This window comes from Pholis gunnellus, assembly GCF_910591455.1.
Source record: "Pholis gunnellus genome assembly, chromosome: 11".
Lineage (NCBI taxonomy): Eukaryota > Metazoa > Chordata > Actinopteri > Perciformes > Pholidae > Pholis > Pholis gunnellus.
Window position 1 is genome coordinate 16,740,494 of NC_136538.1, and position 135,246 is coordinate 16,875,739.

Here is a 135,246-nt window from a genome sequence, read left to right on the forward strand (position 1 = left end):
TGTGGGCTGAGAGTCAGAGGAGCAGTGATGAGTCAGGAAGGAGGATGGAGGGACGGTGAGTGTTGCTCCTCCTCCAGACAGTCTGCCTCCACTCTGTGAACATGAAGCGGTGCGGTCGGCTAATGTGGCCGGGGAGAGCGCAGCGGAGCTAAGATGTCATGTCTGTCTGTTGGCTAACAATTAAATGTGGCACCTCAAGCAGATCAATTTGACTTTGAGGCTTCAGGTTTTAACTCCTCACTCATTTCTCACTCACTTTGTTTTCCCTCTCCGGCTCTCTTCTCTGCTGCAGTTTATTTGTATTCTCCTTTTTGGCACGTAAACACCTCTGATTTCCTCTGCAATGCACTTCATGCTTAACCGTCTCTTACCTTTTTTGTTTTTCCTTGTCTTCTCCTTTCAATAGACACGTTATCTGTCTGCTTTTTAAAATTCAGCTGAAAAGTCAGAACTTAAACAGCAACAGATTCAGAATAGAAAAAGAGCTAAAAAAGCAGAAAATGCCACATGCGCCAGACAGACTCCTACTCCAGGACGGAGACGAGCGACGCTGTGGGGAAACACAACACCAGCACAAACCAGCACTTGAAATATCAACGCTCCAGCCTTCTAATTAAAGCCAAGACTAATGGGCCCTAATTGCATCGCTAAAATGTACCAGTTCTCTTCTCTCTAGTGTAACTTGACTACACTTCTCCCCATATGGATTAATGGGGACCGGAGCTGCAAACTAAAAAGCAGTTAATTTATCGGAAAATCTGTTAGGGAGGATGAAAAGGGGGGAAGGAGGAGAAAAACAGCGGAGGATGAGGAGGGGAGGGGTTGGCACAAAAAGAGAAGTACATTATCAGCCTCTTGTTATTGAAAATGCATTTCATATCTGTCTCCAGAGGTTTGCATTTGGATTAAGCTTGTTAATTTTACTTATTCTTCACATTGGCCGGCACCCAAACCAGTTTACCGTGTTGTAAAGGAAGACAGGCTTACAGGACAACAGTTACATTAACTACTTGTGCTTTTAATTATATAAAGAGAGTGGTTACTTAGTGTAGAGAAAGGGGGATACAAGGGGCTGGGGAAATGGCAGAAAAGGAGGGGAGAAGAGGGGCTTGTTGATGGTGTGGATATGATGCCGGGCTTTAAATTTTTCTGGTCCTTTGTGTGGTTCCTTTTGTTTATCAAGGTAAAAAGAAAAAAGGCTGGAGCCATTTTCTGTGGTGAGCGAGACAAAATGTACTCAATAAGACTACAATATACGTGTTTAAATTACTCTTTCCCCCAGGTGGAAAACCATTAAGCTTGGTGCACCAATCTCTCTTTTCTCTCTGTCTCTCCACCATCCTGATCTTCCTTTGTTGTTGGTTTACTCTTAATAGCTTTTTATCAAATCTTGCTATTAATCCATTAGAGGGTGATATTCCTTTGGGCTAATTTCAGTGCGCATTTCGAGCACAGGAGGCATGAGCACGAAGCTTCTGCACTGCATTTAAACTAATGTGCCTTCAATTCTGATGCGATACCCATTACAATGCCGCACACTGGCCGACGTATTGAGAAATGTGTTTTTAATATTGGCCTCGTTAACATGGCAGTTGACTGAAGAAAAAGAATGCTGAAAGCACTCTCTGCATGTATCTGACGCATTCACACTTCATTACTTTTGTCCAAGCAGGGAAAAATAAGTCGAAATTGAGAGTGGTCTTTGGATTTTAAAAGTAATTTCCTGGCAAGATCTGTGATTTGGAGGTCTTCAGTGAGTTTTCTGCAGCAATGAATTGTGTGGTGTTTAATATCGTCCTGTAATGTTGATCACACATTTTGATGTGTCCAACAAGTCGTCCGCAATAAACCACAAAATATGTTTTTTGTAAGTCTTGGTAGGACATTGGCGCTAGTCTACTGGGTTCGAAGTCCAATGTTTTGTTGACTTATCCAACCACTCTAACCTCCTTTCTCTGCCACATCCTACTACTTCCTCCTTTGCTTGTGGTGGTTAACAGACAGTATTCAGGACTTTGTCACTTGAACGTGAACATATCTAATTTTTTGGGCATTTTCTGAGACGTCTGATGCCGCCTTTTTTTCTGTGGAGAGCAGTCTCCTTTGGTAAGAAGTATTAAGTGCAGTTTTACACTGCTTGCAGCAGCACCTCCCCATATACAAAAACGTACAGCGTACACTGTGTCAGTAACAGAAACTAGGTGTGCAAATATGCAAATATGTTATTTGCATATCCAAATGTGCTGAAGGAGGAATTTTGTGATAAGATGTCAATTGAAGTGATACCAGCTATATACTGTATGCAGTCAAACCATTTACAACCCTGAAATGATTTTTTACACATTAGCTGCTTTGTTACTGTAAGTGATGTTTATTTTAGCCAGTTTAAAAAATACCCTCTTTGTCTGGTTGAAAGCCATGCAAACAAACACATATATTTATACATTTAAAGAAGAAAAGAACTGAAAACATTCAGAAGCCAAACTACAAATTCGAAATAAATGATCAAAGTTAGATGAAATACTGTAGATTAGCACAACATCAATGATGTTTTGGCTTATTATGCTGGCTTGCACTAGGAATGTTAACATATATTTGAATAATAAAAAAAGAAAAAATTCTATTTGATCAAAAGAATACAAAACATCACTACCACTGCTGTCTACCTCGCTTGCACTGAATCTACCATTCACCAAGTCACACAACGTCATTTTCATTGATTAAAAATGAAATGTAACAAGGAATAATTCAACCATAACCGTAATGATGGCAGAGAACTCGGCTGCAGAGAGAGTGAATTTGTGTCCTAACAGCAATCATTGCGTTGCATCTTATAAACAAACCACGTACCTATCAGCTGTGAGCTCCAGATCAGACTGGAGACGTAACCACTTAAAATATGGGTGAGTAGTACTTGATATCTTTATATATTTGTACTTTTAAAACAGAAAACATGTTGACTCATTGATTAGTTGATTCAAGCGACAGGTCTGTAAAACAAAGCAGCACTTAAAATCTTGTATTACTAGAGACGTGCTCATAAGTTTCTTGAAAATAAGTCATTCAGCCTGAAAGAAAATCATACAGAACGACTGAAGAAACAAAAACTAAGACAAAAGCGACCGATTAGTCGACTAATGGATTCAGAGGGGGCCTCCCTACAGGAAACACAGGTGTTATTTTAAGATATATACTGGAAATGGCATACAATATAGTCAACAGGAACTTTCACCTGCCCTGCGATCTCCCTCCAGCCTTATTCAGGTTATTGTAGTAAAATGAGGTATCGTAAAAAACACTCCTCTTTTCCCCTTCATGAATCAGCCGTTCCTCGTTCACTGCTGTGCTTTTAAAAGCGAGTGATAAATAGAAACAAAGTGTCCGACAAAAGTTTAGCTCAAAACGTTGCGCTGTGCAGTGCTGCCTCGCACACGGCCAGTTAGGACGCACGGAAATGGTATTGTACAGGTTAGGGAAAATGCAAACACAAGGGCATTCAAAAGCGTTAAATACTTTCCAAAGCATTAAACTGGTTGGTGTTTAACCTTCTTGCATGTTGTTGAGAAAGTCTCACATCAGCATTTGAATGCCTCCATTACACCTGAGCAAGTTGTTTATACCAGTCCACACATTCACTTATATTAGCATGCAAAGCTCATCCGGTTTTGACAAAAAGTAAAAAATAAACTTGAGTCCACTTTGACACCCGTCATACTTTTAAATCTTTCAAGTGAAGTTGTCATAAGTACCTGCTGCGTCGTGTGGAAGCAAGCAGAAAGTGGGGAAAAAAAACTGTCTTGTTGTTAGAGATGGGAAAACAACAAATTACTGATATACATCACATTTTGTCATGATTTGTAATGAAAATATGGGGCAAAAAAAAAAGGTTTTAATACTAATAATTATATTTTTGCATGCAAATGTTGGCACTGGCACAAAGCCCCCAAATAACCCCCTCAACATCTAGTACATTTTAAAAAATGCAAATGAAATGACTGGAAATTATAGCTAAATATGCACTTTATAACTTTATGTGCATTTAAACTACATCAGAGATTACAGAGTAGGTGTCACATTTGTGTAGTTCAGGTTTATGCTACTATTTTTCCTACTTACCGTACTCACCAGAATAGTAGCAGCAATATTCATTTTCAAATTCTTTTAAATAAATGTACATTTTAGTTCCACAATGGCTGTATCTGAGTATCTCCAGCTGGGATTCTGGTCAATTGACAGTTTGACTCTGCCTGACCAAACCTTTTCTCTTTAATTGTGCTCACATTGGACTTCCAATCAGACCAATTTTGCCCTTAGCAATAGCTCGATCTAACTAATTGGTTTCAGCATTTCTTTTTTTTATTGTAAGGTATTGATTAAATGAGGTCATCTCTGTTTCACAAATACGAGAGTCTGCCTTGCTTTTGTTTGGAAACTTGTAAAGCTCTCAACCATTCAGATTTGTGAGCGGGGAACAGTAGTTCTACTCATTAGCAGACCAGCTGGGTAGTGATTTGCAAACATACAAACACACACACACACACACACACACAGCCACATGTCCACACATACAAGAGTGTGAGCAAAACAAACATACACATACCATCCCTAATGCTGAATGTGCTTAGAGCTATCGTCTCTTAGTTTTCTAATTAAACAGTCCAGTACAATGTACAGCCTGGATGGAAAGAGCTGCACTTTTAACTTCCGTTTATTTCAGGCCTGTGGATGTTATAGGGAGACCAATAGCAAATAAAGGGTGAATCAATGGGGCTTCATTAAAAGCAGCAGGCAGTCTTTTGCCCGGACACGGCTTAATTACAGTTTCACTGGCATTTGCTTTAATTGGGGGAAATAAAGGGAGTGAAGTGGAGTGAGTGGAGGGTATTAGCATATCTATCACTGGGAGAGGCCACAAGGTCCTGTCCAACCTGCGGCTGTACGCGTCACCTCAAACCCTTCACGTCCACACACACACAAACAGAACCACACACAATATTGTGTCCTTCGTTGGTCTCTTTCTCTGATGTCTTACAGTAAATACACTCGGACGCAAATGCCCATTTACTTTTTACTGGTGTCTGGTTCACAGACTTATTAGAATGAGGTAGTGTTTCAGGAAACAGAGACAGTAACACTGCATTTTAAAGGTATTTACAGACAACCGGTACTATACGTCATGGAAAATAGAAGCACTTTTTTATCATACTTTTTGATACAGCTTTGATCTGTACAGTGGTATTATTAAGCATGACAAAGGAGGTGAGCAAGAAGACATTTCGGGGTTATATATACATTTTTTGTGCTAGTTGCTAAATACAGCTGTCAAAACCTTCAAACTATGCTGTAACATGTTGTGTCAAACTCTGGAAAATGTCTTGTGTGGCTATCTACGAATGAAAAGAATACACGGGGAGTGAAATACCAATGACGGCACATATAGATATACAAATATCAGCTTCATTACTGCCCAGAAAAAATACAGTACTTCTAATAAAACTTTAGTTCCCGAAAGTTTGAAAATGAAAAAGAGAAATCTAGTTTGACAAATTCATAGCCAACAATGTATTAGTTATACGTTTCAACTAAAAGTTTGTATTATAAGATTGTTTTTACGGGTAAATAAGAGACTCCAAGAAATGACTGTTCCTGGAAATGAAAAAGTACGAAACTTAACCACCAGAAGAAAATAAATTGTGCACTTTAGAGGTGCGTAGGGACATTATCTGAGATAATGAGATGAAGCTAGCTGTTTCCATAAGTGAAAAAACAAAAAGTCTTCAGTTTCCAATAAAGTTGTTAGTATTCGCTTTATACTTTTCACTTCATTCTGAACACATAGCTCTACATTTTTATTGTACTTTGCGGATGAACTACATTCTAAAGCAAGAATTCCTGTTTTTCTTTGAATGGATGTTTTTCACATCCCTTTTTGTAGTGTCGTTGGACACACAAGGGAGAGTGATGGATCTTTGTTATACTGTATCATTAAGAGAAGACAAACAAATATGTTGATGGGAGTCTCACCCAGTGAAGCATTTTGATGGTTTGCAAATTTTCTTGTGTACGTGAGAAAATATGAGACACTAAAAACACAGTTCCACCAAAACATTCAGTCAAAAGAATTGAATCCGGGTCTCGTCTGTGTGTGGTTGCGATCCCTCTCCATTGTAGCTCTGTCTTTGACAATGACTGATAGCCAGCCGGGATCAAACCATCCTCCGCGGTGCTTCGGTGACAGGTGAGCGGAGACAGTTTGAGTCCCATTCTCTCCCTCAGCAGTTAATAACAATTTGAAAAAGGGTTCAGGGTTAATAACACAATCATTACCTGGATGGGGTTGGGCAGCTGTAAGCATGTATGCAGATGGACGGCCGTCATTAGTCCCTGTCAAACAAGCTGAATAGGCGTGATCTAAGAGAGCACTTCAGGTTTTAGTCATGAATGAATAACAGCTGAGAAAGGTCCGACATTTAGCTTGTTTTGAAATCAGCTTAATCACCCGATAGAGGGTGTTCTTTTTGGTTCTTACCTGCACAAAGTCTAACTACGATCCGTATTGATAACACGTTTCATCCATCAGTAACAATTCAGGTAAAAATGGTTTGTTACAAACTGAACATGTTGTGTTGCTTCATGCGACAACAGACGTGACCGAGTGAGCACACTGTGAGGTCCTTTATTATTGAAAAGATTGATTTGTAATTTGTAGTGTTCCCATCTGTCCTGGTTACGCAAAATTATGGCTAAATCAGTTAGTAAACACTTTGCCCCATTGTCTGTTGTTTTGATAATCACCCATAATAGCATCCAGCATCAGTATGGTCTTTAAACCTGATTTAGGAGTTAATGGAATAAGAGGGAGAGGCAGTCAGTATATGCACCGGGCCTAATGTCATTAGAAATGTTTGCGGAGGCTAAATTAAATCAGTCGTAAATTGTGCTCTCAAGTAAGCCAGAAAAACCCTGCCTGGTCGAGGAGAGGAGGGGGCGGCAGGGATTCATATTTTAACCTTGCGTAGAAAATGCACTTAAACAGATTAAAATAAAATAGGTACCGTGTGGATGGATGGAAATGGTAATTGACGGTGCTTTAATGGTTTCCTGTTAGCCAAGTCGGGCTGAAGGCAGAGCTATTTTAAAGTTAGAAACAGTGATTGAGGTCATAACTTTGCAAATCTGGTGATTAAGCCAAAGGGTGCATGTCACCAAACAGCACGTTACACACCTAATGGGGCTTTGGCTGAAAACAGATGTTTGTGGAGAGACTGTCAGTGCTCTACATGCTAAGTCGTGTTGCGGAGCAGGTGTGGGTTGGAGTGGATGGTGTTTTGACCAAACAGGCGAATGATATAGCCTGCCAAAATCTAGAGATCTGTGTGTGTGTGTGTGTGTGTGTGTGTGTGTGTGCACTTACACTTGTGTGTAAGTGCACGTAACTTCCAACCATGTGTGTGCCTCTTTCAGTTACGTTAATGCTTTCAGTGCAGGCACACTGTTTGTCTGGTTGCATCAGGTAGCCCATCACACAAGGCAGCCCAGACGGTATTGATAGCCGTAAATACTTTGGGAATTCCCAAACCTGGGATTAAATTAAGACAGTGACTTTCCCAAAAACTGACAAAAGGCTGGGAAAAAAACCCACAGTGCACATATCATGCAATATAATGTTGTTATATCTCTTACATGAAGATTGTATAACGATAAAGTACATTTCTGGGCACTGCTGTGTGACGTAGCTCCCTCTTCTGTACAATTTCTACTCTGATGCACTGATTTTGAACTTAAATGTCACACCACATACCTTAGATATTATAATACACTGACTTCATTACACACATGAACACGTTTCCTTCCTTGAACTCTCAGCTTCTAAGACATTGCTGGTGTGGCTTTACCTTTCTAACCTGGGTTCACTTGTAACTCGGCACTGTTGGCTCCAGGTAAAACTGCGGCCCCATGCATGCTCATGTTCAGCTATTGTGTAAATTAACAAGGAAAAGGCTGTGTGGATTGAATGGCAAACATGCAGGTGATGACACATCCCCCAGCACACACAAAGTATGTGTCATTACTCAATGCCAGTTAAATTGTCAGTCAAACAACTGTCTGTGATATTGCTCTCCAATCTGTGCATGAACTCAGACTTTGACTGTGATGCTGTCATTACATGCGCAGTTTTTTAAAAAAGGCGATCAATTCAGGAAAAGAGCCGTTAGGAAGCATTTAAGGCATTAAGTCAGCTATCTCAGGATTAATTTGTTTGGGTGTGGAGGTGTGGAGAAAATAATGCGAAAGATTAACTGCGCCTGAAACTCTAGGCACATGGGTTCAGTTTCAGGTCCCGACCTCTTATTGCCATATCTCCAGAGACAACTGTATTGTCCATTGGTACAATTGAAACTAAATTCAGAAAGGAAGAAAGTGACACCGCTGTCAAAAAAATCCCCTTGAATTGGTAAGCACCTTTTTTGTCAACTTAAGACCATTTTTTGTCGATTGCAACAGAATAGTTAGCAACACTTTCTGCTTCCTACAGACAACACCATCATTCATTTCACTAATCGAAACCTAGGGAACTCTTTACAGAAAGTTAAGAAGATCTCTTGGATGTTCATGTCGCTCTGTAAATTGAAACCCAGACTTGGTTGTCAGTGTGCCAGAGGTTGATGTCACTAAGTAGCACAGGGTGACAGAGACAGAGAGTACAAGTGTTGAAAAAGCAGGACAGGAGCATGTGTAGAATCACCTGTGTTGTTCCCTTTGTGTTTCACGCTGCAGGGCACATAGCTCACTGGGTCACAAGTGTGAGCAAAAACTCTTTTGTCTGATGTCTGCGCCCCGAGGATCCCCATCTCCTGGTAAGGATATATATCTCAATGCAGTTTTTTCCTTAACACTTCATTTTACCTCAACATCCTCCTGTGGCCAGCGTGTAAAACACTGGTGTGTCTTTGTATCCTTTTATACTTAATTAAAGAATAATTGTGAGATTGTATGTTAGTTTTTTTATTGTCAACAAATTCCAAAAATGACCAAAACCAACAATGAATTGATCTATAACTAGTATTTCCTGTGTAGCCAAAGCCTGGTAAAGCTTATTCGTCTGTGCCAAACATCTCCATTGTTGTCCAAAAACTATAAAAACACATCAGTGACTCACAACGTTGCTCTGAGTGACAATTTCCTTCACTATCATGAACATGAGCGCTGTAGTTTATCTTGAGTTGACCCTTTAGACAACATCCTGCTGCTGTACAATACTCTAAATACGCTAAAAATAGTCCCCAACAAATACACTACTTATTCCTGTTTGAGTAACGTTTTGCAGAACTACACTGCCCAGCCTTTTTAGGAAATATTTAGCTTTTAACAAAAAAAGTGGAAATATATGTTCATGACCAATTTCCAATACTCAATAAGGCATGCAGTACACATCTATTGCCTCCACACAGCTCTCATCATTAGCCAGCAGCTAACACTGCAAACACCAAGAATAGAGCAACCATTAGCTTGCCATTGGGGCACAGCAGGGAGACGCACATGCTCTAAAAGTCATGCACAGCCGGCCCGATTAGAACCCGATTACTGGAAGCATTACTTTTTTAGGGTTGTCGTCCCATTCTCTTGAATACGATATCTTCTTCAAATTTGGTACAAAAGTCCATTTGGACTCAATGATGAACCGACTAGAATTTGGTTGTCAAAGGTCACTGATTTGTGACCTTAAAAAACAATAGGCCATAACTCAATAAAATCATATGCTAATTACGAAAAAGAAATCCACACAAATGAGGTGACTTTTCATATCCAAAAGGTCAACTTCAATGTGACATTATAATGTTCTGCAAAAACATTTTTCTGGCCATTATCCAAATGCCATCACATTTGGTCAACTACTGACTTGGTGACACTTCTTGGGGGCCCACCTTGAAACTGTGGTGATTGTATTGATCTTCTGTGCTGCCGGGTGGAAGATGTGTGTGAAGCGTCCACATTTTCATTGTAGAGAGGGTGAGAAGGATAGTCCAAGATGGCTTAGATTTTGTCCCTCGTCCTTCTCTCCACCACTGTCCGGTTTCAACCTAGCTGGCCTTCCTTCATGGATTGCTCAGACTGCTGACCCCCGTGCCTGATGCCACCACCCCTGCACACCACAGCAAAGAACAGAGCACTGGCTACAACAGACTGATAGAAGATAGAAGAGCCTATTGCACACACTGAAGGATCTGAGTCTCCTCAGAACATTCTGCTCTGTCCCTTCCTGAAGAGAGCTTCAATGTTGTGAGTACAGTCCAGTTTTTTTTAAATAGATTTAGACCTCAAGGTATTTGTATGAGTCCACCCTTATCTCTTCCTCTCCCTGGATGACATCCAGGACAGGGGGCCTCCTGTTCCTCTTGTAGTCCATCACAAGCCCATTGTTTTGTTGTTTTTTCAAATATTGAGCTTTAGGTGATTGTCTTTGCATTATGTGACGAAGCACTCTATCAGTCTGTAAAAAAATCTTAAGCGAAGACAGCATGTTTCTCACTGGAAATGATTTACTGGAATCATTCATGTCAACAAAGTGATAATTTTCGTTTTGCCAAAAAATACACTTACTGTACATAATTTGATTGTGATCTGCGGTAAATACATTGCAACAAAAGCTTTCAACGTTTATTCCCTAAAACTGCTAAAATTTGAAAGACTCAAAAATTACCACCACACTTTTACCTGAGGAACAGTCTTCTCTTGGAGAGAAGTCTTTTGACAGAGCCCAACTGAAGAAATTTGACTCCAAAGTGTGCGTACATCTGTCTAAATCTATGCCCGGTTATGAAGAAGCAGATGTTATTTTCTAAAGAACGCATGTGCCATTAGTTGACCATAGGTACTGAATGACTTTCTGCTTTTTGCTTTCACCTTTAACACTTTGTTATACTTGTTATACAAGGTGTCAAAAATGTCCTGCCTCACAAACACCTTATTCAATGCTGACAGCCCGAGCTGTGATTGAAGGCACGGGGAAATCCACAGGTAAGAATAGTCAGCCATCTAGTTCATGTCCCTTGGAAGCAACCCAGACAATGTTTAAGCACACCGTCAACAACTCCTGTCCTTGCTTATCTTAAGAATGTAAACCTTTATAAGCAAGTGCTTCATCTGTAATTCTATTGTGAGTTGGTCGGTTGTCTCAAAGTGTCATATTAATCTAATGTAATGCAAAACCAGCTTTGTCTGCGACACCAAATACTTGCGTTAACGCAGGCGTCTCCACTGTTGGCCTGCTCTGTGCGGAATTTGCTGGCAGACAGGATGGCTAGACCACACCAAAACCTGCCAGTTACATTCTTTGCGTGATTCAGACGTATCTCTTTCCACCCATCGGGACCGACTTGAGAGCTCTGATCAAAAGAGCCGTCATCCTGAGGATCTGAGATTTGGATGTGAGGTTGAAAAAGAGGAGGGACGGTGAAATGGTTGGTTGTTGTGTTGTTGTGTGTTATTATTTCCATTTGTTGGGGAAAAGAGAGATGAATGGAGGGATAAATAGATGACGGGTGGGTGGTAGGGAGAAGGAAATTCCCTTGTCTGGATGGAATTGGATGGCGAGCTTGGAGGGAGGGATGGGGGGCACCTGATGTAAAGGCTGCTGTCAAGCCTAAGACAGCGGGGTCTTTGTCTTCTCAATAATCATTTGCTGTACCTCTTCTTTCCATTCCTTCTCTCCCCACTGCCATTCTGCATTTACTTTTCAAATTCTCTCTGTGACTTTGGCTCATAGGTCAACTGTCTTCAGTCAACTAAAATTAAAAATAAGTAAAAGTAAAGCCTTAAAAAGCCATCTTAACTCTGTTTTCTGTCATTTCAAACATGCAATAAAGCCAGACATGCACCGTGTGACATTTTAACATGCTGATCTCATGTCTGAATAAGAACTTTTATAAAAGCCACAACTGTATACGAAGTGGACGTAATCACCGTGACCATTGGTTTGTGGACTGACGTTTTGAAGTCTCGAGTTCCGCATTTTTGGCCATCGCCATCTTGACTTTTTGTAACCTGAAGTGACACGAGAGGTTACAAACTTTCATAAGGAGGAAATAAACTTTCATGAACTGAAAACACACTGTAAGACGGTTAAAGTTGGAACATGAAAACACAGATAACTACCAGACAGGACAACACTGTGGTAGCGACCTGTCAATCACAAGGTAGCCAGGCCCTAATGCATACCCTGCATTACTGTATATATCACTTTAAATGGGACCATCATTTACTAAGTGAACATCATGTTGTATTGTAAAAGACTTGACACTGTGATTGAGACCATAATCTCATGTTTACAATGTTTACTGAGGTAATAAATCAAGTAAGAAGTAGGGTCATTTTCTCATAGACTTCTATACAATCATACTTCTTTTTGCAACCTAGAGTTGCCCCCTGATGGCCATTAAAAACAATGCAGGTTCAAGGCACTTCCACATTGGCTTCACTTTTCAGACCCGGAGGTTGCCATCTAGTCATAACAGCAATCTTATTACATGAGACCTTGTAACACTTCTGTAACACTTTACACGCGACACAAATCTAAATTGAATGCTGTCCGATTATTGTAACGGTTGCAGCAACACAGGGTTGAACATACAGAGAGAGAGCGAGAGATTAAATGTGTGTCTCAATCTTCATCTCTTATGCACAAAGAGAAGAAAATCAGTTTCATTAAAGATGAAATAATTTCAAAGAGAGGATTTTCCGTTGTTGAGGAGATTCTAAGATGACTATTTTTCGCTTGTGGTGCAACCAAGGCAAAAAGGAGAACCCCTCGAACAACCATAGTAATAATCTGACAGTTTGTCTATATTTCAGCTGTTAGGATAAACAAATGAATATCCAGCAAATAGGAGTTAAAGGAGATTCCCAACTTAACGTCCTGTCATTCGCTGCTTGTGCATTGTGAGATATTATAAAACAGGCAGCAGTATTCTCTCTCTAATAGCACTGAATCGTAAAATTGAAGTGGAAATGTATCAACAATGTATTAGTGGAATCATGGGGGTTACCTTCACAATCAAGACGACAATAAAGTGTTCCTCCCATTTATCATAGCATTTTTGACTTACCACTCTTTTGCAAATGTCTGTTTCTGTAAATGTGCTCTCATAAAACCGTGAAGAGCATTAACAAAAAAGAAAAATTTGTCTGAATGACAAAACATCACTTTATCATGAAGAAGAAGCCAGCAATGTCGCATATTCCATGTCTTCAAAATTTCAGAATATTCACATTTAAATGTACTCAAGTATTACTAACAGGGACAGTGAAAGCTCCTCTGGCTGTAAAATAATACATACATACATTTAAAACATAATCTAGACATTCTTTTAAACCAATAGTAAAAAAAAAAAAGTTTACTTTGGCCTTTGAAGGCAAAGATGATACATCCTGCATCAGGTCACTTAATCCAGGTGAGTTCATAGCTGGAAGACTTGGTTACCTTATACTGTAATTTCCATCCCAGACATGCTCTGTACCACCAGACACAACTAAATCTGTTCATTTACACTTGCCAAGGACATGATCGAAAGATCAAAGTTCTTTGGTTCAATAGAGTAGAAACTACGACAGTAGAACGTTATTGTTCGTGTGTGCTTGGCTGTTTAATACAGTTTTAGTATCTCCTCCTCATTCTGGAATGGGAATAACATAATTTAAAGACCAAATAATATTCTATGTCATGTAATGTCAAAGTGTTTTTTGGGCTATTCAGGGAAGTTGTGGCACATCTGCAGGCATTTCTGGAATTTGAGTTTATCTTTGTCAGGTGAGGTGGTTGGTGGACAGCAGTAGTTAAAATAATCAGACTCCCATTATCGTATAACCCACAGGAGCCGAGACATAATTCACGGCTCACACTAGCCGGGGAGATGACAGGTGCCTCTCTGTCATAAATGGGAAGACTTATGTTAAATTGAGGAATTGTTTTGTGCTTTTGTCTGCGCAAATATAGAGAACTGTATTTCTGATCCGGCATTTTACTCTGTGTAATGATAGTTGACAGACAGATGTTGTTATAAAGGCATTCATACTCATGATAAGTAGGTGTTGGTGATGCAGTCTTTACTTCCTAGGTAATGCCTGGGTTATTAGTGTGCATTTTTGTCTTTTGTTTATTGTAACCTAGTGCTGCAAGCTTTTGACAGTGTTTTTTCACATTTTGTCATGTAATATGATGTTATTTAATCTCTTATTATTTTGTATATAACAGCTCTTTCTACGTGTCAGCTGCTTCCATACCAGGGCCAATGCCTCTTTCTTAAATTCACCTGACCCAATCAATTCACCTCAAGCTTCTCCGAGCCAATCGTAAATCATGAAAAAAATGGGTAGAAAAGTGACAAAAACGACAGTAAATAAATGTTTGTTGTTTCTTTCCCTTACTTGTTTCCCACCCTCTTTCTTTCTATACTCTATGTAATGGATGGGCTATTGTTGGTGCTGCCCTCTGGGCAGGGAGAGTTGTTTACTTGGATGTAAAGTCCCCCATCCACCAAGGGTCTCTGTAGGGGATGTTCCTGTAGCAGCCTCCCTCCTAACCTCTCTATAGCTCCAAAAGTTAATAGCATGGAGGGGACGTGATTTATATCAGCCTCGGAACCACCACCAACAGACTGACTTCTTTGTGCTCATGGCCTGTTCAACCAGCCCCATTCATCAATAAAGATCACATTTAGAATTCACTCCAAACTCAGCAGATGTGATTTAATTTATTTTTTCTTAATAAATAGTTACGCACATTTCAGAAGTTACTCCAGGCCATATGACTGAATTGTAACAGTTTTTGGTGTCAAACTTTTGTAAGAGAAGATGCAACTCGGTGATGTAAAATATCTATAAATGAGAAGTCAGATAAAACTCTGTCGATTCAGGATTTAGATTTTTGAAATTCATGCATGAAAAGAAACTGAACCCCGTGAGAGATCATATGTTGCATACTTTAAGAGGACATCGCCATTTGATTTTAGCCATGTCACCAACAATACAGAAAGGCTCACAAAACGTAATTTTCATGTGGACTTTTACGTAATTAATGTTTCACCTTCAAATTTTTCTATCACAATATAGGTGTATCATAAAATGTTTTCTGGTAATTTAATGAATAGTATAGATAGTCTATATGAAATAACCACATGGTTGTGTACTCTTGTGTGAATGAAATACTAAAGTCCTGAGTATTTTCTCATTTAACAAAGAACTTTAGTGAAAAATAATCAGATTATCTGAGAAATTTAAGTCAGCATATGCTTATTTATTTAGACTATGTAATTGTGTATCACAATATCTCAATATATACTTTCATCACGATTCCATAGAAAAATGATAAATTATCACATTGAATTATCTTACACAAAAAACTTACATCTTTCAATTCTGTTCAATTAATTCTAATTGCAAACCTAAGATAACTTTCTGTAAAAAAAAAAAAGAAAACTATACTCACAACAAGCATCTGTCATTAATTTAGACATCACATCAGTATAGCAGTGTGTGTATGTAACAATGACACATTTTCCACTATGTAATCTGTCATGTAAACTTTACCCCAGAGTAAGACAAACAAATTAGCACATCATGAGCAGCTTGCATAAAGGTGTTATTTGGTCAAGTATCATGACTGCATTGCACTTGTTCCAACAGGCCTTTTAACTGAATATCTCGAGTTGAGATTACAAGGTGTCTTGTTTAGAAATGAAAAATGAGGAGTTCATGCTTCTTGGCAGTAATAGTTTTCATATTAGGTTTTTTGAAAGAAAGATCTCAGCGCTGACACTAATCCCTGTTGTGTCAGCCTGTGGTTGCCAAATGATAGTATATCTTCCCCCTGTGTGTGTGTGTGTGTGTGTGTGTAGGTGTGTGCGTGTGTGTGTGTGTGCGCGTGCGCTTGTGAGCGTGTGTGTGCGAGTGTGGGTGCATTCTTTTCATTTTGGTGTATGCCAGCACATTCAAACATAGTACGCCAGCACATTCATACACTCACAGTCACTGTCACATAAGCTTTACCATAGAGAACCGTGGCAGGGCTGCAAGATTCAATTTAACCACAACTGTTTACGGCTGTCAATATAGGGACCAACACCACGATAAATGCATTAAATTGCATCTGGCCTCATGTCACGGAAAATAAGGTGAGTGGACGGGCTGTGTAGGTGATGCTGGCTCTCACTATTATTATATGGCTGTGTCTTAAGGGCTGTCTGGGCTGCTGTCCATTGGATTTAATCAGCCTCTATTACCTGCTACCCTTTTCACAGTTAAAATAATCACCCACAATTACTGACATAAAGGGGAGAGCTGACATGAGAGTCAGAGGCAGAGAAATCACACACAAAGTAATTTCTCTTCACCTTGGTTGCTTACATGGCTTTTGATGTTTTTGGGTGTGTAATAAAAGGATTGAGGGGTGTCTTGCACGCCCCCCCCTTGCAGTGTGAACAGTATATATGGAAATTCCCGTTAGAACACACACGCCTGCACACATGCCCAGACAAGTAAATGTACAAGATACAAACAGAAAATGCATAACATACATTACAAACTGACATAAGACAATGCCACATATTTACAAATCACACAAAACAGACACGAGTATGCATGCTCATACACATGGTTTTAGTGCACCCGGAGGTGAACACACATAGGCACGTGGACACCCAGTGCCACCTCGACCATTAACTAAAAAGGTCCTTACAATGTATTGTATGTTGCAGATGAAAGAAAAAGTGAAAATAATTCAATAATTGACCACCTCTAAAATTAAGAAAATAGATCCATAAGAAAGGGGGCATTGTGATCTACTTTAATCCTCAGCATGCTGCTGAAAAATAAGAGACACCATTAAATGTACCTTTGAAATAAATGGGCCCAATTACCATGATGGCTGGGACTCTCTGATGAAGCTTTTGTAAAGGCAGACAAACATGGTGGAGGGACATTAAAAAAGGGGGTGATATTTGAACGTAGATACGGGCAAAATCATTCAAAAATGGTCTTTTACATGAAAGTTAAATTCACATAAATGTTAGTGGTGGCGGAGTTGTGATGCACGGGTCAGAGAAAGCACTGCAACTGAAATTTGCCTATTTGGGGAGATAAAGAGCAAATGATAGCAGTTACATAGTTACAGAGAGTAAAAAGATGACCCACACAATTAAAAAAAAAATATGCGAAATGCAGACAATATGAGCATTAGTAGCAATCATTACCCAGAGGGTTGCTCAGTTACATTAGCTGTTATGTGTTCAGGAAATAAGTCATGTTGAATGGGTTTAGGAGAGTTGTTTTGATAATAGTGTTTTGTCGAATCTCTGCTTTTTAATTATCGGGTCAGAGGGTAGCAGCTCAAACTCCCTCTCTTTCATCCCTCTTCACAACAGTGAGTGGTGCCGACCCCTTCCCACAGCAATACAGCACACTCTGTATCTCCGGTGTAAAACACAGCCTCAATTACGAGAGCAATTTGAACAAAAAACTACCGTGACAGCATGAAAAATATATAAACAGGTGTTACTTGCTGTGATTGTCTGTTACTATACCGACTCCTTGTCTTTTTCTGAATTAAAAGAAAGGTGTTTATCTGAAGGGTGATAAAATCTCCAAATAAGAAAATTAGATTCAAAGTGGTTACCTCTATATGCAGATGACCTTGTTCTTTCCTTGCTAACGTTCATTCCTTGTGTTTGATCGATCCAGGAGAGGAGCAGACCTTATGCAGGGAGCTCATAGATGGTTTTGGACACAACAGCTTGTCAAGGGGTAAAGGTTAAGGCCACGAGTGTCTGTCGAGGCCCAGACATAGGTCAGAAGGTCTCAGTCAGGGTCAGGACCCCAGGTGACCCCAAGTCTGCGCTCACAGTTGCGTGTTGCATTCATGTTTCTGTGGAGTGTGCACTACTGCCGCTGTGGCTTCCCTAGGAGAAAATGGGTGAGACTCTAGAAAGAACACTAAAAGATATTAACCCTGGATGTTGCTTTATATCTGATTGGTTTTAACATTACTTTCTACACAAATCTACCCCTCCAAAATATAAAATAAGTATATTTGCATAATTCTGTTATTGCAGTTTTGTAGTTTGTCCATTAATATTTGAACAGGAAGTCAGACCTCTACAAACATAAGTAATGTCACTATGTAGGATAACATTTCTTCTTCTTCTTCTGTCCTTATGTGTGTCTCTATATTACTTTTGGGCAAACATAGATAGCCCTTATAACTTATTAAACATGACATGTTTCCTTATTTGGTGTAATTGCAAAGCTTTATAATCGTATTTTGTCAGACGCATGAGCTCATTTTGTGGCGAAAGGTTTCAGCGTCAATACTTTGTATATGTATTAGGTTTCATTAAGGAGAAAAGAAAGAAATCTATGTAAAGAGAATAATGGTTGACTTTGCAATGATTTTTATCGTTGCATAACAATGAGGAAGAGAAGTGAATGCCAATCAACATACGGGTTAAGATTATTTCATAGTCACCACATTAGCTTTAGAAATCACTTAAAGAGTTAACAGGTTGACAAGTAAGATGTAAGCTGAACACATAATCTGCAAAGCAGCCATTTCAGTCTCAGCTTGTGCGTTAAACATAACAGAGTGTAATGTGTACTGCCACCCTACTGTACTATTCATTCCTTCATTACTATTTTATATATGCGTATGATTAACACTCATTGCATGGCTCAGCTCCCAGTCTCTCTGTCGGCGGCCCTCCACTAAAGACAGCTCAAGCTTGAGAGATTTTTTTTCAGTCATTTAAATTTTTGCACTTCCATTTACCCGCCTTTTAATTTAGCGTATAATGATGCCATTAGAACAAAATCCATCTGGAAGTTCTGTTGGGAGCGGTTAATGTTCCATGGCTTTTTGCTGCTAATGCCATTGCGCCTGCATTGGCAACAGATGCTCTGAAAGCAACAGATACATTCTCTCCCAACATCATTGCAATCATGCCCATGTCCAGGATAAATGTTGCTGCTTGTTCAGGACTATCATACCTGCAATGGGACTGTAAAACACAAAGGACATAAAGCAGGCTGCATCACTGGCAATTAATTCCAATTTTTTAAGCCATTTATTCATGAACCAGGGGTGTACAAATGTGTCTCTTTCCCCATGCAAAGGTGACAGGCAGTAACTCTTTAACTCTGAGGGAAACGAATGAGAAAAGTACTCCAAAATTAAAGCTAGCAATTATTTAGCTTGAAACTGTGTTTTTTCACAGCAAAATCTGAACTCCTTTTGCTCCCATTGCAGCCATTTAGTGACTCCTTTCCCACCCACCAACAAACACCCCTTGGACAGTTCATCTTCTGTGATATGGAAGCTCAAGCAAAATGTGGGATATGGAAGCAAAACAATGTTTTCAGTTGCAATTTAGGTGATTAAGTACTGTGGATAATTAATTGGAATAACAAACAATTTCCTCCATGGAGGATTACTGATTAGTCAAGCTCCCCATCACTGCCATGGCCTTTTTATCCTCTCTGCTTCAATTATGTTAATGCTAACTTTCTCTCCCAGAAATTATTGTGATTAATTTTCTCTTGTTTTGAATTACATTTCCACTCGCTGCTAGCACTTTAAAGGATTCATTAATTCCCAATTAGATTGGTGGGCTCATTTGCTCCAGTGCTGCTCGGTTCTGTAGCACTTTGTGTTTAATGTGCTAATTGGGCGAGATTTAAAACAACTAACCTCTTATGAAAGGAGAAAAGTTATTCAACGGTTACATTAGCATCATTTATCCCAGGATGCTTAATTAGACATTACAACAATAATCATGACAACTGACTAACAACTGTTGTTAACAGTTGGATAATAAAACTGAAGTAAGTTCAGTCGTAATGGATCTAGCGCACATGGGCTTTCTTCAGTTCGGAGCATCTCGCAAATGTGTTGTTTGTGGTTATCTCCAATCATCCAACATGTCCAAGACAGTATGTTTTTTTTCAATTTCTGCATTTTATGTCTCTTCAGTGCCACTCGAGCAGCATTAAAAGCTCACTACTCCATTAACCGAGTCGCTAACTCATTTACCACCATCAGAGGATCGACGCTTCAGGCAAACATGAGTGGGGTTGGATATAAGGAAAAAAGGAACGCTTTCATGTCCTGATGAGATCTCTTCAAATAGGACCTGGAACCTGGGAGTGAAATATTGTTTAGCTGTGTGTACCGCACAAGCTTTTTCATCATAAGATAAGAGATGTTGGTGTGCATGTAAGCCTGGAAACTGGTCTTGAGAGGTTTGGTAAAGAACTGGGGTTCCCAGATCAAAGGAATATAAACCTCGATCATTGCATCCATCAGAGCCCCGTATAGATTTCTGTAATCCGAATATCTTTCTGATTAAAGAGGCCTTTCGCCTACTTTAGTCTGTCCTTTCATTAGGATTGAGTAACGTACTCATCAAAATTTACACCAAGGTTTTTAGTTAAGTTTGTTTGGTAGCAGGCTTCAAACTTTACTGTTTATACTACTAGATAAGGACTCAGGAGATCTGTGTCAGACACCAGGTCCTCCAAATTAAACGCCCTCTTCGCCATCACCCTTTCGAACAAATCATACAAGATTTTACTGATGTAGCACAACCAGGACAACATCATTTGTTGTCCCTGCCAAAACCATTACAAATCACGAATGGCAAAATACATTTGCTGTGGTTGAGGTTTGGTTAGGTTTAGGCACAAACAACTTGGTTAGGGTTTGGAAAAGAGAATAGTTTGGGTTTTTACTGCTACTTTGTTAAGTTAACCACTTGGTCAAGGTACAGGAACTACCTGGGCAATAGTTAAAACAAATCAACATTCACCGTGATTTGAAAAAGGGAAATGAACCGCAGTCTCCTAAGTCCAATGTTTTCTTCTGCTTTCTCCTTTGACGAACAAAGGACAGTCTCACATTTTCTTGGGAGGATATACTTATCTTGACAGAAAGTGTTGTGCAATTTCTGATCCTAAACTAAAGTTTATAGGTGCTGCATGTTCGGCTTGAGTGTTTTCTTCGGTATACCATGGTAATCAAAAATCGCGATGATATGATTTTAAATACTGTCAAATACGGTTCTAAATTTGTAAAATGCCGGAGTACTGATAAGGTCCCGAGTTAACGGTTCTGCTATCGGTACTTTAGAAGTTACTGAGTGAGATCTCCGCAGGAAATAGCAGCGTCACAAACCTCCTCTCTTTGTCTCTGTGCCTGTCTTTGCACGAGGGGCGAAGCTGTGCTTTACTCTGACACTCACAGCGACTCCAGCTCAGTACAGCGTGAGACACACATCACGGCAGAGAGAACAAAAAGATTCAAAGTGTGGCTCCATTTTTAGTCGAGTAGATGCTGATAACTCTCCTCCCAAATCCAATAAAACTCGTACAGTTAAGGGAGGTAATACCAGCAATTTATCAAAACATTTGGTGAACAAGCATAACAAATCTGCAGAAATGAACAGTTTTCGACTGTTTGGCTAGCAGCCGCCCATCCTCGTCCACTGCAGGTAACTCTAGCGATGCCATACGGAGTTTGATAATAACAATAGGCAAATAAATGAAAGCTAATCGCTTAGCTTATCGTTTAGCTGCGAATGTATTTTAAAGAATTTGAAACTTTTTGTACTGCTGCTCAAGAAAGACTATTTGTTTACATACAAGAATAATAAACCAATGTCAATTCTTTTCTTAATGTCTTTTTTTCACAAAATAATCAAAACAACCGATAACGCAGATAGCAGTGCAGCGTGTGTAACGTTAAGAGTATTAGTCTGTGAATAAATGCTACATCTCCCGTGGCTTGCTTGCCTGTGCGGTTGATTTAAGTGAAGGGGGTTATCCCCAAAGTTAGCCACAACTCCAGCTCAAGCTCTTGAAGTGGGCTGGGTTTCAATGTTAGCTACACTCACTGCCTAACTGCTCCTCCGAGACTTGCTCGGCCGACATGTATTGTCATATACCATTATATACCGTATGCCCCGCAATGTCATGAAGGTATGAAAAAACAGATCTACATTTGTGTCAGGTTCGGTGTGAAATACAAATGATTTGTTGTTTTGTGACGTTTCCACCACGACACAAGGTAACCTTCGATGGAACAGACATTATGAATGCTAAATGGGCATAAATATAGCAATTTCATGCGCCATACGGAATCCATCCCAGGTTGCACATGTAACATTACAAACTTCCAAAAGGAATAGGATGCGGTTCACAAGTGCGGGTAAGTGATATTAATGACATCTTGTGTGAATAAGACTGAAGAGGGACACTATCATCTCAGTTCCCGTGTTGCTTTAACCTCTTTCACGTCTCAAGTGCTCGGACACTGGCAAAATCTATTAGTACCCTTTTGAGAATTACAATGCAGTGAATATCATCCTATCGAGTGTTTTGTTCAGGTAATTCATAGAGCACTTTGAACAATACTGAAGCATCGAGATGAAAACCATTGTGCCTTGTGTACAAATGGACACTTGTTTATTTCATTGCACACTTTTCATCTATATGGAAATGATATGATGCGCTCTCGAGTCTTGTTTGCTTGTTTGTCTTGTCCGGCACGGACAATGAAAGGAAAATAAGAATTGCCTGTGTGCTGGAAACTTTTGTAGAGGCAGCTCTTGTGGCATTATTTCAGGGCAAGAGGAGAGGAGGGCTGGATGAAAGAGATGTCCAGTGTCACAGACAGCCTAAATTCTAATTTTGGTGAATAGTACACAGTTTTTTCAGGGTATGGTTGCCCTGTCTGTGCACATACATGCTACGGTTTAACACAGTTAGGGGAAGGGGAAATCAAATGTATTTCTACAAAGTAATAGAACATTTTTAAATGTTTTTGGTTAATTGTGTTTTAATTATGCATGTCACAAAAGACCTGTTATATGAACCAGACATATGTTTCAGTTGCTATAGCATTATATATTTGGTATGATGTAAAGGTCAAAATCAATTCATCATTCATCATTTGTGTTGTGTGCACCTGTATGTATGGGTGGGGCAATGCACAGTAAAAACAATGAATAGCTTGTAAAATAAGCAAATGTAAAAAGTTATCTGGAGAGATTATTTCTGTTTATAATTTGTCTTATTTGGATGAAGGTGCTTTGTGATGTGTGTTGGTCACAGTGGATGTCATTAATGGAGGTTTGTAGCACTTTAAATCTCCAAAAACCTTAATGATGTGAGTCACATCTTTTTTCATGTTGTTGATAGAGGAAGAGAAGCATCTTTAGACCTTTCAGCTACATCTCTTCCATTTCCTGCCTCAAACAGGGGACAAAGACACCCTTGTCTGCCGGTCGTGCCCAGTGCCATTGGGAAGTTAAGGCGGGGAGAATTAGGAAGGGGCAGGAACAGGGCTTCCAACAACAAGGTAACAAGGGAAAACCAATCCCTCCTGGAATTATTCTGATACTGGAGACACAAGGCTCACCAGACAGCGGATCAATGGGTCTCTCCGGGGAGGAGACGGAAGGAGGAGGGGTCCAGAGCAGGATATTGCACCAAAGAAAGTGTGCCACGCTGTGTCCAAATTACCCCCAAAGTTGTGGGGGATCCTGTTACCTGTTCAGATGTTTTAGTTTTAATGTTCACTTGCCTGTTTTGGCTGTATGCCCGTGCCACACCTACTAAGAATCGGACTTTGAAACTAGTATTACATATTACAATGGCACAAAATTATCCAACAAGCTTTTTTGCTGTTGAGGTCAACCACATAACGTAAAGTATAAGTCAAGCTGATGTGGGAAAAAAACAAACTTCTCTGGACTTGAATGTTCTTCAACAAAACAAGTAATATTATTGTAGATAGTTAAACTGTAGTTCGTTTGTAGTTTGGTTCAAATTAAAGTATAAATTAAATAAAATTCTTTTTGCAATAACCAGATGAAAACACAAAGACATATGGTCAAGTGGTTGTGCAGGTCATCCATATTTTTGAAGAACATGTAGATTTAGAAGATAGAAGAGATTTGACAAATCAAATTTGTGCAAGTGTAAATTCATTGTAGATGACTTTGTTACTCGAATGCAGTAGTCCGACTGTTTATCTGACAGTTGTTGAGATGGAGGACAAAAAGATTGTCGCTTTGATAACTTACAATCATAGTTATACAAACCCCTGTGTTTTGGTACTCATGGAGTACCTTCCTTCTATATTTCATTCACATCTGTGATCGATGCAGATTTCTGCCAGACACCCAGTAGGGTAGGCATCTTCTGGAGTCCATCATTGATCCCCCTTACCAAGTTATATTTGAATTTAGGAATCTAGCTTGTGAAAAATTACAATTCTGCTCCTAGCTCTAACCCTAGATTTCCCCAGCACTTCACCTCACTACCTGTTAACCTTACAGTACAACCAGACTCAATGAGACAGAGGCGCTCTTGTTTTCCTTTATCTACCAGCACACATTGCTCTTCCCTCGCCCGTTGTCTGCCTTTATGAAAGCACTAGGTATTCTATTTGAGCCACCACGCTTTGAGAATGAAAGAGCCGAACGCTCTTGGTCCTCGCCCTCCCTGTCCCCTCCCACCATCCCACACCTACAATGCACTCTTGTCTAGTGCCATGTTTCGAGCGAATGTCATCATCCAACGTCTATGAATGACTGGAGCATGCGTCACATATTGATCCACTCCCTTTGTGAGGCCTTCCAAGCTTGTGATAATTAGCATCGTCCATTAGCGAATTTGCTGAGCTAACGTGCCCATTAAGAGTCAAAGCTTCTGTTCTTTTCTGAAAACATTTATTTGGCCTGGATTTTCTTCTTTAAGAGCATGATAAGGGAAGAGTAAAAATGTGTTGTGGACAGATACAAAGTGGAAAATATAAAGTGGGTGTTTAAATGCATTAAAAGGCATCTAGATTTAATTAACATCCTAGATAGCTGGCCTCTTTGTTCCTGTGCTAAAAATGATCATCTTGGCAACGAGCAGAGCTATAATTTTGAGTATGTTTTTAAGAGGTGCTTTGCAGAGACATTGCAAAGGTCTCTCTCTTTTCACAGCCCAAATGCATAACTTCTCTTTGCCCCCTTTGATGCCAAAAGTAAGTGTCCAATGTAACACGGCACATCTTCACTCATCCCCTTTTTTTTTTGTAATTTTCCGTGATTAGTTTAAGAATATGTTCACCAGGGATTTTTTTTTTGCAACAAACACACACTATCCTGATAACATTTTCATAAAAGTGCACAACAACAAAGTAAAACAGGCGATAGCAAAGTTTGCTGATGACATTGTACTCCTTTGGCAAGAATAAGGTGCTCGGAGATCCAGCTATGTAGAGCATGAAAGCTTCAAACTGAATATGTTGACACTTTATGAGATTGTTCCTTCGGTGGTCCAGACCTGAGTATCGATTGCAATACAAGAGGTTCACATCCACCTGTTTACTTTCTCTGTTTACTGTTTACATTCCTCTGGCAGGCAAAGATATTATTTCTCTGTTGAGGACCCTAGAAAAGCGGCCACCCTGCGCTCAGTGTTCGACCCCGGCACCTGCTGGAGTACTACTGATATAATGAGAGACTGTGGAGAGAAACTATACCGCTGCCAGTAGAGGCTCTTTGGTGAGGCATCCAAACAGCGGCTTCCACTCTGTGGATGGCGTTTTGGGATGCATGTGTGTCACGTTGACCTGACTGACCATCGGCTGGCTAAGAGGGGAAATGAGCACAGGGTATGAGAAGGAGGGAGCACCAAAGTAAAGTGCTCACCCTGAGCCATTATGATTAACCATCAGCAGTTTTTGTGTAATCATCGGCAATGTGCACACAGCAGAATCCCGTATGGAAAGAGCTGCAGAGAAAAATCAATCACATTATATTACTGTGGACATGCTTTATTGACCTCTGTTGGTGTTCACACATTTCATACTTGATTTGTATCTACTGGCGGGCGTTTAGAACAATGTGGGCAATTTGGGCAATGAGGAAAAACAGGGCAGCATTTTGATGCCCGGAGCCCGTGCTTATGGATTGAGTGCTACTTTATGAAAAAGAGCAACCTATTTAGATGCACTTCCTGCATACATTTTATGAAATACCCAGAAGCGTTGGATGGATATATATATATATATATATAGCCACATAGGAGCCAGACGCTCAGTACAATGTGTGAAACCTCCTGTAGCTCAGACAGACAACAGTAAATAAGAGTTGGATGTCTCATTATGTGAACACCAAGCCGTGACAGCAGCATTCATCTAAAATGCATTGTATTTAAAGGTTAAGAGTAGTTATGAGAAAAGTAATGTATTATTAAAATACCTTTCTGAGTGAAGTACCTTCAGATATATTTTCCTTGGTAATGAAAGCAGGATTCGGTGGAAATGTAGTAATTTGGATGCCCATTTCTTCAAGCCTTTATTCCCCCTCTCCCTTCAACGATTTATCTGGGGAGAGTGAAGAGCTCACAGCTAGCGAACAGACAGTAAACATTTTGTTATAGTCAGAACCATCTCTTATTACTGGTTTTCATTAAAAAAGAAAGCCTTTCAAAGCATTTCGGCAGATGAAGATGCTTCACAATTTTCTCCCTCTCACCTCTTTCTCTCCTCACTATACCTGAATCCTTTCTCTTTTTGATGCTGTTAAGGGAGTAATTGAGTGCAGAAAATGGCTTGGCTTATTTGGACTGAGCCTGATCCAGAAATGATTAAAGCTAAAGGGGTTTGAGGTATTCAAAGAGAGAGAACGACAGAAAGAATATGGTTAATGCCTTTTTTTTTTCTTTTTCCATTTTGTGCGGGTAGAAGGAGATGGGAGGGGTGGTCAGGCTGAGCAGCCAGACAGGTTGGTGTTCAAGGGGAGTTGGGGGAGGAGGGGGGTGTGGGCGCACAGAATAGCCCCTACTCATACCCCTATTAAAAGCATCAGGATTGTCAGAGACGGTAAAAAGACAGGAAATCACTGTAAGAAATGAAGCTTCTTTTACCAATTACTGAATACCGAGTGCACACCTTGGAGCTCTTTGTCCTCTGTAGCACCAGTTCTCTGTCTCTCTACCCTTTTCTCTTTCTTTTCTTTCTTCCTGCCTCTGTCTCTTTATCTCTCTCTCTCTCTCTCTCTCCCTCCCTCTCGCCGGCTTAAAGCCTTTGAGTCAGATGCATTAGCACCAAGGCCCGGAGAAGAGGCAGCGTTTTCAAAGCCCAGTTGGACTCACTTCTAGCCTGTCGTTGTGGTTCCTTTTCAGGCTTTTATTCACAGACAGTAGGGGCAGGTCTGAAAGAGACGCCCTCAACCTCTCCACTCAAACATTTATCTCTCCCTTTTTTGCCTTGCTACAGCAGAGATGATTAGCAAAGGGAGCCATTTACTGATCCGCGACGCCTTTTTGCACAGTATGTTAGAAAATAAAAAGGGAGCACATTCAGCTTGTCTGATTAACACACACCTACACATTCAAACGCGTACTCTAAAACAAAAGTGTGAAAGTCTATCTGTAGTTATGGGTGACAGCAGTATTTTTTTAAATAAAATGTCTTTTATCTATAATTGATATGAGTCTGAGCCTTTAGTGGAGGATTTGTCAGGTCATTGGGTTTGGATAGATGGGCTCTGTCGTGCTCCCTCACCCCCATCACGACTCTTGGGACCTATAAACACCTCGCAGACTGGCTCACCATCCCACCTATTGACCAAGTGAGTTAATTACTTCCCAGTTAAAACAATACCAGATAGCTAATGTAGTCAGTAGAGAGCATTTAACGCCTGTGGTTGTGTGGGTTTGTAGCCTGTTCATGGGTGTAACAGCACAGCAGCGCTCCAAACATGAGTCCACGGGAGCCATCTTAACGTGGTTTCACATTATGGGTTTTGTGAGGGTTGTTGCTGTGGATGCGGTTATGGTGATAGCCACTGGTAATGGTGTCGTTAAAGAAGATATAGCTGGCAAATTAGAGGTTCACAGAGCATATTTGCCGGGGCAATAGCTGCCTTCAGGATCCATAACGTTGTTAGTGAGTTTTCATAGACCATGCTGACGGATGCTGTCGGCTTGTTCGGGGTTTGCTCTTATCAAGACACATGAGGATATTATTATGTATGATTACTCATTTTGGTGAGATTTAACTCTCGCTCCCAACACCCCAACCCAACCCCTGCTCCACACCAATCCCTTTACATCGTCCTCACCTCATCTGTCATCCCCAGTAGCAGACAGGAGGGGACACTTTTCAAATCACCCAGTGTTTTGCCACGAGCGCTGTTGTGATGCTAATAAGATTTTCATTTACTTGGAAAAATATTACTTCATCTTAGCTCCCTGCATCGAGTACAGGTATTTTTAATGGTTTGAGATTTTTAGCTTGGTGTTAATGTCAACCGTCAGGAAGTTGCCAGAGTTGACAGCCAGTGTGTGTGTGTGTGTGTGTGCGTGTGCGTGTGTGTGGCGTGAGGCATCGCTGCTCTCTGGCAGCCATTTGCAAGGTTAATGTTGTAGAAAACAACATCCATCTCTCTTCTCCCCCACCTCAAAACAGTTTCATTAGTCGTAGGCGCTCTGATCCCTCGACTTATAGTGTTGTCAAATTTGACATGCTTCATATTATTGGCGAGTGATGCAATCAATAAAATGTAAAAGTCCGTGCTGCTGCCAAGTTGCCCGGCCCGGTGTTCACAGTGTGCATATTTTAAAACGCAGGAACAAATTGGCATCGCATACACCACCTGGCCGTCTTCCATTCATCCCTGGTTGGCTAATAAATAAAACAGGCTGAAGGCAAAGACTATCAGTAATAATAACAGATTGAGTTTAGTTTGGGACCCTTTGATGAATGAACCTGGCGCGTGCTTTTGTACAGCTTTGTTTGGTTCCGACACATCGGTGTTTTGAGCGAGTGAGTCTGAGACAAACATCTTGATTCAGGGGATTACATTAGTTAAACAAACATCTAACTAAATCAATGCTCTTTCTCTTAGTCCATCAGTATGCGCTTCATATTTAAAACCTTGTTAGAATGAACTGATATCCAGCCACGTGTCGTCATATTCACCCTGTTGGTAAAAAAAAAAAAAAGATTGTCTTTATAACCAGAAAATGTTATCCTCACAATATAATTTAACAACATTTAGTTCATTTTGATATAATAAGAAATACCTAATATGTTGGTAAAATGTTTTGAAAAAGGCTTTAAAATATTTGATGTCATATTGTGAACACGATCCAGTGACATTTAAAGACACCATCAAATGTGTTAGACAACACAAGCATCTTGTTAAAAGAAAAAATATATAGAATTTAGAATATCTTGCTTTTAAAAAGACCTACATTCAAGTATTGTAAGTAATTCTTAAAGAACAAAAATCTATGACATTGTCTTTTTTAACTGACAAAATATACACAAATAAGTGCATAAGCATACTGTAATTTGGTCTTTATAATTACCTCCAGTCATCCATCTCTTTAAATACGGAAGTGATTGCTGATGGGCTTCAGCATTCTGCAGACTGGTTGTAGTCATTTCAAAATATTGCTGCTGCTGTTATGTGTGCATGTGTCAAATGTATTTTTTTAAATGGACAAAACAATGTAGTGAAGGTCTCATGTTCAACCAAAGTTAGAGTCTGACACATTTATGAAATGACCTGTGGGTAATCACAAAGTAAAATATGCTTAAGCCTGAGCCATGAGAAATGGACAAAAAAGCACTGATAAATTGCTGTGCTCATTGTGAATTCCATACTCAATTGTGGCATTTTCCAGGGTAAATGGAATTGTACATTAAAGTCTGAATATGCCTGACTTTGGGGGAGTGATGCATTTTATTTTCTCTCTGTCTCCCACAGATGTGGCCTGTAGAAGCCACAGTATTGCGGTGCTTTCAGGGAAAAGGCCATCTTTAGGACCTCTTGATCAATCTGTGACCTTTAAGTACATAGCCATCTCGTAAATAGGAGGGTACGCTTACAGAGACTTCAAAAGCAAGGGGACCCGATAATTTCAAAATGGAGCGGTGTGGAGTGGCGCTGGTGGGGAGTCCATAAAAGCCTGCCTTGTTCTCTACACACCTCCTCTTTGCTCCACAACAGCCAGTTAGGGTAATAGCTCAAGGGAGAAAGGGGAAGAGAGAGAGAGAGGGGAGGAGGGATGGATCGAGGGAGAGAAAAACAGGTAATTACTGGTAATCATTGGTCGAGGAAGAGCTGATGATCACTACAGTATAACAGATTGTACTGTTCCCAGTTGAAAAACACTGAGGAGACCGGATGTGCTGCTGTCTGCAGGTAACGACTGGGAAATTAGTCGGTAACCTTAAACCCCCCTCGCATTCATAGAGAAACTCTCTTTCTCTCCTTTTCGCTCTTTCTCTCTCATTGAGAGGAGTTATATAAATCTCAATGTTCCACTCAATAAGTACAGTATAAGTAGGGACTATGGGTCCTTTATTATATTACAATCTTTTTTATTTAGATTGGACATCAAGTAGAGGCAAGTAGCTGTGGTTCAACAAGGAGACAGGGTGATACAAACACAAATTTTAGAGTGAGAGATGGAAACACTTGGACTTTTACCTCAGTCTTGATTTAAAGCTGAAATATATTCATGAAATACTTCTGTCTATTACCTGTCAAAAAATGTCTGTTTAGTTAAGACAATTCAGTTTGGCTTTATTTAAACTAAGTCAAATTCAAACGGTGTCCACTGGGCAATAAAAGCCCTCCAGTGAAATGTGATTTTATTTTATTTTTTTATCCACACGCTGCCATGAGATTTTCCTGTAATTTACCAGCAAATAGCTTCGGTTTTCTGAGCATGGCTGTCCAGCAACATTATCAATTTTCTGCTGAAACCATGTAAGTTAAATACAGACATACAACATTAATTTAATGAAAGTGCCTCTAACCATTTGGTAGAATATGCCTCAACCTTTTCCAGAAATTACTGAGCATTGATTGCTCTTTTTTCTTTTTTTTTTAATGCTAATTTTGATCCCTTACTAGAAAGGAGAATTGCATTGCAGTGTGGATCAGCCAAGCAGCAGACATATGAAGACTTGTGAAAAAGTGTAAAAAAAACAATTGTTTCGTGCCAAGGAGTGAAAATCTAGTACATCTCTGATCATTTCCTCTAGGTCAAGATGAAGCCGGTTTTCGAATGTACTCAAATTATATTTGAAGCAATTGCAGTAGGTTTCAAATCTCTTGAAAACAACTTGTGCAATTAATTTCATCAATGCACCTGTATTGTAGCACTTCCGTTTCAATGATTTCTTACACTGTCTCTCACATTCACGGTGTAGACTTTAGTAGAGCCAGTGTCACGAGAAGACTTATTGATTTGGAGCAGTGCCTTCCTTGGGCTCCGTGTGACTAGACAGTGGCCTCATCACGGTGGGAGTCTTTAGTGGATCAATTGGGAGCAGTTGCGCTGCTTGTACCTGTTTGTAACAGATAAGACAACACTTCAGAGAACTGATAATGATTAGCTGAGTATAAACACAGCAAATTACCAGGAAAATATTTAAGTGAATTAGCCTGGAACACTGATCCACTGTTTTTACAACACAAAATATAGCTGCAAGTACTATTTTGTTTTACTCATCTATTCTTGAATAGTATTCCAATTATGCATATATTTAACTCCAAACAAAGAATCACCAACAAGAACCATAAATCTTGGAGCTGAAAATCACATTGCAATGTTTTCTTGGAACTCCGTGACAAGGTCTGCTAAGTGGCCACGTTGTTGTGTCACTTAAGACTCATGAGATCATTGCAGTTTCATCCACATCCCATAATAGCGACACAGTGAGCCCATATCCTGATCTGGCCCCAGTTGAAAAGGGAGGCATGAGATCATTCAGTATTGACCTAGATGCTGAAGAACATACGGGAGATGACCCTGCCAGACACAAACGTTTGATTCGAAACAGAGGCACAGAACATTTGAATGAAGACGACCTTTTATTGGTTGAATTAAAAAACAAGCTGTTAAGGCATGAAATATGAATGAAGTCAATGAGAGAGTGACGCTTGAGGGCAGATGCCTCTTGTGTTGACATGTGACAGCGCTAACTGTTGTCATGGGAAGCCCGTCACTTAAAACAGCTCAGATCAAAATGTGCCGCTGGGAGTTGTGCCTCCCGTCGGTGCTGCCAAACAATGCCACACCGACGGAGGCGTAATTCTCACTCAGTTTGTTTTCAAAATTACAGTATCACTTGCACATTGCCCACACCCATGCGGTATCCTGTTTTTTTTTTTTTTTTAAGTCCTCCTAAGCCAATGTATAATTTTTTGTCGTGGCCATTCAAAAGGAATTACCAATAACACTGCTAATAATGACAGGCTTGTAACGGATACATCGGCGGTTTGTCATCTTGCTACAGTTTAATCTGGCCTGCAGGTACTCTGGCAGTGGAGGACAGGTAACGTTAGACTCAAAGATTCGCTGCATTAGTTCTGCTTAGCTAACCGTGAATGCTAATTGCAGGAAGAACAAACTACTACTCTCCCCTCCTTTTCCTCTCTCCTCCCCCTTAAGCTGACAGCAGAGCCCGCATGAGAAGCACAGAGAGTGTCATACAGCTTACCTTGGAGCGGGAACAAAGAAGGTTGTTCTGCAAGCGAGATTCAATACGTGTAGGGAATACACGGTGGAACATACAGCCGTTGATTTCCCCCGTAGCCATCATGTTGTCCTCTCATGGGCACTATGAAAGTGTGCAGGGTGAGAGTTCACGTAACAGTCTAACTGTATAATAACTCTTATCCAAATCAGTGGAAATGTTCCATTTTTTCAGCTAAGGCATCAGTGTCAGGTTGAATACTAAATGTTTATTGGTGTCCTTTTAAGCTCCAGCCTTTAAAAGCCATGTTTCTACAAAGTGCTAGTGGTGTGCCCTCTCAAAGGTACAACATTTGTATATGATTAGGATTCCAGGTGTAATTAGACCATTTGACACTCAGCAATTATTGTTGTACATGTGAGATTGTCAGGAACACAATTTTAAAAGTTTGGTTAGCTGAAATTTCAAAACCATCACCCAGCACTAGTATTGTGTGACCAACCAGCCTCTATTGCAAACATCTCTCTGAAATAAGTGTTGCAACCAAACCAAAGAGATCAGAGTGCAAATCAAACCAATCATAAAAGCTCATAGTCGAGGGCTAAAATCTCAATTGAAAGAGCGTGGTCCATTCAGAGAAACCCAACCGTGACATGTCTTTGTGCGAAAGCAAGACAATAAAAGAAAGAGGGCTAAGAATAGAAGAAGTAAATCCAGTACTAATACTGATACTGATACTAATCTGTGGGCAAGGTCAAAGACCCGGTTACACACCAGAGGCTATAAAGGCTCAGAGGTGCTGGTCAGCCTGAGCCGCCAAAGCTGTGATCTCTCTCTGAGGTTCTGACCTGGGCAAATGAGAGGCCACTACCCTAGTGGCAACCACTATCTCCTATCAGTCTTCTATACAGACATCTATAGGCTACCTGCAGGCCCTCGGGTGGGAGCTATCATATAGCAACTGTACCAAGCACTCCTGTCTTTACCTTGCAGTGGAGATTTATTGTAATTAGAAGATTCCTTTACAAAAGCTTGGGATCAGCGTTTCTTCAAGGATCTCTGTGCGGTCCCATGGGGGACACCCTTTGATCCCGACCTTCGAACCCTAAGGGTTAAGCCTTCCCTTTGCAAATGAGTTTGACATGATGGGCCACTTCCTAATTGGCCAATTGCTCAGCGCCATTTCTAGGTCCTGCTGGTTTAACAAGTGTATGTTTTCCTTCCCACTTTCCAATGTCTTACCACATCAATATGGCGGCTTTGAAGGGAGTCTTTTTCCCCACACAAAATAGATTAATATGCGTTGCTAAAGATGTGACATGGTCATTATACATGAAAAAGGTTTATATAGCAGTGCTATCTTAGATGAAAACAGACAGAAAACCCCTTAAATGTGTACAATATCACCATTAAGGACGTTAAAATCGGTTGAAATCTGTGTTGTTTGTGTATTCCATTGGGATTCCCACGTTTTCTCTTTGTCTCTTTCACATAACCTCCCACTGTGTGTTAGCCTGATAATGCTGAAGGCCATACTAGCTCCTAAACCATCAGAGACAGTGAAGGAGAGGACTGGCGGTGTCGAGTCCTACCCTGCAGCATGTGGTTTGTAAGTTTCTGCCCCTCCCCACCTCCATCCTTTTCCCAATCAGATTAGTTTGTCTAATAGTGAGAGGAGAGGTTGTGGCCAGCGGGCCCTGCAGGCTTGGAAGAACAGGTGGCCAATTGCTGAAATGTTTTTTCTGCATTGATCTGCAAAAGCGATGTAGCGGTCTGCATCCGTGTTAGACTCCTAGATGAGCTGAGCTATATACCATCAGAATCTCTACAACTTTAGAGCCAATCAGTTTCTTCGACGATGATTCAAATGTTCAAAATGATTCGTCCTCGCACAGTAGTATTTGGTAGCTGTCATCAACGGGATTTATAATTTGTCCTGTTCCCTTAAATCTCGACTATAGTTTAGTTCAACAGTTACCTGTACCTGTATTAGTAGACGTCTTTCGAATCTACCTGCTGACCGTTACTCAGATGGATTACCCAGTAACCTTTCCCGATGACCTCTGTAGGGTTTGTTCACCTGCAGGACCATGGGAATCTCCCCTGCCAGAATACCTCCTCCCCAGTACACCGAGAACGTGCCTAACCAGCCGCCTCGCACCTAGACGGATTGTTTAGGGGTGCAGAATTAGTCAGGTCAGGGAATCCTTGGCCTCAGGCCCAGCTAATTACTTTCTAATGTGACGACAATTCTTTTGAAGAGCTGTTTTCTGGCTGGCCAAATCCCTTTAAAAGCATCTTGGGGGTGCAAAGGGGGCCGAGAGGGAGTGCGCTGTGGCAGGCCACACCAGGGCCAGAGGGGGTGCTCAGGTTACACTCTGCCTGCCGTGATGCATTGTTGGTGGGACGCAGAGGCTCCAGTGCACCCCCTCCTCCTCCTCCTCCTCCTCCTCAACCACCACCACCTCCATCCTCCTCCTCCTCCTCCTCTCAGCACTGTCGCTCCAAGAGAGGCTGCCACAGAGCCTCGCAGAAACTCTGACACCAGTCCAGAGGATGCACTCTGCACATGAAATCCTACACTCAACTAATGGTTACAAATGTGTTCTCAAAGAAATCCCTGGTCTCCAGTATAAACCATAGACTCACACTGCTGGAAGAGCATGTGTGTGCACACGCACGCGCACATTGCGCACACATGTGGGCACATTGGCATACACAGTTGGGGACAATCAAAGTTGCTGAACTGGTAGATTTAAAATGGACTGCATGAATGTTGAGGTATGAGCTTCTTACTTCTGTGGAGACAAGAGAGAAAAACAAAAGACTTTATATTTGGACCAATGTCAGGTTGTTTGATTTTATTTCCACCAATTACAATTTACTACAACGACGACCGAACTTATCAAAGAATTGCTTTTAGAAGGCACAGGTGACTTGTGGCTTTGACAGACACATCACACGGATTTCAGCGACCTCTTGCTTTCTTTCTCTCATTCCCTCAAAGAGAATGTATTCCCTTCCAGGGGAGTGATCCCTAATTAGCTGTCAGGTGATAGTGTGCTGCTTTCATTGTGCTCCCTGCTGCTGTGCTGCAGGCTATGTGGTCAGCAGTCAGTAGACTGAAGTGACAGATCATCTCTCTATACACCAGACCCCTGCAGCTGAAAGAGACCACTTGGTCGTTACAAAGAGATCCCAACTCTTCATATTAAGGAGAACTCGATATCGAATCTCATAACAAACAGATCACTGCCCCGGCAAAGACAAGGGGATCACTTGTGAATCTGTCTGTGCTCTCACTAATAAAAACAATAGCAAGTGATATGTTTGTCTCCCGCCAATAGATGATGGGTGATTTGGATCTGAATAATTTAGTGGCCCTTTGTTTTTGTCAGTTTGTTCAATGTAGGTGGTTTTAATGGAGAAAAGATACTTATTATATTGTGTTCCAACATTCAGTGAAACTGACAAAAGCTTTTGGAAAATCACAATCACATTTTGTCATATAAGTGTGAAAAATAACTTTCCTTTCCTGTACTTTCCAATAAAAGCCATATCTTCTAACTACACAGGATATGGCGGACAGGTAATTCCTGATATAAAAGATATGATTTCTTCCTGTCTGTCTGTTAGTTTCACTGCAGGCCTCCTCCAGACAGTTCCAGTATCCACCCAGGCAGCAGAGGGACCTTGTTTGAAGGTCATGTCAGCACCGGGGCGTAAACGTTAGACCTTTTTGTGGTCAGGGTAAATGTACAAGGCCGTCCTGAGGGAGCACTCCTTCCCTCTCTTTAATCGGCGTATAACAGGCCCTTGTAGAGCCAAACTGTCTGCGACACATCAGCACTTAGAAATAAAAAACCCTCAGCCAACCCTGCGACGGCTGCGGTTTGACTACGGCAGCTGGATCATTTCAGGAACAACACAGACTGCTCTGCCGGTAGAAGGGAAACAGGAAAGGGGAAATCCATTCTAAGACTGAGTACATATTATATCTGTATTTTCTTTTAAATATTAAATAGTTATTTGTTGATCATCCCTAAGATTACAAAATCGACTGGCTAGTCTCCCTCCCAAAAGAAAATGATGGAACTGCTCCACTGACTTTGTTGACACAGTGGAATTGCAGGTGTATTTTATGGCACTATTGTCTGTTAACGCTACAATAAATGGACCTAATGTACTGTTGGATTTAAGGGTTCAGTTTTTTGCAAAATAATTTAGTCTCTAAATGACACTAGATTATGGTTTTTTCGCTCTCTCATTTCAAAATGTTATCTTTGAAATAAGAATTTGTATTTTAGGATTTAGGATTTGCTTCATGAATCTATGTTTTTGTTGCTCTGTGATCTGGAATACATGTCCCAAATATTTAAAAAGCTGCTCCTTTGACATTTTTTTTGTATTGCTCCAACATTCAGCTCCACTAACATTCGCTGTATACTCTGTAAATAAACAATCTACAAAGTGAATCAGACAAAACACAGAATATACGGCCATCTCTCTGTCAGTGAAGCCAATAATTTGAAGGAGCCGAGAAAGCAAACTTAACAGTTCTAATGCTCCAGCCGAGAAACTTAATTTACCAATTTGCAGGAAGACAAGATGGCAGGAAACAAGCCAATTTGCCACGTGTGCAGCGCACAACAAACCCCAGCCTCGCTGCCCGGCCTCATAAGAGGTAATTATCCCTAAAAAAGAATGCCAGGCTGTATTAAGATGTTGCCGCATCAAAACGAGGGAGACGGCCTCATTACAAGTAATTATGAGGGAATTAGAAACATCATTTAACTAAACGAGCAAATAATGTCCAGGATATTGAAGAAGCTGCCTGCACTTCTGCCGACCGCTGCAAGTCCCATTACAAAAATTGTAGGTCTTTAATAGAATAATGACATGCTTTATCTTCCCTGGCTCTCTCTGAGAGGGTCTTGAAGCAGAGGGACGGGCTGAGGGAGGGAGGGGAGAGGAGGATGTGAAAACAACTGTTGCAGAGCTCGCTGTCCTCAGTGTGGTCTCACTCTTGAGTGTGTAGCATAAGGACTTCAAGATAATTCCCCTATTATCCTTACAAATACAAAATGGAGAGCAGAGAATTGTATCTCACATCCATTATTGCGTCAAAGGTAATGCTAATGGACTTATCTCTGGCGTAATAGCCGAGTTCTCTCCACGTACTGTAGCCTGTAATAGTTTGATGCATATTGGAATGGCACTTCAAAACAGGCAGTTCAAGAAATGGTTGGTAATTTAACAATGAGGCAACATTTTGCCATAAAAGCCCTGATGCAGATTTTTGGTTAAACATTTTTTCTTGGAGGGTTCAAATTGTATTTGACCTTGAGTTCTAAACATTTTAAAATATGTCTCGCGTAAAGCAGATTAATTTAAAGAATGAAATGACAAAGTTAAAACCTATTTTTGTTAGAAACTTGGTATATCTAAGTGTTTTATGCCTGTTTAAGTGACCAAATCATTTCCACATTTTAGCTTAATATACTTTATCCATATGTCTGCTTTATAGAGTTCTGCAGCATATGCCTCTCCTGTTAAGGAGAAGGGGTTAGAGGCTGGGGAGGGGGGGACAAACACAATTTCCCTTCAGCTCCTTCATTTCCAGTTGATATAAAACAGAATCATGAAAAATCACTTCTGGTCCAAGCTCTCCTTTTTAACCATTAACCCATAAACACAGAAGCTGGTTAAAGCCAGCGGATGACAGGGCCTGCCTCAAAAACCTTGTTACGCTCCCCTCAAATTCATTTAGGGAGCAAACAGGTCTTGAGAGTTGTCTGGCTTAATGCATTGCGATCGCTTTTAAAACTCTTGTCTTGAGGCAGACACGAGGCTCTGCATCTGCTCGTGGTGTTATACTTCATAACCTTCCGCTCTAATATGAAGCCACACACACCCTCTTTAAATCAGATGGCTGTAAATATGTTAGGTAGCTGAAAAGCCTTCATCCAAATAAATGAAGGGGGGGGGGGGGAAAGGGTTCTTCAAATATTAGAAGAAAACATTATGAATAAAAAAGTAAAGTAATGTTGTTGCAGCCTGTTTAAATGTAATGGGGTCTCTATTAAGTTAGTTTTGATCTACATCATTTTATCTCGAGATGTAAAAGATGATATCCGGAGGTTTTAGTATAATTCATTATGATCCTGTAAATATGCTCTAAAAGAGAGAATCAATTTGCCCAGTGCTCTCTGTCTTTGCCTCTCCCTCTCCACACTGTGTGTAGCCCACAGTTTCTATTACTCCCATCATAAATTATACCACAGAGTGAATTACACTTGCTTTTCACCTTACCAGGCAGGTTTGATGAATCCTAAGGCACAACACATCATCTCAACAAATCTTCATCACCATGCCAGTCGCTGTCTCTTTGCAGTTTAAACCACTTCAAATCATTTTCATTGCCCTGCTATTAAAATTTGTAATTCACACCTGCCATTGCAGTGATACATAGTTACATTGAACCCCCCCCCCCCCCCCCCCCCCCCCTACCCGTTCCTCTCTTTCACTTATTCTCTCCTTTGCTCGTCGCCGCATCTCCACACATCTCTCTCTCCCTGTCTTGTAAATCAAACAACCTCAGGTGACAGGTCATGCAGATTTCCCACAAGTCAGTGGGGTGCAAACATCCATCCAAAAGAGTGGCGCGTTGCCGTCGCACCTGATGACATAATGACCACTTGGAAACTAATAAACAGCTTCATTCAACCAAAGCTATTGCTCCTTTTCATAAGCGTTACGGTCTCCCATCCCTCTCTCTATCTCTCTTTTTCTCTCCCTCTCCTATCTGTCACAAATTCATCCCCCTGCGCCTCACCTCTTCGCTGGTGCTGGAGTTACCCATAAATCACTGCTGTTGTCTAACGCTATCCATTTTCCCAGAAACACAGGGCGGCTGTTGCAGAAATTGGGTCAGGCATAATCTGCAGGGCAGCAGAGCCTGGCTAGTCATGATTCTGCTAGCTAATAGCGCACAGTGAGAGATCGGTGGGATGAGTAGAAGGGGTTGGCTGGGTGGTGATGGCGGTGTGGGTGGGGGTCCCTTGTACATGATGTGACACCCAAGAAAAGCTGGCAAATGACACAGTTATATCGCTAACCATCAACCACGGGGCATTTGTGTTCTAGGGAGTGAGTAAGTGTGAGTGATTCTCTTCAGGCTTGTGTTTAGTATTTGCATGTGTTGAATTGTTACGAGACCGTAAATTGAACTTTACCAATATGAGCTGGACCTCTTGAAAATCTAAACTACCTTCTGCATTAACAAGACATAATGTATGTGGTATTCTGATTATTCACTGTGCAGATGGAGAAAAGTGAACAGCTTTGATTAACTTTGACAACATGCCTCTTTATTATGGTTCCCCTTTCAAGGCCTGATGCTAGAGAGCCACAAGGGGGGCAGACTTCAAATAAGAGAAGATCTGTCCCAGAGGCAAGATTGGCTTGTGATGGTGTGCATCTCTTCTCCACATTTCTCTCTATATCTATTACCTTTTAGAAGGCAGCTTGATCAGGTCATCCACCTTTTCAATTTACTATACCGAGTGTTGTCGTTGCTTGCATTGTTTATAGATTTAGAATTCATCTGAAAGTATGGCTTTAAATTCTTTGCATCATGTTCTGCAATTCTAGACGCAGCTTGATATTTTGTATGGTTTGTAGGCTATATTTACTCAAACGAATATGGAAGCTACAGCGTGAGCCTCGCAGAATAAGATGAATGCATTACATTTCACACCACATCACTGCACAGATACAAGCTGCAATTAAAATGCACCTGTCAAGAAGTTCACAATGTAATATTTGATGTAACAGTAGGCGGTATAAGGTGAGACTATAAGCCAACAACAATGTTGTATAAACAGTAATGTCATATATGTTAATTAACACCAGTGACTCCCAGGTTGTTTCCCCTCACTTCATCCATTGCTAAAGCACATGTTTTTAGATCAAAGCACCTCTTACAAGAATTACTGCAGCTCTACAACAAACATTCTCCTTTAATTTCTGATTATATCATGAGCCTTTGACATAGAGATTTTTACACTGGTTATTACAATAGAATGTCTTGTGGTCACATTGTGGCAAGAACTGTCAACACAGCCAAGTAGAATTTAACGCAAGTCTTGTTTATAATTACTTTAAGTGTTTACCTTCTGTGTTCAAATATAACTGTGTCAATAGTTAAGTTTACAAATGTAACAACACAGAAACAGTATATAAAATAAAACCAAGCAAGCCCAACTTTCACTGAAATAGAAAATTTATTGAATGAGAAGGTTATTATTCAAGGTCTAAATTACAATAGAAACAATGATATTTTTCCTGAAATGGAATAATAATGTTTTTCCTGTCAGCTGAAATAAAATGGAGCTGCTGCTTTGCAATATATGTGACAAACCAATTATGAATATAAACACTGTAAAATCCTTTTTTTGTGGAATCCATTTTTTTCTTAAATGGTATATGAATGTTAAACTCCATTATTGTATCAGTTCAAGGAGGAGAAAGAAAATAAAAGTACAAAAATGACTGTAATTAATTATTCACATGGTGTATTTTATACAATTAAGCTTGGTTGCTTTCATGGGAGACGTACAGTTGCTGCATAATAACAATTTCCTCAACAAATAAAGTGATACAATCAATATACAGGGGTTATGTGGAGACACTTATAAGAATGTTGTATTGTTTTGTTATGCATCTTTACGTGGACTGCAGTGGTGAACATACAGCAGAGTCAGTTAGTACTCAATCTTGTTGTACAGGTTGTATAAAGGTAACGCTGACAGGTTGCTCCCCGGGTAATAAAGGGGCGTCGGAAAGGCGATGGACCGGGGAACCGGAACACGCAGCAAAGCGTTATCTCTGAAAAGCAGCGGCATCCCTACTAGTGTCTGTGCGGAGGCGTGGGCCATGTTGGCCGCCTCCAGTTCGGCTGATAGCTGCCGTTTCCATTTGTTCCTCCTGTTCTGAAACCACGTCTTGACCTGAGTCTCAGTCAGCTGCAGGCTGGAGGCTAAGCAGGCCCGCTCCGAGCTGCTCAGGTACCGCTTCATGTCGAAGGTGGACTCTAGTTGGTACACCTGACTCCGGGAGAAAACCGTGCGCGTCTTCTTCTTGGCTGAGTTGCCCTGCTTGTCCGCACCGTCTGTGTGTCTCTCCTCCGACAGAGGTGACATTTGATGGCACGGTCTCTCCTGCTCCTCCTTGTAATCCTGCAGCAGAGGCTGATGCAGGTGCGGCCGCCGCGCGAGCCCGTTACTCCTAGAGAGAGGTCCTTTACCGGGACCTATAAGCGCGAGAAGGAGATGGTGAATATCATAGCCGTCAAATACATCTAAATTGTAAGCTTTTTTAAACAGGCGACTGGAGGGGGGTGGGGTGGGGCATATTTTTTCCACATAACTACTCAGTTTGAGAGTTTGTAAAGTGTGAACTCTGACTTTCTAAATCGACTGCTGAAAGCCGGTGACTTTTTAAATAAACAATCCAGCATGAGTACGCTCGGCGTTACAGTAAGCTATTAATAAAACCCCGCTCTATTTAACGCTCAATTGACGACGTGTAGTGCAGCCATTTTAGAAACATGTTTCATCAATTAGCAGGCTCAATTAAATTTGGAATGAGAGGAAAGACAGAGGGCTAATTATTCGACCTTCCACTCTTCCGCTGCTGCAATGATAGTCTGCAACGAACAAGTGGAAGTGGATGAGCTGCACGAGGGTGGCAGTCACAGACACGGGCTAATGAAATGTGAGCTGAAGTGCAAACAAAAACAGAAAATAGGAGGCCTGGTTATTACAAAAAAATAATACAAATAAGAAGGGGCACTAATTAGGCCTACTGTCATACCATTTGATATAGTAAACAAATAATACAGTAACTGTAAATATGTCCAATAACATTTTCATTTTTGTTCGGCTACCACTTAAATATTTAGTTTATTCCCTTTACTGTAATAATAGAAATACTAATTATGATAACAATAAAATAGATGCTCACCTATACATAAGTTATGGGCTTGGTGCTGGGTGCATGGCTCGCTGTGACCCGTGTCGGAACAGAAGCAATCTGCTGAGTCCTCCCCGCCGCTGCACTCCTCCTCGGAGGACACCGACAGCGAGCGCCTCCGCGGCGGTGGCGGCGGCCCCTTAGCGAGCTCCTTGTTTACGGAGCGCGGGGCATCGGACGGCGTGCCCAAAATAGACTGGATGGTGAAGCTGGAAATCGGGCCCGACGAGCACTTGCTCCCGCTGTCTTCTGCGGTACTCATTCTCGCTTCATAACAGTATGAAGTATTGCCTGAATCTTGTCTGTCCCCTTGTATTCCGTTATTGGTTTTCTGCACGATTGGTGCGTAGAAATTACGAAAGCGTCTTTTTGTCTTCTTCAGGTTTTTTTTCTCCCCCCCCGAGCTGGTTTAATTGTGGAGTTTTAACATTGAAGGAGTTGATAGTGTTTTTTCTAGAGCTCGGGGAACATGAGTGTATTCCTGGTCCTCCTCCTCACGCTCTGGATCAGAGGCAGCAAGGTTGCGTTGCTTCATTTGCATGTAGGTAAGCTCCTCCTGGGCCAATCGCAGCCTCCAACAGAAGCCCGGACATTTCAAACTCCTGTCAAGGTCTTGAGACGGGCGAGAGAGTCGGAGAGGACCAGCAGTGCTCATTTCTACATTCAGCCGCACACAGTTTTTAGTAAAACAAATGTAGTATGTGCTGTCACGAGCTAATATTGTTTTGAGTAAATTAAAATGTGGTTATGAATTTTAAAAAAATATGTAAAAATGTTGCACTAAATTGCCATGTGTCATATCTTAAGAAAATAAATTGAGATTTGTGAAAATATATTAAAAATCAACCTTTTTTACAGTATCTTGTTGTGGTCTGTCTTAAATGGGTCTCGTTTATAAACACAGCTTGTTGTCTCTTTTTTTATCTGGAACTGCAACTTGTAACCAGGAAACGGTCCAGTCAACTGAGGATGACCTCATGTTTTTTTTATCATCTTCTGCCTGCTATATTAGCCGGGGTTACGGTAACGTGCATGCAGACTTAACTAATACAAAGGCCCAACTCATTTTTCCTGAAAATAATAAACTCATTCCGTGTCCATTATCAGCGATTAAGAATTAATTTGATCATTACTGAGCTAATCTGCCTCGTGATGACCGCGCGTGGAGTAGAGGCCGGCTAATTGATTGACTAATTGATTGGAGGTGGTGGGGGCTGAGTGCGCGCACGCGTGTGTGTGGTGTGTGAGAGGAGGGGGGCGCGCTACCCACCACCACCCATGCTCTCTCTCTCTCTCTCTCTCTCTCTCTCTCTCTCTCTCTCTCTCTCTCTCTCTCTCTCTCTCTCTCTCTCTGGTTGTGTCTGGCTGTGGGACAGCTGCGGGGCTTGATCTGGCGGTTCGGGCACATTATCCCTCTTTTACTGCTTTGTAAGGGAGCCCCAGACACATTACAAATGGTCAGCTTTAATCATCATGTCAGCGCCCTTCCCGGTAGCCACACAACCGGCATTCGGTGTTAAAGGCGGGCTGGAAAATGTAGAAGACGACGTCTACGGCCGCTGATAATGATGATGGCGATGATGATGTTGACAGCAGATCCTGCCGTCGTCGTCATCATCATCTTCATAGGAACCAGACAGAAGCATCTGGATTCACGCGTAAATATCGTCAACTGGCAGAGGGGGCCAGCAGCTGCTAAACGATCTTAACAAAACGCTTTCACAGGGGAGGCTTTACTGAAGGGGGGGGGGGGGGGCAAATATATGAGGGCAGTCAGGGCGGATGCTGGATTTATGGTGGTTACACATAAGGCGTGAAATCTGCAATGACAGTTAAATGGGTTTGTTTTATATGCCGCTCTTTTCAAACAAAGACCTTTGTCAGTGGATCCGCCTTCAGCACTTTCAGACGACTTTTGCAAAGTGAGATTAGTTCATTGTAGATAGTGGACACATCAGGCTGCTATTGTGCTGCACAGTCAATTGCACGCGCTGTTTGTTGTAAGTAAGAGTTGGCGTTTGTAGGTTACAGGCCGAGCAGTGTATTAGTATGGAAATGTTCATCCCTTGCTCGTGTTTCTGCGTTTTCAGCGAGGCCTCAAACAGCGTGGAGCGGGCCTGAGTTCGTGCTCTATCACAATGATAGGTGGCGTACGGCTGCCCGACTGCAATAACGGAACAAGATCTTTAGCAGGAGAGAAAGGTCTGAGAAAGACAGATGAAGTTATGAGGCGCTTTGATCTGGGAATCAAGCTTCGATAAATATTAAACAAAGACCCTTTACACGTGTGTATTATGATATATGGCGTGTCCAACTCTAGAATAAGGAAATTACCAGAGAAAATGATATCAATAAATTTTCTAAGTATAAACGTTGATTACGTTTCGATTTTCATTCAAGAAAGCGAGGCCTGCTCTTTTTTCAGGAGGCGTTTGCGCATGTCCGTACGCGCACATTTGTGTGTGTGTGTGTGTGTGTGAGGGGAGACAGAGAGAGAGAGAGAGAGAGAGAGAGAGAGAGAGAGAGAGAGAGAGAGAGAGAGAGAGATGTAAACTCAAGCAGAGCGCCCGAGCCCTGGAGGTGTACAATTTATGTAATCTGAGTGTGGAAATGAACTGGGTAATTTATTGGAAAACACAAAGTCAGGAAGATTGGATCAGTACAGCCTATCCACGGGCTCCTATCCATCAAGTTCCAATTAACAACCTAACCATTGAGTTTTAATGGCTTTCCAATCTACTGCCCTGATAGACTCATCAATTCCTCGGGGAGAAATTAAGAAAATCGACCGCCCCTCGGCGTTTCAGTGTCATTCTTCACAGCAACTATATGTCAAATTAAAAACACAATTAAAATTTAAACTGTTCCAATCAGACGGTGCCCCGCAACCTATGTTTCACTTAATAGAACTTTGATGAAAATCTGATGCTCGCATTCAATCAGCAAAGCAAATGGGATGGGTTTAAAACAAGATTTCCTCTTCGAGAAGTGTCAAAAGAGTTGTTCAAACACACGAGCTCTGACGCGTCCGATCACTTTTGTTTGGCCTCTGATTGCGGAAATTCACCACTTTGTATCTCAAGCAGACGCTTTGACGCACAGGACCAACGAGAGAGGTGCGTTTGAGGTGAACTTTTCTATGCGTTCATTTACTTTTGGCCCAATTTACCGGAGGAAGCCAATCAAGGAGGATGTCTGTTGTTTAATATTATTTAAAAGAACGTCTTGAGGGTTAAGTTTATAGTCAATATACATTTCTTAATGCTTCAATTCTAAATATAACTGATTCGCTTGATGTCTGTTTTAGGGAACCCTGTGCCAACCCTTGAACCACTGCCAGACACGGTTCTGTAGGCATGAGAGCCAATTTTTATTCTCTAGTTAAATGCTTTAATCTGTGCATGCAGACATTGAATCCCCCTACAACTAACTTTAATAGTCCAACACACACATGAGCAGATGCCAGTGGCCACAGAAGAGGCTAGCGTTACGCAAGGTGGTCGGGCCACTTGTGTGTTTCCAAACTGGCACTTATAGGGCTTAAAATGACCCATTCACGCTCTCCATTTTAATGTAATACAGTGAGCGAAGTCCTCGGTCACGTCCGTTTGCCCCCGCTGCTGCAAATGTACTTTATCTGATCTGCTCCCTTTACTCGTTTACATGCAGATGTCGCACAAATGGAAATTATCGAGTGGTAATTTTTTCAATTTATGCGCGCAAATCAAGGTCACAAGCTGAGCCGAAGTGGCGCGTGAACGTTGCTCGTACTTGACGCAATATGATGCAGACGTTTACGGATCGATATGTGCCAGAGGAATAATGCCAGAGCAATCTATTAATTTGCGGTAATGGGGCCGTGTTGAGTGCGCGCGGTAGGTATATACATCAATACTTTGGGTGATCTCACGATATTTGAATGAACCCTTTGTCTCTTGATGAGGTCATCATCATATCAGTTTATAGCTGACTGATTCATTTCCAATAACTGTATTAGCCTTCAGATGAAAACAGGAAATGACCTTTGAGGCAAAGGTTGTTCTGAGAAATACACGTGCCTAATAATCTGTTAAACTTTGAATACTTTTTTCTTTATGGTAATATTTCTCATATTTGGGCAATCCAAGTGCTGTAATCAGATTTATGCAGGCAGATTAAAACTGTCCTCTAACTATGAGGTGGTCAATAGTTTGTCTACCTGCGCACGAGGGAATGAAACTGTTGTTGGGTGTCCACCTGGACTCTATCACCTGATTTCAGTGTGGAGGTGGATACTGAGATTCAAAAGTATAAAGACATGTTAAAAACATTCCATCCTGGTGATTATTTATATGGATTATTTTTGCATTGCTTTTTATTGTGCCCAGCTCAAAGGGAGAAGTGTTCACTCCCTCGGTTATAGCGTCCTCCTCTTGGATCTGCATTAAGCATAATACATCAAGTTTTATTTAAAAAATTCAAATAAAAAATTCAAAAATTGATTTAAATAATAATGATTATGTAATAACTGTAAAATTATGGCTAACCTGGATCCTGTCAAAATACGAAAAGTTATTCTAAAACTGTTTTTCTTTTCAGGTTATGAAGCAATAACTTCCCCATAAGTTTGGGCAGCTTATCGTATGTTTAGTGCACTTTTATTAATTTCCATTGATTTTGTCAGATCACGAAAAATCAAGTTAACCAACCCTCCACATCCACCCACACGTTTTGCTTCCTTATTCAAGAAATAAATAGGTAGGTTAAGTATGTATAAAACAAGCACGATTATTAGTGTACCAGTAGCTTTTTATACATTTAACTGCATTGTTTATTTAACTTGCATTCAAAGACATGCATGTCTTCCTTGAGATACTCGCTTCAAGTGTCCAGTGACACCTGTGGTCGCAGCAGTTTCATCTTTTTTATTTTTTTTGGCAAACTTTGTTTAAATTTAGGCTTTAGAGCAATAGTTACTTTATGTGGAGACACTCTGAGATGTTATTTTTTAAATAAAAAAATAAGAGTAGGGATATATATATCCTAAAACAATTTGCATATACCTACCTCTCCAATTATATATTATATAAAGGTGATCCTTGTAAAGAGAGATGTTTCCTATAAAGTTGTTAAAGAAATTAAAATGATGTTCATTAAAAAAAATCTTAAATTAAAAACCAATGAATAAAAGAACCAAAATAGCAACCAAAATCAACAGTTTCAACACCAGAATAGTGAGCTAAAGATATTTGATCCGTGGATCCTGACATCTCATACTTAACATACAATACACGCACACACACACACACAGGCACACGAACACACATACAAGGCAATGAGAGAGGGAAAACAATTTTAAAGACAGCAGCTCATACTCAGAGTGATGTCCTCTTCTGAATACATTACCCATCATTTTGGCAAGATGGTGGCAATTACCCGTCTAATTGACCAAGCCACTTTTTTATGTAAAATAACGTTTTTAAAGTGCATAACACCAAGACGACCTAAACCTACAGAAACCTAAACCTGGCCAAGCTGTGTGTATGTGTTTATGTGGATAGAGGGATCTATTATCAGAATAAAAATGAATTCCGTCTACTTTTAATATTGTTTTGCATCTCTTAGTGCAAAACTATTTTATGTTATAGCGACAAAAATATATATTTGTCAATTATAGCCTAAAATGGCTCCATTTCATATCCTCTGGTCATTACTGAGATTCTCCAGACCTACAGAAGTCATTAAAACTTTACCTAAAATGTAAGGAATATTCTCCATTTATTTCACAACATGGTTCAGCAATACAATATCAAAACGTTGTTTACTGTACAAATGAGCTGTTGCAGCTCTTCTCCCAGTGCGTCATTAAATATATACATTTACATATTTTTTACACCAGTGTAGTCGATTTTTTTTTGCCGCTCCTGTTCAAAAACACACAGTAGATTAAGAGACATTGGGAGCTCACACTTGTGCTCGTGTCCATTCAGAGGAAACAAGAGTGAGACTCACTAAAACTCAACATAAAGCAACATGAGTATTTTACAGTTGACAGTGTTTTGATTGTCCCCCGTCACGCGCTTTAAAAAGCAAAAAAAAAAGGGAAATTACAACAAAGCCCCATCAATATTCCCCCGATGACAAAACATGTTTTCCGTTTAGTGGATGCATTCATTCACAGCACACCTTCGGTGTATTGCACATCATCGTGTAATGAGTTCTGGAAATGTAAATAAGATCAAATAATTTTATCAGATGATAAGCAGGCCCGCGCCTTTGGGCCGCCAATTGTTGTAAACAAGGTGAACAAAATGCTGTGGGGTTAGTCCAGAAACAGTAGATGTGTAAAAACTAGGGTGGAAAAAAAGAAAAGACACACATTAAGCAGTGTAAGCATGGTGGACTCCTGAGGTGATAATTACATAGGCCTGTGATAATAATATTAATAATAATTATAATAATATAAAACATGGGATTTGATTTTATCACGTGTAAACGGCACCCTTTTGAAAAATGACACAATATATTTGCCAAAATAGGTCCATGTAGGCCCGACAGTGTGTCTCTGTTCTTTCTTTTTTTCTTCTTCATTCAGTCAGTTGTACAAAAATATGAAGTCTTTTTTTTTTTTACTTTTCGGATGATTTTGAAAATCTACACCAATTTGTGCCGCAAGACTCAGCTATTTTCAAACCGGTCTGAGCAGCGGCACGGATGTGACGATGGGATGGGAGTAGTAGACGCCCGGGTGCGGGAAGGTGAGCAGCGGCTGGCTCACGGGCACGTTGGCACCGATGCCTCCGCTCTCCGAGATCGAGTTCTCGTGGTAGAGGATGGGCACCCGGACTATCCTCTGAGCCGCGGCGTGGCTCAGGTTGGCCGCCTCCAGCTCTGCGGCCAGCTGCCTTTTCCACTTGTTCCTTCTGTTCTGGAACCAGATCTTCACCTGAGTTTCCGTCAGGTGGAGAGACGCAGCCAGGCCGGCCCGCTCCGAGCTGCTCAGGTACCGCTTCATGTCGAAGGTGGACTCCAGCTGGAACACCTGGCTCCGGGAGAAAACCGTGCGCGTCTTCTTCTTGCGGCACGGCTTCTTGTCGTCGTCCCTCTTCCTCCATTCCTCCAGGTCGTCTTTTTTGGCTTCTTCCGCGTCGCTCTCCTCCAGGATTATCTCGTCGCCACTTTTGTTGTTGTTGTGTTCATCGTCCTCCTCGTCGTCTTTGACGTCTGGCTCGGATTTGAGAACCAGGTCCGGAGAGTCTCTGTCCGTGCCCGAGGTTGGAGAGGAGTCTCTGGCTCCTAGTTTGTCGATAACTGAAATGGGGACACAGGGAGATGTGGTCATAAACACTGGGGCTGTGTGCTGTATGTTTGGGATTTTATTACAGCCTGTTGATACTGCACAGCCTGCGGGCTTTGGGGAAACTAAGTTATAAATAGAGCCAGAAATGTTTTTGCTTGTCACATTTTTATAGCTATCCATGAATGACAACAACGTGTTCAAATACATGTATATTCAAATTACAATATACCCATACCCAAAATAACACTTCAATATATTAAGGGGATATAATATTCTAAACATTTAGGCCTGCATATTTTTTTAGTTTAATTTAAACAAATTCAGATCTCCTAATTGAACGCTTTTAAAAAATCCCCATTTATTCTTTGCATGAATGCGATTCATGCCCGCTTGTTTAAAATCTCACGTGAATAAATCACAGAAACAGGCAGGTAAAAACGCTGTCAGCCTCTGGGGAAGATGTTCACAGTGAGCGCCAATAGACAAATCAAAAGCACGCTGCGCATCGTCACCCTCATCCGATGATTTGACGATGTCTGCTTCATTTTATGCACAGTGTGTCACTTTATTGATCTATTATCCTGCCTCGTGGCATAACAAAATAGGCCTCCATAGAGGACAAGGCGTCAAACCGTTATCCACTCTGTTGTGTGGTAAAGACGAGACACGGCATCTTATGTCCAATCACCAAAACGCACCAAATCCCCTTTTATCGAGTACGTGTATGAGGTGTAAGTGCAATGTCTGGTATCTGACATAATATTATGTGTCACAAAGCGCGCAGAGTACATGGTCCTGAAAGGTCCAATGTTGTGATTGTTATTTAGAAAATAATTAAGTATTTCCTCTCTATTCTAATGATAAAGAGTAGACTAAAGACTCCAACATCTAAATAGAATTCAAAGGCAAAAAGTCTGACAATTACTTCCATATAAGTGAGTCTGACTGCACATGTAATCGTATGATAAATAGTCTTGGTTTCGGTCTGTCAGTCTTACCTTCGGTTCTGTGTAGGTGGGCGGATGAGGTCAGGGCGTAGGGGTACCACCACGCCGAGGTGCGCTCCAAGTAGTGAGCCGGTAAACTGAACCTCTGTGCGGGCAGGTCAAAGCGTGGAAAGCTGAAGTCCCCGACCTGGGAAAGGGAAAATCCTCCCTCCAAAGCCAGCTTGGTTGAAGCCAGTACGGGCTTGGGTTTGGACGGTTTGCGATCACAGTTCAGCAGGTTCTTAATGAAGAAAGGAGAGTCCTTGGCCGAAGCGCACGTCTCTTGCGTCGTCTCTGGCATCGCTGTGTTTGTGGTCTGAACGCAGAGGACCACGGAAGCAGGAATTTAAAGAGAGAAAAAAATACAAGGCTGACTTACAGACAGTCGATCTACTGGCCAGGAGTTCCTGTTTTACTCTTCTCAGTGATTTAACGCGTTGACTCGATTTCACACCCGGAGAGCGCGTGAAAACACGCGTCCTTCTAGACGAAAGAAGTAATAAAATAAAATGTTAAAAAAATTAAATTAAGACATGTATAAACATGGAGATGTCTCATTCCGGGCTCTTTCGTCAAAACGCAAACTGTGTCCACCGTGTCAGTCAGTCTGGCGTCTGTTGCTAATGATGAAATAAAAGTGTCATCCAAGTTAAATGCGGAAAGTATAGGCGATTGGGCATGTACAATGGCAAATGGGATTAAGGGAGAGACTGTGGAGGAGAGAGAGAGAGAGCGCGCGCGCGCGCGAGAGAGAGAGAGAGAGAGAGAGAGAGAGAGAGAGAGAGAGAGAGAGAGAGAGAGAGAGAGAGAGAGAGAGACCGTCCTCCCCTCTCTGTGCGCTCATGGCTGCAGGCAGTGAGCGCTCGCCTGATATTGGTCTCATACAGTCCAATTAGGCAGCAAATGAACACAGGGCTGTTAGCGCCAAAAAGGAAGGTTTGGAATAAGCGCCTCATCACACCACTAACAGTCAGACACAGATCGACTGAACGAGGTTACTTATAATCCAGTGTTTATTATTGATACAGTTTTGAACCACTTTCACTCAGGCTGCAGGTGTCTGATGATGTTTTTTTTAAATTCGACTATTTGTTAATATATTTTAGTGATATTAGATTATATTTCTAAAATTATCACCAAAACTTAAGTAACCGTAATTTAGATCAATACAATAATAATAATAGCATTTAACTCGTATACATGCTTAAAGCTTACATTAAATATCTAATGCCTATGCTTTAGTCCTTTCAAACAAGGTTAGCTTTCTAAGTAAGCTTTCTAACAGCTATCCTGCACTGCATGCAAACATATAAAATAACAGTGTATACTTCCCTAATAATCTTCGAATCATGTACTATGTTCTTTTAATCGATAACACATTTATTTTCTTGTGCAGAATTTTTATTGTAACTTATCAAAACATTAAGGATAATATTCTATGTATAGTCACAATGTCAGCATTTAATCGTCAAATAATCTTCTTTTTTTTTTTATCTCTCAGACACAATATGAAAAAGGCCTGAGATCAGGCTGCAGCTACTCCATGTGTCACCAATGGGCGATTAGATTCATATTTCTAATTCATTGATTTTCAGCGAGGGCCACTTCCACAATGTCTGCGGGTCGCACAGTCATCTATTCCTCCCTAATCGATTTGGTTAATTCATCCCTCAGATTGCACTCTTTGTAAGTGTACTATGTATATTCACTCATTGATATTAATTGACTTGTTAAAAAGCAGTCCGTTGGTTGGAAGCTGGTGTTGCGGAAGGACGGGGAGACAGCGTCCTCTGTGGGTCTACAGGAGGAAATGCATGTGTGTGGAGGGTGTGTGTTGGGTGCTTGTATTTATCATGTTGTGGGGACAAAAATACTACACATTATTGGGACTCGCCTCCAATTTGGGGGAAAAATACAGGTCCCCACAAGTCCAACCACTACATGTTAGGGTAAAGACTATGGTTTTGGTTAGGGTAGGCATGTAATAAGACTAGAAAATAATGCAAGTCAATGCATTGTCCTCCAAAATCGACAAAAGACAAGTTTGTGTGAGACCTGACGGATAGTGACAATACTGTCATCCTCTAAGTACAGCACATTTGTCCTATAGAAATGTACTCATTTCAGTTATGAATCATCATCATCATCGTCATCATCATCTGTTCCCTAAAGACATTCATTATGTGATATGCAGCCATAATAGAGGGTGTCAGTGAAAAGGTAAAGGTTGCATTTGGTGCCACAATGCATTTTTTCCCCATCATCTGTAGAGTTCTTACAAGCACTGGCATGTCCGTGTAATTAACACATGCTATTCATTTAGTGAGCTGCTCAAGTGGAGATATCCTGTTACTGTGATGTAATTACCGCCTTTCCTCATCATCACAGGTATTTGATGGTGCTCTCAGACTGAGCTGCCAAATGGGTGTTTTCATTAGTACAAAATCCAAAGAATTCACATTATTTCAACATGCCTCAGTCAGTATTTGATAATGGACCGCTCTTTGGAAAGGTCTGAATCATTTTATTTTATATTATTTTATTGCAGCAGTGATATTTGTATCCCTGAAGACACTTTTGATACTGTGATTTTGTCCACGAAAGCTCTATTTACACTGCATTGAAGTTACTCAAGTTCTTGGGAACTCTTGCAATTTCACCCACATTTTTGTAGTATTTATATGTTTATATGATTCACAACACAGAGAAGAAACTAGGCATTCTAGAGAGCAAGCATCGGAGCAACAGTCTTTAAAAAATATTCATTTATAAGAGCTGGACTTCCTGAACTAAATTTAGAAAGTCAATATTAGTTCAAGTCCTGATTCTTACATATCTGACAGTTTTTCCACAAGTGGCCACTATTGGACCCCAGACATTTAACGTTATTATTGTCTTTAAGGTGTTTACATTACAAACATTATTGACATTTGTATGTCATGATATATAGCTGCCATATCAGAGGAGACATTCTTGTAAAAAAACGATGATGATTACACATGATGGTCACATGATGTTTTACTTCATAATCTACAGTCTGCACAGTACTAAACCCAAACAAACAGAGCTGAATATGTGTCAGTAAAGCAGCACCAAGGCTTGTGATTAACTGACATCACATCTTCCACCGTGTACCAATCTATGACATAATACATTTTCTTGTTGTCAAAATCTTATTTAAGTTGAATTATTTTAAAAGGAAAGGCGGTGGGCTCAGGGGGAGAATGTACAGAAATGAAACACACAGAGAAGCTGATGCCTGATGAAGGTCTGTGTGGCCAAAATGGTGCATGAAATGAATAAATATATAATTTAGGAGCTCTTCAGTGTGCAGATATCACTACTCTTTGTTGTCTTGTTATTTTAACCCTTGGATAAAAGTGACTCTCGTAGGCTGTTATCACATTGGCCTGGTTCCCAGGTTGTGCTTTTGAATAGTCCAATAGAGATTGTTTAATTAAGGGACCAGTAATGACCACAAATTTAAATTTACCACAGTACTTTAACGCTATAATAGCGGTCCATAACTGGGGACGAAAACAGCACAACATACGCAAATATAAACAGTACAAACTAAGATCCTGTACTAAAATACAGTTAATATTATGTATTGATTAGAAACATGCAGTAGACATTGCCCAGAGGCCACATAGGCCTTCTGAATGCTCCATAAGTCTATTTTTGTTGCTCCTCGGGTAGGTTACTATGACTTTTATATTATTTATTTCAAAGCGCCCAGATATTGATTATTTCACAAGGAAAAATGACAAATGGCAGGAGGGAATGACACGGTCAGCAGGTTCTATTAGAGAAATGATAGTGTTGCTCGTGGTTTGTTAAAAGGTCCAGTTTAGATACTTTATAGGTTTACATCCATCATCGTCTAATGACCTATTTGATGAAAAACACGCGCTCTGGTGACAATGGCCCTGTGCAGCCAACTTCGCTTTGTAATTGCTCCCATATTAAATATAGATTTTTGTTTTGATATCTTGTGAGAATTCCTTTCTGTGGGTCAAAATTGTGATAAAAGACATGGATGCAACGGCAAAAGCTCAGAGGGAGAAAACTGGAAGGAAAATGGGGAAAATAGGCGGTGTAGAGGTGGTGACGGTGGAACTGTGGGTTCTTAGTCGTGAAGGAAGTATTCAGATCTGTGATTTAAGTAGAATAAGCAGTACTCCATTACAAGTAAAAGTAAGTATTATTGACAAATGTACTTTAAGTCTCAAAACTAAAAGTACTCGTACTCGTCAATGTGAAAGTAGCATTATAGTGTTGTAGTTGAGTGGATCTACTTTTAACAACATTTTAAACAGTTTTGTAGTTTTATCTACAGAAATTTATAAACTGATAATTTTTTTATGTAAAATTGTAATCTTAAAAGTAATAGTAGCTGTCAGATTAATGTAGTGTTGGGGGATATATTCAGATCTTTTACAAACATTACATACACTGCACATTACCGGTAAAAGTATTTTAAAATTAAACCTAAAAGTGTAAAAGTATTATTTGGGAGGGGGGGGGGGGGGTCATTTATCACTGCAGGACCCTCTGTACTTCTTGCACTTTTAACTGGACACTCCTGTTGGCACGAGCCATTAAACCGTTGAAGGCCACACTGAGATTGCTTTAGATTTAAGTATTGCATTTAACTTGTAAAGGAATTGGTGGCCCTCCACTGACCCAGCAAGCTTTAATTGGGATTGTGCGAGTATTGATCGTAAGTGGCCAGGCGAATCTTGAATTACGGCCTGATTAGCTTTTACTCGGCCCCTTGCACCAGCCAGTCGAAGGAGCTCAATGTCATTCAGGTTGGATCACTTCAGCGGCCACTTGACTAGAGGGAATCTTGTTACTTCCTGTGTAAACAGGAAACAACATGTATCTAAGGAGCGGCATGACAGTTCTTCTGTCAAATTGACTTTAGTCACATGAGGCTGTAATTTTCCCTTAGTGTACGGTCACTTTAAGAAACAATGTTAGCATCTCCCTTATGAGTAGAATATGGGCACATAGAAGGTGTATTCTCCTTTTTATCTCTCCTGCTCTCATTTTATCCACATTTTATGACTCCTTCTCTTCCTTTATTGTTTCTCGGCGGAGATGATGACCTCTGTAAGGTTTGGATGGAAACAGTCATGGGAGCGATGTAGCCCTTTTTCTCTATTATGAGCAGCTTCATCCGAGCCCTCCGGGCACCAAGCCTCAATATCCACCCTCTGTTCCTCGAAAAAAAACGCTGGTGATCGTCAGCTTTTAGCCAGCCTGCCTGTATGTGTCATTACAACTCGGTAATCTGGAGAGGGCAACAGAAAAGTTCTCATCAGTGTCAGCCTGAGATATAGATATGGGCCGGGTAACAAATGGCCAAATGCACAGGCAGCAGAGCAGACCATCAATAAAGCAATTTCTTGTGTCATAACAGCCGCGCTTTTCCTAAAGCTAACCTTTCAAAACTTTTCCCTCTGCAAATCGCTGCAGCCCCACCATTAGAGTCCTGCCTTGTGAATTTAATGGATTCCGTACAAATAATATTCCACCATAATGGAAAAGGTTGAAGTCACTGAAGACAGATGAAGTCATAAACACGTATAATTGAGAATCAAAGACCGATAAATTTTAAACTGCTATCCATTTTCCCTTTTTAGATGATGATCTATGTCAGCTCGGCTGCAGGAAAATGGAAGAGATTATGGTGGAAAATTATAACAATAAATTTTCTAAACATACACCTTGATTATGCTTCGATTTTTTGGAGGGGTAGAGGGCGAGGGAGGGGGTTTAGAAAGAAGGCTGGGATTGCTGAAAGCTTGCTGGCTAAATGGCACCATAAAAAAGGTTCCCTGCTCTTTTGCCTGCAGAGCGTAGGCATGCCTGGAGGTGTGATTTTCCCCCTCCTCTAAATGGGGGAAATGAATTGTGTAATTTATTGCAAACGTGCACACAGTGAGATTAGATCAGCATATCCCATCAAAGGAACAACAATCAATCAGCCTCTAGTTAACAGCTTGAAACACATAAACCAGGGCACCTAATGGCTTTCCAATTTAACAGATTGATAGACTTATCCGGTCCTAAGGGATGAATTAAGAAAACCGGGTACTTTCACACAGGCACTGGCACTTTTGACAGGACCTTTTTACCCCCTCTAGCTTTCTTACCATCTTTACTCCTGAATATAGAGATATGGTTAACCTGAAAATAAAGAGAAAGTCAGTTTTCCCTCTTTTCTTTTCTTTTTTTCTTTCTGTTTGAGAAAGCACTCCAGAGCTGATTTGTTATTCAGATGAGGCGGGAGTGGAAGTGTGTCAGATGTGGAGAATGGGCTCATTTTAATGACCTGATTATCGCAGGTCATTTGGAACTGTGAAATCAAGGGAGCTATTCAAAGCCACTTAACAATATCTAAATGTGACCCGGGCGACCCATTCAACCAAGAATGTAGTTTTAAAAATGGAACTTGTTTGTTTCATATCTTATTAATCACATAATTGTCTCACGTAAACTCATCAGTGCAAAAAAATATTAAAGGAATAGTTTGACATTTTGGTAAATACACTTATTTTCGTAATTGCCAGAAGTTAGATGAGAAGATTGATACCTCTCTCGTGATAAATATGTGGCTGGAGCCAGCAGCCAGTTAGCTTAGCTTAGCATAAAGACTGGTCTATCCAGGTTACATAAAAGGCTCACAAATTGTAACATGGTATATATTGTACATTCATTTCATACAAAAACCAACGTGTTAAAAAGGTTATTTTACTGTGGTTTATGTAGTGGACTATATGATGGCTATCATGGAGACTCCATGAAGATAATGGTCCAGGACAAGAAATATTTCAGCACATATCCATTTTAAAACGGCATATTTAAAATGTATACACTTTGGCGTTGGTACAGGTTAGACAAAGGTGTGTTTATTAGTGAGCTTTAAAGGTGCTGGTAGGCACATTTAATTACGTTTTTGTTACCTTTGGGTAGGCCAGCTGTTTACCCGTTTCCAGTCTGTATGCTAAGGTAAAAAAGACCACAAGTCTATGCTGTGCTGTTATTTACCACTACACTTTCATGAGGTTTATGAGAGGCCAGAGACGGCACTCACTACTTTGTGTCTGTATGTGTGAATGCAGCATTCTTGCACAGGCGGAGTTTAGTACTGTTTGAACTGAACGTACCACTAAACTGAAGACTGAAGTGCATCTGAACTGTGATGCTATCATTCAGCTTAGAAAACAAGCGACAGAACTACACAGCCAGTGACAAATCTTTGAACTGAACGAAACGATACAAATAAGCAAAGTGATTTTAAATTTCCACCTCAACAGTGAGCAGCGAATACCAGCCTCAAAGGAACACATCCAAAGAAGGTTGACCGGCTGTAAGAGGCAGGGCCTTGACCCAGGGAACTAGCGTAATGCACACTCTGTGTCACCATATTATCTTGTCCACATCCACAGAGACAGCTGATCTCTCTGTGTCACTGCATAATTGAGGAGCTGTTGGTATCAAGGATGTGACCCTGAGAGGGATGAGAAAGTGTTACCCTAGACCCCCACGAGCAGACCAGAGGAACCGACTCGAGTGGGAACCACAGAAGGGGTGCATCCACAGGCCAGAGGCGGCAGACAGTCTCCCCCACAGTCTCTGAAGCCAGTGGCCCGTAACACATGCAAGTGACTGATGTGTGCGCTCCACTGTTATGTGACAGAACTCCACATTAAAGAGGAAACTGATCTTCTGGTCAGTATTAAGGGCTGGGGTCAATTTCGTCTCGTCTCTCACACTTCGGGGAAATGGATTGAGATTCAGCTCATGGGTTGGGAATGAGACATAATTGATTACTGATAATCAATACATTGGCCAATGAATAAGAGCCCATTACTAACCAATCATCAAACTAATAGCACTTTAGCTGCCTCTTTGTTTCTGTCTTTCTATCAGCTTAGCAGAAAACCTGCAGCTATCTGACACACAGGACGGATTGATGCTCCAAAATTGAAGAGGACAAGAGAGAAAATAACCAAACACAAAACAGGAACAAGACTATTAAACTCAACAAGAGTCTCACTCTGCAGGTCAGAGAACAAAAATTGTGGTTTCCTACTTGACATTAATACTCTTATCCTCCTCGTGGACACAACTCTGCTGATCCTCTTGTTTGTTCTGTGGGCGCAGCGAAGATCACATGATCACAAAGAGCACCCAAACATGATTACTCCCCTCCTCATGACGGACAGTAATTGGTGTTTGTTTGCTCTCTTCTCTCCCTCTCTTGTGTCGCGGGGGGGTAAAGAGCGTTATTACTGTCAGCTGATTAGTATGGCTCCACCAGCAGCTGTCAGGACGAACTAATAAGAAGAAACTTGAGCAGAGTGACAATAGAGGACTGTGCACACACACACAGACATATTTTATTTAAGCATACACTGAGGGAGTGAGATAGAGAGATTCATTTGACATGCCTTCAATGTATTTATTTCTTTCAGCATGTGTGTAAAGCAAATAAGTAAAGATAAATGCATGGGGCCACAGCTTTGTATTACTGATCTAATAGCCTAAATGTATTACTCATCATAACCAATATTACTTTCAGTACAGAACATGTGTCAGAGGGTGTACAAGGTGCATGCTCTCACCTATGTTTCCTTACTGCAGCCATGTTAAGCTCTACTCTTAACCGACTTAAAAGACCTCTGGAGCTCTCCTAAATTTAAAAGTATTTTCAAGTCAAAACTACTTTTATTCTTAAGTTTGCAACTAGGATTAAATGTAAAAGATTTTTACTCTTTTCACTCAAGTCCAAAACAGGTTGATAATTATGGGCTCTGGTGTCTAAATAGTTTTGACAATGTAGATACAGCAATATCAGACAACACTTGAATATACAATGTACTTTATCCATCTTAGTCATATAATGTTCCTTCTGTACTGTAAACAACAAATATACAACCAGCATCAATTCCTAATGGATCTTTCAGAATTGCTTTCCTAATACATCAAGCATTCACACCAACCCTTGACAACTCTATCTTCCACACATCTTAACACACCCCAAAGTCCTCAGGGCACCCAGGAAAATTAACCATTTAATAGCAATAAATAACAGATTCTGACTCAAGGGGACTTCAAATCAGCCTCTCTCTCTCTCTCTCTCTCTCTCTCTCACACACACACACACACACACACACACACACACACACACACACACACAAAGACTAGCCTCACAAAGCTGGATTAACACCAAACAGCCCAATGAAATGTTTTATTACTGAGGTTGCACATACAGGTATGCAACATCTATTTTCCACCCATTCATGTACACACTAGCCTCATAAAACTTTGTTTTTGGGAGGAATTGATAACCATTAAATCAAACAACAGAAATATACTGAAAGCAGACATGATGATATACCAGGGTTATCTTCAGTGATTTACTAAAGTTAAGTACTGTGCTTAAGTACACATTTGAGGCACTTTATTTGAGTATACCCATTTCATATTACTTTATACTTCTTCTCGACCACATTTATTTAACAGATTGACTTACTTTATAGAATAAGATTTTACATAAAAAATATAATAACCTATAGAATACCTAAAACTACTGACAGTAAAAAGAACAGTTCAAATGACCTCCCCCTCAACCAACCATTGTATAATCCAAGCTATACATTGATGCATCAGTTATAATAATCAAAATATAAGTATAAAACTCATAGCTTCTCTTTACTAAACAGGGAGTACTTTTACTTGTGGTACTCTAAGTACATTTAGCTAATAACCCTTTTTACGTACTTCTACTGAAGTGACATTTTGAAGTCCGTACTTTTATTTTTAATGGTGTATTTTCATATTGCAATATTACTTAAGTTAAAATACAAAATACTTGTTCTACTGGTTTCCATGAGGGATGATTCTGTGACTTTGTAAAAACCATGCAGCACGTTACATTGTGGCATTTATCTTTTCTGTTTTCATAAAATGTCTGTCTTCTTTCCTTGTTTCTCTCCTTTTTTTCTCGCTGACGACGTGTACTGTTACAGGCCCTTGTATTACTCAAAATGGAGTATTGACTATTTGTAAAAACACAAGTGCAAATCAAATCAACATTGTGCAGGGACAGATGAACGCTGCCTACCTGTACACACGCAGGAAAAGGGGGCAGTTAGTGACCAATTGATTTGATGTGAAGGAGGGGCATTCTTTTCCCTGCAGTGCAAAGGCCTCCACTGTACACTGTACGGCTAGCAATCACTCCTCCACCTTACCTCCATCTACCTCTAACACCCAACTGTGTCCTCAATCTCCACTTCCACCGGGCTCAGGTATATGCAACTTTTCCGTCAGCACTGTTATGTATTTGGCTTTCTATTTCACTTTAATAGGAGAGAAATTGGCAACATATTCTTTTACAGCCCCCTGGCACCATTAGAAAGCCTGCTGTCATTTGGATTATTTATGAAAAACTATTTCATGCTTACTTACATTTGCTGCTTATTTTCCCCCAGTGTGACCTGCAGCAGATTTAGTTCCATTTCGAAAGCCTTAAAGCCAATTCTTTATATCTGCAGGTCAGCCTTCTCGATTGAGTCGAGATTGAAATACCAGTGTGTAGAGGAAAAGGTATGGCAAGAGGAAACCAATGGTGTTTTATTGTGTTGAGGGCTATAGTAAAAAGAACAGGGAGGGGGGTACTTAAAGAGGAAACGATGGGGGTGAAGGCAAAGGAGCGGGGGTGAATTTTAGGTGGATGTAGAACCGGAGACACCTGCAGAAATAAGAGGCAATGCAGAGGCAGCAACAAAAGTTGAGGAATGAAAGGGCCACAACAATCCAGCTGCTCGTGAGCAGCAAAAGCAACAAAGACCGGCCAAGAACTGAGTCAGCAAATTGGCATAGAAAGTAAAAAACAGTAAAGACATAAAAAAAAAAAAGGAAAGTGGTCTTAAATCCGCAAGATTTTATATTTCATCTAAAAACATGTCAAATACCGTTGTTTGTGAGGTGTTTTACAAGGTCCACAAAGATAAACTTTGTTGGGGATTTTTTGCTTGTGATATTTTTCCCCTGTGTTTCTAGAATCTATACTCATATTCTTGTCTGTACAAGAAAATTGGCAATCTTTGTCTTTCAACATATCAAATAAATCAAAATAAACTTCCCCGCTAAGGAGCTTGAAAGGCCAGGACAAAGCAGTCACCTGCATGCATCTATACTCATAATACCATACTGTATGGGGTCTTTTACTCACCAATGCACACACACACACACACACACACACACACACAAACACACTTTTGATCTGGGTTTGTTCTGGGCTTTATACAGTGACCCTAATAAACTGCGGCGTGGCCAGGCAGGTTTGTCACTGTCACAGGTAAATGATGTAATTAATGAGTGTGAAGCGGAGTGGATGGGTGCCGGGGTGTTAGCTTTTAAACACCTCTCCAGCTGACTGGGTTTGGGGAGGCCCAGCTGGACACAGCCAGCGGATCGATAGGGGGTCAGGGGTCAGTCAACCCTCCCATTATAACCCCGGTGGCTCCCATCATCGTCTGGCTAACGATGCCTGCAGGAGGGCCAGAGATGGAGCCACTGCAGGGAGAGGAAGCAGCTTCTGGAGCTTCAAACGGAGGCTGGTGTGCTTTCTGGGCTCTGAAGCCTAAAACTCATATCTATAAGGTTTATTTGTGACTATTGTTAATGTACTTATCTGTACGTGTGTATGATGGAGTGTCCCACCTGCTTTATGTTGGTCACAGACTCTCTATATTCTGTTATTGAGAAATGTTGGAGAACTTGTCGGGTCACAAATGGTTGTTAATGACGGGACATGTTTGTATTTTCACATATTGAAATCAGATTAAGCTCAGCCGTGCCGGTAAGATGTAATAATTTATCTTGCTTGTGCAGTTTCCTTTGTCTCAGGGATTTGTGATATTAAAACAAGACAGAATATGGCACATATTGACATTGATTTCTGCCCAAGTATCATTTCTCTGCATAGATCAAAGTGTGCGGATATCCTTTCTATCAGTTGGGACTTTTTGATACTTCCGGCACATTAGTTGAAGTCAGGTGGAGCGGTGGTTATCATGCATTTGACCAAGTATCATGAAAATGCATTTGAATTAATTGATTTGGATTGTAAACAACATTTTTTAAATGAAGGTTTTTTGCAGTAAAGACTGTACAGAGCTGTTGGTTATCCAGATCTCCAGCTAAACGTACTGACACACCAACAGTATACATATCTTGCTTATCATTTCTAATCCGCATTTTTTTTTTGTTTTATTTGTCATCATCAAATATCATCAAACTAAAATATCCCAACTGCATCTGTAGTGATGGCCTCTGGCTAATGTCAAGGACAAAGAGAACAGCAGGAGAAGATGGGAAATTGTTCTGGGTCAGAGTGGTTTAATCATTAACTGTGAGTCTATTGATGAAATGCCTTTTGTTTGGAAAAACAAAACTCATTTCATGTTTAATTTTAAAACATTGTGGGTTTTTTTGCCAAAGCAATAGCACTGTAGCACCTCAAATTTTAATTTGATATTGTAGTTGATGTAATTCTCAGGGATGTTGTATGTTATTTGAGCACACTGAAACACTGAATCACTCGTTTTCTTTCTTTTCTTTTAAATTACTCATAAAGTTAAATATGCCAAATCCCATAACATCTTTGCAAGGATTTATCTCAAATATTCAGTGGAATAAAGTTAAGATGATCATTAGATTCATTATTAGGAAATGTAGAAATTATTTTTTCAAACTAAACCTCAGATTTTATCCAGCAAAACATTATTTGTGGAAAATAAGAAAAGGCAACTTGTCAAACAACAAACAAGAACTATTAGCTCTGTAAATATATAGTGGATTCATGTTGCTGAGCAGAGAATGAAGTCGCTCTCCCTCTGTATGTGTTGTTATCGGAGCTTCTTCTTGCTATGTTGACATAGCCGGGCCGGCCCCGCATGCTTTTAGTGCATGTTGGTGCACGTGAGCGTGCACCACCTCACAGCTGCTACTCTGCACTGCTGATAACGCCGTCCCAACCCACTCTCCAGTTTCCCCTCAGGTAAACACTGTTAGCTCTGTCAGCTCTTTCACCATAGTTTGCACTGTTAGTGCTGTTAGCACTGTTAGCTATGAGCCGCCATCTCGCCAGAATCAGAATGCTCCCAATCTTGGATGTTGCACCTCTAAAGTGTGCCTCGCATTTGTTGGAGCTTTGAAGTTTTTTATCCCGTAGGTGCCCCGAGGAATATTGCAACCAGTTTTGTTCATGATGTTGATACGTCATTAATATTACAGCAGGGGAACATGGGAAATCGTTTCTAACCAGATTGATCAATATCATTAAAAGGGCAAAAGCCTAATCTAAAACTTCCCTCACATTAGTATAACTGTCCAATTCAGACCCCTCTTTACTCAGACTCAACAGCCACTCCAGCAGATCCATACAGAGATCAAAACTCAGCAGCTAATTTAGAGTGTGTGCTAGAGTTTTTAATGCTGTGAGCTCCCAGAGGAATACTTGGACCAGTTTTGTTCATGATGTTGATACATTATTAATATTGCATCAGGGAAGCAAATCGTTCCCGGCCAGATTGGGTTTGATCAATATCCTCAAAGGGCAGAAGCCTCATTAATCTAAAACTTCCCTTACATTAGCAGGACTGTCCAATTCAGACACCTCTTTACTGCCGCGGATCCATACAGAGATCCAAACTCAAAAGCTAATTTATAGTTTTTAAAGCTGTGAGCTCCCCGAGGAATACTGAGACCAGTTTTGTTCATATTGATGTTGATGCATTATGATTATTATAGGGATCTTAATCTGCGATGAAAAAAGATTGATGTTTCATAAAACATCACAATGAACTTCTGTCAGGTAGAAACAAGTTTCTCCAGTATTTTTGAAAGATTTTATGACCATAAATGAGTGGAGAAATTTGTATTACTCACTGCTTTTTCAAACTGCTTGACATAAAATATCAAAAGACAATATATAAAAGAAAGGCAAGTCATTAAAAAGGTACATAAATAGTTCTATAAAGGAATAGAATAAAACAGAGGATGACACATTTGCGAAAAGTTAAAGAGTATACCTGAAACCATTAGTTGATTAATAATATTTCAAGTAAATATGACAAACATGCAGGATTTGCTTCATGTCTTATGTGATGATACGCTAAATATCTTTTACGAGCAAGTTGAATATTTAATTTATTAAATATTTTTTATTTTATTTTATTTTCACTAATTTCAGACATTTCATAGACAAAACAAATTGATTGACCCATTAATTAAGAAAATAATCGGCAAATAATTGTTAGTTGCAGCCCTAAAAAAATAGATATTTATTTTGTTTCAGTCCGAAGATCAGTGCAAGATGTGAGCGGACATGCTGAGAGTTGACACTCTACCTGTGACCCAACGGTGTTTAAAGATGTGCCAGTGGACGCACTATATTATCTTCCTATGGACAGCCTAATCCATTATCGGCCCTCTTGCGGTGCGAGTGAAATGCTCGTATTAGGGCAACTGTGCGTTCGGAGGCATCATTCAGGACAATGAGCTATAGCCATAGACTGACAAGCTAGAAAAATGTCCCCACTTTTCAGGCTGTACAAATGACGTTTGGCCACAATAACTCACAACTGGACACCTCATTTCGAGTCGGGAGCTGGCTGGCCAGTCAAAAGCTATCATACTATCTTCTTTATTTGTGGCCCATGCTTTTGGTAGTAACACTATCAAATAAATACTGCTAAAATGCCACTTCAGTCAAAAATATTGGCCAGTTCTTTCTCCGTCGTGACTGGGTCCGGATGGCAACCTGTTTCTGATGGTATAAACCATTAAGAGTCAGGTGGTCGGGCAGCCGGCATCCATCATACCCAACGGCACCATGAGCTACTGTTGGATATATATATATATGCACGTGATTTCAAGTGATCAATGCTGCTGATCCCTTGGAGCCATTCTCAAAGCATGATAGTCAAATGAATTGATTACCAATTAATCATTGGGGAATTGCTTGCTTTGAGGAGTAATCACTCACCGATAAAGAAGAAATGGCTATGAATACATTTCAAGGATGACAATCTTTGAGGAGTAATAGTATAATTTGTCACTTGTGACAGTCTATTTGATTGTTCTCGATATTTCAGCCTGGTGGAATATTGGACAGAATCACGCTGCGTTGTCAGAGCCAAGCTGAGGTGTGTGTGAATGCGTCGAGTGGTGCTTTAATACGGTAATAAGGCAGTCAGAAGAACACTTAGACTTCCTAAGGTGACAGCAGCTTTATCGGGCATCGCCTCATAAAGTCCCATCATATCTGTTCGCCACTATTATCAAATGGGTGTTTAGCGTGCTTCTGTGTGTGGGTGTGTGAAAGACAGAGAAAGAGGATGACTGTGTGTGTGTGTGTGTGTGTGTGTGTGTGTGTGTGTGTGTGTGTGTGTGTGTGTGTGTGTGTGTGTGTGTGTGTGCTGAGGGTAATGACATGAGAGCACAAAAAGATCAGCATGAAAAGTGAGTTGATCCTGGCTGAGGGCAGAAATACAGTAAGATTTTGAGCTTTTTATAAGAAAAATAAGCCCATTATCCTCCCACGCTGAAGTGAAACATTTCTCTTTTTCTCTCCACCTTCCCTTCTAAAGCCTAGGCAGCTGTGGTCAAACTTGGGTCAATAAAATGTCTGTCTGTCCATTGAGTTGCCACATCTATCAAAAGATGAGAGTTTGTCTTTAAAGGAGAGATAGAATTCAGTGGGGAGAGAGCGGGCCCTTTCTGTGAGGCATGCAGGAAATTAATCAAGGAAATGGGGTTTTTGGTGTGCCTATATCACATCTAATCTATCCTTTGTCCACATGTAGCCGGCTCCAAGCCTCACCAATCAAGAGCGACACGCTGGCTTTATGAAAAGCCACTTGTTCCCTGCATAATTGGGGGGTCTCGTTGCTGAGTTAAATGGGAGGTGGAGGTGGAGGGAGGGGCTGTCTTGTTTGCCCATGTAAAGTGTGATCCAGATAATAGCATTCTCATCAAAGGCGGCAATTACATTCATTACAACGGCGCAAGGCGCGCCTGCAAGGAAATTAAGTGGTGAGAGGAAAGAAAAGCTTAATATATACCTCCTTTATCCTATCCCCCACCTCTCAGTTCTTTTTCAAATGCTCCTCGTGGAGCCGGAGACCTCAAGAAAGAAACAGTCTCAGTAGGAGAAGAATAAATCTTGTCAAAGTCCCCCTTCACCTTTCTGCCTCCAAGAGGCTCCTGTCTACCGTTACTATGGCTGCACTTGTCTAGGATTGAAAAGCTTTTCCAGAAGGGTAATCTCTAATGCAGCTTTTACACGAGCCCAACAAATGACACCAAGTCTTTAAAAACTGCTTAAGACTTTCTCTAAATTAAATTCCAATTTCTTTCAGTAAAGGAGGAGCAAATCAATTGTCTTGTGTGGCGTTAAACCACAAATAGCCTGTAAATCAAGCGGTTAAGAGGAGAAGGGAACCTTTTCATTCAGGCCTTTTAAATGTGAATCAGAGCAAGTGGATAACACTGCAACCTTCTCAAAGACAGGTGTTGTCCATGAGCCCATTCTACACGAGCCTGTGTGTATATTTACACGCGCTCATATTATTTAGATTAGTTTTGTGAAGGTTTTGAGTTCAAGTCAGTCCTTTACAAAATGTTAAGTATATGAGCAATTGTGTCAATTGTATCAAAATAGACAGAAATGTTGGATTAGCGTGTTTGATTTCTATTAGATCCACAGTTTTTCAGCTAAGCTGGAGTCACTTGTACTCAAGTTTCCATCAGTGCGAATGCAGCATTATTGGGTGTAAATGCCAGCCCCAGTAAGCTCTATTAGAGTATTACCTGCTCTTATTCTCATTAATAAATGCTCACTGCCCTTTAAAAGAACAGCTTAACATGTGGACATGTCATTAATATGAAATTAAGTTTGACCAATTATTCCCCTAAAAGAATCTGTCCTCCAAACCAAAGGCTGCATTGGCTCTAACTGCAGGAAATGCCTGGTTGGAAATACAACATAAGATTATTGTTTTAATGATTAATATTAAAAGGAATTAAAAACAAAACTATTCAAACAAGTGAGCACACGGAGAAGTGCACACTTTGTCTTCAGGAGTCGACAAATCATTGTGGCTGTGTGTAAATTATTCAACAGGATCTGGTCCTGGTGGAAACCTGAGCATAATTAAATTGCAATAAAATAACATTAGTGTGGACAGGCTGTTAGAAGGTGGTGTAATTGGCCGCTCGCTGCGGTCATGGTTCAACTGATGAGGTCGACTGTCATGTCCTCCACCGGTCCTGTACATGCTGTCCCCGGGGACTGACAGCTGACACAGAGAGGACACTGAGCTTTCTATACAATGATAGCCACGATCTGTGTAATCTTGATAAGTCAGGGTTAAGACTTATGAACAATACTAGCCCACATGTATTGTATCTTGTGTCATGTGGAGTACTTGTCTCTCTCATATGGTAGAATGGGAAGTACCTGTTTCACCACTGAGACATGTGCGCCATCTAGTGTCCAGATGTTGAACTGTACTCACGAGTGGCCAGGCAACAGCAGGTGAACATGCAGGACAAGTGTACCTGTCAAAAAAATCTTCTGTTAAAATGGTCTGTAATTGTTCTATGTGGCAGACAAACACATAATACACTATATAGGTAGATACATTTTCAACACAAACACATGTGACTCATGTTACAAAGTCAAGAACTCACAGGTTTACATTACTGCTGTAACACTATTGCTCTGACGGTAGCAGTTGTAACGCGGTAAAAGGATACCGCAGCCTCACACAACTTAGTTGTTTATCATCTTCTCCTCAGTGGTTTTCCTACAACTTTGACACAAATGGGGCAATGCGATCTTCACAGAGCGCTTACTGGTAAATTATTGATTGTGATAAAACATGAATGAGTCAATAGCTTTTGAAAGTAATGCGATTGTTGTGCCTCATTTGCCACTTTGCGTATAATTGCAAGCTGTACGTTTGAAAGTGTCATGTCACCGATGTGAATGGATATGCTATCAGTTAACATCATTAGCCTGGTGGCAAGAGATGGTGTTTAAAACACTTCTGTAAAAAAGAAATGCTTGGATGACAACGTACATTTTTGAAGGTGTATTTTGAATTACAATGCAAGACGCATTTTCATTTAGGAACTATTTTCGTTCAACCATAGTTTCTACATGTAACTGCTCACAACAGTCTGTGGACTATCTTGCCTAAACTGGTCATGATTTCTGGAAAGAGACATTACTGTTAAGTTTTTTAAATGTATTCTTTTGGCGCTTTGAGCACCACAAGCAGTGTGCAATTTAGTCCCATTATATTTGAGAGAAGGCAGACATCTCTATAGCCAATACCTCCAAAACTAGCCAACTCACACCAAAACAATCTAGATTGATAAATAGCACTTCAGGGAAGAGGGAAATATGTCTTTTTTACTTTGGGTTAAACTGTCCCTTGAAAAATCCTTGAATTTGAATTATTACCACATATGGCGAGAAGCTGCATATGGTTCATTGCAATGACATAAAGCATGATACGCATATAAATTAATCAAATGGGCTTAATAGGAACATAGATTGTCTTAAAGGGCACGTTAGGCCCATGGCAGACTTTTGACATGAATTATTGTCACTTCAAATGAGAGATTACACTTTCATTTTAACTAGAATTGTCTGACTTAAAGTGGTTTAGTATACAATATAATAAACATCTGGTAGGCTTACAGTAACAAGGTCTGTTAAAGCGTCACTGGTGGGAACCTTCCTTCGCGGGCACAGTGAACTGGTGGCGGGACTGTTTTTAGCGGTGCACACTGAGTGAACTTTCACCCCACCAACTGGTGTATTGTTTTGACTTAACAGATTATAAAAAGTGATTCGACAGAAAGACAATTTAAAAACACTTAAGTACTCTTGATGATTTACTCAAACGCGTAACATACGATGTAAATAATGAGCGTGTCGACCAGATACCGACGTTGCTGTTGACAAAGATGCTTTCTCCTCCATAAGCTAGCGTTAGCTGTCTGGCTAACGTAGCGTACGTAGCTTTGGAAACAACATGACGATGATGAGGATTGGTGTGTAAGAGCGACCGACCAGACATCGGATCGCACCGATTTCCTGCTTGTCTCACACATATCTCCAGGATCATCCTGTCCGCTGTGTCTGCATAGCTGCAAAAGCGGCTTTCTCAACCTTTGCGCATCAGTAATTCAGGTCCAAACGTCTTCGTAGGTGTGGGACATTTGCATCACTTTGTTTCGATGGGCGAGGAAAAGCCGGACACGCTCGACTTTGTGAAGGATTTCCAGGAGTATCTGAGCCAGCAGACACAGCATGTCAACATGATATCAGGCTCTGTCAGCGGCGTCAAGGAGGAGGACGAGCTGCCACCAGGTAACTAGCTGTGTGTCATTTACTCTCTGCAACAAGTCTGTGGATCTTCAGCACGTTTTAGGCATCTCGATGTGGTGCAATTATCCTCATGATTATTCAGTATGTGTCCTCTGTGATACATTCATTTATTAAATCATACAATTTGAGAACCACTGTCCTGTTTGCAAAGTGCCACTTGTTGTTCAACACAAATGTAACTGAAGTGTTGGGCTGCATGTTTTTTTTGTAATCCAATGGAATGCCACCTGTTTAAATCCCTCCACAATCCTTTGTTTCCTTCGATAGTAAAGTGTAATCATAAATGTCCTGTATGCAGACTGCAGTCAGAATGGACTGGATCACCCCTCAGTGGACATGTCACTGGAGGACAGCTCGGGGATCCTGGTGGATGGTTTTGAGAGGACCTACGACGGCAAGCTCAAGTGCCGCTACTGCAACTATGCTACCAGAGGCACTGCGAGACTCATTGAGCACATCCGAATTCACACAGGTAAGTGTTTTAATAGTTCATTTCCAGGGGATGAAATTGACGTGTTTTTTGTTAATCGGCCTGTTTTTTTCCTCGTTTAAACAGGAGAGAAACCTCATCGCTGCCACCTCTGCCCATTTGCTTCGGCCTACGAGCGCCACCTGGAGGCCCACATGCGATCGCACACAGGTGAGAAGCCTTATAAATGTGAGCTGTGCTCCTTCCGCTGCAGCGATCGTAGCAACTTGTCGCACCATCGCCGTCGGCGCCACAAACTCCTGCCAATGAAAGGCGCTCGCTCGCTTTCCCACAAGAAGATGTTGAGTGTTTTACAGAAAAAGGCCAGCTCGCTGGGCTACGGCCGTCGGCTCCTCATCAACTTTAGCCCCCCTTCTATGGTGGTGCACAAGGCGGAAAATGTGAACGACTTCTCGCATGAGCTGCCCCACTTACGCCAGGAGACCTACGATAGTCAGGGTTGCGCAGCGGAGGACGGGCACTCCACAAATCAAAATCACCATCACCATGATATGGTTATGGATAACCCCCTGAACCAGCTGTCCACCCTGGCAGGCCAGTTGGCCAGCCTCCCTTCTGAGTCCCAGGACCAGCCTCAGCCTCCTATGTCTCCGGGAGCAGAGTCTATCGTAGATGAGAAGCCCTTCCTCATCCAGCAGCCCCACCCTGCCACAGCTCCCGTGGCGGTCCATGCCTCCTCCTCTTCCCCAATCACCCCGGAGTCCCGGGCTCCTCCCCACAGCATTTGCAGCCCTGGAAGGGGACCCTGCAGCGAGCACAGTGGGCGCACCAGTACCCCGAGTATCTCCAACAGCCAACCCAGTACACCGGCCCCAGGCCTGTCCATCCCACTCCAGGACCCTCACATGCTGCATCACTGCCAGCACTGTGACATCTACTTCCCCGACAACATCCTCTACACCATCCACATGGGCTGCCATGGCTACGAGAACCCATTCCAGTGCAACATCTGCGGCCACAAGTGCAAGAGCAAGTACGACTTTGCCTGCCACTTCGCACGCGGGCAGCACAAGTGATGGATGAATGAGGAAAACTTTGAAGGAACTTTTAACAGGACAGTTTTGTTTTATTAATTCCATAGTAATTTTATTTATTGGTCTTTTACTTGGCCTTGATGTAGCCTAGCCTTCTGAAAGTTGTAAAATGTCAACATTCAGATGGTTTAATGGTGTGAAATTAAAGGTGCCCATTCAAGTGTATTATAAAGGGACGATCAGTGTTTTCAACAGGTTGAGACTTTATTTAACTTCCCTACTTGGCCAAATTCATTAACCTTATTTAATGTAGTAACTTATCAAGTTAGACATGGCTCAGAAATGTACTGCTGTTCATACGTTGAAGCGTCTCTTCGGTACGTGAGCTAAAACACAGACAGACAACAGGTGTGATCCTGTACAGTAAAGTGAGAACACTCCCGCTGTTCACACAGCAAATCGACTCTCACCCTCAACAGTGTGTCCCTTTTTTAGAAAAATTCAAAAAGAGAAGAAACGAAATGAGTTCTCAACCTCCCTGGAATGTCTAAATATGGCTCTGCTGACACTGAAGCCGGGGTGATCTTACTTTAGCCTTGTTGAAATTATTTCAGTGCGTAGTGCATTGCTACTATTCTTTTGCAGTGCCTGACATAGTCACTTTCTTGTGTGTCCCACATAGAATGGACTGTTACTTTTGAAGATTAATAGATGTTACTAAAAATATTCTCTTCTTGCTGTGATAAATAGGCCCAGAACCTTAGAAAAAGAGTTTGGCCATTGTAGTTTTCTATGGTAGCCATTATTTCTTTTGCCAAAATTCTGCTCCATGAATGCTGCTAAGACACTTTGGAATCTAAAATATGTGGACGGCGTCTCGCCGGCCAAACGTTGTATCGGTGGTTTTAGGTCAGTCGGTTAAGTCATCGAACTAGATTTAGTAGAAGTTGGGTTGTTTTTGACGTTCCTTCACTCAGTGCCCTTCCTTGACCAGCATCATGGTAACTTCACGTGTTTTGGTTGAACGGGTTTCTTATCCTCTTTAATCACATCGTGTCACATTCTGATGTTTTGATATTGTACGAAGTCACTTTGATATCCCGTGTCTGTGTGTTTAGGACAGAATCATCCCGTCTTGTGTCTCATGTGAACCCTTGTTCAGAATTGCCACGTAGCACCGGGGATGCCACGTTTTTTCCGCCTTTCGTGATAACAACACACGCTGAGATTCTCCCATTCATTCAAATGGGTCCCAGTGCTTTTCTGACTATTTACTGAGTATTGTATTCTGAGTTGTTGGATAGATGTTCAGTGTCAAAAAAAAAAAAAAAAAGAAGCAAACTCATGTCGCAGTAAGACTGCTACTTTAGCAAAAGATTGTTCTTCGTCTTGGGTACTGTTGTTTGTTGCTTAGCAACGTGCGTGGAGAACATTGTCACTGTTTTTTTTTAGGACCATCTCCTTGTTGCCATGCTAACCAGTAACAAGGGGCATCCCAGTAACGACTGCCTTATGTTCTCTCTGTGTGTCGTAGGTTCATAGGTAACGATGGCGATCACGCTCTCCCTCTGGGATGGCAAATCATTTTATTTTGAGATGGATTAATCTTACTAATTTATAAGTAAAGTGTTTTCTAACTGAGTTGCACTTTGTCTTTTGTCTTCTTTGTATTCGAGAACCGAAAATCGATAATAGTTTTGTTATTGATTCATATTTGATGTTCATTTAACAGTAATGAAATACACCAACACACATTGTCTTTTGATGATGCTTTTAATCAGGTATTGTGATAAAGGGAAAATAAATGGTGAGTATGATTCAGTGTCACAGCGAACAGAATGAGCTTTAATGAAGATGACTGAAGCCTCTCATTGTAGGATCCAGTTAAGCCTGGTTCTGCTCATGAGTCTCCTCTTCCTTTTTTTCAGGGTCTGGCGAAGAAAAATGTGTTTTTACTCTTGTGTTACCTTGAGATCATGAGACTCTACTTTACTGCTAACCTAATGTGTTTCTTCAACTGATCCACCATCGGATTCAAAACAAGGTGCAAATGGACACAGACCTTTGAGTTTGATGGGACCCAGGACCAGAGTTTGTCTGTCGTGTTCTGACCCCAGGTCTCTGGCCGCACGTTTGTTGCAGCCGCGGCGGCACCGGGAGTTGTAGTCCGAGGCTTGGCATATCAGGACCTTGCACTGGATGTACACCGACTCTGTGGCCCGCAGGAACTGGAAGGCCTTAAATGTGAAACGGCCATAGGCACGGCTGCCAGTGATGTAGGCCTGGTAGCTGTTGTCCACAGGACAGCTGAAGGTGAAACAAGAGACAGTGTTTCTGGACAATACTACTACATGTATGTATTTATTTTGTTGTTGTGTATATAGTCAGATCCCTTATGTAAGTAAGATTACCAGTTCCACATGTAAAAAACATCATAAGTTAAAGTCCCACATTCCAAGTCCTACTTAAGTAAAAGTACTAAACCATAATTTACTAATATATCAAAGGTAAAAGTAGTCATTATGGAGAAAACATCTGTTATTAAATGTTACATTGTTGATTATTTATACTGATGCATAAGTATAGTTTTGATGCAGCTAGTTTAACTACTTAGTTCAGTGCAATGTGAGGTGTCTGGCCTCCAAAGAATCACCAGATTAATCCGAGGGGTCGTTACTAAATTATTGGGCTAGGAAACAAAAGTAGGTCTGCTACACAAATTTAGATTTAGCTTTTAGGACTTTATTTTTCTTTGGTTGAACTGCGGAAAAGTCTGATATAGACCTCTGAAAAGTAAAAAGAGGCCCCAACTGCTTTTTTTGTAAAGAGTCACAGGTCAAAAAAGTCTTCTTCTGCAATTTATAAATCTAAATCTGTAAAGTAACTAGTGACTATAGTTGTAAAATAAATGTAGTGGAGTATAAGTATAAAGTAGTTACTTAATCTACAATGTGGCAAAGCAGACACCCCATCTTACCCGTTGCGGACCAGGTAGTAAGATCTGGTCTGGAAGTCGTGGGGCGATGGTGAGGTCACACAGGTGTCGAGATAGAGGACCAGGGAGCTGTCACTCCTCCTCAGGTCCACTTGAACATACAGGTTCTGGTTGAGTGTCACCTCGTATGGGACTTGAGTCACCTGTGAGTGTAAAAGCAAAACATCAGCATGGCATGTAAGTCTTTACATTTGGGATTTTCTTTACAAACACCCGAAAACACCTTATAGTAGAAGCTGCTGGATGTGTAGAAATCCATGCTGGTATTGAATCTGCCTGTGCCGGTGATGCTGCTGTTATCATGGTGACGGACAATGTACATGATCTGGGCCACTGAGTCCTGATCCATCCGACAGCCCACGTTCATCTTAAGGTGAGACTGCCGAGTGATCTCCCCGGAGCCGGAGGTGTAGGCACGGAGAGAGTTGGTGTACACAACTCTGCCATTCTCAAACTGTTCAAGGTAGAATATATATTGGAAGATGGTCACACTCTCTTCTTACATCACACTGATTTGTATCAGGAAGTACTGTATGTTGTTAATGTTTTCCAGAAGGTGATGAGTTGTCTACCTTTCGAACGTTGCCACAAGTGTTAATGGGGAAGTTGAAGACCACCTGAAACCTGGAAACCTGGGGTCTGCAGTGCGGGTCGTTCAGGTACAGACTCTGGCCGTCGTAGCCGAGAGAGTTCAGGTAAGTCCTCTGGATGACAATGTTCATGTTGTCTGAGGAACAGTCCACTCGACCTGACAAAGGACCACGTTCACAAGATATTTACAACAGCTTGAATTGCTTTTAGGATAAAGGTGTAAGATTACGCAACAGTTAAGTCTTTAGCTGTGCCAGTGGTGCGGTTCGAGGGTCGATTGGTCTTTTGGGCTGTCCACCACTTCGGTCCAGACTGAAATATCTCAACAACTATTAAAAGGAATACCATGAACTTTTATACAGCCAGGAGGATGGAGGATGAGGCTTACTGATTTTGGTGAGTTTGACATCTGTGGTTTGTAATGTGAATTGCAGTAACTTTGGTAACCCCGTCACTTTCCACACAGCACCATCATCAGGTCAAAATGTAACTGTGTCCAACACTAACGCACACAAATACCAAAACCTAATGACATTTGTATCAGCTTAAACTGTACTTTGTGTTGTGCTCAATGAAGATGGTAAACATTACATGTTAAAACATTGCGAGCGTGTTACAATTCTGATGTTTGCACCGCCGCGCACTAAATGATTCAACCAAGCTTTTCGTTAGACCCTTCCTATTAAATCTACCATGATTCTACCTGAGCTTGGTGGCAAAGAGCTTATGAAGTCAGCATTGAAGCCTCGGCCAACCACAGAGCCATCAGTCCGGAAGAGCACAGTCAAGTAGTTTGAGGTGGAGGAGAAGGTACTCAGACTGTTGTTGCTGTTGTTGTCGTTGTTGCACACGTTCCCCAGATATCGTGAGCTAACAGACGGCCCATCGTAGACTGCAATATAGTCACAGGAGCAGCAGTTCTCCAATCTGTTGTTGTTGTTTTTTAAATGATAAAAGCCACAAATTACTGACTTATTGAAGCAAAACTCCAAAAATAGTTCCAATGAGTCTTTGATATCAATTGAGAGCCTAATTCTCCACAATTAATAATGTTCTTGTATATACTTCCTGTCATCACACTTGTTTTTATATTTGTAGTTCACATAATAATACTGCTCATTCACACAAATGATCTCCAAAAGGCAGTCTATTGTTCACTCACTGCAGGTACGTGAATAGCAGGAAGATTCTTTGGTCATACGTGGTCCTGAGCTGCCAGACACAGTAGGCGTTGTCGTAGTAGTGGTTCGGGTGGTTCGGGCTGGAAAAGGCACCGGAGCCGAACAGAGAGCCTCCACAGGGGCTTACTAAAGGTAGACAACATAACACCAGTGTCATTACAGTGAAATATATTTGCAGCAGGCTCGTGGTACACACTGAGGATCCTACCTGTGGCTGGCATGTCAGTTGTGACTTGGCAGTAGGCTGTTTGAAGAAAACAACAACAACATGGGTTTCAGTCTTGCTTTTTGGTGGAAACTGTGATGAAAGTGTACTGAGGTTTGAATGACACAATACTTACAGTGGAAGTCATAACAACAGTTTCCATTGTGTCGGCAAGAGCTTGTGCAGGAGCAGCTTCCCATGTGCCGGCCACAGTTGTACCGGCACGAGGGCTGACCTGAGAGACATGGTAGAGTACGGTAATAAGAGATTTAGCTAATCTCTCCTGCTAGCAGAATAATGGTGGGCTGATTTATTCCAATATAGTCTAGTAGGTTGTTTAGAGATGTTCGTACCTGTGGTGGGTGGGGAAGTTGTCTGGCAGTAAGCTAAACGACAAAGAAAGGAGAATACAATGATTACAATATTTTACACCTGCTATTACTTATTCTGCAACTGTGAGCAAATAAAAATTGTCCCATCATATCCCATCATTGTCCAGTCAGCCAGCATTTGTTTAAGTAAATAAGAGACTGCAATAATCTAAATGACGAAGAATGAATCTGTGTTCTTTCTACATCTGGCTGAGATAGGAAGCGTCTTACTTTAGTGAGAGTATGGTCAGGCTTCTGGACAGACAGACGGGCCTAATGAAGATGTGTTTCCTGCTCCTGAGACTTTAAGCACTAATGACAAGAATCTCTGTTTTTGTTGTTGTTGAGTTGCAGGAAACTCTTTCAGTCAAGGCTATAATGTCAGGGAGGTAAAAGGTGCAAATATACTCCATCAGAACTGCGTGTTTTGGTTAAATAGCTGTGGAAACCCCCTTCTCCCACAACCTTTACAACATCAGAATTGGAGAGGCTGCTGTGTCTGACCATTTTTCTAAACTCCCACTTCACGCAGTCATTGGCCAACTGTGCGGAGATGTAGAAGGAAATACATCATATCAAGAGTGGAAGAAGATTGTAACACTGTACAGTCGGTGATAATTCAGTCAATTTGTTTCTGAAGGTCTTGGTTGGGATCACCGAGCTTTGATGGACATTCTACTTACAGTTGTAGTCATAACAGCAGTTTCCTTGGTATCGGCAAGAGCTTGTGCAGGAGCAGCTTCCCATGTGCCGGCCACAGTTGTACCGGCACGAGGGCTGACCTGAGAGACATGGTAGAGTACGGTAATAAGAGATTTAGCTAATCTCTCCTGCTAGCAGAATAATGGTGGGCTGATTTATTCCAATATAGTCTAGTAGGTTGTTTAGAGATGTTCGTACCTGTGGTGGGTGGGGAAGTTGTCTGGCAGTAAGCTAAACGACAAAGAAAGGAGAATACAATGATTACAATGTTTTACACCTGCTATTACTTATTCTGCAACTGTGAGCAAATAAAAATTGTCCCATCATATCCCATCATTGTCCAGTCAGCCAACATTTGTTTAAGTAAATAAGAGACTGCAATAATCTAAATGACGAAGAATGAATCTGTGTTCTTTCTACATCTGGCTGAGATAGGAAGCGTCTTACTTTAGTGAGAGTATGGTCAGGCTTCTGGACAGACAGACGGGCCTAATGAAGATGTGTTTCCTGCTCCTGAGACTTTAAGCACTAAAAGCAAGAATCTCTGTTTTTGTTGTTGTTGAGTTGCAGGAAACTCTTTCAGTCAAGGCTATAATGTCAGGGAGGTAAAAGGTGCAAGTATACTCCATCAGAACTGCTTGTTTTGGTTAAATAGCTGTGGAAACCCCCTTCTCCCACAACCTTTACAACATCAGAATTGGAGAGGCTGCTGTGTCTGACCATTTTTCTAAACTCCCACTTTACGCAGTCATTGGCCAACTGTGCGGAGATGTAGAAGGAAATACATCATATCAAGAGGAGAAGACGATTGTAACACTGTACAGTCGGTGATAATTCAGTCAATTTGTTTCTGAAGGTCTTGGTTGGGATCACCGAGCTTTGATGGACATTCTACTTACAGTGGAAGTCATAACAGCAGTTTCCTTGGTATCGGCAAGAGCTTGTGCAGGAGCAGCTTCCCATGTGCCGGCCACAGTTGTACCGGCACGAGGGCTGACCTGAGAGACATGGTAGAGTACGGTAATAAGAGATTTAGCTAATCTCTCCTGCTAGCAGAATAATGGTGGGCTGATTTATTCCAATATAGTCTAGTAGGTTGTTTAGAGATGTTCGTACCTGTGGTGGGTGTCTGGCAGTAAGCTAAACGACAAAGAAAGGAGAAGACAATGATTACAATGTTTTACACCTGCTATTACTTATTCTGCAACTGTGAGCAAATAAAAATTGTCCCATCATATCCCATCATTGTCCAGTCAGCCAACATTTGTTTAAGTAAATAAGTAAATAAGAGACTGCAATAATCTAAATGACGAAGAATGAATCTGTGTTCTTTCTACATCTGGCTGAGATAGGAAGCTTCTTACTTTAGTGAGAGTATGGTCAGGCTTCTGGACAGACAGACGGGCCTAATGAAGATGTGTTTCCTGCTCCTGAGACTTTAAGCACTAAAAGCAAGAATCTCTGTTTTTGTTGTTGTTGAGTTGCAGAAAACTCTTTCAGTCAAGGCTATAATGTCAGGGAGGTAAAAGGTGCAAGTATACTCCATCAGAACTGCTTGTTTTGGTTAAATAGCTGTGGAAACCCCCTTCTCCCACAACCTTTACAACATCAGAATTGGAGAGGCTGCTGTGTCTGACCATTTTTCTAAACTCCCACTTCACGCAGTCATTGGCCAACTGTGCGGAGATGTAGAAGGAAATACATCATATCAAGAGGAGAAGAAGATTGTAACACTGTACAGTCGGTGATAATTCAGTCAATTTGTTTCTGAAGGTCTTGGTTGGGATCACCGAGCTTTGATGGACATTCTACTTACAGTTGTAGTCATAACAGCAGTTTCCTTGGTATCGGCAAGAGCTTGAGCAGGAGCAGCTTCCCAGGAAGCTGCCACACTTGTTCCGACATGAGTACCAATCTGAGAGAGAGAGAGAGAGAGAGAACGTTCAGTAATTGATGATATAGTTTCCTCTTTTGCACGTAGGTTGTTGAGAGGTTTCCATACCTGTGGTTGGTCTCACAGGTCTGGTAGTTGTTGGCAGGCAGGTAGCTACATGATGGGAAGAGAGAATAAAGTGCCCCAGTAAAACTGTGTGACTATGACATTTATTCTGCAACTGTAGACACACATTGTAATCACACCATGTCCGTATAAGCACTGAGGGATTTGACAGGCGTCACTATGAGAGAGATGCAGAACCGGTTATTAACGCTGTCGATTTGTTTGACTTGGCACTTACTTGTGTAGTCGTAGCAACAGGTGCCATAGTATTGACAAGAGCTTGAGCAGGAGCAGCTCCCCATGTGGCCCCCGCAGTTGTTATAACACGAGGGCCGAGCTGTGAGACACAGGGTGAGAGGTAACAGTATATAGGAGGTGTTACAAGTGCTTCATGGTGAATTATCTGTAGCGTGAAGTGTTTTTATACCTGTGACGGGAGGTCTCTGAGTAGTGGTTGGGCAGTAATCTACATGACAGAGAGAGAAACAAATTAAGTTTAATCCCTGTTGTGGTGGCCATTTGTCCAATAAATCAAAATAAAACAAACAATAATCAGAGGCCACTGATGCACCGTGGTTTGTAGTTTACGCAGGCAGAAAAGAGTTGAATGTCCATACAGGATTTACAGGACTTATTTATTTTGTAAACCAAACAAGCAAACAAACAAAAAGAACAAAGAAAACTCCTGTCACTGTCTCTCTTACGCTGGTAAAAAAAACTAGAGGCCCACCCCGGTGCATGCTGGTCCTACCTACCTACTCCTATATATGGCCTATCACAGGTGCCCTCAGTGTTATCCAAAGAGCAAACAAACAAACTAACCCAAAACTAAGTATACAGACAAAATACTAACATCACATAAACAGCTGCTACACCTGTCTTACTGCATAATGAATCATAGCACATCTAGTGTTTGTTTTGCAGTCTGAAACAAAAAAGGGACAATGTCACGTGCCATTCTGGGCACAGCATCACACTGTAATCTGACAGACTGATTGCTTCAGCGCTGCAGAGGCTGTTAACACTGTTGATTTGTTAGACTCGGTACTTACAATTGTAATCATGGCAACAGTTTCCTTGGTATCGGCAAGAGCTTGAGCAGGAGCAGCTTCCCAGGTGCCGGCCGCAGTTGTAACGACATGAGCGCTGAGCTGGGAGACAACGTTTACTTTATAGCACAATTATTATACGTTTTACTGTTATGGAGCTTTTATTGAGAGAATAAGTTTACCTGTTGTTGGTTCTGGTGCAGACGTGGCTGAGCAGTAATCTGTATGACAGAGAGATTGGATTATGTTGAAAAATACTCCATTACAAGTAAAAGTCCTGCATTCATAATCCTACTAACGCACTTCAACAATGAATTATATTTTACAAGTTTACCATAAATTGTCAACTAAAAAGTAACTAGTAACTCTAGCTGACAAATACGTTTAGTGGAGTAAATAGTACAATCGTGCAATAAAGTAGAAATATAAAGTAGCATAGAATGGAAATACTGAGTACAAGTACAAGTCCCATAAAAATTGTAATTAAGTACAGTATTTGAGTAAATGTACTTAGTTATTTTCCACCACTGCTTACCTCGATAGTCTGGACAACTACAGTGGTAAAAAACTATAGGCCCAACCCGGTGCATGCTGGTCCTACCTACCTACTCCTATACTGTATATAACCACAGGTGCCCACAGTGTTACCCAAAGAACAAACAAACAAACTAACCCAAAACTTAGTATACTTAAACAACACAAAATAATATAACTAAACAAATGACTATTAAAGAGAAAAAGCTATTTTAACATATCAAACAAACAATCTAACCTAAATAAGCAAACATCTAGAATAATTAAACAATATTACTTATGAATTAAATAACAAAATACTAACATCAAATAAACAGCTGCTACACCTGTCTTACTGCATAATGAATCATAGCACGTCTAGTGTTTGTTTTGCAGTCTGAAACAAAAAAGGGACAATGTCACGTGCCATTCTGGGCACAGCATCACACTGTAATCTGTCAGACTGATTGCTTCAGCGCTGCAGAGGCTGTTAACACTGTTGATTTGTTAGACTCGGTACTTACAATTGTAATCATGGCAACAGTTTCCTTGGTATCGGCAAGAGCTTGAGCAGGAGCAGCTTCCCAGGTGCCGGCCGCAGTAGTAACGACATGAGCGCTGAGCTGGGAGACAACATTTACTTTATAGCACAATTATTATACGTTTTTCATTTACGGAGCTTTTATTGAGAGAATAAGTTTACCCGTTGTTGGTGCTGGTGCAGACGTGGCTGAGCAGTAATCTGTATGACAGAGAGATTAGATTATGTTGATACATGAATCTAACTCACTATTTTGATGCTTTCTGTTATTCTACTTATCAAAGACCATTTTTACAGTTACAGCCTGGTCTGAGTATTCAGATCTTTAACTTAAGAACCAATACAGCAACGTAAAAAACACTCCATTGCAAGTAAAAATCCTGCATTCATAATCCTACTAACAGTAAAATGCACTTCAACAATGAATTATATTTTATAAGTTTAACATAAACTGTCAACTAAAAAGTAACTAGCAACTCTAGGTGATAAATATGTTTAATGGAGTAAATAGTGCAATAAAGTAGAACTATAAAGTAGCATAGAATAAAAATACTGAGTACAAGTACAAGTCCCTCAAAAATTGTAATTAAGTACAGCATTTGAGTAAATGTAGTTAGTTATTTTCCACCACTGCTCACCTTCATAGTCGGGACAACAGTTCCCTCTGTATCCACAGCTTGAAGAGCAGGAGCATTTTTCAAGCTGGTAGCCACAATTGTATCGGCAGGAAGCTGCAGGAAGAGCACACAAAACAATTTACCGTCACTGAAAACACACTGTGTAGGTCGCTTTTTATATAATGTAATGTTTTTTTTTCTTCTGTGTATTTTAACCCGATAGGCCTTTTCCACAGAAGACATTTGTACACGTCACTGTAGGAAAATCACAGGTGTAAATTATAAAAGTATCAATGACTGAGTTCCATTTAGCTGCTTTTATTTCAGGGTCCTGGTATTGTGCATACTGGCACTCCTACTGGGACACGTGAATAGGACAGAGCCATCATAATGTTAGTGTTCATACCTGGGCCTTTCCTACAATGAAAAGTGAACATGTTGGCTGTGAAATAGGCCTTTTAGAATCCTAGATGTCATACAAATGGGGACACTGAATAATTCACAAAATCCCTCAACATCTTGGTCATAATGATTGTGACTTACCCACAACTTGGTATTCAGCACGGAATCCTGAGAGGCTAACGACATGATCACTCCTGAAGCGCACAGTCAAAGAAGTACCGGTGGAGTTGAAGGTGGTACTGTTCGTGGTACTGTTCGTGCCACACACTTTTCCCAGAAGCCTGCTGCTGGTACTGGAGCCGTCATAGACGTAAATGGCATCGAAATCACAACTTTGGTGAAACTCAATGCTGTGATAAGGGCAAAAGGGGAACAGAGGTATGAATTTATAGCTACAGACGATACAGCAACAGTAGTCAGTGATCACAGGACGTCCTGCAAGCTTACTTTAGAATAGGGAAGGTGAGCTGCACGATTCCACTGCTTGGTGTGATGTACCATATACAGTCTGCATTTAGCGGGTACAGGTTTGGATAGTTGGGGCTGTTAAAAATACCGCTTCTGCCATAAAACTGGCCACCACAGTGTGCACCTGAAGAAACACAGGACCATTACCAGGACCAGTAAAAACTAAAAGAATACAATCACTCAAATTAGAAACATACCAATACATTATTTTGTGTGATACTTGGAGTTTTAATAAATGCTGTATTTTGATTAATGATGGGGATTTTAATGTCAGATTCTTCCTTTGGGTGAAATCATAAATAAATATAATAATAAATATATTTTGTCAAAAAAAACAAAACTCATTGGGTTTTTAAGTTGTTTATGCTGATTACATTTGATCAGTATCTATATCTCTCCTGGAAGAAGAAAAAAAACATTTTGTCATATGGACGTCAACACTTTGCCTCTCCATTAAATAGTGCAGCCTCTTTATAACATGCAACTATCCATTTATTTGAAAAACATTTCTTTAGGTATTAATAACGTAAAAAAACAGAACCTTGATCTGAAATGATGCTCCTTATTTTGGTGGTACTTATTTTACCTGCTACAGCAGACTCCGGCACACGATCTGCCGTTGTTGCATCAACTGATGGATTTAAAAAAAAAAAACACACACAAAAGTAGAAAGACAGAGAGATACACACTTAAAGGCAAGCATCAACACACTATGTGATTCAGATCAAAAGATGATGATAATCAGATCTTTGCACTTTTACTACAGTAAACAACTCTGATTTAGCTGAAACTGATTGAAGCACTTCAACCAGGCCATTCAGATAGCGACAGGGTAACAAACTACATTTTAGATGTACGCAGCACAATTAAAACTAAATCATGGTTGCATTATTTGTTTTATTTTAGTGGTAGTTTTTGAACCTGGAAAACCGTGAGTTGTTGGAAGCATTTCCCCAGGTGTTTGGAAGCGGTCGGCACCTGAAGTATTATGAGGGGAACAAACAAACAGGACAAAAGATCAGAGACGGTACGGGTAGCAACAGACAAAAACCCACAATCCAAAAACAAAGAGACAAACATAACAATAAGAAAATAGTGGACAATACCTTGCACTCCATCTAAGGCGATCACACTGCAGAGAACCAAGAGAGTCCACATGGCGATTTCGTTCACCTTCCAGTCTGCTTCAGATGCTAAACATTGCGGCTTATATAACCAGACACTTTAATGCAGTACCCATAAAGTTTCTGATGCCACCAATAGTGACAGTCATAAATTACATATTTATTGTTGTGCATGAGAAAAACCACACTTGCTTAACTATCATAAAGCGGACACAAAGATTGTTCACTTCCGGATGTGTTTTAAGATATTTGCTCAACACATACGGTTGAACTTCATGGAAGTTTTTTGGTAACTTGCAGATGAGCAGACAATAAGATATCCCCTGAGGATCTTACATCACTATGACATCTGCTACAATAATTAAATAGTGTCACCGCTAGAATCCTGCTGCACTGGTTGCATTGTTTTTTGCAGTAACTGAACATCAAGCATTTGTTCATTAATAATGAAATACTATAATCTATAATACTATAATGCAGTTTCATTTATTTTAAATCCTGGAAAATTTGCAGTAGCTTGTAACTGTTAAACATGCAAACCTATAAATCAGATTAATTAATCCTGTTAACAATAAAAGCAGCTGAAGATTCGCATATTTCTTGAAGATAATGTCATAGTTAACGGCAGTTAAATTATATTTATGTTTTTACATTATAGCCACATTCAAATACTTGAACAATTGTTGGATATTTTACCGTGACCTTTGATCCCCTGATTTTTCATCTAGCACCACTAGCAGATTGACATTGTGGCTTTGCCACAACTTTTGGATGTATTGCCATGAAATTTAGTACATACATCAATGTTCCCCTCAATGTTAACTGTAATAACTTTGGTGATCCCTTGATCTTTCATCTAGGGCCATCATCATTTGTCCAATACGTTGATTTATGACCAAATACCCGAAAAACCAATGACATTCCCATGAGCCTCAGCTGTACTTTGTGTTGAGTTCTAGTTAACAAATGTTAGCATTATAACTAGCTACTCAGTATTATTTTCACTTCTAGTAAATACTGTTGCTGCTCTTCCAAAGTACACAATGTTGCATGCAGTATGCATTCAATTGGGACATACTACTTCGTCATAACATTGCACCTTAAACTTTGACCCTCTTGCTCATACATCCGCTCCCCAGAGGATTGTGGGTCAGAATAGCCAGAAAAGTATAATGGTTTGTACACTAAAAATTAGGATTTGGGATTAAATTAGTTAACTGTTTAAAATCTCATATTATTATTGTCATCTATAACAGTAAATGTTTTTGTTCAAGTATAATATGTGCTGCAAATTCCATTGTCGCAACCGAAATCTGATTATTGTCAATATTTCGTACTGTTAAGTTCTTCGGTAAAGTAGGAATATTGGACGAAATAGGCTATTAATATCAAAACTGTGGTTACTCTTACATATTTCATATCAGTATCAACATAAAAGCATGCTTTATATGAATACAGTAAAATTGTCAAATACTAGTATGTCATAGATTAAGAGACCAGATGCATGAATGTTGCTTTTTTTGTTTCAACGATACCAATCGGTCAGAGTTGTATAGAGTCATTCATTTTTGCTTTATAGACTCTTAACTTCCTGTTATGAATTATTATCACTGTAACAATGTTTATAAAAGATAAAACTAGGCCTTTATAACACCCAACGTGACACAATGTTTCTCTTTATGATGAGAAAATGTAGTGTACCCAGTTCTGTTGAATCAGGTGTGTGGGAAGGATTTTCCTCATTACAGTCACGGATGTCGCTCCCGAATAGTAAATATGGGCTACATCGCTTAATAAACTTGTTGACTTGTGTATAAAGAACATTTGAAATGTGTTGACTCTTTTCCAAGGACACTTTGGCCTTATTATCTCTCTAAATCTAATCGTAACCTTTTAACAGTTTGACATGTAAGAAAGTTAAAGTTCTTGCTTTATAATGATCTCATTAAGGTAAAATGTCTATAGAATTTCTCTGGATATCAATTAACGTCGTTTAATCAGCGTTATTGTACATTTATATTACAGAGTGAATTTGCACTAATGACATGGAATGAATATAAGAGAACTCAAGAAAAAGTGTATCAAGATGAAGACAGATAACTAACAATGATAACAGAATAATATTATACATGACATGAAAGTCATTTCTGTTCTCTTTTTTTCTTATAGATTTAAGTGATTCAGTTTCGAGACCTGTTTACTTGATACTTGTTTGACCCCCGAGGTTGAGCAAAATGTCTTAGAACATGCGTAGTTAATCAAGAGAACCATTCCCACTTCACAAATAAACATCCCCTCAATATGGGGATATTTCAGTGAGTCACTCTCAAACACAAACAAGCCTGGCTGTCCCTCTGCTTCCCAATCGTCCTTTGTGGAAGTTGAGCTCTCCTTTCACCCCCTCCGGGATGTGCTTGCATCATCCTCCTAAAGTCAACATGTAGAGGGACATTGGGTGGTCTTTTTCTCTCTGTCAGACCAGCGCGTCAGTACAAAGCTGAGTGTAAGTCATGACAGCGGAGCCCCTGACTCAATGCTGCCTCGGTTAATCAGTAACCAGGGTGGGAGTACTGGCTGGCCGGTTTAAAGTAAGGGAGCAGAGGAGCCAGGACCTCACTCAGCACCTCACTCAGCAGCAGCAGACACACACGGTAAGAGCAAACTTTTACTTTATCTCAGCAATCGTCTTTTGATTGTGCAGTGCAGTGAATGTACAGACTCTTCAGAGATGAGAGGAACTGTTTGGAGTCCTATAACAGCTGGGACTAATCCATTATGTTCTACAAAAGCTAAACATCATGTTCTAAATGTCTAAAATGTGTCCAACCGCCTCTCTGACAAGCTTTTTGTTTAATTTAAGGGTTATTTACTTAATAAAAAAAACGGTACAACTAAAATTGAGCTTAAAGACAAAGCTGAATCTGAATAAACCAAATAAACATCCTCACCCATAAATTGGGTGGGTGAGTTTTGTGTAAGAACATTTGAGTGCGCCAGTTTTATTGATTAGGTACCAAGGCCATGTTCTGTGGTGCGTTTCCAAATAGAGGGAAAATCTAGTGTTTGCTCACCTCTTACAAGAGTCCATCAGTCCACATTTCTGCACGTTCAACTCAAAGGATAAAGTCCTATTTTTGCATAAGAGCACTCACCAACGTTATTCTCCTCCACAGACAAGACATCTAGGTTAACGCATAAAAAGTGTTCACGAAGGAGTAAAAGTTGTCAGTTCAATTTAGAAGGCCAACTGCAGTACATCAGTACTCTCTGCACTCAATAGGAGCTCCAGCAACAAAATTGCAATGAGAAATATCTCAATTAACTTAAATATATACTTATTTATATATGTGTGTGTGTGTAAAAGTTTGTTCTGTAAAAAATCTATTAATTTATTCAAGATTATGTGTTTATGTGTTCAGTTATTACAACATGCAGCCAAATTCGACGCAAGAATCATATTTTCCAGTCAAAGTGAACAGTTTTGTCTTAATATATGTTGACAATTTGGTCTGATGTCTGCCTGAGCACACTCAGTTTGTGTCCCTAATCTGAAAGCTGCTTTAACAGGATCCAAATATACAACAAATAATATCCAAATGAAACATCCATCTTATTTTAGTCTGTGAACGCATACAAATTCGCACACAGATGTGCGTAGATGTGTCTTCATTATCTATGCGACCTCTGATGCAGAGGGTAATGCCTGCTCTCATTCACTGACCAGCATGAGAGGGGACACACAAAGAGCAATCAATCCATCGCTGACATGCCGCTCTATGTCCAATGTTCCTGCCAGCCAATCCTGTCGGAGACAGAGAACCAGATCCAGCCAGATTTCTGACGAGAGTCACATTAGTGGTGATATAGCATTCACAAGCCGCCCAATGCAAAGTGCTCGCTAAGACTCAAGAGGCAGCTAATGGGTTGAAATGCTCAAGGTAATTCATTGTGAACTAAAAATAGCTGTCTATCTCCACAGGAGGAATCATTTCAAGGTGACTACCAACAAAAGGTAAAATGCGGTCGCCTCTTCTAGCCTTTCTGCTCTGCTGCTACCTCTCAGGAAGCCAAGCCAACCGCGTCTACGTCCACCCCTTCTACCTCTTTGCCGCGGAGAATGTCAGCTGCGAAACCCTGCACACCCAGACCTCCAAGCCTCTGGAGACGCTTCCTGTGTCCCTTCTTGATATTGAAGTCCTCACACCAGACAGCAGGGACCCGTCGAAACTGGACACACAGAGGCAGAACATCACAGTGAGGACGGCGGTCCTGGCAGAGCTGGTAAACTCTCTGGGCCTGAGGATGTACCAGGCTGTCAGCAGTAAGCAGCAGAGCACCAACACCCTGTTCTCTCCAGTCAACACCTTTGGATCCCTCGTCACCTTCTTCCTAGGGGCCTCCAAGAAGACTGCAAGCTTATTCCAGGTCTTTGCTTTTGATTTGTTCTCATTGTGGAGATATCCCAAAAGGGTTTTAGGCAAGCAGAACCTGCTGATCCTTTACTATTTTGAAAGAGGGGATGATTGATGCAGCCCTAACCATCTATGTGATAATCAGGTCTCTTTGTTCACTCAAATATGTTAATCTTTACCAAAGCAATTCTTTCCTTGTAGTCTATACTAGGCCTGAGCAGAAACACCGACCGAGTGGACTGCGTGTCCTTCGTGGATGGACACAAGGTTCTCAGGACCCTGCAGGCCATTAACTCTCTGGTGGACGACGGACCCAAAGATGAAATCACCACCCAGGTCTGGACCTTCATTCGCCAGGACGCTCAGCTCTCCGAGGACTTTATTCAAGGCATGCAGGAGTTCTCCGACACATCGTTCGTCCGCGGCGTGGACTTCTCCAAACCTCAGGAGGCCGAGCAGCTGGTGAACAGCTTTCTGGAGAAGACATCAGACGGGAGGGTGAAGGGCATCTTCAAAGATCTGAACTCCAGCAGCGACCTTCTGTTTGTTTCTTCCTTCAACTTCCAAGGTGTGTTTCTTCTTCCTCTCACTTTATTTTACAGTTTGCGTAATCTTCAATCTTTATCATAATGCCAGGATTATAATATTAAATCAAGCCCGATACCACTTATTATGACCACAGTCAGATTTGCAATAAATCAAATGGCTGTAGATGTAACATACATGTGTCAGTCAAACTTAGCTTTGTGCAGTTGACCCAGATGCTCATGTACCAAACTGAAATCCTGAGTTCTGTCAACTACTGCGCCACCTTGCATTAGCTGATTGTGTTCTTTGGTTGTGTCTATTTAGGCAACTGGAGGACAGCTTTTCAACCAGAGAGGACCTCCTTGCAGGAGTTTCATGTGGATGAAACAACCACAGTGATGGCTGCACTGATGACCCACACGGGTCAATACCACTACCTGAATGATAAGGTACATTTTAGTTCAGGATATTGTTTGTCATCACATATTTGCAGCTGTTAAATATGAAATTTACTTGGTTGAGTATTCAAATGTAATATTTTTCTTCTGTCCCCATGAAGGTACGGCGGTGCACAGTTGTCAAACTGTCTCTGAGCAAACGGTCTTATATGTGGCTGGTCCTGCCTCATGAAGGCTCCAACCTCCACGACATTGAGTCTAAGCTGCTCACTGGCGTCATGTCTGAATGGCACCAGAGCCTCCAGGAAGGGTGAGTATTGTGATTTTATAAAACCCTAAATCCAGTCCTAATATGACCGTAAATTCTTAATTTCATTCACAATACCACAAGCTGGGGGACTGAACATTTTAAGCATCTTTGGTTGTAATGACGTGTTATGTCCCCGTTGTGCATCCATTTTTTATTCCATTCATGTCATGCGACTCATAGTATTTTCAGTAGTCAATGTGTATTTCTGTTCAAATTTCACTTTTTGTGTTGAATAGCTCAGTCTACAATCTTAGGGTAATTAAGAGTTATTGCATGATGTAATAGTTATAATTGCAGTTTCAGAAATCAATATCAGAAACAGTTTTATTGTCGAGTAGATTTGCACATACAAGGAATTGATATACACACAGAGCTATATATTTTAAAGCGAGATCGAGTTGGGTACAGTCCCATTTCATTTCAAATACGTTTACTTTACGATCTGTCTCTCTTTCTGTCCATTCGCCCAGTCTGTTGGAGCTGTCCCTCCCAAAGTTCTCCATGTCATCTACGACTTATATGCGCGACTTGCTGACCAACATGGATCCAGTACTTGAGGCCGGGCTGTTGGGCTCTCAGGCTGAATTCAGCCAACTCAGCAACATCAACCCTTTCACTATCGATAAGGTGAACTACATGAGCGGTCATCTTGTCATAAAAAACACTTTGTGTGTGTATCATTAACTGATCTCTCTGTGTCCTCTCAGGCCGTCAACAAGGTGTCGTTTGAGATGTCCGAAGAAGGCGCAGAACCTCAGGACAAGGTCCAGGAAGCAGGCGTCCCTCTGAATCTGACCATCAACCGGCCATTCTTCTTTTCTGTTATAGAGGGCGATTCTAACGCCATCCTCATGCTGGGAAAGATCACCAATCCCACACTGTAAAGTTATATAGAATTTAAAATGATCTTGTTTTCCAGCTAAAAAAAAATGACCACACAGCACATGAGGAATGAAGCACAACCTCGCTCAAGAAGGACTCATCAATATTCAACAGTGTTATCTTTCACCACCTAGCTGATCTCTCCTCAAACTCAGGAGTCACTGGGGATCCCTGTCTCAGTATTTATGAAAAGCTTTTACTTTATGCTGAGTTGTTTTCAAGCAGACTGTTAAAAATCCTAATTTGTTTTTCTTCTGTAAAAGTATTTTTCAGTAGAGTAGGTACAGTAACCACGATTCTCTATGATGAATGACTAATACGTTGTATATTGTAACTAAGAGTATATTTTTGTTTTGTTAACATTTGTGATTGCTGAAATAAAACTTGTTTCCCAATATAGTTCAAATGTCATTGGTTTTCATCAGGATGTCAGACAATTTTGCTACAAAATGACATACCAGCCAAAAATATTGAATTGAATGAATGACAAACTAAAATCTGTTGTGACCAACAAAGTAAGTGTTAAGAGATTTGAACTTAATGTTTTGAAAAAGAAATTATTCTCATTCAAAAAGAGATGAGAAAAACTTTAATATATTATCTCATAAAAGCCTTCATTTGTATAGTATGTCATAATAAAAGTCATAGTATAATATGTAATGCCTCATATTAATGTCATGAAAAAGTTAAACCATAGTAGGTCATAAAAAATGTCAGTATAGTCTGTCATAAAAATGTCAAGAAAGTAATATTTAGTATTTATAAAAATGTCATAAAAAAGTAATTATAGTATGTCTTAATATGTCATAGTATAGTATGTCATGATTTTGAAAAAGTCAGTATGGTCATGGAATATGTATATAAATGTCCAAAGAGCCATCATATAAAAGTCATTAAATAAAATGTAAAAAACGACATGGGTTAGTATGTCAAAAAAAGTCATGTCATGAAGATTATAATCAATATTAATACAATTTTATCATATAGTAAAAAATGTATATTGAAAACTCAAAGTATAGTATGTCATAATATTAAAAAGTCCTAGTATACTTTGTCCATAAAATAATTCCTAAAAAGTCATAAAATAAAACGACATAAGATAGTATGTCAAAAAAGTAATAGTATGTCATAAAGATTTAAAAAATGATAGTATAGTAACATAGTATAGTGAGTCAAAAAAGCCAAGTTAGTATATTATAAAATGTAAAAAAAGTCATTTTACAAAAAGTCTAAGTATTGTATGCAACAAAAATTGGAAAACCAATTATATATGTCAAAAAATGTCAGTCATAAAACAATGTCAAAAATGTCATAAAAATGTATACAAATATATTTAAAAAAAATAATATATATATATATATATATATATATATATATATAGAGAGAGAGAGAGAGAGAATATATCTCGTAGTATAGAATGTCCTAAACATTTCAAAAGGTCTATAATGTCATAAGATGTATGCAGTGCAAACATCTAGCTAGCTAACGAACTTTACATTAAAACACACAAATTCAATGCTGTATCCACAGTTCTTTATTTGATTCCAGAGTTAATTATATTATAAAACTTTGATTTTAACATAAATGTACATGTTACACACCAACAGACTATTTGAGAGGAAACCTTCACCGTGTAGCAGAATTTAGACAAACATGGTTTCATTGACATTCTCTCTTTACAACGTAAAGTCTCGAGAATCTTGTTATGCAACATTCTGGCCCAACATGTATAATGATTGGTACAATCACTTTCTATAGAGCATTGCATACCACCAGCATCGGGTATCAGTCAGCAGGTGCTATGTCTAAGAGTAGAACTGCACCAAGGACTTTTTTTTAATAATACATCCACTGTGTACGTTTTGATAGTTTGTTTATTCGATTAAATCCGAAAAAGGCAGAAAAATGACTCGCACCCTCGCCACGTCCTCCCCGCAGACAGGAGGCTTCTAGTTAGTAGTTGACTTCTTATTTTTAATAATTGATGACTGATGACCCCTATTTCTTTGGAGCAGGTGGCTACATGGTAAACATTGAACCCTCAAAGTCTGCAATAAATGGAGATGATTTTGTAAAAGGATTTCAGTGGTGTCAGCTCTTGTCATACATTCTTTGTGGCCTGATCATTATAAACTGCCACCAGGCCATGACTTTAACCATGACTGGACTATCTTCCCAAGTTTTCAGGCAACGCAGCATGTGAATGGGTTTCAGTTACTATGCAGTCAACCTTTTTACTGGGTCTGTTCAGCGAGCTCTCGGGCCTCTTTCACCAGGTCCATCAGTGTAGAGAACATGGGGATGTCACTTGGCTGAAGACCCATCTTCTGGATCTGAGGCACACAACAGAGCAGTGGAAGAGAGAACAATCCAAAGCATTTCAGTAGCAGTATGCAACCTCCGCAATATTTGCCCAAGGAATGTGCATTCTTAGTCACATGCTTAAATATTTGTCTCCACAGATGTCTGCATGTGTTTGTGTACTCGTCAAACACCACCCACCTGTTCCCCGAGGTATTCCACATCCAATGCGAGTTGAAGTCGGATCTTGCTGTCGTCTGTGAGTGCACCGTTCGCTCCGGCCGTGGTAGTCGTGCTCGCACCTTTTCTGGCTTGTTTCAATCGCTTCAGACTCTCCTCCATCTTTCTCACTGAGCTCAGCACCTCTGAGATGGTCTCATAATACCTGAAAGAGATGGAAAATGAAAGTAGGTAACGCAAAATGTAAAATGAAAGTCTCTAAATTATATTAAACGGAATAGTTCATTATGTGAATTTCAAGCACAGGTGATACTTTTTAATTCTGGTAATGTTTCTGGGCCCATTTGTCTTGGCAGGGGTCTTACCTCTGTGTGCAGTCAGACAGCGCAACTCGCAGCCACTCTTGTGCTGTAGTGGGGGTGACAAGCTCTGATGAGTCGGTCAGCAACTGATGTAACGGGCGTAAGGCGTTGTCCATGTAGGCGGATGCACGCACTGGCAGATCCTAAATAAAGCAATATACATTTCAAAATTTGCCTGTGTTAACGATTGCTGTTGGTAGGAAACTGAATTTGAGTGTGTTGTTTCGTTCCTGTTGAGAATAAGGAGAGGTGGTTGATATCTTGTCGAAACCGTTCTGTCGCAACACCGGCAAAAACACACCAGGCAGCTGTGAAGTGTGGCTCACTGCAACAATTGCATTTTTCTGCGGCTGGGAAGAATGTTCATGTGTTTCAGGCAGTATGAGATTCTGAAGAAAACTTAATCAGGACATCCTTCTTCAACGGGTGTCTGTGTTTGTGTGCTGTATGCCAACAGTGTTTTCCCTAAATTCCCTCTCCAATAGTGATTCCCAATAACATGTTTAATAAATTCTTGGCACAAGTTCAACTAACTGGAAAGCCCAGTTTTTTCAAACTGCTATTTTCAAGGTAAATTATAAACATTTAATTAGTATGCTGTGTTAGAGCGAATACTAACGTCAACAATTGAATGCCATTCATGTATTAATAGGATAAATTTATTTATTTTCAAGTTCCATCAAAATCTGGCAGTCACTACACTTCAAAAGGTTAATTTTTTTTTAGAATTTCCACCAGAAAAAAAACGTTTATACCACAACACAGTTCAAAGTGCATTCGTCCTGCAGGTTTTGTGTAAATCGGACAAAGGTTTGCCTCCCAGATACGTGCATGTTTGCAGCTCCACTGACCTTATTAGTCCTGCGGTAGAGTCGCGGAACCTCAGAGGCACTCTTCAGGAAGCGGCAACAGCGCTCAGTCAAATGCTGGGTCATCCTGGTGTTCAGAGTGGGAACGCTACTTGACAGGCAAGTCTTGGAGTCCGTTAGAGCATCTGAAATAGAAGAGGGCACGAGTAAAACTACACACACGGTCTGATTTGCCCTGGTGCTCAAATCGGGGATATCGAACAAGGAAGCCAAGAGCCATGGAATGATTTGATTTCTCGACCGACATGTTCTCTTTGAAGATGTCATGCTCAAAAGCCTGAGGATTGAATGGTTACATTTTAAATGTCAGTGATCGCTGGCATTTATGTTTTGCATTGCCGTGTGTCTCCTGGCATGTTTTCCATAGAAATAAGACCACAGCAGAAAAGGTCCAACAATCCCCCCCAATAATAAAAAAATCCTGCAAAAAGATTTGAAATCCCACAAATATTACAATTTCTATTCATAGAAGTATTGAATGCTTCACAACATCATGAAATCGTCCTTCTTCCTCATTAATAATAAGATGAAATTACTTCAAACTCACCTTCCACAATAGCAATGTTTTTGAATCCGATGGCTTCTAACCGCTGTCTGACCATCTCTGTCAACTCTGGTATCTAAGAGGACGACGAGCAAACTGTCAGTTTAGAAACAGTTAAGTGGAAACCACTACATGGTTAACCCCATAAGTATAAAATGCATTTTATATTAGCACTACATATGAAAATGTATGTATTTAGTTTGTGTACCTGCTCCTGCAGCTTTTGGATGTCAGCTGCGATGTAGACCAGCTGTTTGGTGGACAGAGACGCAGGACTCCCACTCTCACTGCCGCCCTCATCCATTGACGTTCGGCTGGAGGTGGAGGAGGCGGAGCTCGGCAGAGGCCTGGTTGGCTCTTTAGTCACTTCAGTGGATGGAGTCTTAGTCAACACCTGTGCGGACGCCAAGCACGATGAGGAACACAAGCAGGCCACAGCAACACGGCTAGTCATTGCTTACATACTGCTTTGTTGGAATAATTATAGTCCTCAGGTTTAATTAAGTTTACCTCGTCAAGAAACTTGGCATATCGTGCGTAGAGCTGCAGTGTGAGCTTCCAGAAGCGATGGGCCAGAGGTGACAGGTAGACTTTGTCTGACCAACATCTCATAAGGCAGGACCACAACACCTCAGATACCTGCAGGTGGTACACACTGCCAGCTGGACATGAACAGACACAGAGACAAAGTTACTTTGGCCAAGAGATTAGGTACACCATGGTGTTTATGATAGTAAATATATTCCTACCTTGTGCAGCCTCGAGTCTATCACTGATGGCGTTCTCCAGACTCCCTGCGATTTCCTTGTACCTGGAAAAACAATCAATGTGTTATCATCTTATTCAGCTGATATGCACATGCTCATGACGTGAAACACCACTGTGTGCGTTGGAAATTCACGACTTTCCAGAACAGCTGAACTGTGCAGGTTTGTGTTGTGAAATGAGGTCACAAGCCCTGCTCTTTACAGTGTGTGTGTGTGTGTGTGTGTGTGGGAGGAGGTTGACAAATAGTGGACAACTTTACTTTTTCACACAGATCAATAGCCGTTCAGTCAAGGTCCAGTGTCATGTTTATGGGCTATGTTTAGTATAGTAATACGCTGACACATCCTCAGTATATACATTTCTTCTTGTCATAATTTTGCATGAAACTCACACATCCATAAGCAATTTTCCATATTACAATAAAAATGTTCTTCTAAAAATGCTGGCAGGCTGCAATTTAAATCAAAGCGTGTCTCTTGAGTTCCACAAGCGAGACCGGTCAATTCTTCAAAATACATGCTGTGCAGAAAATTCCTCCTTCACTGACGTCTGACTATATTCACTCAAGCCGAGACGTCTACATTAACAGTAAAACACACTGCATGCAAGTGAACATGATGTATGATTGTGTTAATGTATGAATTTCATTCTAGTTTGCCATGATATCCTGATACTGGAACTGAATGACGGATGTTCTGTTTCGGAGAGTTACAGGAATGGACGCAGCCCTCGTCTGATCTGATGACTGAAAGTATTTTTTTTGGGGGGGGGGGGGGTTCTGAGTATTTGACAAGCACTTCTGAAAAAGCATACTGCCAGCTTTTCCTGTTCCAGCCAAGAACTAGTATACATATTACCCCCCCCCCCCCCCCTCTAACCCTCTCCTGGCCCCAGCTTTGTATTAAACAAACAGACATGAGAGGGGTTTCAATCTCTTTCATCAGGAAAGCAAACAACGGTTAGTTCCAAAAGTATCAAACTATTCCCAGAAAGAAGTGTGTTTTCTGTACTTTGAGTATGTAGAGTATAGATCATATTGAGGTAATATGCACCGTAGTTGAAAGTAGACCGGCAGGTTCCATTTGTTGTGGAAGCTGGTGTATGAGGGATGCACTCTCAGTCTCTTCACACTGGCCTGCGAGCTGCACTGACGCTCAAACCTCCGCACAAACTCCATACTTGCACTGTAACGCTAAAAAAAAAAAAAGAATATGAAGAGTCAACAGACAGCACACGCAGGTGAACTCCTCAATCTAACATACAAAGAATGAATGAATTAATGAATGCACACACACACACCAACTGTGTCACTGTGGCTGTACCTCATAGAACATGTCCGGGTTTCCGGGGTTGAAGATGTGGGCCAACCTCTCCTCTATCCCTCTGATCATCTCTGGCCACACAGAGTTCACCAGGAAATCATACCCTGGCACTACGTCAGCTTTGTCACTGAGGAGAGAGTGACACATTCAAAATATGTTATGATAGCATCTACTTCGGTCACTACTCCAGCCACTGATTCATTTTATGTACACAAACTAGGAGTAATAGTTCAAATATTCAAATATGTTGAGCAAATGATGCATGGTAATTTTGGTAATATATGAATACTAAATAAAGACATTTCAAAAGATATACTCAATATACTGAACGCACCAGCGCTACAGATGAAAGCGGGTCATGTGCTTCACATATAGAGGATTTCAAAACAATCAACACAACAAAGAGTTGCTTGATCTAAGCATGCGTTGAATGAATTTGCCTCCATGATAATATTAATACCTGGATATGGCTCCTCCAGTGACCTCTCTAAGCAGTCGACAGTGATGAGGAACGAACTCCAACAGTCTAGAGTACATCAACTGGAGCCCATTCGGACTAGACTTCACCACCTCTTCTACTATCACCTGAAGAAGGAAATGAGACGAGAGCATATTCCGTCAAAAGTTATCAAATAATGTCTGAAAGTCCCTTGGATCTACAGTATATCAAAATACGAGTGGCATGTTTACCTGGTCCATGTACGGCTTGACGAGCACCTGTCCTACCAGGGCCTCAGCATCTCGAGTCTTGTCTATGGTGGCATACGTCCTCAGGCAGTGACGCACCATGACCACGTTGGATGTTTGCAGACCCTCAATCAGCACGCCCTCCAGAGACTGCTGCAGCATGGAGGTGATGCCTGCGATACGCTGGCAGAGGACACAAACCATGTCGATTGTATTTGTCAATTAATGTTACGACTGAAGGATTGACAGAAAAAGCAGCAAGACAGACAAACTGACTGAATAACCCGGTGGCTATTCATTTATCAGCTGTCTTGATTGATAGACCCATTGACACTTACAGGTCTGACTTTGTCCAGTAGGGGCATGCCTTTGCTCTGTACAGCGTGGAACTGCAGCTGGTTGAATTCTGTAGCAATCCTCTCCAGGATATGACCTGCTAACAAGGGACTGTACACAGACAGACATGAAGTCAGACACGAAGGCTTAGGGCTACATCCCTGCATTAATCAAGCTCAAACAATATATATATATATATAAATATGGCTTTTCAAACTGCAGCTTAAAAATAAATCGTACATACAAATTTAAAAACAGGATCTTTTCTAGCTTATCTAATTTATCTACTGATGGACATCCTATTTGTGATATTTGGTGAGGGCCAACTGCCATTACTTGCCCACGTTTGACTAAGTTATCTACTAACTGATGCCAGTGGGTCTGTTAGCATGTCGGTTTCCCACCTGCTGGTTTCTAGAGAGCTGGATTCCTTGGAGTTCTGCGAGTGGAGGATCTTCTCAATCTTCTCCACTGAGCGCACCACCTGAATCAGCCTCAATACATACACCTGACGGACGGGACAATAAAAGTAAGATGAACATTAATGGAGTTTGTCCCATAGAGTAGACGACTGTCTACTATCGCAAGTTATCTTCTACATGAAAAGTTGGAAAACTAGTATATGTGTATTTTTAAAAGGTGATTCTAAAATATGTTTAATGATGAATACAAAACAGGATCAGATGCTTCACTCAGACAGGAAGAAGAGGAACCACACCTTTTTTTTCTGCAGATCTTCCTGTTTGGCTAGCTGGTTGTCTATAGCCTGAACCACCTCACTCACACAGGAACGCAGACTCTGCAATAGATAACAGCCACAAACATGCATGAACGCACTGTGGCAGGAATTGGTCGAAGCTTACAGTATACTTTATCAGAACACATACCATAACCTCCTCTCGTAACTGTCCCAGTGGCACAGAGAGCTGATTGAGGGCTTTGTCCATCCCCACCTGAGACGAAGGGAGCAGAGGTCTGACATTAGAAACCTCACGCAGATTAACTTTAATAATCAAAACAGCTTGGTGTGCTCTCTTTCACTTTTCAAGAGCATATTAAGAGCCACTTTGTGGACCACAAGCTGCTGGTTGTAAAGTCCACATCGCACAACCACATTACTAACAACTGACCAGGTTGGTGGAGAGGTTAACAAAGTCGGCATAGTCCTTGTTGATGAGCTCCACCATGGCCGTTTTAAGCAGCTTGTAGTAGAGCTCCAGGTCCTCCCTCATCTCCTCCAGCTGCACCTGCTTCCGACACTCCGACACAAACTGGTCCACGTCAAAGTCATCCTGCAGACAGAGACACAACCGACAATAAGACACCACAGACCGGAAGGATAACGTCGCAGACAGATACATGTATATTTAACAGCAGCCATGCATACAACTACACACAGTATTACGAGCAGAACATGGAAAGAGAAAACTAATCGACCTAGCTACAGACAATAAAACGCATGATACAAAATGCACATTTTACTTTTTACTAACGTATTTTGTCGTGTGATTGAAGTTTAGACTCAGCATTAAGTATCTATATTCAATAACAAACGAGAAAGGTTTAAGAAACGAGCAGACAGCATCAACTCAACAGTTAAAAGCTAATGCTAGCTAACGTTAGTTTAACAGCACAAGCCATCGATAACAAACGTAAAGGACTCATACCTTCATAAAAACATCCTTGTCGAAGCACAAAGAATCGGGTCCCTTTGGTAGATTCATGTTGAATTATAAATAACAGATACAACGAACATGCAAATGGAATATCAGGAGTCTCCAGCTAGCTGCAGCAACTAGGCTTCCGCAAACATGGCAAACGCACCAACGAGGAAGAAGAGACAGGAAGAGCACTGGACGGGTTAAAATGATACTACAGTGCCCTCCGTCGGCAAGTAGAGGTAGTGTACGGTGGCCAGGCGCGGTGAGGGCGTCTCAACCATCACAAAAAACCGCCTGTTAAAATGTAAAATAGATAAATCTAGTTAACCAACTGCTTTTTTAGATAAAAAGTCTAATGAACTTCAAGTTGCATATGATTCCATTAAACAGATGAAGTGTTCATTGCAGGATGACATGTTGCTGTCATAGGCTATTATTTGGAACAGGGTAAAATATGTATGTCCATCTCAGGCCTTCAGTGCAAAAGAGTTCTGGGATTTTAAATGCTCACAGCATTTTGAAGACAGAAAGAAAGAAAGAAAGAAAGAAGGAAGAACATGTACAGTGCCCCATGTAATCAAGATGGCCATCTTTTATTGACACTGACGAGGGATCATTACAAAATATGTTTGACAATGTTTATGGCCAGCAGTACATGATGTTAAATAAATGTGGCACATTAATGCCTCCTGCAGGGCAATAAAGGCTCCATAATGACCCTGCCAACCATCAAATTCTGATAACATACTGTGCTTTAATGGCTTTTTAGCTCAACAGAACTGATGTTGCATTAAGCTACATTTCAAACATGGCAATACAGTTACAAGTAACAATACCCTGAACATCCAAGTGTTACTTAGTATAGGGACTCTAGGGGATATTTTTTGTTGTTGGTTGTAGTTGTTTTGTTTTTGTTCAATTAAAGGCATGAATAGGTTATATATCATCTGCTTCAAAATACACGTCAATCTTTGTCCACCAAATGAAGGTCTCTGGTCTCTGAGACCTAAACAATAAAATAATAAATAATAAACACTATGGAAGGTGGAGATTGAAAGTTCATTATTGACATTGGAAAGTTGACAAAACAATCTGGTCAATAGGTCCATTTGTTGTCATGGATGTTCAAACTTTAATTTTGTTTTAATCCACTTTAAGGACCTCTTGCCCTGTTGGCTTACAGGTTCATTCTTGACGTATGTAGTTGACAAAACAATCAAATATAAAAAATATAAACATTTGCAATTTCTATGACAACTGCATACTCCCTCTGCACAGGACTGTAATGTGATGCTGCAGGATCAAAAGCCCTGAAGAGGGCTACTAAATGCACCATGTGGTGGGATTATGTATGTGGAAGGCGTTTCTTTATTTGTAAATAGGGGTGTGGAAAGCATTCGCATATTTATATATGTTGTCATATTGTTTTTTATTGCTTTTTTAGGGGACTATATTCTCATTGTCATCTCTTCTATCCTGTCGTATTATTATTACCATTAATCATCGTACTATTTCCACATTACAGCCGCTCCTCTCTGAGATTGGATGAGAAAATTCATCTTATTGGATGGCAGGGCAGGGCTGTGGTGTCAGGTGATGCAGAGGGAGCCACTATCTCTATTTTCTCTCTTTGTGGGGAAATCACTGGTCTCTCAACCCGGATGCAAAGCCACAGCTATCGATAATTTTGCAGCGCTGTAGGCAGAGCAAGGGGGCGGAAATATTTCAGTACCCTTGAAGCGGACAGCTCTCCCCGGATCCTCACGCTTTCAGACCGCTGTGCACCGCATCCGAGCCTGGAGTGCAGGCACTGCAGGATCATAATTCATACCTAGGATAGGGGAAAGTGAAGCGGCCACGCTGAAGGGAAACACCTCCCTGCGCTTGCAAGATCGTGACCACTTGCACGCCACCAGAGCCGTAGTGGAAGAGGGAGGAAGAAAGAGAAAGAGGGGAGAAGAGCATCACTAAACGGATAGAGATGGCGGAGTGCGGGCGGAAGGCGCTGTCTCTCCTGGAAGCGGCCCGTTCCCGGTACGAGAGCCTGCAGATATCCGACGACGTGTTCGGCGAGTCCGGGGATGACAGCAGCGACAATCCCTTCTACAGCACCTCCGGAGACTCCGACTCCGACAACTACATAGCCGAGGCGGGCGAGGAGGAGCAGCAGCAGCCGCAGCAGCAGCAGCAGCAGCAGCAGCAGCACAAACGGGGCGATAAGGAGGGCAGCGGACACCGCGGGGGATGTGGAGGTGGTGGCAGCGGAACCGGTCCCCCAGGTTCTCTGTCCCGTAGACAGGCAGAGGAGGAGGGCTGGACGGAGACTCTGCAGGATGTCACGGTGCCGCCGTTCAAAGAGACATATGGTGAGAGGTGATGCAGCATGAATAAGGTCATTTGTGCAGGGAAGAATCGCGTGTGTGTGTGTGTGTGTGTGTGTGTGTGTGTGTGTGTGTGTGTGTGTGTGTGTGTGTGTGTGTGTGTGTGTGTGTGTGGTTGGATGGATGGAGAGACTCAGAACTTGTGCAGTTCACGTTCATGCTTTCTTAGGTCAGGCAGGACATTTTGGTGACTCTCGGTCTGGTGCCAAAACAGCACACAAAAGGCCATTGCTTTCCAACAACTGGATGCTTGTTTCGTTTTCGTTTGTGTGTGTGTGTGTGTGTGTGTGTGTGTGTGTGTGTGCGTGTGTGTGTGTGTGCGTGTGTCCATCCTAGTGAGTGAGTGACACAGAGAAGCATAGCACTGCATCATTAATTGCTGGTAAGTTCATGGCATATGCTAGGCCTTTGATACTTCACTGCTTGGAGCTGTTGCACACATGCTGTCCTGTGTGCGTGTTTGTGTGTGTGTTCATGTTTCAGGGCAGGGCAGGGAGACATGCTGTTCAATTTAGAGAATCGGCATGATGTCTCTCCTGGTTCTACACACATATACACACACATTACATTAAGCATAGTGTACTGTATGCAGAATACATGTACAAATACATGCTGGCCTTTGTCCTCCTGCACCAAGTTAATTAACAAAATGCACAACTATTAACTATTATGAGACTCAAGCTAAAGGCGTTTTGATTCTGGTTGCACACTTTCTCTTTGAGTGTGTGTGTGTGTGTGTGTGTGTGTGTGTGTGTGTGTGTGTGTGTGTGTGTGTGTGTGAATCGTGACAGTTAAACAGCACTGTGCACCCACACTGCTCTGTCTTTCTTTGTCTCATTCTATCTTTGTGATTATTGCCCCAAAGCATGATGTCATTCTGTTTAAAACCTGCTGCTAATCAACATGTACCAAGCTGTTGGTCTCCTCTTCATTTTTTTATCCATTTATCTATCACTGAGTACAGCATGCGTCAGGCAGCAGGGTTTGGGTTGTCACTGTCAGGATTCGTTTGGATTTGTCCTCCGCTTGCTTCTCTTCTGCCTCAGCAGAGGCAACAGTGATGGGTAGAAATGCCATCCTGTGTCCTCTGTGACGTGATGCACGGTGGCACCTTTGGGGCTGAACCACCAAATGGCTGTAGCAGACATGGACCAAGCTGCTCACACATAACATAGAAACACACATAGGGGCATCCACATACAGAGATGTTTTAAGGTCAACAGAAAAATTTACTGCATCAGATAAAATAAAATAAAAGACCCATTATGATCATGAGATAAAAGTCTTTAAGCATTGGGTCTGCTGTTGGTATGCCACCTAAATTGAAGGTGGTGGCATTGGCCAAAGTTGGATTACTGAGCAGCAGGCCAAACAAAATACAGAACAGCTCAGTTTTCTTCTGTCCATGTTCCAGATTTGAAGGGTTACCAACCAGTAATCCAGCTAACTTCAGTAATCCTACTTTATGATACAGGGCCCAAACTCACTTATCCAAAATAATCCGAACCAAACTGAGCTGAGCTTGACATAAGAGGTTAGAACATCCAGTAACTTCACCAAACAACAACCATCAAATAGAGTAGGACAGAGCTGTGCAGGAAGTATACTTCCTGGTTGTTTTCTTTTGCTCTGTTGACCTAAGCTTGGGAGCCAGCAGGTGTGTCTGTCTGCTTTGTACAGTCTGGTCTGGTTTGTAAAGATACGTTTACTGTCTGTTTGCACAAGCACGGCCAGTGTGGGTGTGGCCCCGCCATCTTGCATCAGGGCTGAGATGATTAAGAGCCGCCTGACTGGATGGAAGCAGGACTGCCATGGAGCAATAATCACACTTCAGACCTCAAGCGGCCAAGAGTGTACGCTGATTTTAATCGGGCCGAATGGCACAGATTGACTGCATCCTGAGCATCAGCGTAGTAGATACATTTTCTCCACCGATTATCGTGGCGTGGGATGAGAAGCTGCTTAAGCCACTAAATCGGCCCATGGTGAAAATCTCATCAGTGATATTTTTTTATTATATGTCAGGATTTTGTCAGTCTATCTGCCCACCTGTCTGGCGGTCTTATTCTCACCTTCCCGTCTGTCTCCCTGTCCATTTCTCTGTCTGTCTCTGTGTCTTACTGTCTAGCTGTGACGCTGCTGACACAGACACACTGTTAATGTGACAGCCCCCCCTCCTTGGAGACTGTGCACCCCGTACATAAATCATCAGCCACCGCCATAAAGCATCGAGTCGACCTCAAGCAAACTCTCAAAGACTGGATTGTGTTTGTTTACAGTTACAGCGGCAACTCCTCCTTGGTTTTGAAGAGTTTTTTGCTTGTGTGAAAATGTGGTTGAGCCAAAGCCAAGTTTATAGGTGATGTTTCATCTCAGTGAGACACTTGTTTCCCCTGCAGCTAGAGAAGTTCAGGCAAATGACCACGTTGAGGATTGTCCATATATCCACATCTCAGATTATATAACCACCTTATCGTGATGTTGAAGGGAATTATGAGCTATTTATTCATTCCCTTTGCTGGGCATGTCCAATAGATTACTAGGACTCTCCATATGTCAGTTTTTCAGCCTGACCCTGTTTTTCTGATAGTCCTGGTTGCATGTTCCCTCTTACCATTGCAGAGACATTTGGAAAAACAGTAGACTTACACAGACTCAAAGTGAAATTTACATTTATACCGGTAATAGAAGGCTACTGTAAAGTACATTTACTGTTTGACAACCAGAGACGCATGTCTGGCTCTTTAACACACACACGTCCAAATATTCACAAAGAAAACTAAAACAAAAGACACACATTTTATCCAATACGGGGCATAAATATGCAAAGACAAAAATACAAAATACAATGAAATAGAATAAACTATAAATAGCATCTTAAACAAAACAAAATAAATGCTAATATAACTTGTTTCCATGTGGTCTATTGATTTACAGATGATTAGATTTACAAATAATAAACAATCGTTCTCAAACTCATCTTCTCTTTCTGTAATTTTCGCTAAAGACTGAGCGTAAAACATGTTTTGTCCACATGAAGGGTTTATCCAGCCCAACTACACAGTAATCTCTCATTCTTAAATCCATGGCTATAAAAGCTTTACCAGGCAGATGTTTGTCCCTCGCCGATAGAAATACTACAGCAGATAATCATGAGGGATTATACTCCTCTCTGTAGGTGCAACGTGGGTGGAGTTTTGTAATATCCAAGGTGGGAAATTGATATTTCAAAGCTTCGTTGGTAGAGAAACATTAGCTAATATTTGTAGTCTGAAGAAATAATTATGTAAACATTTGATCCAGTTTTATCAGCATGATGTTGGCTAGACTGTAGAACAGCTGGCAGGGATGTATAAAGAAGATCTATGGAGGAAATAGATTGAAACAATCCCGGTATCCATAAAAATAATGAGTTCTTCCTCAGATTGTATTTTTGGCTTACTCCTGAGATGAGCTGCTGGGAGTCATTTTGCCTCGGTGGACCTTGCTTCTGAATGTCAAATGTTTTTATGGAGGAATGGCTTGTTCTGAGGAAGTCATGCAGGATTTTACATTCAGCTTTCAAGTCTAATGGGATGCAAATGAGTGGATTTCCAGCCGTGCCCGGCGGCTACTTCTGCTGTCTTGGCCGCAAGCACCGGCTCTGTGGGTCTGCTTGTCTGTTTTTCCTCTTCTCGTCCTCCTCCACGTGATGTACCGTTTAAGTTTATGCCTTGTGCATGTTATCTTTAACTCAGAATTAACAGACTGAAACAAAAGACCTTCATTCTCGTGGTTGGAGCCACTCAGTACTAGAGAAAGGATAGAGAGAGAGTGAAAACCTTGTTCTACTCTGTTCAGAGATAATGAGATTGTGTTGTTCAGTTCAGCCTGAAGTTGTTCTGTGTAACTTCCAAATTCCCTCTCACGGATCCAACAACCTTAGTGGAAATCTCTAATTTACGAGAGCAAACACATGAAGCCAGTCACTGCATTGTGTATTGATTGTGTGGCTTCAATGCAACACCTAAAAGCATACATACAGAAGGCTGTTAAATAGGAGGTAAATGTCACTTTCCCCTCAGTAAACTGGTGGATTACAATATATGAAAGAGGTAAAATAGCCATATTGGAAACGTTTTACGTTCTTTATGCTATAGTAACTAATCTTATTCTCAGTTTTTTCCTGTAAGCTTAGTTAAATTTATTATCTTACGCTGTTTACCCTTTACTTTAAGATAACTATTTCACTTTTTTTACTGTAAGCAAACTAATTCAACTGTTTGTCCATTACTTTAAGATGTGCTATGTTACATGCATACTCCATTTTTGGGTTTTAAAATGAAGGCGTTTAACCGCTGCTGTTTAAACTACCACATCTGTCATCAGCTGATGCTTCACTGACATTGTGACTTCAGACGCCTTTCATTGACGGCTCCCTCCTGACCCCGACTATCGGATCACAACAAGATTTTGACTCAATGCCTGCCATAACACTAAAGCAATGAGACACTGAAACCTTCGACAAGCGTAGAAACGACAGGGATCACAGTGTGGTGGCTGTCATGTTGTGCAAATGATCTGACAGCTGCCCTGGGCTCGTGACATTTACACCAAAGGCTTATGTGGCTGATCATGAAAAAGCACAGCGATTTCATGGGAATGTATATGTTCTTTTGAGGATTTAATACAATGCAAGACTACCTATATTAATGATTGTTCTCTCTGTGTCCTCTCTTCTTATGAGATATCAGTGTAGTTTATGTATGCATCCCACACAGCCTTGACAGTAAATCTAATTTTATCGTGTCTTACAGTGTCAAAAGAGAACCTTTTATTCAGTCAATCAAATTGTAGTCATGGTGCCAAAGTTTGAAAACTGGGATTAAGTTGTGACTTTGAGTTAGCCCTCATGGGACTTTCTATCTGTCTATCTTCCTCTATCATAAATGTTTTTCCCTTCCTGTCCTGATCCAGGCCCTGCTCAGAAGATGCCGGCCACCGCCACAGCCATGGACTTCTTCCAGCTCTTCGTCCCTGACAACTGCATCCAAAACATGGTCACCCAGACGAACATGTATGCCAAGAAGTTCCAGGAACGCTTCGGCTCAGACGAAGGCTGGCGTCCCGTCACAGCCCAGGAGATGAAGGCCTTCCTGGGCTTTGTCACCTCCACCAGCGTGCAACGCTGTGAGTCCGTGCTCAGCATCTGGAGCTCGGGCTTCTTCAGCAACCGGAGCATCGCCTTGAAGATGAGCCAGGCGCGCTTTGAAAAGATCCTCAAGTACTTCCACATCGTGGCTTTCCGGCCGTCACAGGGAAGCAACCAGGGCCTGTACAAGATCCAGCCCTTCCTGGACTCGCTGCAGCAGTCATTCAGCTGCACCTTCAGACCTTCACAGACGCAGGTGTGTACACTCTATTGTACTCTATTGTATATATATATATATATATATATATATATATATATATATATATAGGATATACTGTATATATATATAGCACAGTTGAGTTTATTACCTCTCCTTCATAATGCACAGTAGAAATGTGACGAGTATGAACTGCTACAGTTAGCAAACAACATACAAAATATTCAAAGACATTTTAGATTTAATTTAAAACATAATAGATGCAACATTGTTGAATCATTGTATTCTGGTTATCAGCGTAGGTTTCACTCTAAGATATAGCGTGCACTTTTAATACAGAAGCTAAGGAGTTCCCCATTTAGCTTGCAAAATTAGAATGTAAAGAAAATCTGCTCTTGAGTTAGAGCAAACCATTTAAATAGCTTGGCAGGGAGTCGCAGTTGGAAAACCATCTACGCAGCAATTATTTGGATAACGCAGTCATTTTTAACAGACTATCCTTCCAGGTGCCTCGTTCCAACTTGTTTTCAGTCACACTGTATGCATTAGAGCCACGTTTATGCAACTGGGGCAGTGGAGCGCCTGCCTTGCAACTCTATTTTGGGTGGGCTGGAGTTTATTCAACTCCTGCTTTACTTTCTTCTCGAGATATACAGCAGCGCTACTGATTCCAAAGGAGCAGGGACTAAGCAACCTGATCAAAGTAGTATCTGTTAAATCAAATTACCATTTCTTATACCAGTGTTATGCTTTTGTTCAACTTGATTCATGTAAGAAAACAATACAAAGTGCTCCTCACTCGACCTTGTTTACTTCCTGATGAAAAACAGGCTTATAATGTGTGTGATTAATAGCAAAAGTAGAGTAATAGAGTGTTGTGGCAATCTGCAGAGGGAAAAGAGAACATAGCAAATTTGCTCCTGATTGTCCCAAGTTATTACATTTTTATTTACCACTTACTCATGAGAATGGTTGCCATTAAAGTCAGAACATAAGGTCGCTTCCACTTCATTGAAGGACTTTTCTCATTCAGCTTCACGTTCTTCCATAATCATAATGAATAAACTGATTATTCTGATTCTGGTTATAGCCAGGGTTGGCTAATCATATTCCTGTGGGACCTGATGCCAAGTCTGCAGACACATAAAACTGAATGAATTTCTGGGAAGTAGTTGATTGGAATGCTTTTCTGCAGTATGAGCGCTATAGTGTCAGCTTCATTATGAAAGATGATGTCAGTGCTGTGATGCATTTGGTAATACAGACTCTTAACAGCAACCCCCCTCCTTATATCACATCCACATCTCATTCAGCACATGTCATTTTACGGTCAAAAAAGTTTAATTGTAAATGTTGATGAGTTTATGTCATTGTGAAGAATTGAAGGGATCCACATTAGTGCTCTCTATCCACTAAACTGAGACGATGAGGGCAGACCGTCTGTCAGACAGCATGTGTGTGCGTCATTCGCAGTACTTGTGTATCCAGGCCAGTTTGTTTTATCTGTTGGTTTTCTGTGCCAGGGCCCAGATAGTCAGAGTGGCACAGACTGAAACTGTTGCCTCACAGACGATGGAAAAGTCATCTAGCCATTGAATGACTGACACAGATGGTAGGAAAGAAATTGAGCTGGTTTTAGTTTTGATTCATCTGTTGCATATTTTCTTGATGAGTCAATTAATAATTCAGTACCAACAGTCCAACATGTATTTATTTTGATGTTATGGAAGAAAACCAGCACATTTTCACATTTAAGAAGCTGTAACGAGAGGGTTTGGGTTATTTTTTCGAAATTACCTATTTTCATTATGAAAATAGTGGCTGATTAATTATCAATAAAAAAATCAATTCAGTAATATTTTTAGTTGAAGGGAGGGAACTGCTTTTTCAACATTTTTGAATTCTTCTATATATAATATTTATTTACCTGTGAGGCTGCATGACCTGGATTTATCTGCCACTTAGCATTATTCAACAGGATGTGTGCGCGTGTGAACAACATCGGTGCTGAATATTAGCATGTTATGTCAGCACCTTTTGACAGCAACGCTTCAAATTCTCAGCATCAGTCTGTCAGTTTTGCCGTCGCTGAGATGATCTGTTGACACTGCTTTGTATTGATTTGCACGTGTAACCTCTTTGAGAGCATTTGTCGCACTCCTAACAGAACATCCACTGCAAATGAGTGGATAGATGGATTTTCCTCCTTTCTTAGTACAATACGGGATTAGCCAACCTGGTCAAATGATTAACTTAAAGCACCTTGTGTGCTTTAAATGTATCCACCTTGTTTTCAGCTGTTACGATACGATGCAGAGAAATATCTGGTCACCAAGAGAAACGTGCTGCAGTAGCAACGGCTGTGCTAATGTGGCAGCTACAGGATGAGGTGTTTCTTAAAAGGCCATTGTGGTTTATTTGTCGTCATCCATCCAGAGGCGAGATAGCCTCATTCATTTTCCACTTGTGTAATCCATAACTCCACATTTGACTTGGAAATGACTTGTTGCTCTTTGTCCTGGAGCAGGAGAGAGCTGTTGGTCACTGCTCACTTCAGCTTTAGTCAAATCATGATGATGGAGGAGGAGGAGGAGGATGAGGAGGAGGAGGCGGGGTAGACACCGGAGGATGGGAGAGCCTAGAAACATTTGAAATGCAAATATTTATTGTGTCTTTTTGAAAGCATCTCTGGAAAATATTAATAGATAAATGTACCAAGCTCGTGTAATAGTCCAAGGAAGGGTTAGGTAATATTTGGTTTTGTGCGTGAATATTCTGTTAGTTGCCAGACTTTCAGTGTGTGTGTTCGGATTTGTGAATGTGTGTCCTTTTTTAATACTTTATTTAATCCTCGTTAGGAAATTCATGGTCAGTATCTGATTCTGATCCTAACTAGAGGAGACAGTGATTAGGCCAGGGAAATATTAAAAGCACAAGAGGCAGATGGAACGGTTCACCCTACTTTTGAAGAATACTTTCTTTAGTTATTTTCATCAGTTTGACTGATAACCACAACACCAAGTGGCTGATGTGACTTTTTTGAGGAACAAAACATAAAGATATTCAGTTTACTATCATGGGAAACAAAGAAAAGCAGCTTTTTGCATTTGAGAAATCGGAGCGAATGATGTATTTTTGAATATATCGGAATTAATATTACTTGATTACCGAAATGGTCGCAGATTCATTTTCTGACCATCAAGTAATCGATTGATTGACTCATTGTTTCAGCTTTACTCTGCTTGTTCTGAAGGTGGAAAATAGTTTGAAACTGTGTGTCTCTATTATATTTGTATGTATTATTTTCCATCGTAACTTCTTTGAGTTTTTTCCCCCCAAGGCTCACTGATTTTATTGCGTGAGGGTAAAATTCACGACAAAGTTACAGTCATGTCTTGTCTATTTAGATTTTTATTTCGTTTATTTTTCACGAGGTTTGGTCTGAAGCTAGAATACTCAAGCACATACCGTGAAAGTACTGTCTTTACTGTTTTTTAGTGGTTATGGACAGATGTAGACAGACAGACTAAGAGAAATACTGAAGGGGATAACATAAAAATGCAAAAGAAAGGTTTTTCAGACAGCTTGCACAGTTGAGAGTGGGTTTCTGCCAAGAACAGTGTTTTTTTGTTCTCTCTGCAGTATCGCAGGCTTGTGAGGATCTTCAATTGGCTGCCTTCTCTCTAACCCTGAGCTGTGATGTTACATCATACACAACCTCATTCTTATGCCTCACACAAATACTTTTTCTCCTCCCTTGTCGAGGCCAGCTATTATTCCAGGAACACATTGTGTACTTTACTTGTGGCGTTGTTATATAAAAATCCACTGAGACAAACTCACATGTACAGTTACATTGCCTGTGTGTTTCCAGGTTCTTCATGAGCCGTTGATAGACGAGGATCCGGTGTTCATCACCACCTGTACGGAAAGAGAGCTGAGGAAGAGGAAGAAGAGGAAGTTCAGCCTCTGGGTACGACAGTGTACCTCCACCGGATTCATCTGTCAGGTAGCCGCAAACAATACTCATAAGCAATCAGAAATCTGAATGGAAGCAGAATATAGTGAAGAGATGAGAGAGAAAAGAGTACATGTTTGTGTGTTTGCTTCGAGGGTATTTTAATCTGCTGCTTTTAAACTTTATGACCGAAATCTAATATTTTACATCAAAAATGAAAGAAAAAGTCTTCAGTCTTGCTGAAATAGAAAAAAGCTTTCAAATCTCATTCTCAGCTTGTCGATGTTGCATCATATTGCATTCAGCCAGCTACTTGCCGGCACTACAAAGGATAAAATCACATTTCTAGGCTTTGTACGAATAAAACTAATAACATTTTTTTAAAGTAATCAAACTAATCTTGAAATGAGAAATACTTTCTGCTCAAAAATATTGGTTGAGTTTTCTTTTGTGGTAGTTTTAGATTTAGATATACTGCTGGCAGGCAGGCAACTGCTGCTCACTAACAACCGTTCTCTTACTGCAACCTTCCACTACTGTTCCTTATGTAACACCACAATTTAACTGAGGCCAAGGACTGCAGGAGGACTGACAGACATGACCAACCCGAACCATTACAGAGGACGGAGGAGAAAGCATTCAAAACCTGCAAGAGGTTACAATGTTTGGTCTGTGTTGTTAAATTGGTGACACGTGAAGGAGGAAACCTCCTAACTACTACCCAATGTTTGGTATTTACTCCCAGTGTTGTTGTTTGACAAATACTTCAGGTTTTATTTGTCCAGGTTTCAGGAGATCTGTCTCTGAGATTTCTACTTCTACTCCAATACAATGGAGGTGATGGAAAATGTGATTGTGGTGCCAACAGCCATTAAGGTTTTTTTAATAAAATAAACAGTTTGTAACAGTGTCCCTGTTCAAGGAGACCACGCATGTTACGGCCACAACAGAATAATTTGGCTCAAACTGCAACAAACACAAAGGACGCCATAACGGAGTTTGGTTTATTTGTATACAATGGATTTACCAAAACTATGAGAGTCTGGAAGCCTGGCCAAAAAGAACCAAAGGATGGAGGAAGTCTGGGACAGCCATTCACGGGCTGATTCAAAGCCATAAACTATCAAAAAACAGGGACTGAACCAAACTACAAACAAAGCCACAAAAACTACCAGACCTCCATACTCAAAAGAAATGATTCCAAAAACAGGGACCAAAAGTAACCGACACACTGAGAGAGGGCTGCTTTGTCTTGAAGAGACAGCTCCTTCTCCTCCAGCCTCCCTTAAATATGGGGACAGAGCCTCAATAAGCAGCAGATCAGGAACACCTGAGAGAGAGAGAAGCTGAGAAAAGAGAGGAGAAGAGTACAAGAAGTTTGTACATAACATACACAACATAACTACCCCACCCTTAGCTAGTGATTCTTTATTTTTCACACAAATAATCACAAACAATGCAACATTCCAAGCATGACAACACATCAGACACATTATCCCTGACAAATAATGGTAATTATTAATAATAAAGTGCGACAACTTGCAGGAATCTATATCGCTGCCTCTTACAATAAAAAGGCAACAAACTCTCCATAGTTCCCCAATATACAGTCACACCAAGTCCATTACAATATATAGTACTAACATGACATCAGAAATAATAAAACAGGAATGTCAGTAAAGCATGCTAGCATTTTCTTGTTCAGGTTTGAGAAGGACCTGTCCAATGACTAACTTAGCCTTTTGGAGAAATCTGGTAGGAAGTACAGCAATACAATTACACCACATTGTAAAGAAATGTTTTGTCACTGCAGAGAATCCCAAAAGTGGAAAGATCTCAGTCACAAGACTAAACTGCAGGGAAAGTGTTTCCTCCTGTAGCCTGGATGTAGTCCACAATTACATTAGTGGAGATCAGCATCAGATCAGGATCATGATCAGAATTATAATTAGCCTGTTAACTCTCTTTTTGTTATCACGGCTCTAAATCGAATAAAAAAATAACAACAATTCATATTTTTTTCTTGTAAACCCAAATCTCCTGTGTGCAAGAAGCATCTCCGTCATTTAAAGCCATATCCCATTATCCAATCCGTTTAAAAAAGAAGCATTAGCATTCACACCGACTGTGGCCATTTGGCAGTCACTCAGTCTTTACCAGTCAACTGATGTGTGTCTGCACTCAGATCCTCTCTCTTTTAAATGAATTGTGTCGAGAGAGACAAAAAAAAATATCTAAGAAATAAAACGAGTTAATGGAGGGAATCAATGAGATTCCATTAGCCAGTGCACCACACAGGGATACAAGAACACACAGTTACGTACTGACCACTTAGTGTAAGAGCCAAAGGCCTGACGTAGATGCTGGCTAATCAGGCTAATGCCGTTAAACCCGTGAACAACAGCGGGAATATAAGTGCAAGAAGGACACTGAGCTGTTTGTGGGTGTACATTTCTGTTTGTATGTATTTTATAATGGCTTTCTTTGGAAGCCAAGCTCTTCTCCATGTTTCTTCTGAGACTTCAAGGGCGTCATGTAGCAGTGTGCTGAGCTACGACGCAGCTCAGTCTGCCTTGATCCAGAGCAACATATCTCAACAGCAACTGGCCAGGTTGTCATGAAATATTCATATTCACAGCCCCAGTGGGTGCTCCTAAAACATTTTGGGACATTTGGAAAAGTTAGAGCCTAATTTATCAAAAGTGACATTTACAGATTACAGGGGGGGGGTTAATGCTTTTTATGAGAGCATCAACAGTAAAGAGATGACAGGAAATGAGGGGAGAGAAAGAAAGAGGGAATGACATGCATCAATCGTTCCTGTACAAACACAAGTTATGTTGCAGTTGATGGTTGATGCCTTAAAACGAAAATTCCAGTATATTTTAAACTGGTATATTTCCAATAAATGTTATTGCCTTATTACTTTGAAATCTCTCAAACGCATTCATGAGTCCAGTTTGGATTTCAGCTACACCATGGCCTGTTCTCTAGTGTTACCTCAGGACTAATTTAAAGCCTCTACTGGTAAGACTTTAAGAAAAATTAAATCATCAACTTGTTCCAATACACAAAATCTGCAGCCTGACAAAGTGTCGGGACTTATATAGTAGCGGCAGGATTTTTAGAGGAGAATAAAATGGTATTCTGTACTGAAATGAAATGAGCGGTTTCTCTATCTGTTTTATCTACATGTGCTTTCTCTTTCTGCAGATCTCAGTCCATCTGAAGGAGGGCACAGATGGTCTGGCCACCTTGAAGAACAAGCCTCAGCTCCACAGCCTCGTGGCCAAGCAGCTCTGCCAGAACATCTCTGGCAAGAACACCATCATCTTCACCGGGCCGTCCATAACGAGCCTCAGCCTCTTCACCGAATTCAGCAAACAAGGTACACAAACAAGTTGCACCAGCAAATAGTGAATATTGCTCCGTCTCAGTCACGCTGCCTCAATGAACCACCTTTTCTTTTTCTATCTTCCTGCTTCTCCTCTGTCATCTCTCTCCCTTTTTCTGCTTTGGTGTGCAGACTGTGTTCTCTCTCCTCATCTCGTCTCCCTCCCTCTTTGCATTTTTGTGTCTCCAGGCTAAACAGCACAGAGAGGGAGACAATCTGTTGCATTTCACCTTCAAATGAGACTTCCCATCACTACATTTTCAGCTAGAATGATTCATTTTCTTTTTATTCATGTGTCTTTACACCACGAGTGAAACATCTTTTACCATACGGAGAATGTGTAAAAGCAGAATCATGACTCTGCCATATGTCAATGAAAACATAGGCTGGTGGATTGTTCTTGTAATCGTTTTCTCAGCTAAGGACTTAAATATTTCTAAAACGAGATTAAATGTCTAAAAGAAAAAGCTTGATGTTGAAGAAATTTAAAATGTTGCCCACATGTTTTCTTCTACATCTTGACCTCTAAATCTTACGCTAAGTGACTTGTTAAGATGCATGGCTTTCTTCCGCTGTTCAACCAACATCGACCATAACAGCCCCATGATGCTCTGCAATAGACTGTTAATTGTCTCTTGACTTGCACAATAAATCATGGAAGATTCAGCGGGCAGGGTTTAGCCTGGTCACAGCTCAAAAAATCAATACGTAAAGTGGCGACTTGAAACGGCATTTACTGCAACACACAACAATGAGAACACTTGAATCCAAACACTTTTTGTTGTTTTACTTTTTCTGTTACAGCCTACAAAAACACCCCATATTCTCATTATTATCTTATGTGACCATTTATCAGAAGTTGATCTGCAGCAAATAGTTTTGGAAGAAAGTGTGATATTTTATGCTGATAATCCATATTTGAAGCAGGTTTTTGCAGAGCTCTGGTTTTCATGTTCATTATAAGGCAGGGGTGGCCAACCCGCGGCTCGCGAGCCGCATGCGGCTCTTTGCCCGGTTTCATGCGGCTCTTACGTTCATATCGAAGTTTGTATTTGTGTTTTTTTAATGTTCGTGTTCGCTTCGCTTGAGTTAAATACGGTATTTTCGTCAAACGCGCATGTGCGGCCCCAGATTACGTTCCTCGTCGACCCATTTAACGCCGAGACGGACTGTTTGAAAGCCCCGCTTTAAGTAAAAATGTAAAAGTGGGACAATTTACAAATATCCGTTGTATCGCGCAAGGCGGAGCTCCTCCCCGATCCGCACGCGCCGCGCACACCTCCACCAGCGTATGTGACAGCAGCAGCAGCAGCCACCCTCCCCGCCGACGAAGAAGGAGCAGCAGCACCCCCCCCCCCCCCCCCTGGGGGGGGGGGGGGGGGGGGGTGACTGGCCTGTGGACTGGCCTGTGGTCTTAGGAGTCAATTTCTGTCATTATCATATTGGTGTGTGACATTTACAATAAATCTGGCTGAGCAAAGGTATGTGTGTGTGTGAGGAAGGGATAGGGTGATGTTCATGTGTGCCCATGTGTATGATGTGGCTCTTTGCGGTAACACAGTAAAAAATGTGGCTCTTGGTCTCTGACTGGTTGGCCACCCCTGTTATAAGGCATACTTTATTATGAAAGCATATAATCCTGTTGTGGTTACGGTGAGTCACATCTGAATTCTCTCCAGTGACCTGTTTTCTTCTTTCATAATAATAGCAAATGTGGGACAGTGTCCTCGTTCCATAAAAGGCTCAAATTTAGCAAATCAGTTAAGAAAACAGCGAACAAATATTCAGCGAAACAGATCAAGCTGTTTTGATGATATCATCACCACGACATTTTTACATTCCCATTACCACACATGCTCTTTCACTAAACAATAACAGAGGAGCAATTTTAAACTCAACCGGGCAGAGTTGAAAACGCTAAGTAAAGAAAAAACGAGTCCAGAGATATGATCAATATTCTGTCATCCTAATTGGACGAAGCTATCACGAGGCATTCAGCCGAAAGAAAACTCAGCTCTGAGCTTGCAAAGGCATTGCCCGACATTTTTCTTTCAAATTTATCATACTGGATTAATTAGCAGAGTTAATTACCTCTGCTCACTTACTGTGGACACGCACATACACACACACACACACACACACACACACACACACACAGACAGACATGTATTACACAGATAGAAATCATTGTCCAAATTGAGAACATTAACAAATCAGCAGCACTCAGCCACATAATAGTTTCGCCGCTGCTCATCCATGTAAGAAATATAGAAAGAAAATGGCATAAGAAGAAGAAGAGAGTGGGACCGCTGTGAGAGAGATAAATGTTCTACCGCATTTTGTTCTGTGAGTTTTGGTTTAACTCAGAAGCAGAATGCATGAAAAGCACAAAACATACTTAGGAGTTACTGCAGGGATGGATGAAACTAGGGCTGAAAGGAACAGTTATTAATACATTTTTCAAATAATGGTTTGCTCTATGAAATGTCAGAACACAGTGAAATAAATAGCCTTCACAATCTCCTGAAGCCCAAGGCGATGTCTTCAAGTTGCTTTTTGTGTGCAAAACACTCAAAAAAAAAAAATATATATATATATAGAGAGAGAGAGAGAGAGAGAGAGAGAGAGAGAGAGAGAGAGAGAGAGAGAGAGAGAGAGAGAGAGATGCTGGAACCAGGGGATTTTGGGCATTTTATGCTTAAAAATGTATTTCATTAATATTAGCATTTAGTCGCTATTAACATCATTGTTAATTATTTCTCTGTCGATCAACTAGTTGATAAATCGACTAATAATTTCAGCTCAAGATAAAAAACGTCATTCATGTTTGTAGGACTGCAAATAATAATTATACTCAAATAATTTTTTGGATTAATCATTTGGCTATTATTCAAATAATGGATTAATGAACTTGTAAAAAAAAATAAGAAAATAAAAATAAAGAAATTTCACCAAACCAAAGTCTTGTTTTGTTTAACCAATATTAAAAAACACACAAAAAACACACAAAAAACATTTTCTTTAATATCATAGAGGAGTAATAAATATTTGAGAAGCTGCAACCAGGAACTATTTGCAATAGTTCACTTAAAGAAATGACCAATTAATTGTCTGCCGGTCAACAACTGAATAATATACAAATTATTTAATCTTTAACTGGTATTTTATCTATTGTGAATAAGTGCCTGTACAGTATATTTCCTCACATCCGTGTATATACGATAGGTATAAATACAAATGCCAACATGTCTTTGTATTTATGCCGTCTCCAGATATCTACTGTTGTGGTCTGCTGAGCACCAGGAAGAGCGACTGTACAGGCTTACCACAAAACATGCTGGTCTGCAGCTCCACGCCAGCGCAGCGCGGCCAATCACGAGTGATGATGAAAGGCAGCATGTCACTGATCAGCTGGTACAACAAGGGACACTTCAGGTTCCTCACCAACGGTTATTCCCCAACAAAACAAGGTAAACGCTGCCGATGCACCCAGAACTAAAACTCTGAAAGTGGATTTGTCTTGTTGAATCATAAATATTTTAAGAATTTTAGTACAGGAGACCGGAGACGGTGCACATAATATGCATTGCTGCACAAAATGCATGTATTTATAATGTGCAAATGACAATTTTTTATTGAAATTAAGATAAGCTTTACTGTTGTTTCTGGATGTTACCATGAGGTGAAATTGACACATCGTTAAGCATTTGTGTCAGGAAAAGTCAATGAGAGCTTCTAATCCATGATAATCCCTTTCCAGGAGGCGGCAGGATCATGATATTCCCCTTCTCTCAAAACGTAATCCACCCTCCTTGAAACAATTTTGTTCAGTTAAAACTCAGTTGAAGGGCCGCAGTGCGTTTGAGCTCTTTGAATGAAGAATGTGGAAGCAAAGTACCAGATCAGTTAAACTGTTTCTATCCCATATTGATTTTCTGTCCACTAGGTGTGCACGTGTGTGTTTGGTTGGAAGTGTTTTTCACTCTAAAAAAGGAGAACAAAATGAGTTGCAAATCCCATCAATAGCCACAACATTGTGTTCTTATTGTGGTTTAAAATAAAACTATATCATGATTAGTGATTGCTATATGATTAGCTCAGTGTTGACGTAAGCCTTTTATATGATAACAAGAGTCTGGATTTAGTGTACGGCTATTTTAACTAGGTGTTGCAGTTATGAAATGAAGCATAATTCTGCAACTGCATCATGTATTTCTTGCCCAAATCTAGTCAGGAAGCGATTTTACCAGACAGTTATGGAGATACTGAAAGTTCCCAGAACAGCTGAGATGTTCTTCTTCGTTAACAATCTCGAGACATTCCGGAACGTGGAGCATCCAACCAGTCATTTAGGAAATGTTTTTAGTGGAACACATGTAACCGCTATCATTAATAGCGGCTGCATTTCCATTTCCATGTACCTGTTTAGGTATCTTGTGCCTGCTGGCTCACGGTCACGGCTCACTCGTGCTTAAATGAAACAAAACAGTTGATGATGTTGTTATCTGTGCGTCTCCAGCTGGCACAAGTCTGAGTGTTTGCTGCGAAAAAGACTAATTAACAAAGCAGCCCTGCAGTCGGCAAATAATGAAGAGGTCTGCTAAATTATAAATGGGAACAAAGGGCACCTGGGGAGACTCCCTCATGTAAAGGAGCGCTACTTTTTCGGGAGACCACATAATCTGGAGAAAATGAGTCCCTTCAGTGGGATCTCTGCTGTACGTCTCTCACTCTCATTTTTTTCTGGTGTGTGTGTTTGTGGCAGGTATCATCATTAAGAGGAAAAGTGGGGAGATCCCATGTCCCTTGGCTGTTGAGGCCTTTGCGGCGCACCTCAGCTACATCTGCAAATATGACGACAAGTACAGCAAGTATGTACAACACAGCAAGTTGTCTCAAGACGACAACAATTACCGTGTGATCTTTAACCTGCTTTCTCCACATTGTCAGCTAAATATTCAGCCATGCCTTTTAAAAAAATCTTTAAGATAACATTAAGCGAACGCTTTCTGTTCTCCAAGACAACAAACTCTTCCTGGCACCCCTCTCTCCAACTCTCACTCACATTTCCACCATTGTCTTTGGCAACAAGTCACCTCTCACGAGATTTTCATGACGATACTTCTGTGAGGCTTAGTTAGACACAGTAATAAACAGACTGGATCGAGCGAAAGAGGTAAAGAAAAACCTTTTGAATTGCCCTGCAGCTTGTTTCGAGGCAGCTGTTTGCAGCACTCTTCCTCAATACTGGACCAATTTCAAACATTGTTGTACCCATTAGTCACTGAGACACAAAACATGGATAAATAAAGTCCAGGTTGAAAAACACAGAAGTCACACTCATAATATCATTTATGATAGAACATCTTTGTATAGAAACCCTGGAGTAAGTCGCTATTTTCCTCCCACAGGTACTTTATCTTCCATAAACCCAACAAGACCTGGCAGCAGGTGTTCTGGTTGAGCATCAGCATCGCCATCAACAACGCGTACATCCTCTACAAGATGTCTGACGCCTACACAGTCAAACGATACAGCCGAGCGCAGTTTGGAGAGAGACTGGTCAAAGAGCTGCTGGATTTAGACGACTGCTCCCCCACACAGTGAGGACGAGGAGGAGGAAGAGGAGGACAGCCAGAGCGCAAAACATAACACACACACAAACACAATCCCCACAAATTCACACCTCACTACGGTTGTACAGACACTGCAGTCTGTGTCTATGTTATCATACTGAAGCAGTGCCAAGCCTGTGTCCCTCTTCCTCTAGTTGTTTTCCGTGGTACTGTAAATATTCATTAACACACGACTAGAGAATCATGAGCCATGGGACAGTTCACATGCCTCAACTGCAACTTCTAACCACATAGATTTACTAAGGATTTGTCAGCAGGAGCTATTTCACAAGCAGACACGCAGGCGGGAACAATGAAACCGGGACAAATTCACCATTAAATGATGTCAGCTTCAAGTCTTAAGTCTTATCAAAGAGTGAAGGTATTGATATCAGCCTGAATCACCCGTGTTGAGTGTTCAAACTCGTACTCGTCAGGCTAAAAGGCTACATGTAGCTCGATATTTACAATCTGCAAAAACACCTGTGAGCCTGTAACAAAAGCTTAGTAAACCAGGACAACCAGGTGTGTTCACACGCTGCATGCATAAAGAATCTGGATCGTGATGTTCTCTTGTTTGGTGTGAAAATGATTTTCGCTCCAGGTGGGTTTTGAAAATGTATGTGTGTGTGTGTGTGTGTATGTATTTATCAAGTGGAACTGCCATTTGTGTGTGCGACGTTGAGCCTGAGGACGTACATTTACAGCTATTGTGAACCAGATGTGTCTTGTTGCTGCATTCTGTATTCACTAGAGGAAGACTGGCAGGTGCCGTAAAGCCACACACAGCAGTGTGCCACCAACTCACAGCCTCCCACTTCAAAAGAGCCAAGAAAGACTAAAAAAATGATTTTTTTAAAGCTAAATATTCATCACTAAAAAAGGACAATTAATGTTTTGCTGTATTTATTAAGGCTTAAACAAAACATTTAAAACTCAGCATGTGAGTGTTTTGATCAGATTTGACTGACCACATAAAGTAACAAACCACACAACTGTTTTATCTTAATTCAAGTATTTCGAAATCATGAAAACATAAACAAAAACATACATTTCTCATGGAAAAATGGGATTTGGCAGAAAAATGTTGCGCTCGTGTAGGATCACATCTCTCATAATAAGAAGCGGATTGAGAAAATGCCATTTAATCCGCAACCTACCTTTGTACCAACACTTTCAAAGGCGGATAAACTCATCTTATTTGTCTATTTTAGTACTCACGTAGTTAACTGTGCTTTGCAGAGAACAACAAGTTCAAAATCTCCTTGATTGAATGTTAACTAAGCCAGTGTTGCTCAGCAACGAGTACAATCTTGTAAGCGAGATGGCAGGGGATTGGAATAATGTTGCTTGGCAAGATTTGGTACAGGAAGTAAAAACGTACTCACTGGCGGCTTATAAGATGTCCCAGAGAACCAAATGTTGCAACACATCTTAATGTAGACAAGGATTTGGGGCCCAAATCTCATCAGGAAGTCCAGAAAAATGAAACATGATTTTATAACTGGATTGTTTCTATTAATGAGGACTTTTGCAAGAAATGCAACCTGTGGATATACTGACTATTATACATGTTTTTCAATCACATAATACCATCTCGTCTGAAATGGCAGATGTCTTGCCAAGTAACGGATTTAGACCTGCCACCTCTCGTCCAGCCAATGGAAGTGTGAGTGAAGAGGCGAGCGTTTGTCTGATTAAAATGCACTTGCTGTCTTCAGACCATATAACCACACTGCTGTCTGTAGCTTTAATAAGGAGTCCACTTTGCTTTGCTTAACATGTTATGCAGTCAACATGTCATTGTCATGCTGGAATCCTACGTTACGTTACTTTTAAGTGAAAGGTTTTGATGTGTGCTTGCTCAATCCGCATGGTTCGATGTGTGAATACATATTACAGTAAGATGGCGGTGGTCTTTACGCTGGCAGGACTCATGCACTTTCTCTCATCACAGTCTTGCACTTTGAGGAGAGTTGTTAAGTTAGCAACATGTTTACTAGATAATCCTTTTAGTTTTGAACCCAATGACACTGCTCTCGGAAAAAAATATGTCAATAAATTAATAAGTTCTGTAAATATACGTAGATAAATTAAATGGATTATATAAAAAAAAGATGCCAATGAAATAAGATGGAAAAGTAATGACTATAACCAAAACAGAAAAGATTTCCACTATAGATTTAGAGTACAAGGTACAGTATGTATGTGTATATTTTGTTTACAAATAACTGCACTGAGTGTGTGTCCATAATCACTGAGACTTAAGATTGTGATTTCTTTTTTTTTACTTTTTCACTAATCCAAAGCATTGTTGTTGTCATTGTGGCACTTGTCGAAATGTGTTTAATGAATGTTCACCTCAAAGTAACAATGTTAACACCCTGTCATGTCATGTAGTTGTCAACTTGTGATTTTAACGTTGAATATTGACTAATTACACACACATTTGATGTGAAATTTGGTCGTAAGCTGGAGCCATTTTAGATATAATACACCTTATTTATTTTACCAAGAGTGTTTTGTCTAGTCATGCCCAACTGTGCTGTGCCATAGACTGCATGTAAAGATGGATCACGTGGTTCAATTCTACTTATTTAGCAGCTAGCTAATTCAGCTAGCTTGCTAATTCCACCGAGCGTTCATGCTACACTGGTTACAGAAAATGAGTTGTTGCCACTCATCCGGCGATAACGATGTGCTTTCCTACGCCCCAAACAGAGTGTGTGGAAGAATCATTGAATTGTTAAATCCTACTCATTTGGTGGCTCACTAGTTAGCTAGCTAGCTTGGTAATTCCACCATGCTTTCATGCTACACTGGTTACATAAATTGAGCTCACATGGGAGATGTTTTCCTCCAGAAATCTCTTTGGGCTTAGGCAACAAACCTAGTTGTTTAGGTTTAGGAAAGAATCATAAATAAACCCTTTCTGGCAGACAGCCCTGAAGGCAAACTTTTCCTCTGAGCAAAATGAACCGAACAGCCGAGGCAACGAGTACTGGCCAAACACAGCACAGACCAGGCGAAACACCCTTGTAAAAAAACAAACATTGCTGATCTCATAGTGTACTGACACACCCTGGAGTGTAGCAGCAAGGTGAGATGGTAACCCACTGGAGGTCAGAATTGTTCTCCACCTCAGAAGGCCCTGATGCAATATGTGTACCTGTAAGGCATGCTGTGGTCTGAGTAGGGGGCCTGGATGCAATCATCACTGAAGCAGAAATAGTCGAGGCAGGCTGAAAATGATAAAATCCAGCTCTTCAAAGCGAAATGACCCCCAGGCATGCGTCACAAAATGGTGAAGTGCATATTTGTCACACAAACACCTTGCGATTGCCAAGGCTGTGTGGGACATCTGCAGAGGTTTTCTGTAGTGCTTATATCGCTCGGCTCAGAGCAAAAATGAGAAGAAATTATGCACCAGGGACTGTGCAAGGTCATGGTTACTTGGAAACAAATTATACATGAGTGTGAGAGGTAGAAAAAACAGTACTATTTGAAGTTTTTCTGCCCATATTGTAAAATTGCTATCACCCCAACAGGGGATCCTCCCTTATAATGTTTTTTTTTTTTCATTTAGTTCAAAAGAGAGTTGAGTTTTAGAGCAAATAGATCAAACATGGCTTCATTTTAAACTCTCAGGTTGATACCTGAAGCGATTATTCTGTCCAGCCGGCTCTATTGATCAGCCATGAATCAGATATTTCTATAGTGCCTTTTGCGTAAATGTTTCCTCTCATTGCAGAGGTTCAGTGTTGATGTCCTGAAATAGAGTTGATGTGAATGATTAGAACAGTTTACATTTAAAAAAAATGAATATGGTAAAATTCCTGTCCTGCATGGTGTGAATAATAGAAACTAGAGAAATAAATCTATCACCTCCGCAGTAGAGTAATGTTTTATGCAGCCCTGTGCCCTTGTTGCTGTGATGTTTCACCTCAAGTAATGTTTCACAAAAGTGGTGCCACTGGAGTCAACTCTACATCCTTTAATATGATATTTTATCGCATCTCAAAAACATACATTTCCAAATAAAATGTCTTTTTAAATTAGGTAATTTTATTAATTATCCATAAAACGGTGGAAGAAATTATTATTATTATTTAATTATTAAATTAAGGATTATTTTTGATGGGTAAACTACTATGTAGGAACCTAGTTTGTATCTTGGAGGAAAGAGCTGAGCCCCCCTAGAGTCAGAGCATCCCGTCTCCAAATATAGCCTTAAAACAAATTCTAACCACCAATATAAAGCCGAGGAGAAATGTCATTTTGATGGGCCTTGCTAGAGCAGCATGGAGTTTTTTCTCTCCATTTTCCACCTTGTCTCCTTTTACAGATAGCAGAGTCGTCTAATATCTTTCATTTATGCTCATTCGTTTGTGTCAGATGTGCAAACGGGAGTAAACAAAGACAGATGGGAAGGAGCAAGGTGCTGCTCGGCCGCCATGACAGAAATATTTGTCTTTCATCCAGTTTTGTCAGTCAAAAGATTATCCCGAAATCAAAAAGATGCCATGAGATAAATCACCCTCACTGTATGTTTTGTGGTAACGCAATGCAGATGTTTGTGGTGTGCTGTGTGTGCCAGTTTGCCATCTCTGTACAGTCTGTCTGTGTTTGTATCCGGAGAGTGAGACAGTTGTCAGTAAAGGTATTTAATAATCTAAGTCATTATCTGTGGATGTGATAAAGAATTTAAATGGCTGACCTCAGGGCTTCATAACTAACTGCTGTACAATATATTCACTTATTGAAATAGCATACTCTAAATGGACTTCTATAACCTTATCAGGTGCTATCAAACCACTGTTCAAGTAATAGTAGAGTTAGATTTGTTGTTGTTGTTGTTGTTGTTGGAAGCTCAGCAACCAAACAATGAACACCAAGGCCGTATCACGTATTTCCGGATAAAATGTCAGAAATATTAATGTTACCAGCCACCCAAAGCAAACTTTGACTGTTGAAGTGGTAGAACTATTTCCCGTCATATGATTCTGGTTTGTGACGGTGGATGCAGGATGATGAGTACTGTGGGCTAAAGTGTTATCTAGTCTCACAGAAGCGCCAGAAGGATGTGTGTATGTGCATGTAACGTTGGTTGGAATAATATGTGTAAAATAAATGGTGTACGCTGGACCAAACTTTCCTAAAAATGTGTATGGTGATGAGTTGAACAAGGTTGTCGTGTATGTGTGTCTTCATTAAATCTCGCTACATGTGGGAGATTTGGAGAAGCTTATAATTCTGTTGGAAATCACCAGGATTCACAGATTCGTTCTCTTGATTTGAGTGCAGATCCTGTGTTTACTAAGACTCTATTATTAAAAGACGATACATTATACCTAATACATCATCTTTTCAATTTAGCTTTCAATTCAGTGAAGACACACTTGTTGGATTATTCTTTGGATTATTGGGGTGTGACAGAGGGCTGAACATTATGTTTTATTTATACAACACCCTCACCCCGAAAATCGCAAATTAATATAACAGTATTGTTCTCTGCATATGGTAAAACACACTATTATGATCCACTAATCTGTTCATTTAGTATATATTAAATCTCACAGAAAAGGCTGAAATAACATATAATAATTTGGGAATAGGAAAAACACAACAGACGTTCCCTCAAAAGAAGTTACTACTACCATCATTTTACTTTCCTTTATTTGATACAATTATCCACTTGTAGACACACAAGATGCAAAACTTCTGTGTGAAATTAGTATTCTGTGCACAGCTGCTACTAAAAAGTCACAGAAACAGGTTTAAATGTTTCAAATGTGGGTGTGTTTGTTTTGATATGTGCTGGAGGCCTCTGAACCTGGAGAGCAGCTCTACTGTATGGTTGCCTGGTATGAAGCCCATCTAATGTTTCCCAAACCTCTGCTTGTGCTGAGATTTTTGCCTTCAGCACTTCAAGGATCCAAACCTGTAATTTAACTTACAAGGCCAACCTGGTAATCTGAGTATTTGTTACTAAATGGGGTTTGGTCCTAACGCCATTTCTCACCTTATTTGACCTATGAACTAAATTATAAAGGACCGGCTCCCTCTGTCACCTGCTGTCACACTCAGCTCCTACTCCTCCTGCCAAGGACTGATGTTGCTGTTAAGTGTGTGAATACACTTTCTACTTCTCTGTGAGTATTTTTCTTTTGGTTTGGATCAGCTGGGCTACATGTGGCTGACATTTTTTAAAGTTGTATGTAAACCTTGACAGCATTAACACTTAATATGTTCTGTCTCACTTCTACTTAAAGCTCTGTATATTTGCTAACCATTTTGCATACACAGTATCTAATAAATGTGTTCTGGTTTGGTACACCTGTCCTGCCCAGAGATGTATTGTGATTGTGAAAAGTATATCATGTGTTGGACTTGTGTTGCATGGAGAAACATGTTAATAAACACGAGATTTCAATATATTTAATGTAAAGGGACACTAAATAATTTGGAATCAGCAGTTTCATGAACAGGTTTGTGACTCAGCTTACCAAAAAACACATTGTGTTATGAAGTGAAATAATACAGTAACTTGACCATCAAGATCAAATTACACTTTATTTGATTTTCAATGCAGCTTAGCAATAAATACACATCAACAACAGCAATAAGAACACACATGGCGTAAAGCCACCAATCATACAAAAGAAAACACAAAAAGCTGTTTATTTATCAGTTGCAATATTAATTTTCTCTTCTGTTTTTTTGACTGGGAGGAAATGTGTTACAGGAGCTCACTGAAAAGGCTTGCTTATAACTGCTGGAGTGAAGATGATATGATAAGTTAGTGAAATGTTAGTGTAGTGAAAGCCATTAGTGAAAGCAATAATGTTGAAATTGATGGATTTATACTTCACCACCGAGATTGGCTTTTCCGTACTGTGTGGTGTAACATAGCAGCAAAAATGTAATGTGAGAAAAAAGCAGTAGAGGGCAGCAAATCATAATTGTCTGAGACACATTGTGTAAAATCCCTCTGACCATCAGCTCATCGATCATACCACTGAGGGTAAATGGATTATAATTGGTCCAAGCAGCAAAGTGAGACTGTATAATGTAATTATTTTTGTGCCTTATTGATGACGAGCTCCATAACGGACAGATCTCCTAAAACCAGGGGGCAACTTACGTCAACAGCAACATCCAGGAAGAGGTGGTTCGGCAAAAATAGTGGCATGTTATCCCATCTGCAGAGCTCAAGAACCTTTGAGTGAAAATATTATTTCTGCCTCTGACTGTGTTCGGTGGAGCAACCTATGTGTGTGTGTGTGTGTGTGTGTGTGTGTGTGTGTGTGTGAGAGAGAGAGAGAGAGAGAATAAGTAAGTGATGGAGAATGAAGCAGGCCTGAAGGTAAACGTTATAATGATTTCTAAAGAACTAGAACCTGTGGAGAAGTTGCACAATAGAAAACATCAGCAGAGCCGCTGAGCTGCAGCTCGTCTTCAATGCTCACACAACCAGCACACAGCTCCCAGGGGCCGGACAGACACAGGAGGGGCCTGGTCAGTGGTGAGACAGACAGACAGACAGATTGAGTGTCATGCGTGAGGGGAAAATGGGCAGCAATACCGGCTGACACTGTAAATAGTTAATTAAATCTCATTTAATTGTTATAGTCTGGAGTGAGTTGAATTGATTTTGACACCTCTCGCATTATATGGATTCACTGCGTCCTGCCGATAAAGCAGCTGCTGAACAAAAACGGAGACGGACAAAGAAAGAAGCAGACAGAGAGATGAACTGCAATTGAAATGCACTATCAGGATGTCACGCTGTAGCCAGTAGGGTGAGGTTCTGTCTCCTGTACAAGACTAATAAACAGCGGCGGAAGAAGAACTCAGATCTTACACACAAGTAAAAGCAGCAATATCACTGTGTAGAAATACTCTGTTACAAGTAAAAGTCCTTCATTCAAAAATTCTCAAGTACCAAAAGTAAACGTAGCATTCAGCATGAAGCACTCATGTCTCAGTATTTTCTTTAATGTCGCAGCTAGAGGTGATGCTAATTGTAAACAATATTATCACCTCATCGTTTTATTAGTTTATTGTGTTTTGTATTAAAAATCTAAATCTGCAAAGTAACAGATAAATGCAGTGGAGAAAAATGTACAATATTTGCCTCCAGAATGTATAAATGAATTAGGTCACATACAGGAACCTCAACATTGTACAGTCAGTGCTTGAATAAACAGATATCAGATGTGTTTATATTCACTTGTTTCAATGTCCCGACACTCTTTTCTAAAATAAATCCTGAAACTAAAGAAACTGCTCCAAATACAAGTGAAGAAATGTACTATTTACTGGGAAATACTCCCAGTAAAAGGTCAAAACTCAGGCAACGACTGTAGTGTAAAGTACAGCTTTACTGTTTTGTGAGACCAACACGAATCAGCTTGTAGCCTTTATCAAGCTCATCTATCATCCCGACATGAAGACAGAAAACTGTAATCAAAGAGTGCAATATAATATGTATTTTACAGTCACTGCTATATCAGTTCATCAACACCCATAAACAAACCCCCTCCATGCAAACAACACTCAAGACGTTCCTTCAGAGAATTGTAAAAGTCATCTGAAATAAACTGTAAAAGCAGACTAACAATGGTGTTTTGTGAGAAATGTCTTTCACAAGTTTATAACCTCTGTCTCCACAATGTCTGGAGTCTCCACCCACCCTATGTGTGCAAGGTTAGGATGTTCGCAGCCCACACACTTTCAATCAAGCTCTTAACCCTGCACACACATACACACCTCTACGGCTATCATTATGTTGTAATCAGTGGTCTTAGTGACACCGGGATAATGATTATATTTATGGTTTTTCTTTTGATATCTTGCTTCGGGAGGTCAATGCCGTGTCATTATCTGTGGGAAGATGCATCATTGTTCGCAATCCTCTGTTTTTGGGAAGAGTGAAATGACATAAAAGCCTCTTTTATCAACATGACGTTTTTTTGTTTTTGTTTGGTGTTGTTTGGGTGGTTATGTATTTATTAGTCAAAGAAATGAGCTGATTCTAGATGATGTGCAATGATTAACCACTTCAGTCTGTACGTTTCTATTTACACTATGGCTGTGGCCCTGTTGCAACACTGTCACACGTGCCTCGAGAAGAATTGTTTTGAAAATGACAGCCACTCATTTGGACATGAAATATGATTTCACGAACACAGCCCTTTAGAAACCTGTCCAGATAAGGCCGTGTGTGGACTTTTGACACAGGCAGGGTTAACGCTAATTACTTCTCTATAATAATGAGTTCTTCTTAACACAGAGGTGTCGAGAAACTCTGCAGACTGCGTGTAGTCGTTTTCCAGTCAGGTGCCATGTGTGTGCTTGTGTGTGTGTGTGTGCGTGTGTGTGAGGGGATCTAACGTCTCTCTGCCATGTTTCCTGGTGGCTGCTCACCATGACTCACCATGTTTTCTGTGCATGAGAGATAGATAGATAGATAGATAGATAGATAGATAGATAGATAGATAGATAGATAGATAGATAGATAGATAGATAGATAGAGAGATAGAGAGATAGAGAGATAGATAGATAGATAGATAGATAGATAGATAGATAGATAGATAGATAGATAGATAGATAGATAGATAATTCCATGGACGTCTTAAAAGATGCCAGACTGACCATTGCTTTCTCATGAAGACAATGGCTCCCAGCTGTAGTGTGTGTGTGTGTGTGTGTGTGTGTGTGTGTGTGTGTGTGTGTGTGTGTGTGTGTGTGTGTGTGTGTGTGTGTGTGTGTGTGTGTGTTGTGTGTGTGCTGAGGGAGCCTCTTGTCTCCCACTCAGGTCACATCTAAACAACAGGACAGGGTCAAGACCGTACAGATTAAACTATTACCGTTATGATGTTAGTAGGACTCGAGGGTGGAATCATGACCAGCAGTTATGAATACCAGGTTTCATAGAGAACAGTTAAAATGACGCGCAGCTGCCGAAGAAGAAAGGGGAGAGAAAGGGGGTGGGAGGAGGAGGGGGCTGAGAGGTAGGGGATGTGTGATTCCTAGCCATGTGTTCACTGACTGTGTGTAGGTGTTAGGGGATATTTTGGCTGCAGCAGGGGGATTCAGGCATGAGAGAGGCCTTCGTCATATAATAGAATAATGTTTTATCTCATCGGAAGAAAGGAGGAGGGCTGAGGTGGGTGTAATGAGAAGGGGAAGAGAAGGCTGATTATTTTCATGGAGCAGTTCTGGCATGGTTGTCCACCCACAAAGCCTTACAACCGGTTTGACATGTGTAGTAGTCACGCACACACATGCACAGATTAATGTTGTGTACACAGGGTCTGGTCAGACAGGTTAGGACAAGCAGTAAGAACTTCTTTTAATCATGTAGCATCTATTCACATAGAGAATTATGTGCTCGTCCTTTAGCGACAAGAGACTGCATGTCTGTCAGCGTGTGTGTGTGTGTGTGTGTGTGTGCAGCCAATTAGATAGGTATGAAGTCAGTATACTTTGAGCTTGTTGAACTGCCTTCATGAAGCATTAAATTCAACATTGTGTACAACATTATATGAAAATGTGATATGGATGTAAGGAGCTATTAATCCCACTTGAGATAGTGGATGAGTTGCTAAGTGATTCCTTTCCTCAATTATGTGTCACAAACCGGCTCGAGGAATGTGACAAGTGGGGAGTCCACGCAAGGTTGTACACATAATTCATTAAACTATACTTAACACAAAACAAACAATGGAGTGTGCAGATCAGCGAAGTCAGTAATGGAAATGGTGCACGTATGTTTAGGATGTGTGCTGTCGAGGTGTTAAAGGTGTTAAAGGTGCTAAACCAGAGGAAGGCCATGCAGGGAGAGCGACAACGAGCATGTGGACACGCTTTTACATCCTGGAAGGCCCAGGTGAGCTTAATGAAGCTGACAACCCTCCCTTGTCAGCAAACTGCCTGCTGAGGTCGGTCACCTCACATACAATATGTAAGAGGTGAAATTATTATACAGAGCCATTGCATGTACTGACTTTGAATTGGTGTAGTTTGTTGTATTGATGTATTTTCTCTTGTTGAACTATTGTCAAAAACATGAATGTGGGCTCCCAAGTAGCTAATGCAGGGATTTAAGTAAATAAACAAACAAACTGGCATTAGGAGTTAAGTCAAATATATATATTTTTTATTTTGTATTTATGTAGCCAATATTACTAATCACACATTTGTCTCACATGTTCTGTAACTGTCGGACAGAACAGGAGAAACCCCTCACAGGAACTAGGGGAACGTCATTCCAACCGCTGACATGAGTCTCGTTCACTGAATTATTGTCACATTGTCATCGGTGCGTTTCTTCTCTTTGTTGGCTGCGAACCAAATTTCCTTCAGGGTGGTAAAACAGTTCAGAAGGATTCATGTCAGTAATGTTAGTGTTCACATCGAAGCACAAACCTGAGTCACCAGTTTGAATCAGTAATGAAAGAAAGCAGAGCTCATACGTGTAACTATGATCATCTTTTGCTTTTAGATTCATTTCTATCTCCCTGATATAAAACAATGGATCATTTCTGGTGAGAATTAAAAACTCCCAGCATTAAACCATCACGTGCTGACCCTCCACCTCTCCTGGAATATAACTACCTCTGTTTCCACTGCATAATTGTGAATAACGTCTGATTTATGTTCTGCCTAAGGACAATGTTTCAATAGAAACACATCAATTATGAAGGCCAGATAGTCTCAGCGGTACTGTCTCATTGGGACTTTGATTTTATGGAGTTTGTCTTCCAAAGACTGAGCGATCAGTATTAAAAAAAGAAAAAACTTAACAATGACACTATTGTATTTTATTAGTGTCTGTAGTATGGGTTCTGTTAAGAACATAAGTAAAGGTTTTCCCATGAAGATTAACATTGAAACTGAACAAATTGATTCCTAGAATAACACAAAACCCAGGTTTAAGTCATCACACTGAAGGACAAGTCGTTGACCCTCTACTGCATATAATTTCCCTCAGTCAACATAAAGTATTTTTGACCGTCACACTCATTTATGAACATTTGATGCTTTACAAGTTGCAAAATCTGATGACATGTTTCTGATTAATCCAATGAGGAGCTGAAGTGGGTGTAATGTGGAATTCTGTGGTGGGAACACTTTCAGGATTAAGCAGAGCCACACTGTTTCTGAAAAGAAGGCGATCAATTGGACTGTGAAACTCTTTAAAATCAAGACAAGCATGCGCATAAATCTCCAAAGAAAGATGTTCCAATTGTTGCCTCATTGTAATGTTGTACAGTACCTGATGGGACAGTTTCCAGTCAAAGCTAGAGATGTATTATTATGTGAAATTATAATTTTTCTAACTATGAATACCCGCTGGTGTAATTTAGGCTGGAATAGGGCCAAAATAAAGAATAGGAGAGAATTTGTAATATCATCTCTGTTTCATGACCAAAAGCACCTGCGTACTGAGGTTCTTCATGGAACTACGAACCAGAAAATAAAGACTGTAGTTCATGAAATACATCTATAAAAAACGACTGAATTATTACATAAAGAAACAAGGAACCATGTATATGTTCAAATTTCCAATGTTGCTTGTTTTCGTGATCAGAATTTGTACTTGATGGTTTGGGTGAAGGCCTCTTATGGTTCACTGTCATGTTGGACTGAACCTGCGTGCTCAGTATGACGAACCGAACGGCGACCACATGTGCTTCATCGCCTCTAATCTACAAAGCCATAAAACATGTGAGACGACAAGAGGAAACTTCCAGCTGTTTGGTCAGGGAAGCGTTCAGTTCAGTCCGACACTCAAGGAGTTAACGGTGCGCAAACAGCTTTGATTAAGTGTGAGCATGTGGGCAACATACCCAATATATTGCCTGCAGACTCTTTTCACAAATCACGATAAGAACTCACAAAAAAAAGGCCTCCACTTCCACACTTCAAGTGTGAAAGCAAAAGGGTTCTGTTGTATCCTCTGAAGGCCCACGCTGGGTGTCACCCTGAGTGTTTAGCAGGTGCAAAGATATTTGCCTGATATGGAGGAAAGCCTAATGGGTTTGTCCTTTGAACTCATTTTACATGCAGAGGAACTGACTCAAGGAATAACTAACTTAGGGTGGCTCGAGACAATCAAAGTAGATTTCTGCAAGAGTTGGAAAGAGTTCATTTATTACCATAACGTTTGCTTTATCAGGAACTGCGGCTATCATGTTGGCTTGTGGTTTGAAGGATTTGTCATCTTTTTCTTATTAGTCGCTGCGGAGTGATGCTAAAACTCCCTGACAACTGATATACACTGTTATGTTTCACATGGTGAAGCAGTGACCAGGAATTCAAACTTGACAAAGTAAATTAATAAAACATCTTGTCATTGTGAATAAAACAAGACTTTGCCCTTTCAAGCAGCAGCTGAAACCACTTAGGAATGTTTGGCTCTTTGGGTCTTCATTTCAAGTGTTCAGTTTCAAAATGAGAGATTGTGAAATCACCATTTTTCTGAGAGTGTGATTCAGGTGTAGCTACGTACATGCCGGCTGACCCCCGTTTGATATGCGGTGTGATCGGTGAAGCAGACAGTGCTGATTCTGTATTGATTATGAGCTTCACGGGATGATGTTGATGTCAGGGAGGAATCAACTGGCAGGGGGGGGAATTTCCAGTTCACTTCATTGTTAAATCAGACATTTCCATGTTGAAGAGGGGTTGTTATTTTGCCCAAACTAATCAGAAGTGATAACAGACATATCCTTCTAAGACATAGATAAGACATATCTTCGAAAATATTGTATTTGTGTCTGTCGACTTGTATAGCTGTATCAATGCTGTCTGCAACGCTCTCATTGACTTGAAACAGTCGTCACTGAGCACAATTCACTGGACCAGAAATCCCTGAAAAAATCTGATCTCTCACTCTCTGTGCATTGTTTATATGTATCCTGTTGCTTGTAAGTACTCATCAGGTATAGAGCACATGGCAGACGACACAAGCCAGCTTCATTTTAGATTGCCTTGAGCCTCGCAAACCAAGCAGTACTCCTGGAGTTAACCAGACCCAGTGAGGATCGCTGCATGCCGGTTAGTTTGTGGTCATTACGTCACATATATAGTAATTTTGATATCAATTGAAATAATTAAGCTTTTCTGCAACATAGTTTCCCCTTTTGTTTCTCATCACTGCCAGTAGCTTTAATGGTGAAAAAGTCCCCTGATTCCACACTTACAATTCATCCTGACATATTTGTTATCAGTTTGTAATGAGCGGTCCAACAGCTGTTACTGTTACAGTTCAACTACTTTGACAAGAGAGGATGATGATTAGGTAAACATCTTCAAACCTTAAGGCCCTGATCATTTTGCTATATATTTGGTTTAGTGGTGGTCAAATAAAATCTGAAATTAATCAAATCACAAACTAAGTGTTCCTGGGGCCTCTGGGGGTCTG

General features: G+C 40.7%; 7 protein-coding genes across 7 annotated transcripts; 3 read left to right on the forward strand and 4 right to left on the reverse strand.

Annotated features, from left to right (window-relative positions):
• Nucleotides 1-41,058: 41,058 nt before the first annotated feature.
• Nucleotides 41,059-42,839, reverse strand: hmx2 (H6 family homeobox 2; the record flags this gene model as incomplete). Its single annotated transcript, XM_079169151.1, has 2 exons — nucleotides 41,059-41,855; nucleotides 42,569-42,839. 2 exons carry the CDS (start codon nucleotides 42,837-42,839, stop codon nucleotides 41,308-41,310), a joined length of 819 nt encoding a protein of 272 aa, XP_079025277.1. The 3' UTR covers nucleotides 41,059-41,307.
• Nucleotides 42,840-48,392: 5,553 nt separating this feature from the next.
• On the reverse strand, nucleotides 48,393-51,250 carry hmx3a (H6 family homeobox 3a). The gene is made up of 2 exons (XM_079168435.1): nucleotides 50,855-51,250; nucleotides 48,393-49,867 (listed from the first exon to the last, which is right to left on the reverse strand). Exons 1-2 carry the CDS (start codon nucleotides 51,141-51,143, stop codon nucleotides 49,245-49,247), a joined length of 912 nt encoding a protein of 303 aa, XP_079024561.1. The 5' UTR covers nucleotides 51,144-51,250; the 3' UTR covers nucleotides 48,393-49,244.
• An 18,535-nt stretch (nucleotides 51,251-69,785) lies between these two features.
• ikzf5 (IKAROS family zinc finger 5) lies at nucleotides 69,786-73,363 on the forward strand. Its single transcript, XM_079168908.1, has 3 exons — nucleotides 69,786-70,316; nucleotides 70,633-70,806; nucleotides 70,891-73,363. Exons 1-3 carry the CDS (start codon nucleotides 70,184-70,186, stop codon nucleotides 71,838-71,840), a joined length of 1,257 nt encoding a protein of 418 aa, XP_079025034.1. The 5' UTR covers nucleotides 69,786-70,183; the 3' UTR covers nucleotides 71,841-73,363.
• Nucleotides 73,364-73,558: 195 nt separating this feature from the next.
• On the reverse strand, nucleotides 73,559-84,606 carry LOC306703361 (uncharacterized protein). Its single transcript, XM_079169306.1, has 28 exons — nucleotides 84,539-84,606; nucleotides 84,354-84,410; nucleotides 84,019-84,063; nucleotides 83,412-83,556; nucleotides 83,106-83,314; nucleotides 82,584-82,676; nucleotides 82,108-82,146; nucleotides 81,929-82,027; nucleotides 81,074-81,112; nucleotides 80,895-80,993; nucleotides 80,270-80,308; nucleotides 80,081-80,179; nucleotides 79,846-79,890; nucleotides 79,660-79,758; nucleotides 78,960-78,983; nucleotides 78,743-78,841; nucleotides 78,042-78,074; nucleotides 77,825-77,923; nucleotides 77,124-77,156; nucleotides 76,907-77,005; nucleotides 76,774-76,809; nucleotides 76,547-76,691; nucleotides 76,088-76,311; nucleotides 75,366-75,541; nucleotides 75,017-75,247; nucleotides 74,776-74,936; nucleotides 73,861-74,105; nucleotides 73,559-73,729 (listed from the first exon to the last, which is right to left on the reverse strand). Exons 1-28 carry the CDS (start codon nucleotides 84,588-84,590, stop codon nucleotides 73,683-73,685), a joined length of 2,811 nt encoding a protein of 936 aa, XP_079025432.1. The 5' UTR covers nucleotides 84,591-84,606; the 3' UTR covers nucleotides 73,559-73,682.
• A 2,524-nt stretch (nucleotides 84,607-87,130) lies between these two features.
• Nucleotides 87,131-91,475, forward strand: agt (angiotensinogen). The gene is made up of 7 exons (XM_079169038.1): nucleotides 87,131-87,207; nucleotides 88,536-88,981; nucleotides 89,170-89,536; nucleotides 89,821-89,945; nucleotides 90,056-90,204; nucleotides 90,675-90,831; nucleotides 90,912-91,475. The coding sequence occupies exons 2-7, from the start codon at nucleotides 88,574-88,576 to the stop codon at nucleotides 91,086-91,088; spliced, it is 1,383 nt and encodes a 460-aa protein (XP_079025164.1). The 5' UTR covers nucleotides 87,131-87,207; nucleotides 88,536-88,573; the 3' UTR covers nucleotides 91,089-91,475.
• Nucleotides 91,476-92,616: 1,141 nt separating this feature from the next.
• Nucleotides 92,617-100,259, reverse strand: cog2 (component of oligomeric golgi complex 2). The gene is made up of 18 exons (XM_079168285.1): nucleotides 100,123-100,259; nucleotides 99,586-99,747; nucleotides 99,343-99,408; nucleotides 99,174-99,254; nucleotides 98,860-98,963; nucleotides 98,458-98,566; nucleotides 98,123-98,302; nucleotides 97,893-98,017; nucleotides 97,433-97,559; nucleotides 97,163-97,302; nucleotides 96,092-96,153; nucleotides 95,853-96,004; nucleotides 95,551-95,736; nucleotides 95,346-95,418; nucleotides 94,781-94,923; nucleotides 93,933-94,072; nucleotides 93,589-93,772; nucleotides 92,617-93,419 (listed from the first exon to the last, which is right to left on the reverse strand). Exons 1-18 carry the CDS (start codon nucleotides 100,177-100,179, stop codon nucleotides 93,321-93,323), a joined length of 2,190 nt encoding a protein of 729 aa, XP_079024411.1. The 5' UTR covers nucleotides 100,180-100,259; the 3' UTR covers nucleotides 92,617-93,320.
• A 1,703-nt stretch (nucleotides 100,260-101,962) lies between these two features.
• Nucleotides 101,963-120,804, forward strand: pgbd5 (piggyBac transposable element derived 5; the record flags this gene model as incomplete). Its single annotated transcript, XM_079169079.1, has 7 exons — nucleotides 101,963-102,482; nucleotides 107,454-107,884; nucleotides 111,720-111,854; nucleotides 115,017-115,191; nucleotides 118,470-118,667; nucleotides 119,963-120,068; nucleotides 120,609-120,804. Exons 1-7 carry the CDS (start codon nucleotides 102,098-102,100, stop codon nucleotides 120,802-120,804), a joined length of 1,626 nt encoding a protein of 541 aa, XP_079025205.1. The 5' UTR covers nucleotides 101,963-102,097.
• Between the last annotated feature and the right edge of the window lie 14,442 nt (nucleotides 120,805-135,246).

Coding starts and splice junctions, on each gene's coding strand:
- hmx3a (XM_079168435.1), bottom strand. CDS start 51,143: ATGCCAGAGACGACGCAAGAGACGTGCGCTTCGGCCAAGGACTCTCCT. Junction 49,868..50,854: donor CCACCTACACAGAACCGAAG/GTAAGACTGACA, acceptor TCCCCATTTCAG/TTATCGACAAACTAGGAGCC.
- ikzf5 (XM_079168908.1), top strand. CDS start 70,184: ATGGGCGAGGAAAAGCCGGACACGCTCGACTTTGTGAAGGATTTCCAG. Junction 70,317..70,632: donor GGAGGACGAGCTGCCACCAG/GTAACTAGCTGT, acceptor TCCTGTATGCAG/ACTGCAGTCAGAATGGACTG. Junction 70,807..70,890: donor GCACATCCGAATTCACACAG/GTAAGTGTTTTA, acceptor TCGTTTAAACAG/GAGAGAAACCTCATCGCTGC.
- LOC306703361 (XM_079169306.1), bottom strand. CDS start 84,590: ATGTGGACTCTCTTGGTTCTCTGCAGTGTGATCGCCTTAGATGGAGTG. Junction 82,147..82,583: donor CTGTTGTCCCGACTATGAAG/GTGAGCAGTGGT, acceptor TCTGTCATACAG/ATTACTGCTCAGCCACGTCT. Junction 76,810..76,906: donor CTGTTGTTATGACTTCCACT/GTAAGTATTGTG, acceptor TTCTTCAAACAG/CCTACTGCCAAGTCACAACT.
- agt (XM_079169038.1), top strand. CDS start 88,574: ATGCGGTCGCCTCTTCTAGCCTTTCTGCTCTGCTGCTACCTCTCAGGA. Junction 89,946..90,055: donor ACCACTACCTGAATGATAAG/GTACATTTTAGT, acceptor GTCCCCATGAAG/GTACGGCGGTGCACAGTTGT. Junction 90,832..90,911: donor ACCCTTTCACTATCGATAAG/GTGAACTACATG, acceptor GTGTCCTCTCAG/GCCGTCAACAAGGTGTCGTT.
- cog2 (XM_079168285.1), bottom strand. CDS start 100,179: ATGAATCTACCAAAGGGACCCGATTCTTTGTGCTTCGACAAGGATGTT. Junction 97,560..97,892: donor ACTGGAGGAGCCATATCCAG/GTATTAATATTA, acceptor CTCTCTCCTCAG/TGACAAAGCTGACGTAGTGC. Junction 96,154..97,162: donor CCGGTCTACTTTCAACTACG/GTGCATATTACC, acceptor TTGTTTTTCCAG/GTACAAGGAAATCGCAGGGA.